This window comes from Peromyscus californicus, unplaced genomic scaffold (genome assembly GCF_007827085.1).
Source record: "Peromyscus californicus insignis strain IS unplaced genomic scaffold, ASM782708v3 Scaffold_1__1_contigs__length_55948999, whole genome shotgun sequence".
In the NCBI taxonomy this organism is placed as follows: Eukaryota; Metazoa; Chordata; class Mammalia; order Rodentia; family Cricetidae; genus Peromyscus; species Peromyscus californicus.
In genome coordinates this window covers 50,736,910-50,881,088 of record NW_026294492.1, presented here as the reverse complement: position 1 = coordinate 50,881,088, position 144,179 = coordinate 50,736,910, and the positions used below count along the sequence as shown (strand labels likewise).

General features: G+C 42.2%; 5 protein-coding genes and 2 pseudogenes across 6 annotated transcripts in view; 2 read left to right on the top strand and 5 right to left on the bottom strand.

Annotated features, from left to right (window-relative positions):
* Window positions 1-42,457, bottom strand: part of LOC128115839 (zinc finger protein 658B-like) — a 47,640-nt gene extending 5,183 nt beyond the window's left edge. Inside the window, 6 exon segments of the mRNA XM_052746933.1 lie at window positions 1-11,960; window positions 11,962-13,611; window positions 35,872-35,879; window positions 38,002-39,968; window positions 42,068-42,128; window positions 42,336-42,457. The exon segment at window positions 1-11,960 is cut by the window's left edge and continues 5,183 nt beyond it. Coding sequence (XP_052602893.1) covers window positions 11,844-11,960; window positions 11,962-13,611; window positions 35,872-35,879; window positions 38,002-39,968; window positions 42,068-42,128; window positions 42,336-42,369 — 3,837 coding nt within the window. The 5' untranslated portion in view covers window positions 42,370-42,457 and the 3' untranslated portion in view covers window positions 1-11,843.
* On the bottom strand, window positions 17,785-23,892 carry LOC128115836 (zinc finger protein 431-like). Its single transcript, XM_052746931.1, has 3 exons — window positions 23,733-23,892; window positions 18,057-18,183; window positions 17,785-17,849 (listed from the first exon to the last, which is right to left on the bottom strand). The coding sequence occupies exons 1-3, from the start codon at window positions 23,733-23,735 to the stop codon at window positions 17,785-17,787; spliced, it is 195 nt and encodes a 64-aa protein (XP_052602891.1). The 5' UTR covers window positions 23,736-23,892.
* A 29,207-nt stretch (window positions 42,458-71,664) lies between the features above and the next one.
* LOC128115835 (interleukin-27 subunit beta-like) lies at window positions 71,665-75,027 on the top strand (annotated as a pseudogene).
* Window positions 75,028-79,525: 4,498 nt separating this feature from the next.
* On the bottom strand, window positions 79,526-94,957 carry LOC128115828 (zinc finger protein 260-like). The gene is given in 5 exon segments (XM_052746923.1): window positions 79,526-81,908; window positions 81,910-83,929; window positions 87,288-87,348; window positions 87,557-87,683; window positions 94,839-94,957. Coding segments are annotated over 5 exon segments (2,412 nt in total). The 5' UTR covers window positions 94,890-94,957; the 3' UTR covers window positions 79,526-81,755.
* A 13,172-nt stretch (window positions 94,958-108,129) lies between these two features.
* LOC128115827 (endogenous retrovirus group K member 5 Gag polyprotein-like) lies at window positions 108,130-109,275 on the bottom strand. Its single transcript, XM_052746922.1, is given in 1 exon segment — window positions 108,130-109,275. A coding segment is annotated over 1 exon segment (1,146 nt).
* Window positions 109,276-111,366: 2,091 nt separating this feature from the next.
* LOC128115147 (interleukin-27 subunit beta-like) lies at window positions 111,367-121,674 on the top strand (annotated as a pseudogene).
* Window positions 121,675-123,814: 2,140 nt separating this feature from the next.
* LOC128115826 (zinc finger protein 260-like) lies at window positions 123,815-141,058 on the bottom strand. 2 transcript variants are annotated; one of them, XM_052746921.1, is made up of 4 exons: window positions 140,951-141,058; window positions 132,218-132,344; window positions 131,950-132,010; window positions 123,815-128,458 (listed from the first exon to the last, which is right to left on the bottom strand). In XM_052746921.1, exons 1-4 carry the CDS (start codon window positions 140,951-140,953, stop codon window positions 126,232-126,234), a joined length of 2,418 nt encoding a protein of 805 aa, XP_052602881.1. In that variant the 5' UTR covers window positions 140,954-141,058; the 3' UTR covers window positions 123,815-126,231. The 2 variants fall into 2 exon arrangements, with proteins under 2 accessions (XP_052602881.1, XP_052602880.1); XM_052746920.1 differs by having other exon boundaries at window positions 123,816-128,461.
* Between the last annotated feature and the right edge of the window lie 3,121 nt (window positions 141,059-144,179).

The following is a 144,179-nucleotide window of genomic DNA, read 5'->3' as shown; positions in this document are numbered from 1 at the left end:
TCTTCACAGACCTCAAAAGAACAATACTCAACCTCATATGGAAAAACAAAAAACGCAGGATAGCGAAAAGAATCTTGTACAACAAAGCAACCTCTGGCAGCATCAAGCTCTACTATAGAGCTACAGTAATAAAAACAGCTTGGTACTGGCATAAAAACTGACATGTGGACCAATGGAATCGATTGAAAACCCTGACATTAATCCACACACATATGAACACCTAATTTTTGACAAAGAAGCCAAAACTTTACTATGGAAAAAAGAAAGCATCTTTAACAAATGGTGCTGGCATAACTGGATGTCAACATGTAAAAGATTGCAAATAGATCCATATCTATTACTGTGCGCAAAACATAAGTCCAAGTGGATCAAAGATCTCAACATAAATCCAGTTACAATGAACCTGATAGAAGAGAAAGTAGGAAGTAGTCTCAAATGCATTGGCACTGGAGATCACTTCCTAAATATAACACCAGTAGCACAGACACTGAGAGCAACAACTAAGAAATGGGAGCTGTATCAGAAGAGTGGGAGAAGAGGGAAGGAGACACAGTGATGGGTGAATGCACCATGGGAATTGGGAGAGGCAGGGTGCTGGGGAGGTCCCCAGGAATCCACAAAGATGACTCCACCATAGACTACTGGCAGTGGTCGAGGGTACCTGAGCTGACCTACTCTGGTGATCGGATGGCTGAATACCCTGTCATCATAGAACCCTCATCCAGTGACTGATGGAAGCAGATGCAGAGATCCAAGAACTGGTCCTAGGTGGAGCTCCAGAGGTCCAGTCGATGAGAGAGAGGAGGGATTCTATGAGCAAGAGATATCGAGACCACGATTGGAAAGGGTGAAGAGACGACTGGCCAAACTAGTGGAAACGCATGAACTGTGGACCAATGGCTGAGGAGCCCCCATGGTGCTGGACTAGGCCCTCTGGATAAGCAAGACAGTTGATTAGCTTGAACTGTTTGGGGGGGCCCCAGACAGTGGGAGTGGGACCTGTCCCTAGTGCATGAGCTGGCTTTTTGGAGCCTGGTGCCTATGGTGGGACACTTTGTGCAGCCTTGGTATAGGGAAGAGGGGCTTGGACCTGCCTCAACTGAATGTACCAGGCTCTGCTGACTCCCCATGGGAGACCTTGTCTTGGAGGGCTGATGAGGGGGCTGGAGGGAGGGCTGAGAGGTGGGAGGAAGGAGGACGGGGGAATCTGTGGTTGATATGTAAAATGAATGGAAAATCCCTTAATAAAAAAAAGGGAGGAAAGAAAAAAAGAAAGTCAATATTTGTCTGTTTCCCCCATTAAATCTGTAATCTCATTTCTTTCCTGTAAGTTTCTATTCTCCCATTCTCGTCTTCTCTTTACTACTCTTTATCACCCCTCTTAAAAGTTATTATTTGAAAAACAAGTACTGAAACCAGTTAAAATTAGAAAATATTAAGTGTTTTAAGTATCATCTTTCTCTAATATTTGTGACAAATGCTGTAGCGCCTATGTATCTATAGTCATTAGTCTCTCTGTAACTTGGTTCAAATTGATGATTACTTTAACAAGGCATTATATTATGACTTTTATTAAAATACTTCTGCATCTGTATCTTGACCACACAAGGTTCATCAGGAATTCAGAATATAGTTGTGTTGATTATGATAAAATCAGTCACAAAATTGGACACAATATTTTCATATTAGAAAAATTAAAATGTATAATATATATTAGAAAAAATAAAAAATTCTTTTAGCATGGTAAATTTATAAACTTTTTTTTCATTTTTCTTTAAGAAATTTTCTACTCACTCTACATACCACCCACAGATCCCACCTCCTCCCTCCTCCCACCCTCCAGCCCTCCCTCCCAGGCCACCCAACATCCCCATATCCCCCAAATCAAGGTCTCCCATGGGGAGTCAGCAAAGCCCGGCACACTGAGCCTAGGCAGGTCCAAGCCCATCCCCACTGCACCAAGGCTGCACGAGGCATCACACCACAGGCACCAGGCTCCTAAAAGCCTGCCCATGCACCAGGGATGGATCCTGATACCCCTGCCTGGGTGCCCCCCAAACAGCTTGAGCCAAACAACCATCTTCCATATCCAGAGGGCCTAGTCCAGTCCAATGGGGGCTCCACAGCCACTAGTCTACAGTTCATGGGCTTCCACTAATGTGGCCTGTCATCTCTGCACATCTTCCCATCATTATCTCAATGTCCCCCGCCTGCAGATTCCCTCCTCTCTCTCATTGATTGGATTCCCAGAGCTCAGCCTGGTACCTGGCCATGGATCTCTGCATCTGCCTCCATCAGTCACTGGACAAAGGCTCTCTTAGTCCAATTGGGTGCTGGCCAGCATGGAAATTTTTTGAGAGTTCATGAAACATCCACTTTGTTCTCCATTCTAGTGGCTGAAGTTTTTTTTTTTTTTCTATCGAAGTATTTCATTTGAAATTTGCTTCATGATGCTTTCTTGTTGAGCTGTGGTGAAGGCTGCTTTGTGGAAGAAATAAGAGATACTTATAAATTCAGTGGACATTTCTGAAGACAGGTTATAAATGTAGATGACTGGAGAGTTGAGTAGTCAGTCAAACAATTCCCCAGGGGCCTGCTGCCAGTAGACAGGTTTTTGGGGTTTTGTTTTGTTTCGTTTGTTTTTTGGAACAAAGGGTCATGGAGACTACATTCTCCCATAGGAGCAGGCTTGACAGGAAGAACAGCAATGTCTCTGCTAAGTAAAAGGAGTACTCACTCATAGTAGACCTATCTTTTGTGGCTATAAGTAATGCTGTATAGGAAATCTTTGTCCATTCCTGGTGCTCTCTGCATGATTTGGTTGTGTATAACAGGAGTGAGGATAAACCTCTTGCACTGTGCACTTGTAGCTCCATCATTATCTTTGCACAGATAGATAGTTAGACAGAAGTGGGTGACATTCTGCATTTGGAATTTCCCCCAAAAGTCCTTCCAAGCATCACAAATACTTGGAGCTTACAGTAATTCCTATTGAGTACTTTTTAAACCATCCAACCTCACAGTTCAATGTTTTCTGAACTTATAACTCATTTTTGGTTGTGAGATTCTCTACAATTTGTAATTTATTTTAACTCAATGTCTAAAATGTATCTTTTGGACCCTGATGTGACAAGGACAGCACAGTTCATCTGTTTGCTTCATCTTTATGACTGATGAGAACAGACACATGGTTGCTGGATTCCTCCTATTACCAAGAATGAAGAGAGCCCGGTCATAATCATGGTGCCTCAGGCTAGCACTGTCATCTCCCTACTGTGCCCTCATTCATTGTCTGTCCCTCTGCTCAAAAAGGAACTCTAGTGTTTTAAGATTTTTTCTATTTTATTAAAACATAGATTCTTCTGTCATACAATATAATCTGAATACAGTTTCCCCTCACTCTACTCCTCCCTGTTCTTCCCCACCTCCTCTCACATCTGGATCCACACCCTTTCTATCTCTCATTTGCAAAGAACAGGCTTCTAAGAGATAAAAACAAAACATAACAAAATAAAATATAATGAAATAAAATGAAAACCATTATATCAAATTTGAACAACAGAAAAATAAAAGACCCCCAAGAGAAGGCACAAGAATCAAAGACACACTCATTTACACATTCAAGAGTCTCATAAATGTTCTAAACTGACAGCTATAGTATACATGCAGAGGACTTGGTGCCCTCTGTAGGCCATGTGATTGCTGCTTCAGTCTCTGCGGGTTCATATGAGCTATGCTCAGTTTTATAGGGCCTTGTTTTCCTGGTGTCCTCTATGCCCCTGTCTCCCTGACTCCTTCTGCCTCCTTTCCCACAGGATTCTCTGCACTCTAAGGGGAGGGATAGCATTTTTTTTCTCTTTTTTTGAGCTTTATAATAACCTTGTGAGAAGTCTGGATCTTGTACTCACTATCAAACTATACTGATGAAATAAATGGCTTCCATGGGTGATTTTCCCATAGACCTCTTACTAGCAGTGTCTGGAGGTAGGATACCAGAACTGCAGACTTTGTCCCTCACTGGTCCCATCAACAAACCTGTGGGCTCCCACCATGTGTCTGTGCAGCAGAGACCACATAACAAACCTCAAGGGTCAGTGTTAGTAGACACTGTGACTCTTTCTTGTAAAGAATAGTACTTTGTGCTTGATATTTGACACAAGGCCTGGCAGTTTGCCTTTACCCATTTCCCTGCTCTGTATAACAATCACCTCTCACATCTGTGACAGTGATCTGTGGTGATTTTGCCATCACAGTCCTCTACCAAATCAATAATTTGTACTTTCAAGAGGAAAGCAACACGCGTGTACCACATAAAGGGGCTTTATGACTTCAATGGTACTATTCTATGCTGGTAATAGAAAAATGTCTCATAACTCAGTTCCACAGAACATTTTACAACTGCAATTGGAAATGTCAAGCATAAAACTAGATAAGACTTTATGATATGTGTGTGAGAAGATACCTAAATTCATGCAACAAATTAATTAGATATATAAACCTGAGCAATATGAAAGGTAACTAAACAATATTTAAATAAATGTAAAATTAAAATAAAAAAAGAAAGAAAGAAAGGAATAGTAGCTGGGCAGTGGTGGCACATGCCTTTAATCCCAGCACTCGGGAGGCAGAGGAAGGCCGATCTCTGTGAGATCGCACCTTCACTCTTCCTGTCACTTGCTCTCAAGCTGCTAAGGGACCCAACTCAAGCCATGCTAACCTGGCAACTATTCTCCCTTTCTGAGAGGTGGCTGGAGTGGATGGACTGGTTAAGGTGCACATACCTTTCTCACTCATGGAACTTTCTCAGTTAATTCTGACTCATCAGAGATAAATTCTGCAGACTCAATATGTAAGACCACTCTGTCAGCATACTGGGAGTCAGTAACTATGTTGAGAGGTTCTAAAAAAAAATCCATTAATACCATCAGAGTAGCATATAACTCCAATTTTTGGACAGAATTATAAGGACTTTGAACCACTTAACTTAAATTTTCTGATTTGTAACCTTTCCTTGTTTGTTTGCATCTGTATAAGATGTACAAGCCCCAGACATGGGTGTTTCCTGTAAATGCAGTCAGCATACAGTTAGCTCCTTTTATAACTTGAATTCTATTTTTTTGAGATATTTGTTGTTAATCCCTCCCAAAAAATTACTGCAAGCTCTTTGCCAAGCTTTACTTTCTGCCTATAATTTGTCAATTTCATCATTAGTTAAAAGTACAACAATTTCTGCTGGGTCTATTCCTAACAAATCCTTTTAAAATCAACTCAAAGATCTTTTCCACATAAGTTTTTAACTTTTTTACACTATTTGGTAGAAATATCCATTCTATATAATATCTTCTCTCTGCATTAATATTCCTGTAGGAAAATGCTTAGAGGGTAAAATAGCCAAATGCAATCAAGCTTTGCATCCACACGATCCACATGTGCATCCTGTATTTTCTTTTCCTCCAAAGCCAATTCTCTCTCAGCTTCAGCTGATAATTCTCTTGGACTATTTAAGTCCTTGTCACCCTCTAAGGTTTTGAACAAATTACTCAGTTCATCATTTTTTACACCAACAGCAATTCATAGATAGGAAATGTTTCCAAATAATTTTTGAAAGTCATTAAGAGTCCCTAAAAGATCTCTCTTAATTTGGCCTTTTGGGGATCTAATTTTTATAGACCTATTTTTATATCCTAAATAATTAATAGAATCTCCTCTTTGTATCTTTTCAGGAGCAATTTGTAATCTCCAACAAGGCAAGTTTTTCTTTACTTCTTAAAACATTCTAAGGTATCTGCAATGAATCAGCTAGTAAAACATCATCCATGTAATGATATATTATAGATTCAAGAAGTTGTTTATGTATTACGTTCAATGGCTGTCATAAAAAATATTGGCACAGGGTTGGACTATTTAACATTCTCTGTGGGAGAACCTTCCATTGTTATCTCTTAACCAGCGGAGAATTATTATAAGTAGGCACTGTGAAGGCAAATCTTATCATCCTTTTCTTGTAAAGGTATTAAGAAGAAACAGTCTTTTAAATTGGTAACTATAAGACGGCATCCAAAGGCAGGGGAAAAAACAGGCCATCCTTTAGGTAACAGAGTAGGCAAAGGAATTCCAGATTGTAGAGAGCCCATTGGATGAATTACCTTGTTAATTGCTCTTAGATCTGTTACCATTCTCCACTCACCAGATTTCTTTTTAATAACAAATACAGGAGAATTCCAAGGCCTGGTTGATTCATCAATATGTTGAGCATTTAACTGCTCTTGTACCAGCTGTTCTAAGGCCTCTAGTTTCTCTGCTGTTAAATGCAATTGCTGAACCCATAAGACTTGTCTGTTAACCATTTTAAAGGCAGGGCTGATAGTGTCTTTAAAAGATCAGCAGCTGTTGTGCTCTGTTCTAGTACAATCTGGATGGCTGGTGACTGTTCTTTATAATATCTTCTAATATTTTTCTCAGAAACATGTGCTAGTTTGTGGTTTGTTTCTGAGATTGGAGGAATGTTTATCTGGGTATTCCTGCTGTAATAAATCACAGCCCTATAAATTCATAGCCACATATGCCTTTAATTTTCCTGTCTGTCCTTCTGGCCCTATACATTTGGCCCATTTCATGCTCTGTTTCACTTGAGATAATGTTCCAGTCCCTAACAGCTGAACATTTACCTCCTGAAGAGGCCAATCTGGATACCAAGATTCTGGTGCAATTATTGTTACATCCACAACTGTGTCTACAAGACCCTCAATAAGAACATCATTTATTCATATTTTCAATTTTTGGTCTTTGTTCATTTATAGAAGTTTGACAAAAAATTCACTTTATGGTTTTTCCTGAATTTTTTGTTCTCTCTGCTATAGCTGTTCTATCACCCCAAGCACTATGGTTTATTACAATAAGCATTTGGATATTGAATTGCTCTGGGAGGGATTTTCTTCTACAATGGCAAGAAAAGACTGAACAGAATTTGCCATGTGGGCCTGCGAGAGACCCATCAAGAGGCCCATCAGGGAGTTTCCCAATGGCAAAGGCAAAGGATGACCTTGTCTGTCCCTTGTTGATCTACATTCATTAGTCTGCTGTTTGCCTTTACCACACCTTCTGCATAATCCAGAAAAGAGGAGCGTTCTGCTGCCATTGTTCCTTGAAGAAATATTGTTTCTAGGAATGCCCTGTTTACAGTCCCTTTTTAGGTGACCTTGCTTACCATAATTAAAGCATCTGACATTTTTCTTCAGTCCTCTGGAAAACACCTCTCCTATCCAAGTATCATCATCATGAGATTCAATATTAATTGTATCTCTAATCCACTACTCAAAGGGTGCTGATCATGGCTTTAACAGCCTAATTACCCTTTTGCATGCTGCATTGGCATTTTCAAGCCAGAAATTTAATTATCAAACCCCACACATTAGTAGTGGGAGATTTCAACACACCATTCTCACCAAAATACAGATCTACCACACTAAAACTTAACCAAGAAATAAAGGACCTAACAGATGTTATGATTCAAATGGACTTAATAGATATCTACAGAACATTCCATCCTAACACAAAAGAATATAACGTCTCCTCAGCACCCCATGGAACCTTCTCAAAAATTGGCCACATGCCTGGTCACAAAACAAATCTCAACAGATACAAAAAAATTGGAATAACCTCCTGTATCTTATCGGACTACCATGCCTTAAAGTTAGACTTAAACAACAACAAAAATTATAGAAAGGCTACAATCACATGGAAACTGAATAATGCCCACCTGAAACATCAATGGGTAAAGGAAGAAATAAAGAAAGAAATTAAAGATTTCCTAGAATTCAATGAAAATGAAAGTACAACATACCCAAACTTATGGGACACTATGAAAACAGTGCTAAGAGGAAAATTCATGGCTCTAAATGCACACATAAAGAAGATGGAGAAATCCCATATCAATGAATTAACAGCACAACTGAAAACTCTAGAAAAAAAAGAAACAAACTCACCCAGGAGAAATAGACAACAGGAAATAATCATATTGAGGGCTGAAATCAACGAAACAGAAGCCAAGAGAACAATACAAAAAAAAAATCAATGAAACAAAGAGTTGGTTCTTTGAAAAAAATCAACAAGATAGACAAAGCCCTAGCCAAATTAACCAAAAGGCAAAGAGAAAGCACCCAAATTAACAAAATCAGAAATGAAAAGGGAGACATAACAACAGACAATGAGGAAATCCAGAGAATCATCAGGTCATACTTCAAAAACCTGTACCCCACAAAAATGGAAAATCTAAAAGAAATGGACAATATTCTGGATAGATACCACATACCAAAATTAAATCAATACCAGATAAACCATTTAAATAGACCAATAACCCCTAAAGAAATAGAAACAGTCATTAAAAGTCTCCCAACCAAAAAAAGCCCAGGACCAGATGGCCTCAGTGCAGAATTCTATCAGATTTTCAAAGAAGAACTAATTCCAATACTCTTCAAATTGTTCCACACAATAGAAACAGAAGGAACACTACCAAACTCTTTTTGTGAGGCTACAATTACCCTGATACCCAAAACACAAAGAGGCAACAAAGATAGAGAATTACAAATCAATCTCCCTCATGAACATTGATGTAAAATACTCAACAAAATATTGGCAAACCGAATCCAAGAATACATCAAAAAATTATCCATCGTGACCAAGTAGGTTTCATCCCAGTGATGCAAGGATGGTTCAACATATGAAAATCTGTCAGTGTAATATACCATATAAACAAACTGAAAGAAAAAAACCATATGATCATCTCATTAGATGCTGAAAAAGCCTTTGACAAAATCCAACACCCCTTCATGATAAAGGTCCTAGAGAGATCAGGAATACAAGGAACATACCTAAACATAATAAAGGCAATTTACAGCAAGCCAACAGTCAACATCAAATTAAATGGAGAGAAACTCAAAGTGATTCCACTAAAATCAGGAACAAGACAAGGCTATCCACTCTCCCCATATTTATTTGATATAGTACTTGAAGTTCTAGCTAAAGCAATAAGACAACAAAAGGAGATCAAAGGGATACAAATTGGAAAGGAAGACGTCAAACTTTCACTATTTGCAGATGATAAGATAGTATACATAAGTGACCCCAAAAATTCTACCAGGGAACTTCTACAGCTGATAAACTCCTTCAGTAAAGTGACAGGATACAAGATCAACTCAAAAAAATCAGTAGCCCTCCTATATACAAATGATAAAAGGGCTGAGAAAGAAGTCAGAGAAACATCACCCTTTATAATAGCCACAAATAAAATAAAATACCGTGGGATAACACTAACTAAACAAGTGAAGGAACTTTTTGATAAGAACTTTAAATCTGTAGAGAAAGAAATTGAAGAAGACATCAGAAAATGGAAGGATCTCCCATGCTCATGGATAGTTAGGATTAACATAGTAAATATGGCAATCTTACCAAAAGCAATCTACAGATCCAATGCAATCCCCATCAAAATCCCAACACAATTCTTCACAGACTTGGAAAGAAAAATACTCAACTTCATATGGAAAAACAAAAAACCCAGGATAGCTAAAAGAATCCTGTATGATAAAGCAACCTCTGGAGGCATCACCATCCCTGACCTCAAGCTCTACTATAGAGCTATAGTAATAAAAACAGCTTGGTACTGATATAAAAACCAACATACGGACCAATGGAATAGAACTGAAGACCCTGACATTAATCCATGCACATATGAACACCTGATTTTTGATAAAGAAGCCAAAACTATACAATGGAAAAAAGAAAGTATCTTCAACAAATGGTGCTGGCATAACTGGATGTCAATATGTAAAAGATTACAAATAGATCCGTATCTGTCACCACACACAAAATTCAAGTCCAAGTGGATCAAATACCTCAACATAAATCCAGTTACACTAAACTTAATAGAAAAGAAAGTAGGAAGTACTCTTGAAAGCATTGGCATCGGAGACCACTTCCTAAACATAACACCAACAGCACAGACACTGAGCACAACAATTAATAAATGGGACCTATTGAAACTGAGAAGCTTCTGCAAGGCAAAAGACATGGTCAATAAGACAAAAAGACAGCCTACAGAATGGGAAAAGATCTTCACGAACCCCACATCTGATGGAGGACTGATCTCCACAGTATATAAAGAACTCAAGGAACTAGACATCAAAATACTGAACAATCCAATTAAAAAATGGGCTAAAGAGCTAAACAGAGAATTCACAAAACAAGAATCACAAATGGGTGAAAGACATTTAAAGAAATGCTCAACATCCTTAATCATCAGAAAAATGCAAATCAAAACGACTCTGAGATACCACCTTACACCTGTCAGAATAGCTATGATCAAAAACACTAATGACAGTCTATGTTGGAGAGGATGTAGAGCAAAGGGAACACTTCTCCACTGTTGGTGGGAATGCAAACTTGTACAACCACTCTGGAAATCAGTATGGTGTTTTCTCAGAAAATTAGGAATTGAACTACCTCAAGACCCAGCCATACCACTCTTGGGCACATATCCCAGGAATGCTCAATCATACCACAAAGATACATGCTCACCTATGTTCAGAACAGCACTATTTGTAATGGCCAGAACCTGGAAACAACCTAGATGCCCGTCAACTGAAGAATGGATTAAGAACATGTGGTGCATATACAAAATGGGGTACTACTCAGCAGAGAAAAACAATGACAGCATGAAATTTGCAGGCAAATGGATGGAACTAGAAAACAATCATCCCGAGTGAGTTAACCCAAACCCAGAAGGACAAACATGGTATGTACTCACTCATAAGTGGATACTAGATATAAAGTAAAGAACAATCAGACTGCAACTCACAGAACCATGGAGGCTATATATATAGCATGGTGGACCCTAGGATGACTATGGCTTATAATAAGTTTTGGTTTTACTCAATTACTGAGCAAGCCTCACTGAAACATTTCACTATTAAGATAACAATTTATACTGTATCAAGCTGACAATAGAAAAATTAATTAATTTTAAAAATAAATAATAAAATATAAATAAATAAATAAATAAATAAATAAATAAATAAAGGAAAAAGGGATGAGAGATGGTTTAGCGTTTAGTACCTAGTGTGGACTGCACAGTGACCATTGCTATTTGATAAAGTTCCAGCATTTTTACTTTGCAGATCTTAATTCTCCGGCATTTTTTATTTCAATTTTAATAATTCTCACTATATGTGATGAAGTCTCCTTATCGCTATCACTGTGGGAAATTTTTTTGTGAGCTACAATGGGAGATGAGAATGTATACATAAGCAGTCTATTTAATCAAAATTCTTGGAAAAAATCCCCACCACAATGGAACCACATAGCATAATGACTATGCCTACTCTCACACAAGAATCCCCATTGTATCCCCCTGATTACACCAAGAATAGAGAACTTAATGATTTACTAACTGAGCATACCTAGTTCCAAGGATGAAAGCACACTGGAAGGAAACAATGGGCTCACATCCACAAAGGCATTTAGATACTTGCTGAATTTATCACTTTTGACTCAGGAAAAATTATGTGATGAGGTTGATAGCTGCTTTTAGCCTGGAATCATCAAGTCTGTTTTTAACCTTGCTTTAATCTAAACTGAGATTCAGTTATACAGTATAAAGGGTATAGTCCTTTTTCAATAAAGCAGCAGCCATGCTGATTCACGCTAAGATCGTGGCAGTCTCCTTCCTTTGCTAATGCCCCATCTCCTCCTAAGGGACCTGAATTCCTATGGAGCTGGACTCCAGCAAGTACCTCTTGTAGAAAACACAATTCATTTTCCAGCACCCACATGGCAGATCACATCTGAAATTACCACGTGATTACATCCATATGGTACTGTCCAGTATGAATTTTTTCATGACTGTAAAGATGACTCTTGTGTGCAAAGGTATTACCACAATCATTACATTCACAGAGTTTCTTTCCAAGTATGAATTCTTTCATGACTGTGAAGACTTCTCTTCTCTGTAAAGGCTTTACCAAATTCATTATATTCATAGGGTTTCTCTCCAGTATGAATTCTTTCATGACTGAGAAGATGACTCTTCTGTGCAAAGGCTTTACCACATTGATTACATTCATAGGGTTTCTTTCCAGTATGAATTATTTCATGTCTGTGAAGAACACTCTTCTCTGCAAAGGCTTGACCACGTTGATTACATTCAAAGGATTTCTCTCCCGTATGAATTATTTCATGTCTGTGAAGACTTCTCTTCTCTGTAAAGGCTTTACCACACTAATTACATTCATAGGGTTTCTCTCCAGTATGAATTAATTCATGTCTGTGAAGATCATGTATCTGTGCAAATGCTTTACCACATTGATTACATTCATAGGGTTTCTCTCCAGTATGACTTTTTAAGTGACTGAGAAGATGACTGTTACATGCAAATGCTTTACCACACTGATTACAATCATAGGGTTTCTCTCTATGAAGACTTTCATGTCTATGAAGATGACTCTTCCGTGCAAAGGCTTTACCACATTGATTACATTCATAGGGTTTCTCTCCATTATGAATTCTTTCATGACAGAGAAGATGACTCTTCTCTGCAAAGGCTTTACCACACTGATTACATTCATAGGGTTTCTCTCCAGTATGAATTCTTTCATGACTGAGAAGATGACTCTTCTGTGCAAATGCTTTACCACATTGATTACATTTATAGGGTTTCTCTCCAGTATGAATTCTTTCATGACTGAGAAGATGACTCTTCAGTGCAAATGCTTTACCACATTGATTACATTCATAGGGTTTCTCTCCAGTATGAATTCTTTTGTGACTCAGAAGATGACTCTTCTGTGCAAAGGGTTTGCCACATTCATTACATTCATAGGGTTTCTCCCCAGTATGAGTTAATTCATGTCTGTGAAGATCACGCATCTTTGCAAATGCTTTACCACATTGATTACATGCATAAGGTTTCTCTCCAGTATGAATTCTTTCATGACTGAGAAGATAACTCTCCTGTGCAAAGGCTTTACCACATTGATTACATTCATAGGGTTTCTCTCCAGTATGAATTCTTTCATGACTGAGAAGACTATTCTTCACTCTAAAGGCTTTACCACATCGATTACATTTATAAGGTTTCTCTCCAGTGTGAAATCTTTCATGACTGTGAAGACTTCTCTTCTCTGCAAAGGCTTTACCACATTGATTACATTCATAGGGTTTCTCTCCAGTATGAATTCTTTCATGTCTGTGGAGAACATTCTTCTGTACAAAGGCTTGACCACATTGATTACATTCATAGGGTTTCTCTCCAGTATGAATTCTTTCATGTCTGTGAAGATCACTCTTCTGTACAAATGCTTTACCACATTGATTACATGCATAAGGTTTCTCTCCAGTATGAATTCTTTCATGACTAAGAAGATAACTCTTCTGTGCAAAGGTTTTACCACATTCATGACATTCATAGGGTTTCTCTCCAGTATGAATTCTTTCATGACTGAGAAGACTATTCTTCCCTCTAAAGGCTTTACCACATTCAAAACATTTATAGGGTTTCTCTCCAGTATGAAATCTTTCATGACTGTGAAGGCTTCCCTTCTCTGCAAAGGTTTTACCACACTGATTACATTTATAGGGTTTCTCCCCAGTGTAACTTCTATTATGTATTATGGGACATGCAAAGGCTTTATCACATTGCTGAGATTCATACCTTTTCTCCCTAGTTTGAATTCTATGTACTTGATGAAGACTGTGATATGCAAAGCTTTTATATCTTTGATTATACTCACAGAGTTTTCCTTTAAAATGAGTTCTTTGGTATTTTAAAGAGCAATCACATCTAAAGGCTTTATCGCATTGATTATATTCATAGAGATTCTCTTCATTATTGGGTGTTTGGTGTGTTTGAAGATGCCTGTAATAGCTAAAACCTTCAGTAGATGACTCACATTTATTATTTTCTCTTAACATGTGAGTTTTTTCACATCCTTGAAGAGAACTTGAAGAACTCAGAGTTGGACCACACTGATTACATCTATAACATTTTCTTATACTGTGAGCCACACTACATGTGCACAATGAACCAGAAGAGAGAGATAAATTTCCATATTCCTGGTACTCATTTTCTCCAATGAGAGTTTGTTGATGAATTCCCACTGAAGTTGGAAAACCAGTTAATTGTAAACTTGTATCACAGTCATCATGTCTTCTCATAGTGGGGACTACCACATATCTTCCAGTTCTGAGACAGACAGAAGTGCAATGCTTCTTTCCATGCCCCTTATGCTCACGTGGATTGTATCCAGAGTGACACATGACATCCCTGGTAAAGAAGATAACAAATAAAGGTTTCCACATTGCATTCACATAATCAAATGTTTTGTGTGTGATACAGATGTAGAACAGAGATCCATGTTTATACATCTCCAAGTCACTCATAAAGTGCTCCTCTCATTAAACTATGCTAAATCACTCACGACAAGAAAATGAGGAACACTGGCTTTAATATGGAAGCTTTACTTATAAAAGGTCTTGGACAAACCCTATCTCCTCATCAATGTGTATACCTTATATGATAAATGGAAGGCATGACAGTAAGTGGATGGATAGTCCTACAACATGCCTCTTACATGGCTATGATTGAAACTGTGACATCTATTGTGGCATTGTTTGCTTGTCTTGTCCTTAAAGGTGTTGGTGGAAATGTGTGAATGCTGTGGCCACACATGTGTATTTCTGACAGGTTTTGAATGCCTGAGTTTTTGTGTCCTGAATGTGTCTTGCTAATTGGATGTTTTGAAACCTATAAGGCTTGTGACTCCAGATTGAAACTGTGCTGGAGAACATCACATGGTCTGCCACTACTCTAATTACAGGCAGTCAGCCACCTGGGCAGGTGCCATTATGGCTAAGGTCAGAGAGAGAGGTGAATGACTTCACAGCCATCTTTAGGAAGGGTGACCATATAGCCGGCCGCCATTTTGATTGAGGTTAAAGATACTTCACTACCATCTTTAGAAAGGGTAACCACTTGGACTGGGCCCACCAAGGAGACATTAGGTCTCCAATAGAATTGGGTTAAGATATATTTCTGTTTGATAATTCCTGTGGTTAGGATACATTTCTGTTTGATAATTCCTGTACTGTTCCTGTCTGTTCTCTCTGTTCCTGTCTGCTCTAACACCCTGAACTACTACATAAATGTCTCCAGCCAGTTTGTTCTGTTTGGTCCCTCCTCCTTTCGTCCCTCCGACCAGAGCTCTACCACCACCGCCACCACCACCTGTCCTGGCCTAAAAAGAAGTTTTATGAAAGTAGGATTTAAAACAATGCTGATTTTGACAATTGATATTGAAACTAAATTGTTTTCAACATTAAAACTTAGTTTTGTCCTATATATCTTAGGATCACCACTAAAAACTACAGACTGAATCTTCTTGCTTTTACTAACATTGGTAAGCTGTAACTAATTGGGTAAACTGTATGTCCAGACTTAACTTATATATGCCTTCAAATTTAAGCCTGAACATTTGTCTAATTTAGATATACTTAACATTCTCAAACATCCTTAGAGATCTGAGAATATGGCATTTAATATAAAAGCTTTTTATGAGAGACATGCCAACTCCTGGAAGCATCTTGTATCTTCTCCAAAAAGATGGATGGCCACAGAAGAACTTCCACCGGGAGACTTGCCTCAAATGTAACAAAGCCAGCCACACAGCAAAAAGCTGCTTTACACCTTTAAGTGCTGCTGAGATCATGTCCAGACTATGAATAAGTTGAGCAATGGGGGAACAATTGTCCCACTCTGCCAAGACAGGTAGGCCAATCTCCCCAAATTTCTACTCCACAGAGAATCTGTCAGATCCTCTGGGTTTGGCATCTGAACAAGTGCTACCTCTGGGACTTGTCCCCCAGTGACCACAGAGAGACTTGGAACAGCCTGGGTAACTGGAAAGCTGGCTCATTCCTGCTCATTTACTTATCCTTCTCAGATCTGATTGTGTTTGATGACCAGGGTACTAGTAGATTTGTCAGTTTAACAGAACCCCCAATCCCAAGGCTACAAGCACCTTAGTATCTCATTAGTAAGTTTCCTATTAAAAATACATACAAGTGTGCCTCATTCACAGACTGCATGGTACAGGATAAACTGGTTTTGGATATAATTTCAGAGGTTCAAAGTTTTAGCTTTGATAAATGCAATTTTGATAAACTGATAAAGCACTGATTATAAACAGTCTACAGGGGTTCTTAAATTTTGGTGGATTTTACTGGTCCAGCTTTTAGAGCTAGGTTAGCATTAGAGAGGATACAGAACCCTGCAGGCATGTTCAACTCCCTCCTCCTTCACTCACCCAATCTCCTTTGTTCAGTGAATTTAGACTTAAAAATGTTCATGCCTTAACCCAAGGCCACAGCTTTTTACCATGACACCAAGATATAAATCTGTTCCAGTAGTTTTACAGACACCTGAGGGTTCCTGGGAAAAGGGCTGGGCTACTTTGTAAAGAAGTCTGGCCTGATGGAAACTAATATTACTTTGCAGAGCCTATTTTTGAGCATATTCTGTAGGTTCACTCTTCCTGCCTGGGCCAAAGCCAAACCCTCAGGGGCCCTCCACATACACCAGCCCCTGCAACAGCTCTGAATGCAAACCAAGCAAGGGCACCAACTGGGGGAATAATAACAGGTTGATTTCACCCAACTGCCCACTCATAAAAAGCTCCATATCTCTTAACTCTTATGACACATTCACAGGATGGATGCTCTCCAAACCTCCAGGGAAACAGCAAATGCTATGGCTCCAGAACTCCTGGAACACATCATCCCTAGATTTGCCATGCCATCTCCCCAAGCTCCTGGCACTTCACTGCTGATATCACCTCTCTAGGCACAAGTGGGCAACTAACCAGCAACTGAAACCTAGATTTCCAAGACGTCCCAATTATGGGCATATCTGCCCTCATGCCTCACTCATTCACCCTTGACTCTTTTGTACAACCAGGACACTTCTCAGTTTCCATTCTTTCTGGCAGTCTTCCTACTACCAATGGGTAGCCCCATTCAGAGGGCCAGTGATAATAATCTATTTTTTTCTCCTAGCACCTTGCATTCTGTCTCCTCAAGAACAGATTCCTGTGCCTGGAGGTGGTGGCACACACCTTTAATCCCAGCACTCAGGAGGCAGAGGCAGGCAGACCTCTGTGAATTCAACACTAGCCTGGCAACAGAGTAAGTTCCCGGAAAGGTACCAAAGCTACACAGAGGAAACCATGTCTCAAAAAACCAAAAAAAAAAAAAGAACAGGTTCCTGAGGTCTCCTGGATGGCAGCTATCCAAATGCTGCTCCACCCATAACCCCTGCTGAGCATGGGCCCACCCCAATCCCAATCCTCCTTCCCCATATCATCCCATGCCAGCAGGAAACAGACAGACTTGAACCTGCACCCATATAGACCCTAAAAGGTTGGGAGTTTGGAATCTCCCACTCAGGGGTTCCCATTCCACAAAGCCCACTACTGGCGGCTCCTCCTCCCCGAGATGCCTGGGACCATACCCATGCCTACTGGCTATTTAAGACCCGGCCCATAGATGTGCCATGGGTGCTCTCCTATTCTGTCTCCTGACTTCCTGAGAGCCCCTGAAAGTGTGCTGATTTGCTATGCCTTGTTTATTAAATCTGAATTTATTAATTTGGTCTAATTTGACATACTGCATCAGTGATGGAGGAAGCCAGCAACTGGGGATCTGATACTTATCACACACATACAAGCTTGCACATGAAAATTACCTTCCATTTCTTCTACAGCTCTGACAATGTTCTTCAATATTATGGTCTTCCCATTTGTAACCTAAAATACAGTACCAGAAAATGTATGTGATATATTACTGGAAATTAGGCACACTTGAAATTACTATCTTTCATGAAACTTACAACCATGACTGATTTATTCACCAGATTCTCCCCCTTTCATATGCAAAATCACAGAAGAGCACCAATCCAAAGAAAAAAGCTTGTCCCCTTAAGCTAAAAAGTGACAGAAAGCTCACATTCTTACCTATAGAAGTGAGGTTCCAGTAGGTGTCCAGCATCACATCTTTGTAGAGACTCTTCTGGGAAGGATCCAGCAAAGCCCACTCTTCATGAGTGAAGTTCACATGCACATCCTCATAGGTCACTGCATCCTAAAGTATCCCACATATGTACATAATAGAAATGGTGAGACTGACTGCATTGTACATATAGACTTCATTGAGAATATATTTACATAATTCTGTGTGCTTGATACATTCTATGACATGGGTCAGTAAATATCAAATGCAGTCACCAACTCATTTTAAAAGGAAACATCGCAGGGCGGTGGTGGCGCACGCCTTTAATCCCAGCACTCGGGAGGCAGAGCCAGGTGGATCTCTGTGAGTTCGAGGCCAGCCTGGTCTACAAAGCGAGTTCCAGGAAAGGCACAAAGCTACACATAGAAACCCTGTCTCAAAAAACCAAAAAAATAAAAAAATAAAAGGAAACATCAAAAGAGAATGACACCTTCCATTTCAGTGCCTAAAGAATAGAATATGGCACAGCAGGAGAAATGCCTAGGAATATATACAGAGAGACATGCAAACAGAGCAACACTATTTAGTATACATCAGCAGAATTTTACCAAAGTTATTAACTTCAAGAAAGGATGGACAATAAGGGTGTGGTGGTGCACGTCTCTAATCCCAAACCTCGGTAGGCAGAGACAGGTGAAACCCTGAGATTTTCAAGCCTGCCTGTTTATGTAGAGATTGCCAGGACAGCCAAAGGTTCATAGCGAGACCCTGTCTCAAACTAAAAAACAGAAAGCACTCAAGCCTCACTCAAAATTCCTCCACAGAGTTAAACATTCCCGCCAGTTCTGCTCTTGTCTATCATAAGCTGGAGTGACCCTTATTGAACTGTAAGGCTAATAATTCCCAGGAAGGAAAGCATTTTTATTCAGTTGCTGTCTGACAGATCAATGAGTTTTCAAGAACATTAGTAAAGTAAATGCTGATCCTAAAACAGTAAAACAAACACCAAAAGGGAGGGAGTATAGACAGATGGGTCAACAGATAAGATAACACATTTGAAAATAATGTAAAAGTGTAAAAACATACACAAAGGTAGAGACAATATTACACATCGACAATTTAGTGATTCAGGAGATCACTATTAATTTCATGAATGAATGCATTTTTGCTCTGAAAAATGACACCAATGCCAAAGTTCAAAAGTCATGACATGGGTAAAGTTCAGCACAAGAGCAAATGCCTGACATGTACAAAAACCTGATTCAATCTGCCAAAAATATAAACATAAAAATATCAGGCAAGGCCGGGCGGTGGTGGCGCACGCCTTTAATCCCAGCACTCGGGAGGCAGAGCCAGGCGGATCTCTGTGAGTTCGAGGCCAGCCTGGGCTACCAAGTGAGTCCCAGGAAAGGCGCAAAGCTACACAGAGAAACCCTGTCTCGAAAAAACCAAAAAAAAAAAAAAAAAAAAAATCAGGCAAGAAATATGGATTGACAAGGAAAAGCAATTACTTCTACTTTACCTTACATTATTTAAGAATGGAGTCTCTATTGTTGGTGATGGCATGCCTACTTGAGAAGGGAGGGGGCTGCTCACTTTCAAAAAAACAAAGGAATGTGCTCACACTCAGCACACTACCTGGAAGGTTTTTCATTCAACCCACAACATTTTGACACAGGTCATGTCAGGCTAACAGTCAAACCATGATGCAAAATGCATTTAGTCTGATTTCATAGATTCACATGTTATGTAATAGTCCCAATACTGTTTGAATGTCCACAGTTTCTTCTGACATGCAAGGAGGTCTCTTGACTATGACCTCATGTAATAAATAACAAATCATGAATCATATCAACCCAAACACAACGGCACATAATATACATTTCCCTTTCAAGGAATTAAGGAAAGATTGGACCAAGGCAAGTCTGAAACCATGCAGGGCAAACACCAAACATCTAATGATAATGTTTTAGTCCATGATCATCATGGGAAGAAGCATGGCAGCCAGCAGGGAGATGTCGGGCTAGACAAGAAGCTGCGAGTTCTATATCTTGATCAACAGGCAGCAGAAGGAGACTGAGGCACACTTGGTCTAGCTTGAGCATTTGAGACCCCAAAGACCACAGCCACAGTACTCACTTCCTCCAACAAGGCCACATATATTCCAACAAGACCACAACTCCTAATAGTGCCCCTTCCCATAGGCCAAGCTTCAGACATGAGTCTATGGGGCCATTCCTATTTAAACCCCACCAGGGCTACCTTTGACATTTACTGCCTAGTGCCTAGAGGGATCTGACACCTACAATCCCAAGGAAACAAATTAGAAAGTCACCTGTTCTGTCACTTCTGGAGGTAAGTCTTGTTGAAGTGCCTTCTGTTTAGACATATAGCAGAGGTCAGATGTAGATTCTGATTCAGTGTCTGGGAACCATGTCATTCATCACTGGATAGCTCTGTCTGTTTAGGTGTATGAATATGTGATAGCCACCCTGGTTGTTTTTATTGCATGTCTGTCTCTCTGTGTATATGTCTCTACATGTGTTTCTATGTGTTTCTATCAGGTTTGCTTCCCTGTATTGACCAGGGGTTTTCTCTGGTGTGAAACTCTCCTCCACCCAGGTGGAGACATGTGCTTTCTCCTGTTGGGGACCCGAATCCTTTTGGCTCTGCCAGGTTACCCAGAGGTGAAAAAATCGTCGCCACCTCTCCCACTCCAGGAGCAGAAGCACTAGCTTGTATTGTGCTTGATTCCTGCTCACATTCAGTGTTGGTCCCTGTGAGGAAATGGGAAGGGCTACTGTAAGGTAAAAGGACCAGCAAAAGAAACCCACCTTGGTCCTGAAACCAGAGACAGTGATAGAAACTCACCCTAGATCTGAAACCAGAGACAGTAATAGAAACCCACCCTGGATGAAACCAGAGACAGTGATAGAAACCCACCTTGACCCTGAACTCAGAGCCAGTGAAAGAAACACTTTGGCCCTGAACCCAGAACCAAACAAATATACCCTGACCCTGAAACTAGAGCCAAAGAAACACATTTTTGCTTTGGAACCCAAGGTAGTAATAGAAATACACCCTGGTCTTGACTAGAGCCAAAGGCTACAAAGGGCCAGTGAAAGACACACACATGTTGGCTTTGAAACCAGAGCCAAATATGACCCTGACCAACTGAACACAAAACCAACCAATCCTGAGCACAAAATCTAGCCAATCTGAGCTTGTCCAGGCTCAAGGGGATCAAAATCTGACCAATTCCCTCCCTGAAAATCTTCTCTGGAAAAACTCCACCCCTAAGAAACCCTACATAATCCCCTGTGCCTGTTCAGGTATCAGCTGTCCTTCTCCACACTAGCAGAGGCAGCCACTCTCCTGGACACCTCAGTCCCAATACAGCTCTTTCTTGAAAGTGTTTTGGGTGAAGATCTTTCACCAGCACAGAGCAGAGTCTCTGCTGGGAAGCTCCCTTAGGGGGCAGAGCAGAAGAAGAAACAGATACCTCTGCTGGGAAACTCCAATGGGAGTGGAGAAAAGTGACAACTTTTCCCAGGAGCCAGAGCAGATTGCTACATTTCTGCAGGGATTTCCCCTTTAGCAGAGTGAAGCAGAAGAAGCAACAACTTGGGCAGGAGCTAAGAAGAAACGCATTACCTCTGCTGGGAAACTCCTTTAGCTCAGCAGAGCAGAGCTCAACTGTAGAGTGCCATATCCTGAGGGGAGGCCATAACCCACCAGAAGCCAGTTTTGACTATGCCTGACTTCCAGACAAGTCAGGATACCTTTCTCCTCACAGCTGTAGGTATCCAAGATGCCTTCCCTTCACAACTGTAGATACAGCCTGACTTCCTGACATGTCAGGATACCCTTCCCTCCACGGATGTAACACTTGCAGGTATAGCCTGACTTCCCAACAAGTCAGGATACACTTCCTTCCGGAGTTCTAACAAATGCAGCCAGGCCACTAGTCCAGGCCCCAACACCCACGGCCATCTAAGCAGAATGCACACAGGTCAGGGGAAATAGTTCCTCAGATGAGCATTTCCTCCACTTCATGCCTGCTCTAAGCAGTTCCAGGGAAAGGGAAAAGTTCTCCAGGGCTGAGCCCTAAGAAAAAGAGAAAGTTCCACTACTTTCTCTTCCATAATTTTTGTCTCTTTTCAAGCAGTGATCTGTAAACCTGGTGTGCTGAAGTGTGACTGCTGTAGATGATGCCATGAAGCTGCATTTCTAACTGGAGAGAAGTGCCTGCCACACAAGGCACAAAGGTTTTAAATTTATTTAACTGTTTTGTCTGTTTGGGTTGTTTTGTGTTTTGGGGTTTTTTTGGTTTTTCTTGGGTTTTTTTTTTTTGTGTGTGTGTGTGTGTGTGTGTGTGTGTGTGTGTGTGTGTGTGTGAAAGAGAGAGAGAGAGAGAGAGAGAGAGAGAGAGAGAGAGAGAGAGAGAGAGAACAAACTGATAGTCCTAGATGCCCTGGAACTCGCGTTATAGACCAGGCTGGCCTCAAACTCTTAGATCTGCCAGCCTCTGCCTCCCAAGTACTAGGATTAAAAGCATGCAACACTACCACTGATTTAATTATTTTAACAAATTAAATTCAAAAGTCTTCAGTCCAGCAAACATGGAGAGTCACAAATCTGTGTGATCACAGCTCAGAGAAGGCTCAATTGGGAGAAAATGGGGCCAAGCAACATCTTGTGTTTGGGGACGGAGGAGAGAGTGAAAGACCTGGATGACAACAATTGGCTTCAACTGTTACAGTCAGTTGGGGAAACACATGGATGGACTCAACTGTCTCTGGTTGGGGTCATGGATTCTTTCCTCTGTTCCCTACTTGCATGGGGCCTACCTGCCTAGGACACAGGGGCCATCTCCTCCTACATAAACGCAAACCTAATTAAAGAGTCTTTTTAAGGAAAGGATGTAACAGTGCACATTTAACCATGGAGAGGTGGGGATTCCACTGGAACTGTGCCTGATGGAGGAGGGGCTTCCTTAGCAGGGGGCAGGACTAACCTTGAGTAGAAAGCAACCAAGTGGTTTGCTGTCATCTTGGCTATTATGTGAATATTATATTACAATACAGAATTTGAGCCATAGATCTGGCAAAAGTCCAATTAAATTCTAACAATTTATGCTAAGAACAAATTGGATGAGAAAAGTTTATCATGAATGAAAAAATGACCAACACATGGCTGAATAAATAGTTCCCACAGTGACCATCTGACTTTAACCTTTGAATGCAACTGCAATAACGACTTACTGAACTGCGAGGTGGTGGCGGCACACACCTTTAAACCCAGAACTTGGGAGGCAGAAGCAGGAGGATCTCTGTGATTCTGAGGCCAGCCTGGTCTATAAAGAGAAATGCTGTCTCAAAAAAAGACTGCCTTCCCTGGAGACAGTAAAAACAGCGCATACACGCGCCCTGCACCATAACGTTGACAACAAGGATGTTTCCACACAAGGTTACAAGGTTTCCCGCCTCCCACGCTCTGCCCAGGCGCACCGGGGGGCGCCACGTAATTAGGTGGTCCCCTGGTTCCCGCCCAGCTCCCGGAAGTGGCATGGCCCTTATGTGACCTCACTGTGTTGGGCGGCTGTTTCCCACAGCCCTAGGAGGACCCCACACCTGTTCCCAAGGCTCCTCCCCGCATGGGGACGGCGGCCCCTCGCTCACCATGGCGGATTCCCAGCTCGTCGGGCTCTCCTCACAGCTCCCGGCAGCGGGTCACAGCGCAGGACACGGAACACGAGAGTCTCCCCTCAGTCGCGGAGCTGCGGGAGCCTTCGCCAAGGGGGAACGGAAGTACCCGCCCACATTCTGACTGGGTCCATCTGGAGGCCGTGATTGGATAGTGATGCCTGAGTGACAGGGGCAGCTCCCTTAGAGAAAGAGTGCAGTGAAAAGCTGCAGCTCGCCCGTTGTGGTGGCGCTCGCCAGTAGGATTTGATGAAGGAGGTGTAGGCAGGAAAATGACAAATTCGAGACCAGCCTGGGCTACAAATTTTAGGGCTGGACAGATGGCTCAGAGGTTAAGACAACTGACTGTTCTTCCAGAGCTTCTGAGTTCAATTTCCAATCACCACGTGATGGCTTGCAGCCATCTATAATGAGATTTGGTGCCCTCTCCTGGCTTGCAGGCATACATGGAGGCAAAACGTTGTATACATAATAAATAAGTAAATCTTTTCAAAAAAAAAAAAAATACCCTGTAGTCGAGATCCTGAGCAGCTGTTGGAGAGGAACCGCTGCTTGATGAACTTTAAAAAAAAAAAAAAACAGATGCAGCTCTGTAGTTCCCAACTGTCACAGACCTGCAGAGATTGGCATTGAAGCAGAAACTTGCACCTATACTGAACAGTCGTCCCTGAACTTGTCCCTCACTCAGTAGACAATTTTCCATCTGCCCACCGGGTCTCTCTAGCATATGAAGATCATTAAACAATGTGCAGTGGAGTGATCCCCCTCCCTCACAGCTGAAATGGTACCCAGTCCACCCAATTCAAATATAAACCACCTGATTGACATTCACCAGGCACCAGCAATTTCAGTAAGGAACACCCACGACTGCTCACACCTCTCTCAGCTGCACCTTGCCATCCAAACACTAACACTTTCCCAGCTTTCTATGGTGGCACTGGCCTATCATGCCAGCACTTGGGAGGTGGAGACAGGAAGGACATCAAAGGTTAAACCAGCTTGTGACCTGAAACACCAGCAATTAGGGGCCCCAAAGGGGAGGTGTTCAGGGTGACAACCTGGAATGAGAAGATAGAAAGTTATGGAGCAGTACATATTGCATAAACTGATGGCTCATGCTAAGCAAGTTTATTAAGTACAGCTCTTACACACCATTTGAGAGGGGGCAGGGCAAGAAGAACACAGGCGACCTCAGGCTGAGCACCTGGTGGCCTAGGGACTGATAGCCACACCCCCTCAGGCTAAAGAGTCTGGAACCCTTGATTCCTTCAACACAGTGGCTCAAATTCCAGAACAGACTTTGCCATGTCTGTCCTTAGGCCAATACACAGAACTAGTGTCCCTTGGATGATTTCATCAAGGACTCAGAAAAAGCCTTGGATGGACTGACTCCCAAAGGGCCCACCTCCAACCTCAACAAACAAAAACACATATGAAAATGGAAACTTGCTTTTGTGGAGTTTTATCCTGTGTCCTGCTATGGTGATATTTTATTTGTATTAAAATGTTATTTCGCCGGGCGGTGGTGGCGCATGCCTTTAATCCCAGCACTCGGGAGGCAGAGCCAGGCGGATCTCTGTGAGTTCGAGGCCAGCCTGGACTACCGAGTGAGTTCCAGGAAAGGCGCAAAGCTACACAGAGAGACCCTGTCTCGAAAAACCAAAAAAAAATAAAATAAATAAAATAAAAAAATAAAATAAAATAAAATGTTATTTGTATGTTAATAAATAAAGTTGCCCGGGGGTCAGAGCTATTAGCAAGCCATAGGAAAGCAGGGCAGTGGTAGCATACGCTTGTAATTCCAGCACTTGGTAGGCAGAGCTGGGTAAGTCTCTGTGTGTTCAGGGATACAGCCATTATTGGATACACATGCCTTTAATCTTAATACCAATCATGGAAAACCTGGAGGCCTATACAGACAGGCTGTGAGGAGGCGGTCATGTGGTTGGGTTTACAACCAATGAGAAGGCAGGACAGGAACTCTATATAAAGACTTTAACACAGGGGTAGCTCTGGTTCAGAGAGGTAGGACCACTGCAGGAGGAAGGGTAAGGTTTTAGCTCTTAGCTCTGACCTCTTGGCTTTCTTCTTTGCATTGGTTCTGTGTTTCTTATTTAATAAGAAGGTTGGATACATCTACATTTGGCGCCCAACTTGACAAGAATTCATTAAAAACCGCTTGGCTTGGCTTGGCGGCAGGTCCGGTTTCCAGCCTGGGCGGCCCGGCTGCCTAGCTTGGGCCCAGGCCTGACTGACCCGCAGCTGGAGCTACTTGCAACTGCTACAAACAACTCAGACCTGCCCTGCTGAACAGGGCCCCTGCCTGTAAAGCCAAGGCTTGACTCGGCTCAAGCGGCTACACTTTCTCTCTCTCTCTCTCTCTCTCTCTCTCTCTCTCTCTCTCTCTGGATTCACACCTCGAACACCAGGTGGCTGTGAAATTCCCTGGGATTCTACTGTTCTACCCAGACTTGGTAAGTCAATTAACATATCTATTTAAAAGAGATTTTTTTTCTACATTAAAAAAAAATGGGCTTTATGTGTACATTGGAAGAAAATTGGGCTTTGTTTGAAACTTTAGGCACTCTGACAATGGAACAACTATATGAAAAGATTAATATTGATCGAATTATTCAGTTTATTACTTTTCTTATCCTCATTTTACTATTTTAAAAGATCGTCAACTTAAGTGCCAGGATAACAGTCTTAGAAAAACTTGTTAAACCGGTAAAAATGAATTATAGAGAAATTCAAATTCAGACAGAAGAAATAAATAGTGAAGTTGTTTCAAAATTGGATCATAAGGTTACAGAAAGAAAGCCAGTTTTCACACAATCACCCTTAATTTATCCAGTAGCCGTACAGCAGCTACCTGATGAAGAGAATGAACAAAATACTTGGGTTCCAGTTGAAATGTTAGACTTACGAAGATTTAAGGAGGCAATAGCATCTTATGGCATGCACTAACCATATGTAAAGCAAATGTTAAACACCTGGTCAACTTGTAATAGGATTCTACCAAAGGACTGGCGGGAATTGGCACAGGCTGTTCTTGAACCCGGACAAAATCTCCAGTGGAAAATGTGGTTCAGTAATGAGGCTAAAAATATAGAAAGACAATGGAGGGATAGCAGAATACAAGTCTGCCAGGATCAGCTTATTGGCGAAGGCCAATATGCTTCAGTACAAACACAATGTTTATATGATGTCCAAACCCTAGTTCTATGAAAAACGGCAGCTTTGAATGCATGGGACAGAGTTGAAGAACCAGGAAAAAAACTGAGTCATTTACAAAGGTTATACAGGGCCCCAAAGAATCTTTCACAGATTTCTTACAAAGATTGACTTCAGCAGTACAAAAAATGGTCCCGAATTCAGAGGCTAGTCAGATAATAATTGAATCTTTAGCCTTTGAGAATGCAAATGAAGCGTGCAAAAGAATAATTAGGCCATTTAAGGCAAGATCTGCACCTTTGGAAGATTGGATTAGAGATACAGTTAATGTAGAGGTTTATGACCATGATGATATGTGGGTAGGAAAAGCAATTTCAAAAGGTTTGAGCAATGTTAGATGTTTTGGATGTGGAAAGCAAGGACATTTGAAAAGGGATTGTAAACAGGTCATTCCTAGAAATAATGTTTCTTCAAGGAACACTGGCAACAGAATGCCCCTTCCTTCTGGAGTATGCAGAAGGTGTGGTAAGGGAAAACACTGGACCAACGAATGTAGATCAACAAGGGACAGACAGGGTAACCCTCTGCCTCGAGCTTCGGGAAACTCCCAGAGGGGCCTCAGGCAGGCCCCCACAGTAAATCCAGTTCAAACCTTTCCTGCAGTTGTAGAGGAAACCCCTACTCAAAGCAACTAAATAACCAAATGTCTATTGGAATAAATCATGTTAGTCGAGATGATGAAACAGAGAAAATAGGAAATACAGGAAAAAACATAAAGAAAATTTTTTGGCAAACTTCTATTAATGAACAAAGACCAAAACTAACAATAAAAATAAATGATGTTTTGTTGTCTGGTCTGGTAGACACAGGTGCTGACATTACCATAATTGCACCAGAATTTTGGCATCCAACTTGGCCTCTTCAGGAGGTAAACATTCAACTCTTAGGAATTGGAACATTATCTAGAGTGAAACAAAGTGTAAGATGGCTTGAATGTATAGGTCCAGAAGGACAGAAAGGAAAATTAAAACCATATATGGCTAACATAGCTATGAACCTGTGGGGTCAAGACTTGTTACAACAATGGAATACTCAGATTAATATCCCTCCAATCTCAGAAACAAATCATAAATTAGTACATGTTTCTGAGAGAAATATTAAAAGATATTATTCTAATGAGTGCTCACCAGCCATCCATGTCATACAAGAACAGGGCACAACAACTGATAATCTTCCAAAAACATTAACAGCTCTACCTTTAAAATGGTCAACAGACAAGCCTGTATGGGTTCAGCAATGGCCTTTAACAACAGAGAAACTCCAGGCTTTACAAGAGCTGGTGGAAGAACAGTTAAATGCTCATCATATTGAAGAATCAACCAGCCCTTGGAATTCTCCTGTATTTGTTATAAAAAAAAAAATCTGGTAAATGGAGAATGATAACAGACCTTAGAGCAATTAACAAAGTAATTCAGCCAATGGGCTCTTTACATTCTGGAATTCCTTTACCTACTCTGTTACCAAAAGGCTGGCCTCTCATAGTTATTGATTTAAAAGACTGTTTCTTTTCAATACCCTTACAAGAAAAAGACAGAGAAAGATTTGCTTTCACAGTGCCTACTTATAATAATTCTCAACCGGTTAAAAGATTTCAATGGAGGGTTCTCCCACAGGGAATGTTGAATAGCCCAACTTTGTGCCAATATTTTGTAAAACAGCCATTAGAAGTGGTACGTAAAAAATTTCCTAAATCTATAATTTATCATTATATGGATGACATTTTATTAGCTGATTCAAATGCAGATACTTTAGAAAGAATGTTTGAAAAAGTAAAGAAAATTTTGCTTGCTGGGGATTACAAATTGCTTTAGAAAAGGTACAAAGAGGAGATTCTATTAATTATTTAGGATATAAAATAGAACTTCAAAAAATTAGACCTCGGGCTGGAGAGATGGCTCAGAGGTTAAGAGCACCAACTGCTCTTCCAGAGGTCCTGAGTTCAATTCCCAGCACCCACATGGTGGCTTGATCTGGCGCCCTCTTCTGTGTATATAATAAATAAATAAATCTTTAAAAAAAAATTAGACCTCAAAAAGTGCAAATTAGGAGAGATCGACTACAGACTCTTAATGACTTTCAAAGATTATTTGGAGACATTTCTCATCTAAGAACTATTGTTGGGGTAAAAAATGATGAACTGAATAATTTGTTTAAAACCTTAGAAGGTGATAAGGACTTAAATAGTCCAAGAGAATTATCACCTGAAGCTGAGAAAGAATTGGCCTTGGTAGAAAAGAAAGTACATGAAGGGCACATAGATCGTATTGATCCAAAGCTGGATTGCATTTTGGTTATTTTACCTTCTAGGCATTCCCCAACAGGAATATTAATGCAAAGGGAAGATATTATATTGGAATGGATATTTTTACCAAATAAACCAAATGAAAATTTAAAAACTTATGTGGAAAAAATCTCTGACTTGATTTGGAAAGGAAAATTGAGACTTCGTCAATTAGCAGGAATAGACCCAGCAGAAATTGTCGTACCTTTAACTAAGGAGGACATTGAAAAATTATGGATAGAAAATGAAGCTTGGCAAAAAGCTTGTAGTAATTTTTTGGGAGAAATTAACAGCAAATATCCCAAAAGCAATAGAATTGATCTTATAAAGAGAGCTGATTGGATCTTGCCTCGAATTGTGAGGAAAAAACCCATATCTGGAGTTCGTACATTTTATACAGATGCCAACAAACAAGGAAAGGCAGGTTACAAATCAGAAAATTTAAGTAAAGTGGTTCAAAGTCCTTATAATTCAGTTCAAAAATCAGAATTGTATGATATTCTGTTGGTATTAATGGATTTTTCAGAACCTCTCAATATAGTAACTGACTCTCAGTATGCTGAAAGAGTAGTATTACATATTGAGACTGCAGAATTTATCCACGATGCTTCAGAATTAACTTCATTATTTATTCAATTACAAGATACAATCAGAAAAAGGAGTCATCCTTTATATATAACTCACATCCGATCCCATACTGGTCTGCCAGGCCCTCTAGCACAAGGCAATGATGAGATTGATAAATTATTGATAGGAAATGTGCTGGAGGCCTCAGAATTTCATAAAAAACATCATGTCAATAGTAAAGGTTTAAAAAAGGATTTTTCCATAACCTGGCAACAAGCCAAAGAAATAGTAAAGAAATGTCCTACTTGTTCCTTCTACAATCAAACACCATTACCAGCAGGATGTAACCCAAAGGGTACTCAGAGGAATAAAATCTGGCAGATGGACGTGTTTCACTTTGCAGAATTTGGAAAACTGAAATATGTACACCACACTATCGATACTTATTCAGGATTTCAATGGGCAACTGCTTTGAGTTCTGAAAAAGCTGATTCTGTAATCACTCATTTGCTAGAAGTTATGGCCATCATGGGTTTACCTGCACAAATCAAAACTGATAATGCTCCATCATATGTCTCTGTTAAAATGAAACAGTTTTTTGCTTATTATAATATAAACCATGTTACAGGTATACCACATAATCCTACAGGTCAAGCAGTTATAGAAAGATCAAACAGAACTCTAAAGGATATGCTAAATAAACAAAAAGGAGTAACAAAAACCCCCAGAAATAGACTACATAATGCTCTATTAACTTTGAATTTTCTCAATGCCAATGAGAAAGGAACAACAGCTGCAGAGAGACATTGGATAATAGAAAAAACTAAAGAATTAAATCAACCTATATACTTTAAGGATGTGCTGACCTCAGAATGGAAACCAGGGTATGTGTTACGATGGGGACGAGGTTTTGCTTTTATTTCTACAGGAGAAGATAAGTTGTGGGTACCATCAAAATTGATAAAGGTTCGATTTGAACAAGAGAGACCTCTTAATTAGAGGAGGTGATAGTTCATCAACTATCGTAAACATCCAATTTAAACTAACTTACATCAGTAACACATGCCTTTTCATTTAATCAGATAACTTGTAAAAAAGGAACATCCCCAAAAAACCTTGAGGAAAGGTTTTTGTTTTTGTCTTTTAGGAGAATGAAGGTTAAGGAATTTGAAGAACACTGGACAAATGAGACAACTGAAGAGAAGGAACAAATCATCTATCCTAAGAAACAGAGTGAAATGGCATATGGGTATGTTATCTAAAAAAATTTTATGTCTTCCTAAATGTTTGTTTCTGCTTTTCTTTAAAGATTTAACACTATTTAACTTCTAATAGTCCCAGTTCAATTAAAATTTAAAGCTGACTTTGGAGTTGGAGAATGGCTCTCTCCTTCTTTAAACTCAAGCATGTTGTTAAAAGGAAAATGCAAACTCCCTGTATCATGCCAGAAGAAAAGAGCCATCTTCTGCTATGGGACAGGAGAAAAGCCATATTAATTAAGGGACTATTCTATTACGAATCTCAACTCTTTGATTCTATTCTGATTCTTTAAACTTTTCTTAAAGTATGAATTTTATATCAAAATTTACAAGATCAATATATATAGATATATATACATTTTAAACTTTGTTAAGATATAAATGGTCATATAGAGTACTAACTAATTCTAAAAAGTCGCATATATAGTCTTTGTGTTCGAGTCTCTTATCAGTTTTTTGCAGGAAATCACGGTTAGGCCTAACATCAACTGAAGTCTCCAGGAAGAAGATGGGGCCCCACAACAACAATTCCACGTGGACAATAATAACATCACTAAGCTGACAAACATCATCTACAGATCAGCTTTGAACTACAAAGTGCTCAGAGCAATTTTGAGAAGAGCTAGCTGAGATGATCCAGTCTCAAAGACTACTTGAATAAGGATTTGAGATAAACCCTGAATTTTGGCATTATACACAGACTGGATAATGAAGGATATATTTACCTTTCCTAGAATTTGACAATTAACCTAAAATTTTTCTTTCAGGATAAAGATACCTTCGCCCATACCCAGCAGGAAGCAATTTCAAGAATACGACGCCCACATTCCCAAAGAGGTGGTGTGGGGCAGTTGGTTTTTTTGGTCTTTTAATGGGTTTTGGGTCTGGGATAATTTTCATTGATTAGGGGGGTTGGTTACAAGTTGTTGTCAAGGGTTAGGAAAAAGGCTAAGCAAAGGAGATTAGATTTAAGGTTCTTGTTTTAAAAAAAAAGAGAAAGAAAGAAGAAGAAAAAGACAATTACTAGTTTTAAATACTTTACATTGGATTGGATTGTTTTATATTGTATACAAATTATATATATTGAAATTGATATTGTTAGAAAATGTTATATATATTTTTCTAATTGTACCATTCATCTAACAATGTAATTCAATTTTCTGATCCTTGAATGTTATTACCAACTATTAGGATATAAAGAAATGAAAGTTAGTAGTTAGATATTATAATAGAACTTGTAGTTATATTAGGTATGTTTTCAAGATTGAGTAGATATATTTTAGATAGACAGGTTATCTTCAAACCCTTCAGAGATCTACAGAATATGGCATTTAAAATGTTTTAATAACTTAGAAAATTTTTCTTTTTTTGTTATGACTATGAGACATGTCGGCTCCTGGCAGTACCAATCTACTTCAGAGAAAATATGGGCATTGAAGAAACTGCATATGGAGTTAACTTTCATTGTGGCAAAAGTTAGCCACTGGACAACAAAGTATCCTCGAATCAACAGGACAAAATGGACAGACAGGACATAAAACAAAGGATTACTGATTCTTGCCAAAACAAGTGTGGTTATGGCTTTATCAAAAGGCATCTTCAGAGGCCAGGACAATATGGCACCGTCCCTGAAGTGGCCTTCGCAATTCGAAAAAGGTACAGTGCCCTTTTCTTCAAAGGCAGCTGAACAGGCAGTGGGCCGATGGCCTCTGATGTGCAATGAAACAGCAGCTGAAACAGTTATTCTTGAAGAGTAACTAAGCTCACGCCTCTCAATAGTAGACTGGCATTTGATAAAGGGATATGGAGAAGAATGGGATGCTGAGATGAAGCCATATATACACAGCCAAGAAGAATAGACAGCTGAATTAAAAAACCATCAACAATTTCCAGAATTTAAAATCCTGAATCATGACATGACACTAGTGGAATTCAGGTGTTTCTGGTACATGGACTACTCTCACTCAATGTGAGGTTGAACTGATGACCTTGTGTACATCCTACTTCACAAATGAGTCTGTCAGATATGCTAAGCCTATAGGCTGAAGATGATGCCCCAGCACTTCGGAGAAACTTCAGGTGACTGTCCAGACAGCTGTCTGTTTCTGTCAACTCACAAATTTTTTGGAAGTTGCTTATGTGCACTTCCTGTTTTTATTTTTGTTAGCTAATATTATTTCCTTCTTGGGTCTCTGAGGGAGTTGAAGATTAGTTAGTTATAGTTGAAGGTTAGTTAGTTATAGTTGAAGATTAATTAGGATACATTTTGGACTTACCAAAACAGGATAGATAATGAAATTATTTTCTCTGAATTTGTCACATACAAATGGACTAGACATTGTTTAGGTATTTATTACTTGTATATATTGTATATAGTTATTGTCCTTTTGTATATAGTTTTTCTTATATTAGTTATAAGCTTTTTCTTTTTTTCCCTTTTTATTAAAATAGAAAAGGGGAAATATGGTGATATTTTATTTGTATTAAAATGTTATTTGTATGTTAATAAATAAAGTTGCCCGGGGGTCAGAGCTATTAGCAAGCCATAGGAAAGCAGGGCAGTGGTAGCGTATGCTTGTAATTCCAGCACTTGGTAGGCAGAGCTGGGTAAGTCTCTGTGTGTTCAGGGATACAGCCATTATTGGATACACATGCCTTTAATCTTAATACCAATCATGGAAAACCTGGAGGCCTATACAGACAGGCTGTGAGGAGGCGGTCATGTGGTTGGGTTTACAACCAATGAGAAGGCAGGACAGGAACTCTATATAAAGACTTTAACACAGGGGTAGCTCTGGTTCGGAGAGGTAGGACCACTGCAGGAGGAAGGGTAAGGTTTTAGCTCTTAGCTCTGACCTCTTGGCTTTCTTCTTTGCATTGGTTCTGTGTTTCTTATTTAATAAGAAGGTTGGATACATCTACATCCTGTCTACAGGCCTTCCACTGAAGTTTCATGCAAGCCACATTAACACTTGAATGGCAAGTTCTGCTGCACGCTGCAGGAAAACGTAATGGAATTCAGCTACTACTACAAAAGCTACTACTTTGAAAACTCCAGGGCTTCTCCAAAGATCAAGCCATGACTTAAGAAGTCTTGGTGATATTTTAGCTTTCATATATATATATGCCCGTTCCTAAAATTATTTACTTGTGTGCTTCCAAAGAACTCCTAACAGTGTATTTAAATAAAACGCCTACCAATCATCCAAGGCTGAATGAAACTACACCTGTCTCTTAGGTCAGGCAGATAGCTTTATTTCTTGTGCAATTTAGGGTGAGACCCTCCTTTCTTTTACAACCTTACTAATAGACCCCTAACTTCTTACCTAACCACTTCTAGGAATGTGAACTAAGCACGTAGATCCCCTTTGGGATATACTAACTGGTCATTAGCACTCAGTTGACCTCCTCTTTTGCCACTCCCATTTTGGGTTGTAAAAGAAAGCCTGGTGGTCACTGCCTGAGGAGTATTCTTACCTGCCTTGATGACCCCGTAGAATTCAGGCCTGGTGACCTTGCTCAACAGGGGATTGCTGTGGCTTGGGTTTATAACTGGATTCCTGGGAGATTTAGGGGGGACGTGGAGAACTGAGAGACAGAGAACAGAGAGGGATAAAGAGGATTTTGACAGAGAGAACGTGTGGACAGATGGAAGATGAGGAAGAGTCAGATGGGGAAGTACTAGCTAGGTAAGAACGAATTGAAAAGGACCTAGATGAGGCAGAATTAAGATGAGAGAATTAAGATAGAACTTAGAGGGAGCAATAGATGAATATAGAGAGAAATCTGGCAAGAAAGGAGCTAAAAGAAAACAGAAGCTTGTAGAGAGAGAACTGACACAGAATAATAAAGTGTCTGGACTAAGAAGCTTCATGTACATAGATTCATTTCCTTTCATCAAAGATGAATTATCAGCTGGCTGTAGATTCTTTCGGGAATCTGGGAGGGAACTATAAAGGGGTTGGACCCCCTTAGTCCTCAATAATGTGTCAGGGACAAGGACAGAATCTCTAGTTAATGGGAAAATACAGACCCCCGATAAGACAGAGAACTAGATCATCTTACAGTCAGGTTGCCTAGCAACAGGACATTGAGTCAGAGGCCTTGACCCTTTCACCCTGTAAAAATCCTATAAAAACATCCTGTTAACTTGCCCCACCCTATGCAAATAACAGCTTCTTGCTCCCCCCACCCTGCAGGAACTATATAAACCCTCCGGAAGAAAAATAAAGTTGCACGTTGATCAGAATCTAGACTTGGTGTATTTCCTTTGTATCTCCTGTCCCTACATTCCCTCCTTAGGGTGGTCGAGTACCCCTTGAAGCCCTGCTGGCCGGGGCAATAATGTTCGATCTGGCATATGATAGGATTTATGGATCACATAATCTAGTTTCCCAAGACTACTCATTTGTACCTCAACTTGGAAAATAACAGGTGGAGTCACATGCTAATGCTGATTATAGAATGGCTGCATGTTGGGAGCACAGAGGTGTCGCAGGCTTTATTTTGAGCCAACAACCAGCTCCCACATCATGACACACAGATTATTAGTTATGAACGCTCAGGCCTTATTTTATGCTTGTCCCACTCGCTCTTATGACTTAACTTAAGCTGTCAGAGCTTTTTATCTTTCATTCTGTATGCCCTATTTTCACTCTTCCTCGGTGGCTGGCAGGCTGGTGGCTGGCTGACTGGCCCTGGGTGTCTCCTTCTCTTTCTCCCTCCTTGCTTCTCTCTCTTCTCTCATTCTCTCAGCTCTGCCTGTGTCCCGTACCATCTTACCTCAGGGATGAGGATGTGCAGTGCATTCTCAGCCAGATCCTGCAGATGCAGCAGATGCAGGCTCAGGGCCTCTGAGAACACAGCTCAGCCGTTCAGTCTCATGCTTCACTTCTGCAGATCAAAGCCTCAGAGACAACCTTCCCAGACCCCAGAGTATGTACAGGACTCATCATGCACTGGGGGCCCAGCCTGGGACCTTGCTGTCTTAGTTAGGGTTTCTATTGCTGCAACAAAACACTATGACCAAAAGGCAATTTGGGGAGAAAAGGGTTTATTTGGTTTATACTTCCAGATCATACTCCCTCATTGGAGGAAGTCAGAACAGAAACTCCCACAGGGCAGGATCCTGGAGGCAGAAGCTGATGCAGAGGCCATGGAGGGTGCTGCTTACTGGCTTGCTCATCCTGCTTTCTTATACAACCCAGGGCTAGCAGCCCAGGGATGGCACCACTCACAGTGGACTTGGCCTTCCCCCATTGATCACTAATTGAGAAAATGTCTTACAGCTGGATCTCATGGAGGCATTTCCTCACCATTTCCTCACTGAGGCACCTTCCTCTCTGATGGCTTTAGCTTCTGCCAAGTTGACATACAAAGCCAGCCAGTACAACTTGTCAACTTGACCCCTTGTCAACCTGACACATAAATACGTCACTTTTAAAGCCACAATACCTCCTTTCTTATTCATCCCCAAGACGTCACATTAAAAATATAAATAACTTTAAAAGTCCCACAGTCTTTACAAATTCAAACACATTAAAATTTGAGTCCCACCGGGCGGTGGTGGCGCACGCCTTTAATCCCAGCACTCGGGAGGCAGAGTCAGGCGGATCTCTGTGAGTTCGAGGCCAGCCTGGTCTCCAAAGCGAGTTCAAGGAAAGGCGCAAAGCTACAGAGAAACCCTGTCTCGAAAAACAAAAAAAAAAAAAAAAAAAAAAAAAATTTGAGTCCCTTAAAAATCCAAAGTCTCTCAACTGTGAGCTCCAGTAAAATACTGTTTTACTTCAAGAGGGAGAAATCAGGGCACTGTCACAATCAAATCAAAGCAAAACAAAATTCCAAATGTCCAATGGCTGGGATCCACTCACTATCTTCTGGACTCCTCCAAATGTCTGGGTCACTTCCCCAGCTCTGCCCTCTGTAGCACACACAGCTTGTCTTCCAGGCTCCAGCTGGCTGCACTCCACAGCTGCTGCTGTTCTTAGTGGTCATCCCATTGTACTGGCATCTCCAAAATGCTGGGGTCCTCTCTGCAACTGGGCTGCACTTTCACCAATAGCCTCTCATAGGCTCTCCTCATGGTGCCAAGCCTCAGCTTCTTTGTATGACCCCCTTCGATCCTGTGCCTCAACAGCTTTGAGGCAGCACCTTTATCAATGACCTTTCCTGGCCTCTCACAGTGCCAAACCTCTCAGCTGTTCCCCAGGACCCCTTCAAGTCACCACCTGGGTGACTTTGACACATTACCAAGTCCTGCTGCCAGCACAGGGTACCATTTTGCTGCTTCTGGAACACAGCTTCTCTGTCCTCTCAGGAAACACTTCCCAGAAGATTTTCCCTCAGTGATTCAGCTCTCTTCTTAGTCACCGATAATTTCTTAGCTCGAGCTGACCAGCATCAAGTATCCCAGCAAAGCAAAGTTTCACTTTAGTAGTTCTGGTCCCTTGTTAGTCACAGCTGATTCTTCAACCCCAGCTAACCGGGAACCACAGGATCTTAATTCAAAATAACAAATGGCCCTGATAGGTACTTCCCTCTGAAATGTCACAAGCCAGGCCCCCAAACTTGGTACTGCTCTCAACATTCTTGTCTCCCAAGCACCCACAGAACATCCGACCATGCTCTTAGTTCCAAAGTCTTGCCACAACACCTCCAAAAACACTGGCAGGTTTGTCACAGCAATACCCCACAATCCTGGTCCTAACTCATCCTAGTTAGGGTTCCTATGTATTATTTCAGTATGTAGGGTTCAGTATGTATTATTTCATGTCTGTGAAGATTTCTCTTCTCTGCAAAGGCTTTTTACCACATTGATTACATTCATAGGGTTTCTCTCCAGTATGAATTATTTTATGTCTGTGAAGATTTCTCTTCTCTGCAAAGGTTTTACTACATTCATTACATTCATAGGGTTTCTCACCATTATGAATTCTTTCATGACTGTGAAGATGACCCTTCAATGCAAAGGCTTTACCACATTGATTACATTCATAGGGTTTCTCACCATTATGAATTCTTTCATGACTGAGAAGATGACTCTTCAATGCAAAGGCTTTACCACATTGATTACATTCATAGGGTTTCTCTCCAGTATGAAGACTTGCATGAGCATGAAGATGACTCTTCTGTACAAAGGTTTTACCACATTCATTACATTCATAGGGTTTCTCTCCAGTATGTATTATTTCATGTCTGTGAAGAAGACTCTTCCATGCAAAGGCTTTACCACATTGATTACATTCATAGGGTTTCTCTCCAGTATGAATTATTTTATGTCTGTGAAGATTTGTCTTCACTGCAAAGGCTTTACCACATTCATTACATTCATAGGGTTTCTCTCCAGTATGTATTCTTACATGACTGAGAAGATAACTCTTCAATGCAAAGGCTTTACCACATTGATTACATTCATAGGGTTTCTCTCCAGTATGAAGACTTGCATGAGTATGAAGATGACTCTTCTGTGCAAAGGTTTTACCACATTCATTACATTCATAGGGTTTCTCTCCAGTATGAATTATTTCATGTCTGTGAAGATCTCTCTTCTCTGCAAAGGCTTTACCACATTCAATACATTCATAGGGTTTCTCTCCAGTATGTATTATTTCATGTTTGTGAAGATTTCTCTTCCCTGCAAAGGCTTTACCACATTGATTACATTCATAGGGTTTCTCTCCAGTATGTATTCTTACATGACTGAGAAGATGACTCTTTTGTGCAAAGGCTTTACCACACTGATTACATTCATAGGGTTTCTCTCCGGTATGAATTCTTTCATGACTGAGAAGATGACTCTTCTGTGCAAAGCGTTTGCCACATTGATTACATTCATACGGTTTCTCTCCAGTATGAATTTTTAAGTGAGTGAGAAGATGACTATTATATGGAAAGGCTTTACCACATTGATTACATGCATAAGGTTTCTCTCCATTATGAACTCTTTCATGAATGAGAAGATAACTCTTTTGTGCAAAAGCTTTACCACATTCATGACATTCATAGGGTTTCTTTCCAGTATGAATTCTTTCATGACGGAGAAGATGATTGTTCCCTCTAAAGGCTTTACCACACTGATTGCATTTATAGGGTTTCTCTACAGTATGAAACCTTACATGACTATGAAGGCTTCTGTTCTCTGCAAAGGCTTTACCACAGTGATTACATTCATAGGGTTTCTCTCCAGTGTAACTTCTATTATGTATTATGGGACATGCAAAGGCTTTATCACATTGCTGAGATTCATACCTTTTCTCCCTAGTTTGAATTCTATGTACTTGATGAAGACTGTGACATGCAAAGTCTTTATATCTTTGATTATAATCACAGGGTTTTCCTTCCAAATGTGTTCTTTGGTGTTTTAACGACCAATCACATCTAAAGACTTTATCGCATTGATTATATTCATATAGATTCTCTTCATTATTGGGTATTTGGTGTGTTTGAAGATGCCTGTAATGGCTAAAGCCTTTGGTAGATGACTCACATTTATTATTTTCTCTTAACATATGAGTTTTTTCACATCCTTGAAGAGAACTTGAAGAACTAAGAGTTGGACCACACTGATTGTATTTATAACATTTTCTTATACTGAGAGCCTCACTACATATACACAGTGAACCCAAAGAGAGAGATGTATTTCCATATTCCTGGTACTCATAAGGTTTTTTTCCAATGGAAGTTTGTTGATGAATTCCCACTGAAGTTGGAAAACCAGTTAATTGTAAACTTGTATCACAGTCATCATGTCTTCTCATAGTGGGGACTACCATATACCTTCCACTTGTTCTGAGAGAGACAGAACTACAATGCTTCTTTCCATATCCCTTATGCTCACATGGATTGTGTCCAGAGGGACAGATGACACACCTGCTAAAGGAAAATAACAAAGGGTTTTCACATTGCATTCCCATAGTCAAATGTTTTGTTTGTCATACAGATGTGGAATAGAGATTCATGTTTCTACATCTCCAAGTCACTCATAAAGTGCTCCTCTCATTAAACTATGTTAAATCAATCACTACAAGAAAATGAAGAACACTAGCTTTAATAAGGAAGCTTTACTTATAAAAGGTCTTGGACATACCCAATCTCCTCATCATTGTGTATACCTTATATGATAAATGGAAGGCATGACAGTAAGTGGATGGACAGTCCTCACACATGGCTAAGATTGAACCTGTCACATCTGTTGTGGCATGTTTCCTTGTCTTGTCCTTAAATGTGTTGGTGGAAATGTGTGAATGGTGTGGCCACATATGTGTGTCTCTGACAGGTTTTGAATGCCTGAGTTTATATGTTCTGAATGTGTCTTGCTAATTGGATGTTTTAAAACCTGTAAGGCTTGTGACTCCAGATTGAAACTGTGCTGGAGAACATCACGTGGTCTACCACTACTCTAATTACAGGCAGCCAGCTACCTGGGCAGGTGCAATTTTGGCTAAGGTCGGTGGATTTTACTGGTCCAGCTTTTAGAGATAGGTTAGCATTAGAGAGGATATAGAACCCTGCAGGCATGTTCAACTCCCTCCTCCTTCACTCACCCAACCTCCACTGTCAGTGAATTTAGACTTAAAACTGTTCATGCCTTAACCCACGGCCATAGATTTTTACCATGACACCAAGATATAAATCTGTTCCAGTAGTTTTACATACATCTGAAAGTTCCTAGGAAAATGGTTCTGATGCTTTGTAAAGAAGTCTGGCCTGATGGAAACTAATATCAGTTTCCAGAGCCTATTTTTGACCGCACCCATTTTGAGCATATTCTTACTGCCTGACCAAGGCCAAACCGGCAGGGCCCTCCACATACACCAGCCCCTGCAACAGCTCCAAATGCAAACCAAGCAAGTGCACCAACTGGAGGAATAATAACAAGTTGATTTCACCCAACTGCCCACTCATAAAAAGATCCATATCTCTTAACTCTTAAGACACATTCACAGGATGGATGTTCTCTCAACTCCAGGGAAACAGCAGATGCTATGGCTCCAGTACTCCTGGAACACATCATCCCTAGATTTGCCATGTCGTCTCCTCAAGCTCCTGGGATTTCACTGCTGATACCACCTCTCTAGGCATAAGTGGGCAACTAACCAGCAACTGAAACCTAGATTTCCAAGATGTCCCAATTAAGGGCATATCTGCCCTCATGCTTCACTCATTCACCCTTGACTCTTTTGTACAACCAGGAAACTTTTCAGTTCCATTCTTTCTGGCAGTCTTCCTACTACCAATGGGTAGCCCCATTCAGAGGACCAGTGATAACAATAATCTATTTTTTTCTCCTAGCACCCTGCATTCTGTCTCCTCAAGAACAGATTGTGTGCCTGGAGGTGGTGGCACACACCTTTAATCCCAGCACTCAGGAGGCAGAGGCAGGCAGACCTCTGTGAATTCAAGGCCAGTCTGGCTACACAGTGAGTTCCCAGAAAGGTACCAAAGCTACACAGAGAAACCATGTGTCAGGAAAAAAAAAACAGATTCCTGAGGTCTCCTGGATGGCAGCTTTCCAAATGCTGCTCCACCCATAACCCCTGCTGAGCATGGGCCTATACAAATCCTACCCACTCCCTCCCCACATCATCCCATGTCAGCAGGAAATAGAGACTTGAACCTGCACCCATATAGACCCAAAAAGGTTGAAGTTTGGAATCTCCAGTTCAGGGAGGCCCATTCCACAAAGCCCACTACTAGCGGCTCCTCCCCCTAGGGATGTCTGGGACCATACCCATGCCTACTGGCTATTTAAGACCCGGCCCATAGATCTGCCAGGGGTGCTCTCCTATTCTGTCTCATGCCTTCCTGAGAGACCCTGGAGTGCTTTGCTTTGCTATGCTCTGTTTTTTAAATCTGGATTTACTAATTTGGTTTGATTTGACTTATTGCATCAGTGATGGAGGAAGCCAGCAACTGGGAATCTGATATTTATCACAGACATACATACATACAAGCTTGCACATGAAAATTACCTTCCAATTCTTCTACAGCACTGACAGTGTTCTTCAATATTATGGTCTTCCCATTTGTAACCTAAAATACAGTACCAGAAAATGTATGTGATATATTACTGGAAATTAGGCACACTTGAAATTACTATCTTTCATCAAAGTTACTACCATGCCTGATTTATTCACCAGATTCTCCCCCTTTCATATGTGAAATCACAGAAGAGCACCAATCCAAAGAAAAAAGCTTGTCCCCTTAAGCTAAAAAGTGACAGAAAGCTCATATACTTACCTATACAAGTGAGGTTCCAGTAGGTTTCCAGCATCACATCTTTGTAGAGACTCTTCTGGGAAGAATCCAGCAAAGCCCACTCTTCATGAGTGAAGTTCACATGCACATCCTCATAGGTCACTGCATCCTAAAATATCCCATATATATGTTCTTAATTGAAATGATGAGACTGAATTGCAAATGTACACTTCATTGAGAATATATTTATATAATTCTGTGTGCTCAAAACATTCAATGACATTGGTCAGTAAATTTCAAATGCAGTCACCAACTCATTTTAAAAAGAAACATCAAAAGAGAATGACACCTTCCATTCCAGTGCCTAAAGAATAGAATACGGCACAGCAGGAAAATGCCCAACTTCTAGTTTAAAAAAAAAAAATTGAGCAGGGCAGTGGTGGCACACGCCTTTAATCCCATCACTGGGGAGGCAGAGCCAGGCAGATCTCTGTGAGTTCAAGGCCAGCCTGGTCTACAGAATGAGATCAAGGACAGGTACCAAAACTACAGAGAGAAACCCTGTCTTGAAAAAACAAAAAAAAAAAAAAAATTACAGATAAGGCATAAAGTACTAAGCCAATGCTGTCTCTTCTCTTGAATGTCTAATTAAGGCAATTTCCAGCAAGCCTATAGCCATCATCAAATTAAATGGAGAGAAACTCAAAGTTATTCACCTAAAATCAGGAACAAGACAATGCTGTCTGCTCTCACCATGTCTATTCAATACAGATCTGGAAGTCTTAGCTAAAGCAATAAGACAACTGAAGGAGATCTAGGGTATAGAAACTGGAAAGAAAGAAGTCAAAGAATATTTATTTGTAGATGATGTGATAGTGTATGTAAGTGGCCCAAAATATTCCACAGAGGAACTCCTATGGCTGAAAAACACTTTCAGCAAAGTAGCTGGATATACAATTATCTCACAAAAATAAACAGCTCTCCTATGTACAAATGACAAAGGAAATAAGAAAGAAAACGGGAAGGACACCTTTCAAAACTGCCTCGAATTATATAAAATATCTTGGGGTTACTCAAACGAAGCAAGTGAAAGGCTTGTATCATAAAACTTCAAGCCTTTGAAGAAAGAACCTGAAGAAGATATGAAAAGATGGAAACATCACCCACACTCATAGATCGATAGGATTAACATAGCAAAAATGGCAATCCTACCAAAAGCAATCTGCTTGCTCAATGCAATCCCCATCAAAATCCCAACACAATCTTTACAGACCTCAAAAGGACAATCCTCAACATCAGATAGAAAAAAAAAAAAACCCAGCATAGCTAAAGCAATTCTGAACAATAAAAGAACTGCTGGAGGTTTCACCATTCTACACTGCTGTACTACAGAGGTATAGTGATAAAAACCACATGGGACTGGCATAAAAACCAACGCATCCATCAGAGAAATAAAAATGAAGACCCAAAAGCCGGGCGGTGGTGGCGCACGCCTTTAATCCCAGCACTCGGGAGGCAGAGCCAGGCGGATCTCTGTGAGTTCGAGGCCAGCCTGGTCTCCAAAGCGAGTTCCAGGAAAGGCGCAAAGCTACACAGAGAAACCCTGTCTCGAAAAACCAAAAAAAAAAAAAAATGAAGACCCAGGCATAAATCTACACTCCTATGGACACCTGGGTTTTGATAAAGAAGCCAGGAATACACACTGGAAAACAGCATGTTCAACAAATGGTGCTGGTCAAACTGGATGTCTGCATGTAGAAGAATGCAAATAGGGCTGGAGAGATGGCTCAGAGGTTAAGAACACTGGCTATTCTTCCAGAGGTCTTGAGTTCAATTCCCAGCACCCATATGGTGGCTCACAACCATCTGTAATAAGATCTGGCTCCCTCTTCTGGACTGCAGGGATACATGCAAACAGAACACTGTATACATAATAAATAAATAAATAAATCTTAAAAAGAAAAAGAAGAAGAAAAAGAAGAAGCAGAAGAAGAAGAAGAAGAAGAAGAAGAAGAAGAAGAAGAAGAACACTGCAAATAGATCTATACTCATCATCATGCACAAAACTTGGGGCCATACTCATCATCCTGCACAGAACTCGGGTCCACATTTATAGGAGACTGTATGGGAGTTGAGGATTTAGCTCAGTGGTTAAGCACTTGCCTAGCAAGCTCAAGGCCATGGTTTCAAGCCTCAGCTCAAAAAAAAGAGAGAGAGGGACTGTATGACCATGCCCTGTGTGAAATGTTAGCTGCTGAGTGCTGTATGCTCATACACAAGCCACAGCCAAATGCCCAGTGTCTTAATCCTCTCACCTGATTGAAGTGAGACAAACAGATTTACAGTTACCACCATGAGAGAGTTGTCCAATCAGAAATTTGAGTGGCTCAGGCTAACCTCCCCAAACTGTACATCCACCAATTTGGTTTTCCTTCATTCACATGGAATGAGTTAATGCATACTGGGAAACTACACAGAAAGGCACTCACCTGCCCAATCATGTCCTTTTTTATAACAGAGACACCTGCAGCTCACTGACTTAAACAATCTCCAATCTAGCTATGGCCTAGTCTGTTTCCCCCTGTGGTATACACAATAAACTACTCCTTCTCCTCTGGTCTCAATGGAGAAGCCATGCTCCACACACAAATCCTATTTCTGTTAGTGCAATGGACAGCCATGACTCCAATGGGTAGTTACTTTTAGAAGTGTGTGTTACTTGCAGGGTGGTGGTGGCACATGCCTTTAATCTCAGCACTCAGGAGGCACAGGCAGGTGAATCTCTGTGAGTTCGAGGCCAGCCTGGTCTACACTGTGAGTTCCAGAACAGCCCAGGCTACACAGAGAAACTCTGTCTAAGGGGGAAAAAAAAGAAAACAAAGTGTGTGCTGCTGCAAACCTTTAATCAAGAATTGAGGAGGATGAGTCCCGAGGACAGCAGCATCATTGCCCTGTGGGCCTAAACACTGGGACCAAGGCAAAGAGAGTCAACATAACAAACCTTATCTTAAAATATTGTTCTGAAAGCTGGAAGGTGTAACTATTTTGGAATTAATGTGCCTTCCCAATGAGAAATCATATCACACCCTTAGAGATTAATTGAGAAAACTCTCCTTAGGAATAGAAAGTCTCCAGCTCTACCTAACACACAAAGAGCAGCTGGCTAGGAACAGATTTGCCAACTTGTACATACAATAGGCTTATGCACTCCACATATACTCTCAATCTGGAGAAATGCTGATTACTGCCCTCCTGCTAACATGGCTTGCTCAGTTTGATTCCTTATAGAACTCAGGACCACCTGCCCAGGGTGGCACCAACCACAGTGGGATGGGCCCTATTACATCAACCACTAATCAAGAAAATACCCTATAGGTTTACCTACAGACCAGTGTGACTCTACCTTGTGTCAAGCTGACCAAGGCTAACCAGCATACCTACTGAGTCATCTCACAGCCCCCAAAGACAGATTATTAAGCAAACATCAACTCTCTTAACACTTGCTTTTCAGCATGTACATGTGCACACACACATAAAGTTTTGAAAATCTGTCAAGTTTAGGACTGGAGAGATGGCTCAGCAGTTACCACTACTTACTGCTCTTGTAGAAGTCCTGGGTTTGGTCCCAGCACTAACCTGGTGGCACACAATCATCACTAAATCCTCTTGCAGAGGATCTGATGCCCCCTACTACCTTCTGTGGGCACCAAACACACACACGATGAACATACATTTATGCAAGCAAAACAGTTACACACATAGGATAAAATAAATAAACAGCGCTAATTAAAAATACACACCCGTGCTGGGAGCAGTGGCACACACCATTAATCCCAGAGGCAGAGGCAGGTGCATCTCTGGGTTCGAGAACAGCCTGGTCTACACAATGTTCTAAGACAACCAAGGTTACACAGAGAAACCCCATCTAAAAAATTAAATAAACAAATAAAACCATATCCACATATCACTTTTATGTCACCATGGATAAAACAGCCAGAAATACATTGAAATGTGACTAATATCTGTAGGCAAAGCTATAAATTTGTAATAAAAAGAATCAACGAACTAAATAAAAGGAGAGAAATTCCAGGATTGCGGACAGGAAGCCTCAATATCATTTCAGTACAAAATTGAGCTACAGATTCAGCAACAGTACAGTTAAAAAGTCCAACAATTTTTCATACCAACAACAGAAAATTGATGACAAAGGTCATCATGAATGGAAAAATGATCAACATAAGATTAGTTAAATAAACGGCACACACTCTGACACCATCTAAATTTAAAACTTCTCATACAGCTGCAATGAAGACTGTACTGTCTGGGAAAGAATTAAGAGATCAACAGAACAGGGGAGCAAACTTAGAAATGAAAACCCAATTAATATGGAGTTAATTGTGACACAGGAGGCCAGGAAACCCAGAAAGAATGGCCTTACTGACACACGTGACTGGACCACCCTGGCATCTACATGCAAATGTGTTACTGATACAGAATTTACACCCTGCACACAATTAACTGCGGACAGATCTACCTACACCTGAATGTTCAGTGACAAGTGCAGAACTTCTAGAAAACACTAGAGACACCAGGACTCTGAGAGTTAGCAAATCTGCCTTCGGTGGAGACAGTAAAAACAGCGCATACACGCTCCCTGCACCATAACTTTGGCAACAAGGATGTTTCCACACAAGGTTTCCCGCCTCCCATGCTCTGCGCCTGCGCACCGGGGGACGCCAAGTAATTACTTGGTCCGCTGGTTCCCGCCCAGCTTCCGGAAGTGGCATGGCCCTTATGTGACCGCACTGTGTTGGGCGGCTGTTTCCCACAGCCCCAGCACCCCACACCGGCTCCCGCGACTCCTCCCCATATGGGGAAGGCGGCCCCTCGCTCACCATGGCGGATTCCGAACTCGCCCCGCTCCCCTCACAGGTCCCGGCAGCGGGTCACAGCGCAGCACACAGAACACCAGGATCTCCCTTCCCCAAACTCAGAGCCGCAGGAGCCTTCACCAAGGGGGATCGGAAGTACGCGCCCACATTCTGACTGGAAGTCCATCGGGAGGCCATGATTGGCTAGTGATGCCTGAGTGACAGAGGCATCTTCCTTGGAGACAAAGTGCAGTGAAAAGCTGTAGCTCTATAATTCCCAACTGTCCCAGACCTCCAGAGATTGGCATTGAAGCAGAAACTTGCACCTATACTGAAGAGTCGTCCCTGAACTTGTCCCTCACTCAGTAGACAATTCTCCATCTGCCCACCGGGTCACTCTAGCATATGAAGATCATTAAACAATGTGCAGTGGAGTGATCCCCCTCCCTCACAGCTGAAATGGTACCCAGTCCACCCAGTTCAAATATAAACCACCTGATTGACATTCACCAGGCACCAGCAATTTCAGTAAGGAACACCCACGACTGCTCACACCTCTCTCAGCTGCACCTTGCCATCCAAACACTAACACTTTCCCAGCTTTCTATGGTGGCACTGGCCTATCATGCCAGCACTTGGGGAGGTGGATACAGGAAGGACATCAAAAGGTTAAACCAGCTTGTGACCTGAAACACCAGCAATTAGGGGCCCCAAAGGGGAGGTGTTCAGGGTGACAACCTGGAATGAGAAGATAGAAAGTTATGGAGCAGTACATATTGCATAAACTGATGGCTCATGCTAAGCAAGTTTATTAAGTACAGCTCTCACACACCATTTGAGAGGGGGCAGGGCAAGAAGAACACAGGCGACCTCAGGCTGAGCACCTGGTGGCCTAGGGACTGATAGCCACACCCCCTCAGGCTAAAGAGTCTGGAACCCTTGATTCCTTCAACACAGTGGCTCAAATTCCAGAACAGACTTCACCATGTCCTTAGGCTAACACACAGAACTAGTGTCCCTTGGATGATTTCATCAGGGCCTCAGAAAAAGCCTTGGATGGACAGACTCCCAAAGGGCCCACCTCCAACCTCAACAAACAAAAACACATATGAAAATGGAAACTTGCTTTTGTGGAGGAGTTTTACCCTGTGTCCTACCCGCAGGCCTTCCACTGAAGTTTCCTACAAGCCACACTAACACTTGAATGGCAAGTTCTGCTGCAAGCCACAGGAAAATGTAATGGAATTCAGCTACTATCACTAAAGCTACTACTTGGAAAAGTCAAGGACTTCTCCAAAGGTCAAGCCATGGCTTAAGAAGTCTTGGTGATATTTTAGCTTTCATATATATAGATATATATATTAGTCGGTTCCTAAAATGATTTACATGTGTGCTTCTGAGGAACTCCTAATACTGTATTTATCTAAAATGCCTATCAATCATCCAAGGCCGAATGAAACTACACCTGTCTTTTAGGTCAGGCACATAGCTTTATTTCTTATACAATTTAGGGTGAGACCCTCCTTTCTTATACAACCTTACTAATAGACCCCTAACTTCTTACCTAACCACTTCTAGGAATGTAGACTGAGCACATAGATCCCCTTTTTGATATACGAACCAGTTATTATCACTCAGTTGACCTCCTCTTTCACCACTCCATTTTGGGTTGTAAAAGAAAGCCTGGTGGTCACTGCCTGAGAAAATTCTTACCTGCCTTGATGACCCCCTAGAATTCAAGCCTGGTGACCTTGCTCGACCAGGGGATTGCTGTGACTTGGGTTTATAACTGGATTCCTGGGAGACTTAGGGGGGACGTGGAGAACTGAGAGACAGAGAACAGAGAGGGATAAGGAGGTTTTTGACCAGAGAGAACATGTGGATGAGATGGAAGATGAGGAAGAGTCAGATGGGGGAGTGCTAGCTGGGTAAGAACGAGAAGAAAAGGACCTAGGTGAGGCAGAATTAAGATGAGAGAATTAAGATAGAACTTCGAGGGAGCAATAGATGAATATAGAGAGAAATCTGGCAAGAAAGGAGCTAAAAGAGAATAGAAGCTTGTAGAGAGAGAACTGACACAGAATAATAAAGTGTCTGGACTAAGGAGTTCATGTACATGGATTCATTTCTTTTCATCAAAGATGAATTATCAGCTGGTTGGAGATTCTTCCAGGACTCTGGGAGGGGACTATCGAGGGGATGGACCCCCCCCATAGTCCTCAATAATGTTCAATCTGGTATATGATAGGATTTATGGATCACATAATCTAGTTTCCCAAGACTACTCATTTGTACCTCAACTTGGAAAATAACAGGTGGAGTCACATGCTAATGCTGATTATAGAATGGCTGCATGTTGGGAGCACAGAGGTGTCGCAGGCTTTCTTTTGAGCCAACAACCAGCTCCCACATCATGACACAGAGACTTATTAGTTATGAACGCTCGGCCTTATTTTATGCTTGTCCCACTCGCTCTTATGACTTAACTTAAGCTGTCAGAGCTTTTTACCTTTCATTCTGTGCCACGGACTGGGTCTCACTAGGAACACCAGACCGAGGGAGAACAGGTTGAAGGTACTCAGGATAAGTGAGATTCGGCGAATGAAAGATAGACACAGACATGAGAGTATGCTGTGAAACTGCTGCAATTTTACTCAGATCAAGCAGAGTTTTTTATACAATCATTTGATGAAACATGGCAATCAGCCAGTGGGGCAATAGACATAGAATCAACAATGTGGTCACACAATTTTCTCAGAATGATTAATAGATCTCATGAGTACAGGCTTTATTTCCTCTATTGTGATTCCTCATCCAGACAGAGAACATTACGGCCCTAGCTGAAGTTTTCCTTCTATGTAATTATGAAACCTTTGTTTTGTATCAAAATTAAACCCTTCCCACCATCGTTCTAACCATGGTTTCATTTGTGTGAAAATATTTAACCTTTGCCTGCAGGTGAGAAGGCATCAGGGGGGTTGGGACCTAGCTATTCTTTCCATGAACTGTAATTTATGCCATTCTGTTTTCATACTATTATGATTCACCCATTGGTTCCCATGTTTATCATAAGCTCCTGTAAAGGGCAATGGCTCCAAATAATTATTGTATCTAGGATTAAAGTTAGGGGTTGTCACCACCGAACCTTGATGAGAAACTCTATTTGTCCCTGGATAATTCTTGTAGGACTGGCTAGTTCCTATAACTGCTTCCTTGCAGCTGCTGTTGGCTGCGCATGTGGATTGCTTATGAGTTCCTGGACTTTTACTTTCATTCTCTCTTTGCTAGAATCTTCGTCCCTCAGAGTCATAAGTTCTTTTTGCTCTAAATCATTCATAAATTCCCACAAACTTCTAGGACCCTCTTTAACTGTTTGCCTAAAAGCTTGAATTATAGGTGGGGGTATTGAGGCCACTTTTGAGGAATCATTATTCTCTTTATGGGGCACATCAGGAACATTGAGAGCTAACTCCCTGAAATCAATACACAAGGAAATGAAATAGTCACAGCTGCAAAGAGAAAAAGGCAGAGTGCCAGCCAGCCTCTGCAAGCAGATTTTGTGTGGTTCCATGTAGCCTGGCACCATGATTCGGGAAGATTGATAAGGGGTCACCGGGGGCATAGACCCGAGGGCCGCGAGCCCCCCTTTCCCATGTAACCACCTCATCCAAGACATTTGCCACGCGGGCGACACTATCGTGGGCGTGGCAATTCTGTATGCACTATTTTCACTCTTCCTCGGTGGCTGGCAGGCTGGTGGCTGGCTGACTGGCCCTAGGTGTCTCCTTCTCTTTCTCTCTCCTTGCTTCTCGCTCTTCTCTCATTCTCTCAGCTCTGCCTGTGTCCAGTACCATCTGACCTCAGGGATGAGGATGTACAGTGCATTCTCAGCCAGATCCTGCAGATGCAGCAGATGCAGGCTCAGGGCCTCTGAGAACACAGCTCAGCCGTTCAGTCTCATGCTTCACTTCTGCAGATCAAAGCCTCAGGGACAACCTTCCCAGACCCCAGGGTATGTACAGGACTCATCATGCACTGGGGGCCCAGCCTGGGATCTTGCTGTCTTAGTTAGGGTTTCTATTGCTGTAACAAAACACTATGACCAAAAGGCAATTTGGGGAGAAAAGGGTTTATTTGGTTTATACTTCCAGATCATACTCCCTCATTGGAGGAAGTCAGAAGAGCAACTCCCACAGGGCAGGATCCTGGAGGCAGGAGGTGATTCAGAGGCCATGGAGGGTGCTGCTTACTGGCTTGCTCAGCCTCCTTTCTTATAGAATCCAGTGCCTGCAGCCCAGGGATGACACCACCCACAGTGGACTGGGCCTTCCCCCATTGATCACTAATTGAGAAAATGTCTTATCATTGGATCTCATGGAGGCATTTCCTCACCATTTCCTCACTGAGGCACCTTCCTCTCTGATGACTTTAGCTTCTGCCAAGTTGACATACAAAGCCAGCAGGTACAACTGACTCCTTGTCAACCTGACACTTAAATACATCACTTTTAAAGCCACAATACCTCCTTTCTAATTCATTCCCAGGATGTCACATTAAAAACATAAATAACTTTAAATGTCCCACAGTCTTTACAAATTCAAACACATTAAAATTTGAGTCACTTTAAAATCCAAAGTCTCTCAACTGTGAGTTCCAGTAAAATACTGTTTTACTTCAAGAGGGAGAAATCGAGGCACAGTCACAATAAAATCAAAGCAAAACAAAATTCCAACCGTCCAACTTCTGGGATCCACTCAAAATCTTCTGGACTCCACAAATGGCTGGGTCACTTCTCCAGCTCTGCCCGCTGCCAGCACAGGTTACTATTTTGGCTGCTTCTGGAACACAGCTTCTCTGTGCTCTCAGGAAACACTTCCCAGAAGATTTTCCCTCAGTGATTCAGTTCTCTTCTTAATCACCAATAATTTCTTAGCTCGAGCTGATCAGCATCAAGTATCCCAGCAAAGCAAAGTTTCACTTTAGTAGTTCTGGTCCCTTGTTAGTCACAGCTGATTCTTCAACCCCAGCTCACCGGAACCACGGGATCTTAATTCAAAATAACAAATGGCCCTGATAGAGTCTTTGTTCTTCCCTCTGAAATGTCACAAGCCAGGCCCCAAAACTCTGTACCGCTCTCAACATTCTTGTCTCCTGCCGAGGACAATTTTAAGTGCCATGACATATTGCCTGCCTGAGTTAAGTTTCTGTTGTCCAGTATTGAGCCACTAACAGAAACTTTTGACATGCCTGGACAAGTCCTGAGTTATTAGAAAATAACTTAACATTTCCTTATCTTTTTGTTACAATGACCATTAGTAACAATGTTTTGTGGTTAGGTTGCTCGGTTGGGTTGCTTGGCAACTCAACAGACCCCTGATCTTTTCCCAAAGAAAGTTTCCTGGTGTGCTTACTATAAAACCCACCTGAGAAAAATAAAATTTTGCAGCTTGATCAGAATACTGTCTTGCTGTCAATTCTTTGTGTTTCTTGTCCTTTCATTCACCATTCCCCCTTCTAGGGTCTCTGCTGAAGAGCCTGCTGGCCGTGACAACTGGCATCCAGTGTGAGGCTCTGGGACATGGAGGAGTGGTGAACGTCGTCACACGCCAAGGCAGACCTGCCTAAGAGTTGGACCACCGTGGAAGATGGCTCCATGAGCGAAGGTCTGGTCAGTGATCGACACGGAAACGCCCGGCCGTGAGACATATCCGGAGGAGTTTTAACGTGATGACGCAAGGTAAGTTTACCATGGGACAAGCATTTAATAAACAGGATTTGTTTATTTCAGGACTGAAACAGTCTCTCAAGACACAAGAAACTAGGGTTAAAAAGAAAGACTAAAAAAAATTTCTTGACTATATTGGAGATGTCTGTCCTTGGTTTCCCCAAGAAGAAACCATAGATGAAAAACGCTGGAGACGGGTTGGTGACTGTTTAAATGATTTTTACCAGACCTTTGGTCCTAAAAAGGCCCCTGTCCAAACTTTTTCCTACTGGAATTTAATTAATGATGTCTTAAAAACATAATCATTCCCCTGATGTTCAAAAATTAATTAAGGAGGGAGAAAAAGCCTTAAAAGAGTCCTCCTGTCCACCCTCTGTCTGTCATTCTGTCAGTATTAATATTCCTGAGCTACCCATGTCTAAAATTGTTCCAGCTGCCCTGTCGCCCCCTGAGAACAACCACCCTCCTCAAACATGTCCACCACCAAACTTTCTCCTTTTGCACTCCCTCCCTACCAGTTTCCACCACAGGGTGTGATGGCCTCTGCATCACCCTTTTGTGTGCCTGTTATTGAGGATGAGGAAACCTCTGCCCTCTTACAAAGGGCCAAGAGCCTTCTCCTCAGTGAGGCTTCCTCCCTCAAGGAGGTCCTCCAACAAAAGCTCAAACATCTTCAACTCATAAAAGAACCCCGTGCCGTTGATAAAGAATTAACCACATTAGCCTTAAAATCCCAAAAAGACCTTAAAAATAGCCCAGGGGATACTAAAAACAGCCCAAAAAAGGTACCCACAAAAACAAATCTAAAAAGGGCTCTTCCTGCTAAAGCTTCTCACTCTCTTTATGCCTTCCTGGTAACTCGTAGCCAGACTGCTAAGGAAGAGCCTGACTCGGCTACAGGAGTTACAAGCTCGTCACCTCCTGATACTGAGGGTGAAGCATCCAAACACTCAGATAATGACGTCAACAGATCTGAGGGCTCCCACTCTGAGGATGAAGCCCTCGATACTTCCCAAATATACAAACACCTCTGCTGTGGGATGTTCTGTATGTCAAATGTGTTGCTGATTGGTCAATACATAAAACACTGATTGGCCATTGGTTAGGCAGGAAGTATAGGCGGGACAAGGAGGAGAATAAAGCTGGGAAGTGGAAGGCTGAGTCAGAGAGACACTGCCAGCCACCATGATGAGAAACAGCATGTGAAGATGCCGGTAAGCCATGAGCCACGTGGCAAGGTATAGATTTATAGAAATGGATTAATTTAAGCTGTAAGAACAGTTAGCAAGAAGCCTGCCACAGCCATACAGTTTGTAACCAATATAAGTCTCTGTGTTTACTTAGTCAGGTTTGAGCAGCTGTGGGACTGGCAGGTGAGAGAGATTTGTCCTGACTGTGGGCCAGGCAGGAAAACTCTACCTACAAATGGTGTCCAACATGGTGGCAAAAGTTTTCACCTAAAAACTGAGAAAAAAGATTCTAAAACGGAGCTAAAAACAGCTTCCTAATTGTCTCTCTCAAATGAGTGGCAGCTGCCGGTTTGAGTTACTTGTGGGTTCCTAGCGTTCGTGCTTGACCTGCCGTATGGCGGGAATGAGGCCTCTGCAAGTGGCACATTAAGCTGCATGGTGGATTTAGACTTTGCTAGTACAAAACAAAAAAAAGAGGTTTCTGAGCTACACGCTGCTTGGATATAAGCATAGTCCCACGATAGTTCCCAGAGCTGGCAGTAAACCACCACCATGTTGGGAAGCTGAGGTGGGCGGAGCCAGCAGCCACAGCTGCTGCAGTTTAAAGCAACAGATTCACAATAAGACAGATTCAGATGTAATAGTTTACAATGTGTGTAAAATATACGTAGGCTTAAAAGAGACAAAAATGGTGATATATATACAGTTATATAAACAAATACATAGTTTTAAAAAATAAAGTCTTTAAAGAGACAGTAAAATTAATATAAAAAATAAGCCACATAAAGAAGAATATTACACAGAGAATCTGGATTGTGTTGTCTTTGGGATTTTTAACTGCAGAAAAACATTTGATTGTAAAAGCTGTTGAGTTAAACCAATATGTATATTTTAAAGGTACCTTGACTTCAAAATTTGGATATAAGGATATTTTGCTTTGGAAAGGAGACTCTGCTTTTGTTCCCACAGAAAGCCAAAGGCTATGGATTTGTTCTAGATTAAGATACATCAGGTTTGACCAGCCAAGACCCCCTGAAAGGTCTCCATTGACACCATGGCCCAGATGATCCAACATCCAGAATGGTTTGAAGACAACTGGCTCAGACGATACACCCTCATGGACTGTTCCATAATCATAAAATTTTCTTTGTGTCCCCATAAGATACAGCGTCCCCCTCCAGCAGGAAGTAGTAAGAGAAGCTACGCCCAAATTCCCAAATTATATGTAATTTTACTTTGTTAAGGTTAAAACCTTCCTTTGAAAAAAAATAAAAAGAAAAGGGGAAGTGCTGTGGGATGTTCTGTATGGCAAATGTGTTGCTGATTGGTCAATAAATAAAACACTGATTGGCCATTGGCTAGGCAGGAAGTATAGGCGGGACAAGGAGGAGAATAAAGCTGGGAAGTGGAAGGCTGAGTCAGAGAGACACTGCCAGCCACCATGATGAGAAACAGCATGTGAAGATGCTGGTAAGCCATGAGCCACATGGCAAGGTATAGATTTATAGAAATGGATTAATTTAAGCTGTAAGAACAGTTAGCAAGAAGCCTGCCATGGCCATACAGTTTGTAACCAATATAAGTCTCTGTGTTTACTTGGTTGGGTCTGAGGGGCTGTGGGACTGGCAGGTGATAGAGATTTGTCCTGACTGTGGGCCAGGCAGGAAAACTCTAGCTACACACCAAAGTCTTAAATATCTTGAAAAACTTAAGGCAGCAGTTGCCAATTATGGCCCTACAGCTCCCTTTACTTTGGCCCTTTTAGAAAATGTGAGTGACCATTGGCTTATACCTAATGATTGGTATTTCCTGGCTAGAGCTCCACTTTCAGGTGGAGATTACGTTTTATGAAAAACTGATTTTACTGAAAATTGTAGGGAGATGGCTCAACACAATACAAAAAAAAAAATCCTCCAAAAGATGGACTCTTAAAAAGCTCCTGGGTAACAGCCCCTATGGAAAAAAAAAAATGAAACTCAAGCCCGCTTTGCTCCAGGCTTATTAATACACATTCAAAATGCAGGTCTAAAAGCCTGGAAACATTTGCCCCCTAAAGGGTCGGCTACCACCTCCCTGGCAAAGATTCGGCAGGGGCCTGATGAGCCTTATAGTGACTTTGTCAGCCGCCTAAATGACGCTGCTGAGCGGCTTCTCAGCGATAGAGAAAATGAAACCGCTTTCGTAAAACATCTAACATTTGAAAATGCCAATCCTGCCTGTCAGGCTGCCATTTGTCCCCATCGCGCTAAGTCTGAACTTTCTGATTATGTCAGGCTATGCTCAGGAATTGGCTCCACCCTTGCCATGGGGCATGCCATCGGAGCTGCCCTCCGTGCAGCCAACAATTCCTAAAATCTGCTTTAACTGCAAACAACCTGGGCATTTCTCCCGAGAATGCACTGTGCCTCGTGCAGCTCCCAGTGAGCATCCTCCCCCCACTTCTCTCTGCCAGCGGTGAGGCAGGGGCAAACTCTGGGCTTCAGAATGCAGATCCAAAACAAATACACAGGGTCAACCATTACCTCCTAAACAACAGAGAAACTTCCAGAGGGGCCAGCCCCTGGCCCCCACCCAGAGGACAACCTCAGGGGCTATCAGGTTTGTCCCCCCTGCCCAGACTCAGCCACTCCCCAACTCCACCAATCCATTTCAGATCTCTGGAGAGCAACCGCAGGGAGTGCAGGACTGGACCTCTGTTCCACCACCAAGTCAATATTGACCCCTGAAATGGGCCCTCAGCTCCTAAATACCAGAGTCTATGGCCCCTTACCTCCCGATACCTTTGGCCTAATCACTGGAAGAGCTAGCACCACCTTTTAAGGGATTCAAATTTCTCCAGGGGTTATTGATAATTTTACTAGAGAACTTAAGATTCTTGCCTCTACAAGTACATGCATGATTACTATACACCCAGGCTCCCGCATTGCCCAACTCCTATTACTTCCTCTCTGACATTCAAGCATTAAGTATAAAAAAATTGCCCGCTGCGAGGATGGTCCCGGTTCCTCCGATGTTTATTTGTTTCAACAAATTTCTCAGTCCCGCCCCCTCTTAACTCTCAAGCTTAATGGCAAAACCTTCCAAGGAATTTTGGACACAGGAGCTGATACCACTGATATCCCATAGAGATTGGCCCACTTCATGGCCTCTTACCACATCCCACACCCATCTTAAAGGCATTGGCCAGACTTCAAACCCTCAACTGAGTTCACAGGTCCTTAGATGGACTGATGAAAAAGGCAATTCTGATACTGTTACACCTTTTGTTGTCCCTGGCCTACCTGTTAATCTCTGGGGTTGAGATATTCTTACCCAAATTAATGTCATCATGTGCAGTCCCAATGAAATTGTCACCAATCAGATGCTTAAACAACGTTTCCTTCCTGGCAAGGGCTTAAGAAAAAATTCTCAGGGCATTAAAACACCTATCCCAATATCTGTTAAAAATGATAGGGCTGGATTAGGGTCTTCTCAAAATTTATCCTAATGGACATTGACATTCCTGTACCCCATGCAGATAGAATTACCTGGAACACAAATGATCCTGTTTGGGTTGATCAATGGCCTTTAACAAAAGAAAAGGTTGAAGCTGCTATAGAGTTAGTACAGGAACAACTTGCCGCAGGTCATACCGAACCATCAAACTCTCTGTGGAATACACCTATTTTTGTTATTTAAAAAAATCAGGAAAATAGAAATTATTACAAGATCTTAGAGCCATAAATAAGGTCATGGCTCCTATGGGTGCCTTACAGCCTGGCTTGCCCTCTCCAGTGACAATTCCTTCTGGGTACCATAAAATTGTTATTGATCTCAAAGATTGTTTTTTTTTTACTATTCCCCTACACCCTGAGAATAAATCACATTTTGCTTTTAGTGTTCCCCAAATTAATTTCCAGGGACCAATGACACGTTTCCAATGGAGGGTCCTGCCCCAGAGAATGGCAAATAGTCCCACTCTATGCCAAAAATTTGTGGCTCAAGCAATAGATCCCATCAGAGTAAAATGGCCTTCCATCTATATTCTCCATTATATGGATGATATTCTTTTGACAACATCAAGACCAACTCTTCTAGTGCTATCAGGAGCTAACCTATAGCCTTTCAACAAGGGGACTTCAAATTGCCCCTGACAAAGTCCAATTAGCAGATCCCTATCTTTACCTGGGTTTTGAGCTTTATCAACAACAAGTCTTAATCCCAAAGATTCAATTACGAACTTCCCATCTTCAAACCCTAAACAATTTCCAAAAATTATTAGGTGATATTCAATGGCTCAGACCTTACTTAAAACTTACCACTGATGAACTGGTCCCCCTTAATGAGATTCTAAAAGGAGACTCAAACCCTTCATCCACCAGAAAGCTTACGCCTGAGGCCCAGGCCTCTCTGGCTAAAGTCAATAAAGCTATTCAAAACCAAACTGTTTTCCAGATATCCTATTCTGACCCCCTGTTATACATTGCTTTTGCAACATCCCATGTACCCACAGTAGTCTTCTGGCAACAAATAACCATCAGAGAAGAAAAAAGAGGGAATCCCCCACTCTGGGTCCACCTATTCACCTCTCCCTCAAAGGTCCTGGCCACTTGTCCATCTTTAATGGCCAAGCTAATTATTAAGGGCAGAGAAACAAGTCGCCAATACTTTGGAAAAGATCTTGATTCCATAGTCGTCCCCTATACGCGAGAACAATTAGATTGGTTGCTTCAAACAAATGATGAATGGCCCATTGCCTGCTCATCCTTCCTTGGTACTATCGATAACCATTATCCTAGTGATCCCTTGTTACAGTTTGCCAGAATTCATCCCTTTGTTTTCTGTAGATGTAACCAACGGTCTTATTAAATAAGAAACACAGAGCCGATTCAGAGAAGAAAGCCAAGAGGTCAGAGCTAAGAGCCTCACCCTTCCTGATTCAGGGATCCTCTTCAGCCAAGAGAGCTCTCCGAAAAGGGGACCTACTTCCTGTGTGTGTCTTTATATAGTCTAGCTGTTCTGCCTTCTCATTGGTTGTAAACCCAAACATGTGACTGCCTCGTCACTGCCTGAATGTACCACCCTCCAGGTCCTTAAAGGCGTGCGCCACCGCCGCCATGCATTTGCTATGGCTCTAATAGCTCTGACCCCCAGGCAACTTTATTTATTAACATACAATTAAAATCACATTTCAGTACAAGTAAAATACCACCACATTTCCCCTTTTCTATTTTAATAAAAAGGAAAAAAAAGAAAAAGGTTATAACTAACAAAAGAAAAACTATATACAAAACTACAATGACTATATACAATATATACAAGTAAATGTCTAAACAATGTCTAGTCCATTTGTATTTGACAAATTCAGAGAAAATAATTTCATTATCTATCCTATTTTGGTAAGTCCAAAATGTATCTAATTCACTTTCTATCCTAATTAATCTTCAACTATAACTAACTAACCTTCAACTATAACTAACTAATCTTCAACTCCCTCAGAGACCCAAGAAGGAAATAATATTAGCTAACAAAAATAAAAACAGAAAGTGCATGCAAGCAACTTCCAAAAAATTTGTGAGTTGACAGAAACAGCCAGCTGCCTGGACAGTCACCTGAGGTTTCTCCATAGTGTTGGGGCATCATCTTCAGCCTATAGGCTTAGCGTATCTGACAGACTCATTTGTGAAGTAGGATGTACACAAGGTCAACAGTTCAACCTCACATTGGGTGAGAGCAGTCCATGTACCAGAAACACCTGAATTCCACTAGTGTCATGTCATGATTCAGGATTTTAAATTCTGGAAATTGTTGATGGTTTTTTAATTCAGCTGTCCATTCTTCTTGGCTGTGTATATATGGCTTCATCTCAGCATCCCGTTCTTCTCCACATCCCTCTATCAAATGCCAGTCTACTATTGAGAGGCGTGAGCTTAGTTACTCTTCAAGAATAACTGTTTCAGCTGCTGTTCCATTGCACATCAGAAGCCATCGGCCCACTGCCTGTTCAGCTGCCTTCGAAGAAAAGGGCACTGTACCTTTTCTGAATTGCGAAGGCCACTTCAGGGACGGTGCCATATTGTCCTGGCCTCAGAAGATGCCTTTTGATAAAGCCATAACCACACTTGTTTTGGCAAGAATCAGTAGCCCTTTGTTTCATGTCCTGTCTGTCCATTTTGTCAGCAGTTGATTCAAGGATACTTTGTTGTCCAGAGGCTAACTTTTGCCACAATGAAAGTTAACTCCTTACACAGTTTCTTCAATGCCCATATTTTCTCTGAAGTAGATTGGTACTGCCAGGAGCCGACATGTCTCATAATCATAACAAAAAAGAAAAATTTTCTAAGTTATTAAAACATTTTAAATGCCATATTCTGTAGATCTCTGAAGGGTTTGAAGATGACCTGTCTAAAATATATCTGCTCAATTTTTAAAACATATCTAATATGACTACAAGTTCTATTGTAATGTCTAACTACTAACTTTCATTTCTTTATATCCTAATAGTTGGTAATAATAACATTCAAGGATCAGAAAATTGCATTGCTAAATGAACGGTATAAGTACAATTAGAGATATACATATAGCATTATCTAACAATATCAATTTCAATATATATAATTTGTATACAATATAAAACAATCCAATCCAATGTAAAGTATTTAAAACTAGTAATTGTCTTTTTCTTCTTCTTTCTTTCTCTTTTTTTTTTAAAACAAGAACCTTAAATCTAATCTCCTTTGCCTAGCCTTTTTCCTAACCCTTGACAACAACTTGTAACCAACTCCCCTAAACAATGAAAATTATCCCAGACCCAAAACCCATTAAAAAGACCAAAAAACCACCCGCCCCACACCACCTCTTTGGGAATGTGGGCATCGTATTCTTAAAATTGCTTCCTGCTGGGTATGGGCGAAGTTATCTTTATCCTGAAAGAAAAATTTTAGGTTAATTGTCAAATTCTAGGAAAGGTAACCATATCCTTCATTATCCAGTCTGTGTATAATGCCAAAGTTCAGGATTTATCTCAAGTCCTTATTCAAGTAGTCTTTGAGACTGGATCATCTCAGCTAGTCATCTCAAAATTGCTCTGAGCACCTTGTAGTTCAAAGCTGATCTTTAGATGATGTTTGTCAGCTTAGTGACATTATTTTTGTCCACGTGGAATTGTTGTTGTTGTGGGGCCCCAACTTCTTCCTGGAGACTTCAGTTGATGTTAGGCCTGGCCGTGATTTCCTGCAGAAAACTGATAAGAGACTCGAACACAAAGACATATATATGCATCTAATTGAAGCTTTTTTTCTAGAATTAATTAATACTCTATATGACCATTCATATCTTAACAAAGGTTAAAATGTATATATATCTATATATCGATATATATTAATCTTGTAAATTTTGATATAAAATTTATACTTTAAGAAAAGTTTTAAAGAATCAGAATAGAATCAAAGAGTTGAGATTAGTAATAGAATAGTCCCTTAGTTAATTTGGCTTTTCTCCTGTCCCATAGCAGAAGATGGCTCTTTTATTCTGGCATGATACAGGGGGTTTGCATTTTCCTTTTAACAACATGCTTGAGTTTAAAGAAGGAGAGAGCCATTCTCCAACTCTAAAGTCAGCTTTAAATTTTAATTGAACTGGGACTATTAGAAGACCAATAGTGTTAAATTTTTAGAGAAAAGCAGAAACAAACATTTAGGAAGACATAAAATTTTTTAGATAATATATACCCATAAGCCGTTTCACTCTGTTTCTTGGGACAGATGATTTGTCCCTTTTCTTCAGTTGTCTCATTTGTCCAGTATTCTTCAGATTCCTTAACCTTCATTCTCCTAAAAGACAAAAACAAAAACCTTTCCCCAAGACTAATTTTGGGGATGTTCCTTTTTGGCAAGTTATTATCTGATTAAATGAAAAGACATGTGTTATGTCATGCTGGTTGAAGAACTATCACCTCCTCTAATTAAGAGGTTTCTCTTGTTCAAATCGAACCTTTATCAATTTTGATGGTACCCACAACTTATCTTCTCCTGTAGAAACAAAAGCAAAACCTTGTCCCCAACGTAACACATACCCTGGTTTCCATTCTGAGGTCAGCACATCCTTAAAGTATATCGGCTGATTTAATTCTGTAGTTTTTTCTATTATCCAATGTCTCTCTGCAGCTGTTGTTCCTTTCTCATTGGCATTAAGAAAATTCAAAGTTAATAGAGCATTATTCAGTCTGTTTCTGGGGGTTTTTGTTACCCCTTTCTGTTTATTTTGCATATCCTTTAGAGTTCTGTTTGATCTTTCTATAACTGCTTGACTTGTAGGATTATGTAGTATGCCTGTAATATGCTTTATATTGTAATAAGCAAAAAACTGTTTCATTTTAACAGAGACATATGATGGAGCATTATCAGTTTTGATTTGTGCCATAACTTCTAGCAAATGAGTGATTACAGAATCAGCTTTTTCAGAACTCAAAGCAGTTGCCCATTGAAATCCTGAATAAGTATCGATAGTGTGGTGTACATATTTCAGTTTTCCAAATTCTGCAAAGTGAAACACGTCCATCTGCCAGATTTCATTCCTTTGAGTACCTTTTGGGTTATATCCAGCTGGTAATGGCATTTGATTGTAGAAGGAACAAGTAGGACATTTCTTTACTATTTCTTTGGCTTGTTGCCAGGTTATGGAAAAATCCTTTTTTAAACCTTTACTATTGACATGATGTTTTTTATGAAATTCTGAGGCCTCCAGCACATTTCCTATCAATAATTTATCAATCTCATCATTGCCTTGTGCTAAAGGGCCTGGCAGACCAGTATGGGATCGAATGTGAGTTATATGTAAAGGATGACTCCTTTTTCTGATTGTATCTTGTAATTGAATAAATAGTGAAGTTAATTCTGAAGCATCAGGGATAAATTCTGCAGTCTCAATATGTAATACTACTCTTTCAGCATACGGAGAGTCAGTTACTGTTTAGAGGTTCTGAAAAATCCATTAATACCAACAGAATATCATACAATTCTGATTTTTGAACTGAATTATAAGGACTTTGAACCACTTTACTTAAATTTTCTGATTTGTAACCTGCCTTTCCTTGTTTGTTGGCATCTGTATAAAATGTACGAACTCCAGATATGGGCTTTTCCCGTACAATTCGAGGCAAGATCCAATCAGCTCTCTTTATAAGATCAATTCTATCGCTTTTGGGATATTTGCTGTTAATTTCTCCCAAAAAATTACTGCAAGCTCGTTGCCAAGGTTCACTTTCTGTCCATAATTTTTCAATGTCCTCCTTAGTTAAAGGTACGACAATTTCTGCTGGGTCTATTCCTGCTAATTGACGAAGTCTCAATTTTCCTTTCCAAATCAAGTCAGAGATTTTTTCCACATAAGTTTTTAATTTTTTATTTGGTTTATTTGGTAAAAATATCCATTCTAATATAATATCTTCCCTCTGCATTAATATTCCTGTTGGAGAATGCCTAGAAGGTAAAATAACCAAAATGCAATCCAGCTTTGGATCAATACGATCCACGTGCCCTTCATGTACTTTCTTTTCTACCAAGGCCAATTCTTTCTCAGCTTCAGGTGATAATTCTCTTGGACTATTTAAGTCCTTGTCACCTTCTAAGGTTTTGAACAAATTATGCAGTTCATCATTTTTTACCCCAACAATAGTTCGTAAATGAGAAATATCTCCAAATAATCTTTGAAAGTCATTAAGAGTCTGTAGTCGATCTCTCCTAATTTGCACCTTTTGGGGTCTAATTTTTTGTAGCTCTATTTTATATCCTAAATAATAATAGAATCTCCTCTTTGTATCTTTTCAGGAGCAATTTGTAATCCCCAGAAAGGCAAAATTTTCTTTACTTCTTCAAACATTCTTTCTAAAGTATCTGCATTTCAGTCAGCTAGTAAAATATCATCCATATAATAATAAATTATAGATTTAGGAAATTTTTTACGTATCACTTCCAATGGCTGTTGTACAAAATATTGGCACAAAGTTGGGCTATTCAACATTCCCTGTGGGAGTACCCTCCATTGAAATCTTTTAACAGGTTGAGAATTATTATAAGTAGGCACTGTGAAAGCAAATCTTTCTGTTTTTTGCTTGTAAGGGTATTGAAAAGAAACAGTCTTTTAAATCAATAACTATGAGAGGCCATCCTTTTGGTAACAGAGTAGGCAAAGGAATTCCAGATTGTAGAGAGCCCATTGGCTGAATTACTTTGTTAATTGCTCTAAGGTCTGTTACCATTCTCCATTTACCAGATTTCTTCTTAATAACAAATACAGGAGAATTCCAAGGGCTGGTTGATTCTTCAACATGCTGAGCATTTAACTGTTCTTCTACCAGCTCTTCTAAAGCCTGGAGTTTCTCTGTTGTTAAAGGCCATTGCTGGACCCATACAGGCTTGTCTGTTAATCATTTTAAAGGTAGAGCTGTTGATGTCTTTGGAAGATCATCAGTTGTTGTGCCCTGTTCTTGTATAATATGGATGCCTGGTGACCATTCAGAATATTGCCTTCTAATATTTCTCTCAGAAACATGTGCTAGTTTATGATTTGTTTCTGAGATTGGAGGGATGTTAATCTGAGTATTCCATTGTTGTAACAAGTCTCGACCCCACAGGTTCATAGCTATGTTAGCCACATATGGTTTTAATTTTGCTCTCTGTCCTTCTGGACCTATACATTCGAGCCATCTTGCACTCTGTTTCACCTGAGATAATGTCCCAATTCCTAACAATTGAATGTTTACCTCCTGAAGAGGCCAAGTTGGATGCCAAAATTCTGGTGCAATTATGGTAACGTCCGCATCTGTGTCTACCAGACCAGACAACAAAACACCATTTATTTTTATCGATAATTTTGGTCTTTGTTCATTAATAGAAGTTTGCCAAAAAATTTTCTTTATGTTTTCTCCTGAATTTTCTATTCTCTCTGTTCCATCATCCTGACCAGCATGACTTATTCCAATAGGCATTTGGTTATTTAATTGCTCTGAGTTGGGGTTTCCTCTACGACTGCAGGAAAGGTTTGAACTGGATTTGCTAATGGGCCTGCATGAGGCACCTCTGGGAGTTTCCTGAAGACTGAGGCAAAGGATTACCCTGTCTGTCCCTTGTTGATCTACACTCATTGGTCCAGTGTTTTCCCTTACCACACCTGCATACTCCAGAAGGAAGGGGCAGTCTGTTGCCATTGTTCCTTGAAGAAACATTGTTTCTAGGAATGACCTGTTTACAGTCCCTTTTCAAATGTCCTTGCTTTCCACATCCAAAACATCTAACATTCCTCAAACCTTTTGAAATTGATTCTCCTACCCACGTATCATCATGCTCATGAGCTTCAACATTAACCGTATCTCTAATCCAATCTTCCAAAGGTGCAGATCTTGCCTTTAACGGCCTGATTACTGTTTTGCATGCTGCATTCGCATTCTCAAAGGCCAAAGATTCAATTATTATCTTACTAGCTTCTGAATCCGAGACCATTCTCTTTACTGCTGAAGCCAGTCTTTGTAAAAAAATCTGTGAAAGATTCCTTTGGGCCTTGTACAACCTTTGTAAATGACTCAGTTTTTTTTTCTGGTTCCTCAACTCTGTCCCATGCATTCAAGGCTGCTGTTCGACATAAAATTAGGGTTTGGACATCATATAAACATTGTGCTTGTGCTGAAGCATATTGACCTTCTCCAATAAGCTGATCCTGGCAGACTTGTATTCCTTTATCCCTCCACTGTTTTTCTATGTTTTTAGCTTCATCCTTGAACCAAGTTAGCCACTGAAGCCTTTGACTGGGTTCAAGAACAGCTTGTGCCAGCTCCCACCAATCCTGTGGTACAATCCTATTATATGTTGACCAAGAGTTTAACATTTGCTTTACATATGGGGAATGCATGCCATAAGATACTATTGCCTCCTTAAACCTTCGTAAATCTAACATTTCAATTGGAGCCCAAATATTTTGTGTAGTCATTTGATCAGGCAACTGCTGTACGGTTACTGGACAAACTAAGGGTGACTGTGTGAAAACAGGCTTTCTTTCTGTAACCCTATGATCCAATCTTGAAGCAACTTCACTGTTAGTTTCTTCTGTCTGAGTTTTTACAGGTTTATCAAGTTTTTCTAAAGCTGTCATCCTGGCACTTAAATTGACTATCTTTTTAAATAGTAAAATGAGAATAAGCATAGTAATAAAATGCATAATTCGGTCAACATTAATCTTCTCATATAGCTGTTCCATTGTCAGACTGTCTAAAATTGCAAACAAAGCCCAATTTTCTTCCAATGAACACAGAAAACCCATTTTTTTTTAAATGTGGAAAAAATTTCTCTTTTAAATAGTTTCCTTTAAAATATTCGATATGTTAAGTGACTTACCAAGTCCTCGTAGAACAGTACCAATCCGAGGGAATTTCAAAACAGCCTCCTAGTGTCTGAGGTGTGAATCCAGAGAGAGAGAGAGAGAGAGAGAGAGAGAACACGCAAGAACCGTAGCCACAAGTTCTGCCTAAGAACTTGAATCCAGCCACGTGTTCCCGCTTGAGCCTAGTCAAGCCTTGGCTCTGGCTACCTTAAGCTCCAACCACATGCGTTGGCTTTACAGGCAGGGGCCCTGTTCGGCAGGGCAGGCCTGAATTGTCTGTAGCACCGGCTTTAAGCAAGTAGCTCAAAGTTAGTCCGGCCTGAGGCCAAGCCGACCTGGGCCCGGGCTAGGGAGCCAGCTGCCCTGGCAGGAAACGGGACCTGCCGGCCGCCCTGGCAGGAGACCGGACCTGCCAGCCGCCCTGACGGGAAACCAGACCTGCCGCCAAGCCAAGTTAAGCGGTTTTTAATGGATTCTTGTCACGTTGGGTGCCAAATGTAGATGTAACCAACGGTCTTATTAAATAAGAAACACAGAGCCGATTCAGAGAAGAAAGCCAAGAGGTCAGAGCTAAGAGCCTCACCCTTCCTGATTCAGGGATCCTCTTCAGCCAAGAGAGCTCTCCGAAAAGGGGACCTACTTCCTGTGTGTGTCTTTATATAGTCTAGCTGTTCTACCTTCTCATTGGTTGTAAACCCAAACACGTGACTGCCTCGTCACTGCCTGAATGTACCACCCTCCAGGTCCTTAAAGGCGTGTGCCGCCACCGCCATGCACTTGCTATGGCTCTAATAGCTCTGACCCCCAGACAACTTTATTTATTAACATACAATTAAAATCACATTTCAGTACAAGTAAAATACCACCACAGTTTTCCCCAAATTAACTGCCTCACAACCTATAAGGGAGGCTCCCCTGGTATTTACAGATGGCTCAGCCAATGGAGTTGCCACCTATGTTGTGGATGGAAAGGCTACCGCCTGCCTCTCCCCATATTCCTCAGCACAGCTTGTTGAACTTTATGCAGTCGTTCAAGTTTTTCAACTATTTCATTCTCAACCCTTTAATTTGTATACTGATAGTGCTTATGTTGCCCATTCTGTTCCCTTATTGGAAACTGTTCCCTTTATTAAACCCTCTACCAATGCAGCTCCACTTTTTCTTCAGCTGTGCTCCTTGATTATGGCTAGACAGTGCCCCTTTTTTATTGGCCATCTACGGGCCCATTTAAAATTGCCTGGTCCTCTATCTGAAGGAAATGCCTTGGCTGATGCAGCCACACAATTAATTTTTCCTGTTCTTGCAGGATCCCTTTCTCAGGCTGCCCAAGCACACTCTCTTCACCATTTAAATGCTCATTTCCTTCGTTTGTTGTTGAAGCTTACCCGAGAACAGGCCCGAGAAATTGTTAAAAATTGCACTGACTGTGCTGTCTCCCTCCCGGTTCAACATCTGGGAGTTAACCCCCAGGCCTTGGTTCCCAATGAAATTTGACAAATGGATGTCACTCATTTCATTGAATTTGGCAAACTTAAATACATACATGTTACAGTTGATACCTTTAATGGTTTTATATTTGCCTCTCTCCAGGCCAGAGAGGCCTCCAAAAATGCTATTTCCCATATTTTACAATGCTTTTCTGTCCTGGGAAAGCCTAAAGTTATAAAAACTGATAATGGCCCAGGATATACTAGAAAAAATTTTCAATCTTTTTGCCAACAACTTCAGATTAAACATGTCACGGGCATTCCTTACAACCCCCAGGGCCAGGACATCGTTGAACGTGCTCATCAGACTCTAAAATCCATGCTTCATAAATTAAAGAAGGAAAGTCTGTATGATACATGAGGCAACCCCCAAAATCTTTTACATCATACACTTTTTGTCCTTAATTTCCTTAACTTGGACAAGAATAAAAGGTCTACAGCAGATGGTTTTTGGCATCCACAAACTCAAATCCACCAAACATTGGTCATATGGTGAGACCCCTTAACTGCCCAGTGGAAAGGGTTCGACCCAGTCCTGATTTGGGGTCGAGGGTCAGCATGCATCTATGACCAAACAGAGGGAGGCCCTCGTTGGCTCCCTGAGAGATTGGTTAAACAAGTCAACTCTAAAAAATCACCCAGGGAAAAGGATAGCCCCTGAGGCTGTTTTTTCCCTTTCCTTCTCCTTCTTTACAGATGCTGATGAAGAAAAAACTGGGAGAATTTCCCTGGATATTCTGGATCTTGCTGCTGCCTGTACCTTCTTATCCGGACCAGAGACCAGTCGACACATCCCCATTTGCATGGCGTTTTTATTTGACTGAAAATTATACTAATTATGCTAAAACACAGACCTTTGGTCACCTATTGGCTACCACTGATTGCCCCTTGCAAGGATGTCAGAATCCCATTTTACTCAACTTTACTGATTTCCATAATTCCCCTGGCAGAGTAGCTCCTGATATCTGTTTTTTGTATGATCAGACTGTTCACAATTGCAAAACTTACTTGAAAGAGAAAAGCGTAGGATGCCCCTATTCTTACTGCAAAATTCATGATGCCATTCCTCCTGCTAAGGGACAGGTAATTGGGAGAGAATGGAACGGCCATAAATTTTATAAGACATCTACAGGATATTCCCTAGTGGTTTGGGACCCGTGGGACTCATGATGGACTAGTCCAGTAGAAGGAACCATGCACACGGCCCGAACGGCCACATGGCCTAGCTCCAGACTTTACATTTGGCACTCTTATGTACAAGTACAATTTACAGTCCATCATAATATCCTTATACAAGAAAAAAATTTAATGACACAAATATCATCCCCCTCCTCTCCATTTTCTTGGCTTTCCCTCCTCCGAGAAGGCCTTATGTTGGCCAATGTTACTGGCATTGGGAATCTCTCATCGTGCTTCCTATATGCAGCCTTGGGACGTCCTCCCTTGATAGCAGTACCCCTGCCTCAGATCCTTAATTACACCACCACTGATAATTCCCATAGTTTCCGCCCCATCCCTAAAGTACCCTTGTTTCTTGGCCCAGGCCGCTCCAAGTTTGATTTTTGCTTTTCTAGTGTTTCCCTTCCCTTTTGCAACCAGACTGTATTACCCAATCATCCTTTTGCACCCCCTGGATTTTTCTTTTGGTACAATGACACTCTCAAAAAATTTGACCATCCCTATCCCACAGGACATACTCTGTCTACCTGTTACTCTGGTCCCACAACTTATGCTCAGGACCCCTGCGGAGTTCTTGGGATGGGACTCCCCCCAGCCCAAGTAAAAAAGAGCTGTCTTCTTGCCCCTTGTGGCCAGAATTTCCCTCGCCACCTCACTGCTCTCTACAGGCTTGGCGGGAGGAGTTCTGGGTCATTCCCTCATAACAACAGCTCACCTATCCAAGCAACTTCAGGTAGCAATTGAGGCTTCTGCAGCATCCTTATCTTCCCTCCAGAGGCAGTTAACCTCCCTTGCACAGGTTGCCCTACAAAACCGATGGGCCTTGGACATGCTGACAGCAGAAAAGGGTGGGACATGCCTTTTTCTCAGGGAAGAATGTTGTTATTATATTAATGAGTCTGGAGTGGTAGAAACCCAGATAAATAAGCTACATAAACTCAGCCTAGAGCTACATAAGCAGCGATTCTCTGCTGCAGCAGATGATTGGTGGAGATCATCCATGGTCTCCCTTTTGATGCCCCTTGCAGGATCATTAATCAGCATCTTGTTATTTGTAACTTTTGGTCCTTTTATAATTGGCAGGCTAATCCGATTCATCAAAAAACAGACTCCCTGGCATCAAAACCTATACAGGTTCATTACCATCGGCTCGAAATGTTGGATCGAGGATGTGATCCCTATGATATTTCTCAGTCCTCTTCTCCTTTAGGAACAGCATAAAGTCCAAACCTATGCTTATTGGCATCAGCCTGTATGGACACCACTGGGTGTAAGGCCAAGCACTGCAGGGGAAGGCTGATTTAATAGCCCTTGGTTCGGATTCCCTGAGAGACAAACCTGACTTGCATAGAGGTTGGTATCTAGAGGCACCAAAAATTCCTAAGCCCTCTCCTCCACAAAACATACCCTTTTTCTCAAGCCCACAGTGGCTCTAGGGGGAGTCAAGTCAATGTCTCCCCCAGCTGGTTAAGGTCCACCACAGTTCATGTGGGCACACTCCCTCATAAAATAAAATAAAATAAAATAAAATAAAATAAAATAAAATAAAATAAAATAAAATAAAATAAAATAAAATAAAGGGAGGAGATGCCGAGGACAATTTTAAGAGCCATGACATATTGCCTGTCTGAGTTAAGTTTCTGTTGTCCAGTATTGAGCCACTAACCAGAAACTTTTGACATGCCTGGACAAGTCCTGAGTTATTAGAAAATAACTTTCCTTATCTTTTTGTTACAGTGACCATTAGTAACAATGTTTTGTGGTTAGGTTCCTTGGTTGGGTTGCTTGGCAACTCAACAGACCCCTGATCTTTTCCCAAAGAAAGTTTCCTGGTGTGCTTACTATAAAACCCACCTGAGAAAAATAAAATTTTGCAGCTTGATCAAAATACTGTCTTGCTGTCAATTCTTTGTGTCTCTTGTCCCTTCATTCACCATTCCCCCTTCTAGGGTCTCTGCTGAAGATCCCGCTGGCCAGGACAGTCTCCCAAGCTCCCACAGAATATCCCACCGAGCTCTTAGTTCCAAAGTCTTGCCACAATCCCCCCAAAAACACTGGCAGGTTTGTCACAGCCATACTCCACAATCCTGGTCCTAACTCGTCCTAGTTAGGGTTTCTATTGCTGCAACAAAACACCATGACCAAAAAGCAATTTGGGGAGAAAAGGGTTAAATTGGCTTACACTTCCAGATCATACTCTACCACTGCAGGAAGTCAGAACAGGAACTCCCACAGGGCAGGACCCAGGAAGCAAGTGCTGATGCAGAGGTCATGGAGGGTGCTGCTTACTGGCGTGCTCCTCATGGCTTGCTCAGTCTGTTTTCTTACAGACCCCAAACACACTGCCCAAGGAAAGCACCACCCACAGTGGACTGGACCCTCCCTAACTGATCACTAATTGAGAGAATGCCTTACAGCCAGATCTCATGGAAGCATTTCCTCAGCTGAGGCTCCTTCCTCTCTAGTCGACCAAGCCGCACTGGGCAGGAACTCACCCAGGGACAGGCTCCCTTTGAGGTTCCTAGTCCTTTGCCCCTGTCCTCAACCCTAGAGAACAGAGCCACAGGCATGTCCCAGCAGCTCATCCTGTCACTCACCCTCTGGGCGAGCTGCTCCCCTGGCAATGCAGGGACAGGTAGGTGGGCACTCTGGGGACGGGGCACCTGGGCCATGGGGACCATCCCTTTACTTTCAGTCTCAGGTCATTATCGGGAGTTGGGTTGGATCTCACACCTACCTATAGCGGTGGGAACTGTTCCCATTCTGCTATAGGGATGGGGAAACTGAGACACAGAGGGGCAAAGCCTCATTTATCCAGGCAGAGGTACCTTTGAGCTTAGAGGTTTGTGGAGATAGACAGTTGACTCTCAGCAATGCCCAAGTTTCACCTTTGTGACTCAACTGTGGATCAGAAATGCTAGGCAATGCTGGGTATGATGGTGCACATCTGTCAGGCAGCCCTCAGGAGGTTAAGTTAAGAAGCTTAGGAGTTCAAGGTCACCCGCAGTTACATAGTGAATTGAAGGTCAGCCTAGGCTACAGGAGATCCTCCTTAAAAACATTTTTAAAAAGAAAAAGAAACAAAGAGGAAGAAAAAAACTTTTTTATCTAGAAAATGGATGAGTTGAGGCCCTGGGTGTCTATTGCTATTGCTTCCATGCATAACAGAGACCCTCTAAGCTCTTGGAAGCTCATGCTCCTGTCGCTCCCGCCCTAGCTGCTCTGAGCCAGCCCAGGGTGTGATGCCTTGCCTCTTGGTACCCTGTGGCTGTGGACTGCTCCTGGACGCCACTGGAGGCTCCAAACTCCCCCATGTCCTTCATTGCCACTTACAGGTCAAAGAATAGAGAGGGGTAAGGATGAAGTGGGGAACCAAGAGATTCCATTGTCCCGCTCCACTCAGGGTCAGAGGCAGCCTGAGACCCACAGGGGCCTGTCTCCAAAATAACAGAATGAGTGTGGGGTGTCGGTAGTCTAGGGAGTTCTTCAGAATCAACACCTCCGGTGTTCCCTGAGTGTGTCCAGGTCCACGATTAGCTGTGGGTGGACTGGGCCCGCATGGACACCCAGTGCCCTTCGCGACCCCCACGGTACTTCCCATGCAGGCTAGGCGTGGCGGCCCAGCAGCAGAGCCGGCCCTGCCTACAGCCAAACCCCCAGGCCACTCGGTGCATCATCCCCCAAGTGCACCTGTTCTCCATGGTGCCCTACATGTTAAATGTCACGGCGGTGCACCCCAGCAGAGGCCTCCTGGCCTTTGTGGCTGAGCAGATCAGTGAGTGTCTGTCCCTCACGCCCTTCCCAGTCCCCATCATTCACCACGAGGGCCCCCCAGTCCTGCCAGTCCCCGCAGCCTCCCTCCTCAGACTCTCTTCCAGCCTCACTTGCCTCCTGTTACTTTCCCACACCCCAGGCTCCATCCTTCACCAGGTGTTTGCATGGCTTTGTTAGTTGGCCTTCTTAGATCTGTGATCACTGGTCAGCTCATTGATGAAGCCCCCTGCACCCCCCCAAAAAAAGTATATTATTAAACATAAGTGACAATCACAGTTAAGAGAGGACGAAAGCCAGGGTGGCACAGAGGGCTTTCATCCCAAAGGTAGGCAGATCTCTCAGAGCTCAAGGCCATCCTGGTCTACAGAACGAGTTTGAGGTAAGTCAGGGTAAAGAACCCAAGACCCTGTCACTAAGGAGAGAGAGAGAAAGAGAGAGAGAGACCAGTGAAGTTCAGTGAAAGACTACACCGCCCTCAAAGGGTTAAACATGGACTCTCCACATGATCTCCACTCCCAGGTATCTGCTCAACAGAAATAAAAATGTTCATCCCTACAAATCCTTGGCAACCTTATTCACAGCATGCAGAAGGGGGCAGCCCATGCCATGGGTCTTCCTGTGGATGGATGGACACACAATGTCCATCTGTCTACACTGGGGAACACCACTCAGCCCTGAAGAAGTGTGGAGGGAACTTGAGGACACAGTGCTCAGTGAGCAACCCAGACACAAACCATACAGCATGAGCTCCAGGAAAGGGGGATCCAGAGACAGAAGGAGATCTTGGGAGCTGAGGGCCAGCGAGGGGTAGGGAGATGGCTTATGGTGTAGACCTTGTGTTGGCATGAAGCAGTGTTCTAGAGGAGACAGAGAACTGTAACACTCTCTGAGGATGCACCGATGTCCTCCAGCACAGTCTTGTGCTATCAGAATGGTGTCTCAGAAAAGCCCTTCAGCCCATTAGGGACTTTATCTCTGAAATATTCTCTTTGTCTGTGATGACTTCTGTCAGCAGTGAGGATGGCAATTTAACAAATGCTTGCTCCTTGAGCAGATGGGTGAATGAATGAATGCATGACTGACATGAGTTCATAATGAATGCATGGATGACTTAATGACTAAATGAATGACTGCATGAATGATACAATGAATGACAATTAGGACCTAATGAGTGAGGAAATGAACACCTGAATGGCTTAATAGTGCAATAAAAGCATGAATGAATGAGTGTACAAATGGATAAGTGAAGAAACTAATGGATTATGAATCCATTACAATGAATGAGCTAATCAATCAGTGAATAGATCTGCATGTGAACCAAACAATACATGAAAATGTGAGTGAGCTGGTGACTAAGTTAAGGAATTAGTGAAGGGTTGAATGAACAAGCAATGGAATGAACTGATGGTATGAATGTATGCATAAATAAACAGCAAATGCATGAATGGTGTCTGAAGGTGAGCGAATGTATGAATGAATGAATACGGGAATCAGTGCCTTATGGATTAACCAGCTGAGCCGCCCCTGACCAGGCTCCCTGCTCCCCACACTCAAGCCTGATTTCCCCACCCCCTAAAACGTGCGCCTGCGCGCAGCTGGGCAGCAGCTGCAGATGCTCTGGCATCCCATTGCCTCCTGGCCTTTCCTGGACATCTTCTTTCTCAAGAACCCCATTTGCTACCAACGCCACGGAGCCTCTCACTTCTGCCAGGTGAGAGGGGGCTAAGAGAGTGTGAGCCAGGATTCCCCTGGGCAACCTCAGGTCTCCACCTCTGGCCCCTCTGTGGCCCTGATGGCACATGACTCTGTGGCTGCCTTGCATGACTGCTGAGATTTTGAACTCACAGCAGGCACTTTACCCAGCAAACGGGCTACCTAGCTCCCAGAGCATGGTGGTCCTACCCACCACCACCTCCTCTCTCCCTGCAGGTGGGACCCATTGAAGCCACGACCTTCACCCTGAGGGCCCTGCAGCCCCATGCCAAGTACTTGGTCCAGGTGTCAGCCCAGGACCTCAGGGACTATGGGAAACCAAGTGACTGGAGTCTCCCCGGGCAAGCAGAGAGGATGCCCCAGAATCCCTGAAGAGGGACTGGATCCTTGATAGCAAAACTGATGTCATCTACTTCAAAGTGACTGGGTGGCCTGGCCTGGGTTTGAGTCCTGACTGCACTTGCTGGGATGGTTGGCAGCATTGAACAACTGACTTGACCTCTCTGGACCTCAATTTCCAAACGTATGGGGATGGCATTTTTCCTCACATCTGTGCCGGACTTTGAGAACTGCAAATGTGATTTGAATAGAAAATTTAATTAAATAAGAATCATTAGCCTGGTAGTGGGGGTGCACACCTTTAATCCAAGTACTTGGGAGGCAGAGGCAGGTGTATCTCTATGAATTCGAGGCCAGTCTGGCCTAGAGAGCGAGTCCCAGGACAGCCAAGGGTACACAGAGAAACCCTGTCTGGAAAAAACAAAACAAAACAAAATTACTATCATGGGGCGGAGGGTGTTGGGGGACGGGTGGAGGGCAGAGTTCAAGATAGGACTTGTGTGTGCCTGGCTGTCCTAAACCAGGCTGGCCTCGAATTCACAGACATTCTCTCCTGTCTTTGCCTCCCGAGGGTAGAGATTAAAGACATATGCCACAACCGGAGACAAGAATTATTATTAACATTGTCTTTTTTGAAATTTAAATATTTTCAAAGTTGGGCATGTGGTGGTATTACAGTGTCCACGGCGGCCAGAAGAGGGTGACAGAGCCCTGAGCTGGAGTTACAGGAGCAAGGTGTGGCAGCTGCGTTGGCAGCCCTTGTGCTCTTGAGCACTGAGCCACCTCTCCAGCCCTTTGTCCATCTTGTCTGCTGAGTAATCAACGTGGTGGGTTGTCTGTGTTGGAGTGCCCACGACCTCCAAACAAGACCTTTATGACGAAAAGAAGTTGACGTGGCTCAAGGTTCAGGAGCCTGGGAAGACCCAGAAGGAATTCCATGTGGTACAATGCCTAAAGGTGGAAGGATTAGGGAGCACGTGGTAGTTGAAAGGGAGGGGAGAAAGCAAGGTGTAAGGCCCGGGTTCCCATCACTGGCCATGCCAAAAAAAAAGAGGGAGGAGAGTTATCAGTAGGTGAATGCGGGGACAAACACACACACACACACACACACACACACACACACACACACACACACACGTTTCCCCAACTGAGAACCAAACAGGATGCAGACCAGCCTTGTCCAAAAGAAGACAGAGGAAAAGAATGGTGGGAGCTAAAGACCAGCCTGGAGACCCTGTCTCAAAAAGAATAAGAAGAGGAGGAGGAGGAGGAGAGTTGTGGGTGTGGCTCAAGAAGGAGCCCCTGCCTAGGTTCCCAGGTGAGGGGCTGTTGTTAAAGGCCATTGCTGAACCCATACAGACTTGTCTGTTAACCATTTGAAAGGCAGGGCTGATAGTGTCTTTGAAAGATCAGCAGCTGTTGTGCCCTGTTCTTGTACAATCTGGATGGCTGATGACTGTTCTTTATAATATCTTCTAATATTTTTCTCAGAAACAAGTGTTAGTTTGTGGTTTGTTTCTGAGACTAGAAGAATGTTTATCTGGGTATTCCACTGTTGTAATAAGTCACAGCCCTATAAATTCATAGCTATGTTAGCCACATATGCCTTTAATTTTCCTGTCTGTCCTTCTGGCCCTATACATTTGAATCATCTTATAGTGTTTTATTTGAGATAATCCCTAACAGCTGAACATTTACCTCCTGAAGAGGCCAATCTGGATACCAAGATTCTGGTGCAATTATTGTTATATCCACACCTGTGTCTACAAGACCCTCAATAAGAACATCATTTATTCATATTTTTAATTTTTGGTCTTTCTTCATTTATAGAAGTTTGCCAAAAAATTCACTTTATGGTTTTTCCTGATTTTTTTTTTTTTTTGGTTCTCTCTGCGGTAGCTGTTCTATCACACAGAGCAGTATGGTTTATTACAATAAGCATTTGGTTATTTAACTGCTCTGGGAGTGGTTTTTTTCTACAATGGCAGGAAAGGACTGAACTGAATTTGCCATGTGGGCCTGCGAGAGGCCAGTCAAGAGGCCCATCAGGGAGTTTCCCAATGGCAAAGGCAAAGGATTACCTAGTCTGTCCCTTATTGATTTACATTCATTAGTCTACTGTTTGCCTTTACCACACCTTCTGCATAATTCAGAAGGGAGGGGCGTTCTGCTGCCATTGTTCCTTGAAGAAACATTTCTAGGAATGCCCTGTTTACAGTCCCTTTTTAGGTGACCTTACTTACCATAATTAAAGCATCTGACATTTTTCTTCAGTGCTCTGGAAATCACCTCTCCTGTCCAAGTTTCATCATCATGAGATTCAATATTAATTGTATCTCTGATCCATTATTCCAAGGGTGCTGATCGTGCCTTTAATGGCCTAATTACCCTTATGCATGCTGCATTGGCATTTTCAAAAGTCAGAGATGTAATTATTAACTCTCTAGCTTCTAAATTTGGTATCATTCTATTTACTGCTAAAAACAGCCTTTGTAAGAAATCTGTGGAGGTTTCTTTTGGGCCCTGTATAACTCTCGTAAATGACTCAGTTATCTTTCCTGCTTTTTCAAATCTATCCCACACATGCAGGGCTGCCATTCAGCAGAAAATTAGGGTGTGGTCATCATATAAAAATTGTCTTTTTATTATCAGTATAATCACTGTGGTGAGCCAGAAGGAAATGATATAGGGAGTCCAGCTGTATATGATAAGCTATACTTTGACCAACCCATGGTCTGTCAAATGGGAAGTCATTTATCATGGAATATTTAGTGTTATATAGCTTTAATATTCAGCTGCGTCTTGCAATGAATTCGTTGTGCTCATAATTGTCAAACCTGTGTGTGTGAACCTCCATCTCAGGCATATATACTCAAAGTACTTGGATAAAGTCACATAGGCACAAATTTCTGCCTGAGCTCCTGACTCCCTATTTTAGCATTTGAATTGGGTATATGTCTTTTGCAAATATTTCCTTTGAGCCACATCCAAAGATAGGGCCAGCCCCAAACAAAGCATTGAAAGACAAGCAAGGAACAGAATGGCTACCAGAGCACCTGCCTGGTGCCTGAAGCCCCTAAACTAAGGTAAAATGTCCATTCAGAGGCAACCTGGCTCCTAGATGTATAGCTTTGTTTCTTGTGCCAATGAGGCTCTGATTATCCCCTTCCTTCAGGCCAGGGGCATGGCAGCCAGATTGAGGACAATAACGTTTTTTGCATAATCAGGCACACTAAGGACTGGAGCAGAATTTCACAAGCACACACAGAAGAGAGGAATAGAGATTCTGTAAAGGGTAAAGCAGATCTCTTGTAGAGTTTATCAGGGCCAGGGGTAAAGACCCAGGGTGGATAGAGGGAGGTTGAAGGAACAGAGGATGAAGATGAAACCAAAAGCATAAGGGCTTAGTTATTACCAGGGTTATGAGGAGACAGAAAAGGTAGGGACATAGAGGAATGGAGACTCAGGACAGAACTGAAGCTGTATAGATAGAGTTTTGTCATAAAGTAAACAGACAAAAGAGCCTAGGTTACATAGATTCCTTTCCCTCAGATTCTCCACACCCAATACAGCATCATCCCCAGGACTCTGGGAGGAATTTTCTCACAGCTGGAGCTTGGGAAAATTCCATTAATCACCTTCTCCAAGAAGTTGATCTTGGGAAATTTCAAAACCACTAGCCCTACATCATTGTTCTATAGTCTTAGCCTCCTCTTTCCACCAGGTGCTCCATTGTAACTGTGACCCAGCCTCTAGGACAGCTGTAACCAAATCTTTCTAGTCCTGAGAGAATAATTCTATTATAAGTAGGCCAAGAGTTTAACATCTGCTTTACAAGTGGGAAATGCATACAATATGAGACTATAGCTTCTTTAAATCTCCTCAAATCTAACATTTCCACTGGAGTCCAGTTAGCTCGTACACAGCCTTGAGCATTTGGCAGTTCCTGTAAGGGTACTGGATAGATTAAGGTTGATTGTTTGAAAACAGGCTGTTTCTCCGGAACCGTATAATTCAGTGTTGAGATAGGTTCACATTTAAATTCTTCTGTCTGGGTCTGAATTTCTCAATGATTTGTTTTAACAAGTTTTTCTAAAATCTTTATCTTGGCACTCAAATTAAACAATCTTTTTAATGCTAAAATAAAAAATGACCAAACATATAATATTCATAATTAACATTATGTAAATCCCATCAACATTAATTATCCTCTTATAAATTGTTCAATTTTCAGACTGCCTAATGTGTTGTCAGAGACCAAATTCCCCCCATTGTAAATATGTTTCCGATATTTTTAATGTGGAAAAAATTTCTCTTTTAACTAATTTCTCCCTTTAGGATATTCCCCCCATTGTAAATATGTTTCTGATATTTTTAATGTGGAAAAAATTTCTTTTAATTAATTTCTCCCTTTAGGATATTTTAATTGACTCACAAAGTTTGCTGAGTGCATAGAACAGTAGATGTCCGAGGGAGTTGCAAGGCAGCTTACTTAGTCTTGTAGCAATTGGAGATGAGTATCCAGAGAGAGGCCACCACCCACAAGGAGAGAAGAAGCCAAAGAGTCTAGGGTGTGTGTAGCTAAGGACTGAGCCAGGGGGCCTTCAAGGGCATAAGTAGTTTATTAGTGAATTCATGCCACAAACATTGGGTACCAATTGTAAGACAAATGGCTAAGTAGACTTATTTAAAATTAAAAATAAATAAATAAATAAATAAAAGGGCAAGATATTAGGTCAAAAACTGAGAGATCAGGGAAGCAGAAAGCAGCTAGCCATGTTCTTATCGCTAGAAATCCTCAGCCAAAGAGAGCCCCAGTTCCTGTATACACACACACATATTCTTTCTGTGCCTGCCATCTCACTTCCTCTCTCCACCCAACTACATCACTTCCAGTCTATCTGTACAAGTCTCCAGACCTCTATGGCTAACTAGCGTTGGAATTTAAAGGCATGTGCAGCCATGCCTGGCTCTGTTCCCAGGGTGGCCTTGAACTCACAGAGATCCAGATGAATCTCTGCCTCCTGAATGCTAGGATTAGAGGTATGTGCTACCAATGCTCGACTTCTTGGTTTAATATACTGACTGGCTTTTTCCTGATTTTCAGATAAGCTTTATTGGGTTGCACAAATAAAGTATCTCCACAAGGTTCTCAGGACATTTCAACCCCAAAGAGATCAGATCCTGGGCCTCGTTCCATCCTTCCATGCTGAACTGATAGCATTCCATGTCAAGAAAGATTCTGGATTCCAACCCTATCCTAGGAACATTCTGATCTTGTCATGTACCTCTGGCTACTAGCTGTGTGTCTCCAGACACAGAGTTAGGCCATTCTGTGCTCTGGCTTGCTCACTCACTAGTCCAGCCATGTTCTCCAGGTACTTAAGCAGCCAAGGCCAAGGAGCAGGATTCAAGGGCTACAGTGTCAATTCTAGGCCAGCCTAGGCAACTGAGACACTTTGTTTCAAAACACACACACACACACAGTTTTAAACAAAATTTGGTGTTGGTTCGCAGTTTTGGTTTGGTTTTGGGGCAGGGTCTCAGTGTGGCTGTGTATGAAGAACTGGCTACGTCAATGCTTTCATATCAGATGGCTCTCGTTAGACAGAATGGTTTCTTAGCACACACAAGACCTCTGCATAAACGTTTTGATAGTGAAACTTGTCATCCTAATAATGAGGTGGAAGCAGAAAGGTCTTAAGTTCAAGGTCAGCCTGAACTTCATCAGTCTCTTCAAATATATATATATCAGGGCTCAGTGTTCATCATGGCATGGCTCAGCAGGTAAAGGTGCTTGCAACCAAGTCTGACAGACCTGGTGTGATCCTCAGAACCCAAATGGTACAAAATAAGAACTGGGTCACACAGGCTGACATCTGATTTCAAACTATACTATTCATGTGCACTCACAAAGACAAAAATCATAAATTGAGCCGGGCGGTGGTGGCGCACGCCTTTAATCCCAGCACTTGGGAGGCAGAGCCAGGCAGATCTCTGTAAGTTCGAAGCCAGCCTGGGCTACCAAGTGAGTTCCAGGAGAGGTGCAAAGATACACAGAGAAACCCTGTCTTGAAAAAAAAAAAATCATAAATTGAATCATAAAAGAAAAAGGGATGAGAGGTGGTTTAGCAGTTTATTACCTAGTGTAGACTGCACAGGGACCATTCCTACTTGACAAAGGTCCAGCATTTTGACATTGCAGATCTTAATTCTCCGGCATCTTTTTATTTCAATTTTAACAATTCTCACCATATGTGATAAAGTCTCCTTATCCCTTTTACTGTGGGAATTTTGTTTGTGAGCTACAGTGGAAGATGAGAATATATACATAGGCAGTCCTTTAAACAAAATTCTTGGAAAAAATTCCCTTGACCATGGAACCATATAGCATGATAACTATGCCTACTCTCACACAAGAATCCCCATTGTATCCCTCTGAGTACACCAAGAATAGAGAACTTAATGATTTACTAACTGGGCATACCTAGTTTCAAGGATGAAAGCACACTGGGAGGAAACAATGGGCTCACATCCACAAAGGCATTTAGATACTTGCTGAATTTATCACTTTTGCCTCAAGAAAAATGCTGTGATGAGGTTGATAGCTGCTTTTAGCCTGGAATCATCAGGTCTGTTTTTAACCTTGCTTTAGTCTAAACTGAGATTCAGTTATACAGTATAAAGGGTATAGTCCTTTTTCAATAAAGCAGCAGCCACGCTGATTCAAGCTAAGATCATGGCAGTCTCCTTGCTTTGTTAATGCCCCATCTCCTCTTAGGGACCTAAAACCCCTATGGAGCTGGACTCCAGAAAGTACCTCTTGTAGACATTCAGTTTTCAGCAACCACATGGCAGATCACATCTGAAATTACCACATCGATTACATCCATATGGTACTGTCCAGTATGAATTTTTTCATGATTGTGATGACTCTTCTGTGCAAAGGTCTTACCATATTCAATACATTCACAGAGTTTCTTTCCAAGTATGAATTCTTTCATGACTATGAAGACTTCTCTTCTCTGTAAAGGCTTTACCACACTGATTACATTCATAGGGTTTCTCTCCAGTATGAATTATTTCATGTCTGTGAAAATTTCTCTTCTCTGCAAAGGCTTTACCACATTGATTACATTTATAGGGTTTCTCTCCATTATGAATTCTTTCATGAATTTGAAGACTACTCCTCTGTGCAAAGGCTTTACCACATTGAATACATTCATAGGGTTTCTTTCCAGTATGAAGACTTTCATGTCTACGAAGATGACTCTTCTGTGCAAAGGCTTTACCACACTGATTACATTCATAGGGTTTCTCACCATTATGAATTCTTTCATGACAGAGAAGATGACTCTTCTCTGCAAAGGCTTTACCACATTGATTACATTCATAGGGTTTCTCTCCAGTATGAATTCTTTCATGACTGAGAAGATGACTCTTCTGTGCAAAGAGTTTGCCACATTCATTGCATTCATAAGGTTTCTCTCCAGTATGAGTTTTTAAGTGAGTGAGAAGATGACTATTATATGTAAAGGCTTTACCACATTGATTACATGCATACGGTTTCTCTCCAGTATGAATTCTTTCATGACTGAGAAGATAACTCTTTCGTACAAAGGCTTTACCACATTCATGACATTGATAGGGTTTCTCTTCAGTATGAATTCTTTCATGACAGACAAGACTATTCTTCCCTCTATAAGCTTTACCACATCGATTACATTTATAGGGTTTCTCTCCAGTGTGAAATCTTTCATGACTCTGAAGACTTCTCTTCTCTGCAAAGGCTTTTCCACATTGATTACATTCATAGGGTTTCTCTCCAGTATGAATTATTTCATGTCTATGAAGAACATTCTTCTGTACAAAGGCTTGACCACATTGACTACATTCAAAGGGTTTCTCTCCCGTATGAATTCTTTCATGTCTGTGAAGATCACTCTTCTGTACAAAGGCTTTGGCACACTGATTACATTCATAGGGTTTCTCTCCAGTATGAATTATTTCATGTCTGTGAAGATCACGCATCTGTGCAAACACTTTACCACATTGCTTACATTCATGAGGTTTCTCTCCAGTATGACTTTTTAAGTGATTGAGAAGATGACTGTTATATGCAAATGCTTTACCACATTGATTACATTCATAGGGTTTCTCTTCTGTATGAATTCTTTCATGACTGAGAAGACTATTCTTCCCTCTAAAGGCTTTACCACATTCATTACATTTATAGGGTTTCTCTCCAGTATGAAATCTTTCATGACTGTGAAGGCTTCTCTTCTCTGCAAAGGCTTTACTACATTGATTACATTTATAGGGTTTCTCTCCAGTGTAACTTCTATTATGTATTATGGGACATGCAAAGGCTTTATCACATTGCTGAGATTCATACCTTTTCTCCCTAGTTTGAATTCTATGTACTTGATGAAGACTGTGACATGCAAAGCCTTTATATCTTTGATTATACTTACAGGGTTTTCCTTCCAAATGAGTTCTTTGGTGTTTTAAAGACCAATCACATCTAAGGACTTTATCGCATTGATTATATTCATAGAGATTCTTTTCATTAATGGGTCTTCGGTGTGTTTTAAGATGCCTGTAACAGCTTAAGACTTTAGTAGATGACTCACATTTATTATTTTCTCTTAACACATGAGGTTTTTCACCTCTTTGAAGAGAACTTGAAGAACTCAGAGTTGGACCACACTGATTGTATTTATAACATTTTCTTATACTGTGAGCCACACTACATGTACACATTAAACCAGATGAGAGAGATGAATTTCCATATTCTTGGTACTCATTTTCTCCATTGAGAGTTTGTTGATCAATTGCCACTGAAGTTGGAAAACCAGTTAATTGTAAACTTGTATCACAGTCATCATGTCTTCTCACATTGGGGACTACCACATAGCTTCCACTTGTTCTGAGAGAGACAGAACTACAATGCTTTCCATGTCCCTTATGCTCACATGCCTTGTATCCAGAGTGACAGATGACACACCTGGTAAAGGAAGATAACAAATAAAGGGTTTTCACATTGCATTCCCATAGTCAAATGTTTTGTTTGTCATACAGATGTGGAATAGAAATTCATGTTTCTACATCTCCAAATCACTCATAAAGTGCTCCTGTCAAAAAACTATGTTAAATCACTCACTACAAGAAAATGAGGAACACTAGCTTTAATTGGAAGCTTTACTTATAAAAGGTCTTGGACATGCCCAATCTCCTCATCAATGTGTATACCTTATATGATAAATGGAAGGCATAGCAGTAAGTGGATGGACAGTCCTACAACATGCCTCTCACATGGCTATGATTGAACCTGTAACATCTATTGTGGCATTGTTTCCTTGTCTTCTCCTTAAAGGTGTTGGTGGAAATGTGTGAATGGTGTGGACACACATGTGGGTTTCTGACATGTTTTGAAGGCCTGAGTTTATGTGTTCTGAATGTGTCTTGCTAATTGGATGTTTTAAAACCTGTAAGGCTTGTGACTCCAGATTGAAACTGTGCTGGAGAACATCACGTGGTCTGCAACTACTCTAATTACAGCCAGCCAGCCATCTGGGCAGGTGCAATTTTGGCTAAGGTCAGAGAGAGAGGTGAATGACTTCACCGCCATCTTCAGTAAGGGGGACAATGTAGCCAGCTGCCATTTTTATTGAGGTTAAAGATACTTCACCACCATCTTTAGTAAGGGTAACCTTGTGGACTGGGCCCACCAAGGAGACATTAGGTCTCCAATAGAATTTGGGTTAGGATATATTTCTGTCTGAAAATTCCTGTGGTTAGGATACATTTCTGTTTGATAATTCCTGTCCTGTTCCTGTCTGTTCTCTCTGTTCCTGTCTGCTTTCACACCCTGAACTACTACATAAATGTCTCCAGGCAGTTTGTTCTGTTTGGTCCCTCCTCCTTTCGTCCTTCCCACCAGAGCTGTCTCCACCGCTGCCACCACCACCGCATCAACCAACCTCACCACCACCTGTCGGCTAAAAACTACAGCCTGAATCTTCTTGCTCTTACTAACATTGGTAAGCTGTAACTAATTGGGTAAATTGTATGTCCAGACTTAACTTATATATGCCTTCAAATTTAAGCCTAAACAACATTTGTCTAATTTAGATATACCTAACATTCTCAAACACCCTTAGAGACCTGAGAATATGGCATTTAATATAAAAGCTTTTTATGAGAGACATGCCAACTCCTGGAAGCATCCTGTATCTTCTCCAAGAACATGGAGGGCCACAGAAGATTTTCCACCTGGAGGCTTGCCTCAAATGTAACAAAGCCAGCCACACAGTGAAAAGCTGCTTTACACCTTTAACTGCTTCTGAGATCATAACCAGACTGTGAATAAGTGGAGCAATGGGGGAACAAATGTCCCACTCTGCCAAGACAGGTAGGCCGATCTCCCCAAATTTCTACTTCACATAGCATCTGTCAGATCCTCTGCGCTTGGCATCTGAACAAGTGCTACCTCTGGGACTTGTCCCCCAGTGACCACAGAGAGACTTGGGACTGTCTATGTGACTGAAAAGCTGGCTCACTCCTGCTCATTTACTTATCCTTCTCAGATCTGATGGTATTTGATGCCCAGGGTACTAATAGATTTGCCAGTTTAACAGCATTCCCAATCCCAAGGCTACAAGCACCTTAGTAGTTCATTAGTAAGTTTCCTATTAAAAATACAGACAGGTATGCCTCATTTACAGACTCCATGGTACAGGATAAACTGATTTCGGATATAACTTCAGAGGTTCAAAGTTTTAGCTTTGATAAATGCAGTTTCGATAAACTGACAGAGCACTGATTACAAACAGTTTTCAGGGGTCCTTAAATTTCTGTGGATTTTACTCTTTTCTGCTTTTAGAGGTAGATTAGCATTAGAGAGGATATAGAACCCTGCAGGCATGTTCAACTCCCTCCTCCTTCACTCACCCAACCTCCTTTGTTCAGTGAATTTAGACTTAAAAATGTTTATGCCTTAACCCAAGGCCATAGCTTTTTACCATGACACCAAGATATAAATCTGTTCCAGTAGTTTTACATATACCTAAAGGTTCCTGGAAAAAAGGCTAGGCCACTTTCCTGATGGAAACTAATATTACTTGCCAGAGTCTAATTTGACCCCACCCATTTTTGAGCATATTCTGTAGGTTCACTCTTCCTGCCTGGACAAAGTCAAACCCTCAGGGGCCCTACACATACACCAGCCCCTGCAATAGCTCCGAATGCAAACCAATCAAGGGCACCAACTGGGGGAATAATAACAGGTTGATTTCACCCAACTGCCCACTCATAAAAAGATCCATATCTCTTAACTCTTATGACACATTCACAGGATGGATGTTCTCCCAACCTCCAGGGAAACAGCAGATGCTATGGCTCCAGCACTCCTGGAACACATCATCCCTCAATTTGCCATGTCGTCTCCCCAAGCTCCTGGAACTTCACTGCTGGTATCACCTCTCTACGCACAAGTGGGCAACTAACCAGCAACTGAAACCTAGATTTCTAAGATGTCCCAAATAAGGGCATATCTACCCTCATGCCTCGTTCATTCACCCTTTGTACAACCAGGACACTTCTCAGTTCCATTCTTTCTGGCAGTCTTCCTACTACCAATGGTTAGCCCAATTCAGAGGGCCGGTGATAATAATCTATTTTTTTCTCCTAGCACCCTGCATTCTGTCTCCTCAAGAACAGATTCCTGTGCCTAGAGGTGGTGGCACATACCTTTAATCCCAGCACTCAGGAGGCAGAAGCAGACAGATCTCTGTGAATTCAAAGCCAGCCTGGCAACAGAGTAAGTTCCCGGAAAGGTACCAAAGCTACAAAGAGAAACCATGTCTCGAAAAAACAGGAAAAAAAAAAAAAAGAACAGATTCCTTAGGTCTCCTGGATGGCAGCTATCCAAATTCTGATCCACCCATAATCCCAACTCCAACCTTCCCACATCATCCCATGCCAGCAGGAAATAGACAGACTTGAACCTGCACCCATATAGACCCTAAAAGGTTGGGAGTTTGCAATCTCCAGCTCAGGGGTCCCCATTCTGGAAAGCCCACTACTGGTGGCTCCTCTCCCCAGAGATGCCTGGGACCATGCCCATGCCTACTGGCTATTTAAGACCCGGCCCATAGATCTGCCAGGGGTGCTCTCCTATTCTGTCTCCTGACTTCCTGAGAGACCCTGAAAGTGCGCTGATTTGCTATGCCTTGTTTATTAAATCTGGATTTATTAATTTGGTTTGATTTGACTTATTGCATCAGTGACAGAGGAAGTCAGCAACCGGGGATCTGATATTTATCACACACATACATATATACAAGCTTGCACATGAAAATTACCTTCCATTTCTTCTACAGCTCTGACAATGTTCTTCAATATTATGGTCTTCCCATTTGTAACCTAAAATACGGTACCAGAAAATGTATGTGATATATTACTGGAAATTAGACACACTTGAAATTACTATCTTTCATGAAACTTAATACCATGCCTGATTTATTCACCAGATTCTCCCCCTTTCATATGTGAAATCACAGAAGAGCACCAATCCAAAGAAAAAAGCTTATCCCCCTTAAGCTAAAAAGTGACAGAAAGCTCACATTCTTACCTATAGAAGTGAGGTTCCAGTAGGTTTCCAGCATCACATCTTTGTAGAGACTCTTCTGGGAAGGATCCAGCAAAGCCCACTCTTCATGAGTGAAGTTCACATGCACATCCTCATAGGTCACTGCATCCTAAAATGTCCCATATATATGTTCTTAATTGAAATGATGAGACTGAATTGCAAATGTACACTTCATTGAGAATATATTTACATAATTCTGTGTGCTCTAAACAGTCAATGACATTGGTGAGTAAATATCAAATGCAGTCACCAACTCATTTTAAAAGGAAACATCAAAAGAGAATGATCCTTCCATTCCAGTGCCCACAGAATAGAATATGGCACAGCAGGAGAAATGCCTAGGAATATATACAGAGAGACATGCAAACAGAGTAACACTATTTAGTATATATCAGCAGAACTTTATCAAAGTTATTAATGTCAAGAAAGGATGGACAATAAGGGTGTGGTGGTGCACGTCTCAAATCCCAAACCATGGGAGGCAGAGACAGGTGAAACCCTGAGATTTCCAAGCCTGCCTGTTTATGTAGAGATTGTCAGGACAGCCAAAGGTAACATAGCAAGACCCTGTCTCAAACTAAAAAACAGAAAGCACTCAGGCCTCACTCAAAATTCCTCCACAGAGTTAAACATTCCCGCCTGTTCTGCACTTGTCTATCATAAGCTGGAGTGACCCCTATTGAACTGTGAGGCTAATAATTCCCAGGAAGGAAAGCATTTTTATTCAGTTGCTGTCTGACAGATCAATGAGTTCTCAAGAACATTAGTAAAGTAAATGCTGATCCTAAAACAGTAAAACAAACACCAAATGGGAGGGAGTATAGACAGATGGGTTAACAGATAAGACCACACATTTGAAAACAATATGAAAGTGTAAAACCGTATACAAAGGTAGGGAAAATATTACACATCAACAATTTAGTGATGCAGGAGATCAATATTAATTTCAGGAATGAATACATTCTTGCTCTGAAAAATGACACCAATGCCAAAGTTCAAAAGTCATGACAGGGCTAAAGTTAGGCACAAGAGCAAATGCCTGACATGTACAAAAACCTGATTCAATCTGCCAAAAATATAAACATAAAAATATCAGTCAAGAAATATGGATTCGCAAGGAAAAGCAATTGCTTCTACTTTACATTATTTAAGAACGGAGCCAGGTGTGGTGGCGCACACCTTTAGTCCCAGCACTCAGGAGGCAGAGGCAGGCAGATCTCTGTGAGTTGAGGCCAGCTGGTCTACAAAGTGAGTTCCAGGACAGCCAGGACTGTCACAGACAGAGAAACCCTGTCTCAAAAAACCAAAAAAAAAAAAAAAAAAAAAAAAAAAAGGAGTCTCTAATGCTGGTATGGCATGCATACATGAGAAGGAAGGGGGCTGCTCACTTTCAAAAAAATAAAGGAATGTGATGAGACTATATTCCTCCAGAAAGGATCCTCCTAAGGGTTTTGTAAGTCACCAATGAAGGCTCACACCAAAGACAAATGCTCAAACTCAGCACACTACCTGGAAGATTTTTCATTCAACCCTCAACATTTTGACACAGGTCATGACAAATTCACAAACCATGATGCAAAATGCATTTAGTCTGATTTCATAGATTCACATGTTATGTAATAGTCCCAATACTGTTTGAATGTCCACAGTTTCTTCTGACATGCAAGGAGGTCTCTTGACTATGACCTCATGTAATAAATAACAAATCATGAATCATATCAACCCAAACACAATGGCACAGAATATACATTTCCCTTTCAAGGAATTAAGGAAAGATTGGACCAAGGCAAGTCTGAAACCATGCAGGGCAAACACCAAACATCTAATGATAATGTTTTAGTCCATGATCATCATGGGAAGAAGCATGGCAGCCAGCAGGGAGATGTCAGGCTAGACAAGAAGCTGAGAGTTCTATATCTTGATCAGCAGGCAGCAGAAGGAGACTGAGGCACACTTGGTCTAGCTTGAGCATTTGAGACCCCAAAGACCACAGCCACAGTACTCACTTCCTCCAACAAGGCCACATATATTCCAACAAGACCACAACTCCTAATAGTGCGCCTTCCCATAGGACAAGCTTCAGACATGAGTCTATGGGGCCATTCCTATTTAAACCCCACCAGGGCTACCTTTGACATTTACTGCCTAGTGCCTAGAGGGATCTGAAACCTCCAATCCTAAGGAAACAAATTAGAAAGTCACCTGTTCTGTCACTTCTGGAGGTAAGTCTTGTTGAAGTGCCTTCTGTTTAGACACAGCAGAGGTCAGATGTAGATGCTGATTCAGTGTCTGGGAACCATGTCATTCATCACCGGATAGCTCTGTCTGTTTAGGTGTATGAATATGTGATAGCCACCCTGGTTGTTTTTATTGCATGTCTGTCTCTCTGTGTATATGTCTCTACATGTGTTTCTATCAGGTTTGCTTCCCTGTATTGACCAGAGGTTTTCTCTGGTGTGAAACCCTCCTCCACCCAGGTGAAGACATGTGCTTCCTCCCCTTGGGGACCAAATCCTTTTAGCTCTGCCAGGTCATCCAGAGGTGAAAAAAATAGTCGCCACCTCTCCCACTCCAGGAGCAGAAGCACTAGCTTGTATTGTGCTTGATTCCTGCTCACATTCAGTGTTGGTGCCTGTGAGGAAATGGGAAGGGCTACTGTAGGGTAAAACGACCTGCAAAAGAAACCCACCCTGGCCCTAAAACCAGAGAAAGTGATAGAAACCCACCCTGGCCCTGAAACCAAAGAAAGTGATAGAAACCCACCCTGGCCCTGAACTCAGAACCAGTGAAAGAAACACTTGCCCTGAAACCAGAACCAAAGAAACACATTTTGGCTTTGGAACCAGAGGTAGTAAAAGAAACACACGCTGGTACTGAAACTAGAGCCAAAGGCTACAAAGGGCCAGTGAAAGAAACACACACTTTGACTTTGAAACCAGAGCCAACTATGACCCTGACCAACTGAACACAAAACCAACCAATCCTGAGCACAAAATCTAGCCAATCTGAGCTTGTCCAGGCTCAAGGGGATCAAAATCTGACCAATTCCCTCCCTGAAAATCTTCTCTGGAAAAACTCTGCCCCTAAGAAACCCTACATAATCCCCTTTGCCTGTTCAGGTATCAGCTGTCCTTCTCCACACTAGCAGAGGCAGCCACTCTCCTGGACACCTCAGTCCCAATACAGCTCTTTCTTGAAAGTGTTTTGGGTGAAGATCTTTCACCAGCACAGAGCAGAGTCTCTGCTGGGAAGCTCCCTTAGGGGGCAGAGCAGAAGAAGAAACAGATACCTCTGCTGGGAAACTCCAATGGGAGTGGAGAAAAGTGACAACTTTTCCCAGGAGCCAGAGCAGATTGCTACATTTCTGCAGGGATTTCCCCTTTAGCAGAGTGAAGCAGAAGAAGCAACATCTTGGGCAGGAGCTAAGAAGAAACGCATTACCTCTGCTGGAAAACTCCCTTAGCTCTGCAAAGTAGAGCTCAGCTGTAGAGTGCCACATCCTGAGGGGAGGCCATAACTCACCAGAAGCCAGCTTCGGGTATGCCTGACTTCCAGACAAGTCAGGATACCTTTCTCCTCACAGCTGTAGGTATCCAAGATGCCTTCCCTTCACAACTGTAGATACAGCCTGACTTCCTGACATGTCAGGATACCCTTCCCTCCACGGATGTAACACTTGCAGGTATAGCCTGACTTCCCAACAAGTCAGGATACACTTCCTTCCGGAGTTCTAACAAATGCAGCCAGGCCACTAGTCCAGGCCCCAACACCCACGGCCATCTAAGCAGAATGCACACAGGTCAGGGGAAATAGTTCTTCAGATGAGCATTCCCTCTTTTCATGCCTGCTCTAAGCAGTTCCAGGGAAAGGGAAAAGTTCTCCTGGGCTGAGCCCTAAGAAATAGAAAAAGTTCCACTACCTTCTCTTCCATAATTTGTGTCTCTTTTCAAGCAATGATCTATAAACCTGGTGTGCTGAAGTGTGACTGCTGTAGATGATGCCATGAAGCTGCATTTCTAACTGGAGAGAAGTGCCTGCCACACAAGGCACATAGGTTTTAAATTTTACTTAACTTTTTTGTCTGTTTGGTTTTTTGAGACAACAAACTGATGGGTATTGTGTGGTCCTGGATGACCTGGAACTTGCTTTATAGACCAGACTGGCCTCAAACTCTAGATCTGCCAGCCTCTGCCTCCCAAGTACTGGGATTAAAAGCATGCAACAACACCACTGATTTAACCATTTTAACAAATTAAACCCAAAAGTCTTCAGTCCAGCAAACATGGAGAGTCACAAATCTGTCTGATCACAACCCAGACCAGACTCAATTGGGAGAAAATGGGGCCAAGCAACATCTTGTGTTGGGGACTGAGGAGAAGGTGAATGACCTGGATGACAACAACTGGCTTCAACGGTTACAGTCAGTTGGGGAAACTCGTCCATGGACTCAACTGTCTCTGGTTGGGGTCATGGATTCTTTCCTCTGTTCCCTACTTGCATGGGGCCTACCTGCCTAGGACACAGGGACCACCTCCTCCTACATAAACGCAAACCTAATTAAAGAGTCTTTTTAAGGAAAGGATGTAACCGTGCACATTTAACCATGGAGAATGGGGATGCCACTGGAACTGTGCCTGATGGAGGAGGGGCTTCCTTAGGAGGGAGCAGGACTAACCTTGAGTAGAAAGCAACCAAGTGGTTTGCTGTCATCTTGGCTATTAGTATATCACAACAATACAGAATTTGAGCCATGGATACAGCAAAAGTCCAATAAAAAGTCTAACAATTTATGCTACAATCAGAAATTAGATGAGAAAGGATCTCTGTGATTTTGAGACCAGCCTGGTCTATATAGAGAAATGCTGTGTCAAAAAAAGACTGCACTTTCTGGGAAAGAATAAAGAAATCAACAGAACATGAGAGCAAACTTAGAAATAAAAACACAATAAATGTAGAGTCAATTTTGCCACATGAGGCCAGAAATCACAGTAAGTCTGGCCTTAATGACACACATGCCTGGACTACCCTGTCATCTACATGCAAATGTGTTAATGACACAGAATTCACACCCTGCACAGAATTACTGCGGATAATTGTTCCCACACCTGAAGGTTCAGTGCCAAGTGCAAAACTTCTAGAAGACACTTGACAGACCAGGGCTCTGAGAGTTAGCAAATCTGCTTTCCCTGGCAACAGTACACACCCTGCATGGTGACAAGGAAGTTTCCACACAAGGGCCAACACAGGGCTTAAAAAGAGATCTGGACACTCTAAGGACTGGAGGTAAAAAAGTGCGCCCTTGGGGTAAGAGGACTCCAAGATTGCCGGGATCATGTGGAATTTAAATTCCCCGTCTCACGAACAATTAAATGGCCTACTGCTACAATGCTTGTTTTAAAAGAAAAAAAAGTATAACTACACAATTATTACAAATATTAAAGTTAAAAAAATGACTCCTGAGACAAAAAAATAAATCAAAGAAAAAGACCTTTCTTTTTAACACAAATCTTAAAAGGTCTTATTAATAAAAACAAACCCGGAGCCAGGTATTGGGGTGAATGCTGGAAGATCAGAGAAGCAGAACAAGCCACAGCTTCCTCACCTCACCAATTCCTCAGCTGATCTTGTTTCCTCAGACTGGAAGTCTCTGAGTCCTCATCCAGAATGAATCTCAGCTGAACTGCTGGCTAAAGCCTAAACGCTTACCCAGCTCTAGTTCCTGGATTTTATGCCTTATATACCTTTCTGCTTCCTGCCATCACTTCCTGGGATTAAAGGCCTGAGTCACCATGCCTGGCTGTTTCCAGTGTGGCTTTGAACTCAGAGAGATCTGGATGGACCTCTGCCTCCCAAGTGCTATGATTAAAGGCGTGTGTGCCACTATTTTCTGGCCTCTATGTCTATCTAGTGGCTGTTCTGTTCTCTGATCCCAGATAAGTTTATTAGGGTACACAATATTTTGGGGAACACAATATCACCACACTTCACAGTAAAGAAAGGGTAAAGAAAGAAAATAAAAAGGAAACCTTCCCAAAAGAGGGAAGAAAATTTAAAAGGGTGAGGGGAATATTGAATCAAGGCCTAAAAATTAAAAGGTCCCATAAACAAAAAATAAAGAAAAAAGCCGCTTTCCAAAAACCAGAGGTGGTGAAAAGGCTCCTTGTGATAAAGCCCCAGTGAAGCGCACAGCTGCAGATCTGAATCACAAAGGACAAAGGAGGAGGCTTCCCTGCTGCAGCCAGAGCACCACCAGAGCTGACAAGTTTCTTGTTGTTTGTTTGCTTAGTTTTGGTTTAAATATATTTTGGTTTTGCCTCAGATAGGGAATTACTCAATACTAAGGGTCTCTTGATCGGAAATGTTTTTTATTTTTCCAAAATAGTGAGAATAACTCATTATCAATGGTCCCTTCGTGGGACAAAGAAAAAATTAAAACAAGCCCAACTTGTAGAAAAAAAAAAATTGAGGTGCTGGAGAGATGGCTCAGAGGTTAAGAGCACTGACTGCTCTTCCAGAGGTCCTGAGTTCAATTCCCAACAACCACATGGTGGCTCACAACCATCTGCAATGAGATCTGGCACCCTCTTCTGTATACATAATAAATAAATAAAAGGTCATCATGAATGAAAAAATTATCGACATAAGATTAGGTAAATAAACAGTACACACTCTGACACCATCTAAATTTAAAACTTCTCATATATCTGCAATGAAGACTGTACTGTCTGGGAAAAAATTAAGAGATGAATAGAACAGGGAGCAAACTTAGAAATGAAAACCCAATTAATATGGAGTTAATTGTGACACAGGAGGCCAGGAAACACAGAAAGAATGGCCTTACTGACACACGTGACTGGCCCACCCTGGCATCTACATGCAAATATGTTAATGACACAGAATTCACACCCTGCACAGAATTAACTGCGGACAGATCTACCTACACCTGAATGTTCAGTGACAAGTGCAGAACTTCTAGAAGACACTAGAGACACCAGGACTCTGTGAATTAGCAAATCTGCCTTCCCTGGAGACAGTAAAAACAGCGCATACACGCGCCCTGCACCATAACGTTGACAACAAGGATGTTTCCACACAAGGTTTCCCGCCTTCCATGCTCTGCGCCTGCGCACCCGAGGGGGGGGGGGGGGCGCCAGGAAATTACTTGGTCCGCCGGTTCCCGCCCAGCTCCCGGAAGTGGCATGGCCCTTATGTGACCTCACTGTGTTGGGCGGCTGTTTCCCACAGCCCTAGGAGGACCCCACACCTGTTCCCAAGGCTCCTCCCCGCATGGGGACGGCGGCCCCTCAATCACCATGGCGGATTCCCAGCTCGCCGGGCTCTCCTCACAGCTCCCGGCAGCGGGTCACAGCGCAGCACACAGAACACCAGGGTCTCCCTCCCTCAGTCGCGGAGCTGAGGGAGCCTTCGCCAAGGGGGAACGGAAGTACCCGCCCACATTCTGACTGGAAGTCCATTTGGAGGCCATGATTGGCTAGTGATGCCTGAGTGACAGGGACAGCTCCCTTAGAGACAGTGCAGTGAAAAGCTGCAGCTCGCCCGTTGTGGTGGCGCTCGCCAGTAGGATTTGCTGAAGGAGGCGGAAGCAGTAGGATCACGTGTTCGTGGCCAGCCTGGGCTACACATTTTAGCACTGACGGCTCTTCCAGAGGTTCTGAGTTCAATTCCCAGCAACCACTTTGATGGCTCACAGTATCTATAATGAGATCTGGTGCCCTCTTCTGGCGAGCAGGCATACATGGAGGCAGAATGTTGTATAAATAATAAATAAATAAATCTCTTTTAAAAAAAAAAAAATACCCTGTAGTCGAGATCCTGAGCAGCTGTTGGGGAGGAACCGCTGCTTGGCGAGCTTAAAAAAAAAAAAGAAAGAAAGGAAGGAAGGAAGGAAGGAAGGAAGGAAGGAAGGAAGGAAGGAAGGAAGAAAGAAAGAAAGAAAGAAAGAAAGAAAGAAAGAAAGAAAGAAAGAAAGAAAGAAAGAAAGAAAGAAAGAAAGAAAGAAAGAAAGAAAGAAAGAAAGAAAAGAAAGAAAAAAAGATGCAGCTCTGCAGTTCCCAACTGTCACAGACCTGCAGAGATTGGCATTGAAGCAGAAACTTGCACCTATACTGAAGAGTCGTCCCTGAACTTGTCCCTCACTCAGTAGACAATTCTCCATCTGGCCACAGGGTCTCTCTAGCATATGAAGATCATTAAACAATGTGCAGTGGAGTGATCCCCCTCCCTCACAGCTGAAATGGTACCCAGTCCACCCAGTTCAAATATAAACCACCTGATTGACATTCACCAGGCACCAGCAATTTCAATAAGGCACACCCACGACTGCTCACACCTCTCTCAGCTGCACCTTGCCATCCAAACACTAACACTTTCCCAGCTTTCTATGGTGGCACTGGCCTATCATGCCAGCACTTGGGAGGTGGATACAGGAAGGACATCAAAAGGTTAAACCAGCTTGTGACCTGAAACACCAGCAATTAGGGGCCCCAAAGGGGAGGTGTTCAGGGTGACAACCTGGAATGAGAAGATAGAAAGTTATGGAGCAGTACATATTGCATAAACTGATGGCTCATGCTAAGCAAGTTTATTAAGTACAGCTCTCACACACCATTTGAGAGGGGGCAGGGCAAGAAGAACACAGGCGACCTCAGGCTGAGCACCTGGTGGCCTAGGGACTGATAGCCACACACCCTCAGGCTAAAGAGTCTGGAACCCTTGATTCCTTCCACACAGTGGCTCAAATATCAGAACAGACTTCACCATGTCTGTCTTTAGGCCAACACACAGAACACTAGTCCCTGGATGATTTCATCAGGGCCTCAGAAAAAAGCCTTGGATGGACTGACTCCCAAAGGGCCCACCTCCAACCTCAACAAACAAAAACACATATGAAAATGGAAACTTGCTTTTGTGGAGGAGTTTTATCCTGTGTCCTGCCTGCAGGCCTTCCACTGAAGTTTCATGCAAGCCACACTAACACTTGAATGGCAAGTTCTGCTGCAAGTCACAGGAAAATGTAATGGAATTCAGCTACTATCACAAAAGCTACTACTTAGAAAAGTTAAGGACTTTGCCAAAGGTCAAGCCATGGATTAATATTAGCCGGTTCCTAAAATGATTTTCTTGTGGGCTTCCAAAGAACTCCTAACACTGTATTTGTCTAAAAAGCCTATCAAGCATCTAAGGCTGAATGAAACTACACCTGTCATTTAGGTCAGGCAGATAGCTTTATTTCTAGTACAATTTAGGGTGAGACCCTCCTTTCTTATACAACCTTACCAATAGACCCCTTAACTTCTTACCTAAGCACTTCTAGGAATGTGAACTGAGAACGTAGATCCCCTTTTTGATATACTAACTGGTCATTAGCACTCAGTTGACCTCATCTTTTTTTTTTTTAATTAAATTATTATGTATACAGTTTTCTGTCTGCATGCATCCTTGCAGGCCAGAAGAGGGAGCCGGATCTCATTACAGATGGTTGTGAGCCACCATGTGGGTGCTGGAAATTGAACTCAGGACCTCTGAAAGAACAGCCAGTGTTCTTAACCTCTGAGCCATCTCTCCAGCCCCTGACCTCCTCTTTTACCACTCCCATTTTGGGTTGTAAAAGAAAGCCTGGTGGTCACTGCCTGAGAAAATTCTTACCTGCCTTGATGACCCCGTAGAATTCAAGCCTGGTGACCTTGCTCAACCAGGGGATTGCTGTGGCTTGGGTTTATAACTGGATTCCTGGGAGACTTAGGGGGGGATGTGGAGAACTGAGAGACAGAGAACAGAGAGGGATAAGGAGGGTTTTGACCAGAGAGAACATGCGGATGAGATGGACGATGAGAAAGAGTCAGATCGGGAAGTGCTAGCTGGGTAAGAACGAGGTTAAAAGAACCTAGGTGAGGCAGAATTAAGATGAGAGAATTAAGATAGAACTTAGAGGGAGCAATAGATGAATATAGAGAGAAATCTGGCAAGAAAAGAGCTAAAAGAGAATAGAAGCTTGTAGAGAGAGAATTGACACAGAATAATGAAGTGTCTGGACTAAGGAGTTTCATGTACATAGATTCATTTCTTTTCATCAAAGATGAATTATCAGCTGGTTGTAGATTCTTTCGGGAATCTGGGAGGGGACTATTAAGGGTCTGGACCCCATTAGTTCTCAATAATGTTCAATCTGGCATATGATAGGATTTATGGATCATATAATCTAGTTTCCCAAGACTACTCATTTGTACCTGAACTTGGAAAATAACAGGTGGAGTCACATGCTAATGCTGATTATAGAATGGCTGCATGTTGGGAGCACAGAGGTGTCGCAGGCTTTCTTTTGAGCCAACAACCAGCTCCACATCATGACACAGAGACTTATTAGTTATGAACGCACGGCCTTATTTTATGCTTGTCCCACTCGCTCATGTGACTTAACTTAAGCTGTCAGAGCTTTTGACCTTTCATTCTGTATGCCCTATTTTCACTCTTCCTCGGTGGCTGGCAGGCTGGTGGCTGGCTGACTGGCCCTAGGTGTCTCCTTCTCTTTCTCCCTCCTTGCTTCTCGCTCTTCTCTCATTCTCTCAGCTCTGCCTGTGTCCCGTACCATCTTAACTCAGGGATGAGGATGTGCAGTGCATTCTCAGCCAGATCCTGCAGATGCAGCAGATGCAGGCTCAGGGCCTCTGAGGACACAGCTCAGCCGTTCAGTCTCCATCCTTCACTTCTGCAGGCTAAAGCCTCAGGGACAACCTTCCCAGACCCCAGGGTGTGTACAGGACTCATCATGCACTGGGGGCCCAGCCTGGGACCTTGCTGTCTTAGTTAGGGTTTCTATTGCTGCAACAAAACACTATGACCAAAAGGCAATTTGGGGAGAAAAGGGTTTATTTGGTTTATACTTCCAGATCATACTCCCTCCTTGGAGGAGTCAGAAGAGGAACTCCCACAGGGCAGGATCCTGGAGGCAGGAGGTGATTCAGAGGCCATGGAGGGTGCTGCTTACTGGCTTGCTCATCCTGCTTTCTTATAGAACCCAATGCCAGCAGCCCAGGGATGACACCACCCACAGTAGACTGGGCCTTCCCCCATTGATCACTAATTGAGAAAATGCCTTATAGCTGGGTCTCATGGAGGCATTTCCTCACCATTTCCTCACTGAGGCGCCTTCCTCTCTGATGACTTTAGCTTCTGCCAAGTTGACATACAAAGCCAGCCAGTACAACTTGTCAACTTGACCCCTTGTCAACCTGACACATAAATACATCACTTTTAAAGACATAATACCTCCTTTCTTATTCATCCCCAAGATGTCACATTAAAAATATAAATAACTTTCAAAGGCCCACAGTCTTTACAAATTCAAACACATTAAAATTTGAGTCCCTTAAAAATCCAAAGTCTCTCAACTGTGAGCTCCAGTAAAATACTGTTTTACTTCAAGAAGGAGAAATCAGGGCACCATCACAATCAAATCAAAGCAAAACAAAGTTCCTACCGTCCAATGGCTGGGATCCACTCACTATCTTCTGGACTCCTCCAAATGTCTGGGTCACTTCCCCAGCTCTGCCCTCTGTAGCACACACAGCTTGTCTTCCAGGCTCCAGCTGGCTGCACTCCACAGCTGCTGCTGTTCTTATTGGCCATCTCATAGTACTGGCATCTCCAAAATGCTGGGGTCCTCTCTGCAACTGGGCTGCACTTTCACCAATAGCCTCTCATAGGCTCTCCTCATGGTGCCAAGCCTCAGTTTCTTTGTATGACCCCTTCGATCCTGTGCCTCAACAGCTTTGAGGCAGCACCTTTATCAATGACCTTTCCTGGCCTCTCACAGTGCCAAACCTCTCAAGTGTTTCCCAGGATCCCTTCAAGGCTTCAAAACCAGTACCACCTGGGTGACTCTGACACATTACCAAGTCCTGCTGCCAGCACAGGGTACCATTTTGGCTGCTTCTGGAACACAGCTTCTCTGTGCTCTCAGGAAACACTTCCCAGAAGATTTTCCCTCAGTGATGCAGTTCTCTTCTTAGTCACTGATAATTTCTTAGCTCGAGCTGACCAGCATCAAGTATCCCAGCAAAGCAAAGTTTCACTTTAGTAGTTCTGGTCCCTTGTTAGTCACAGCTGATTCTTCAACCCCAGCTAACCGGAACCACGGGATCTTAATTCAAAATAACAAATGGCCCTGATAGAGTCTTTGTACTTCCCTCTGAAACATCACAAGCCAGGCCCCAAAACTCTGTACTGCTCTCAACATTCTTGTCTCCCAAGCTCCCACAGAACATCCCACCATGCTCTTAGTTCCAAAGTCTTGACACAACCCCTCCAAAAACACGGGCAGGTCTGTCACAGCAATGCCCCACAATCCTTGTCCTAACTTGTCCTAGTTAGGGTTCCTATTGCTGCAAGGAAACACCATGACCAAAAAGCAATTTGGGGAGAAAAGGGTTAAATTGGCTTACACTTCCAGATCATACTCTACCACTGCAGGAAGTCAGAACAGGAACTCCCACAGGGCAGGACCCAGGAAGCAAGTGCTGATGCAGAGGTCATGGAGGGTGCTGCTTACTGGCTTGCTCCCCATGGCTTGCTCAGTCTGTTTTCTTACAGACTCCAAACACACTACCCAAGGAAGGCACCACCCACAGTGGACTGAACCCTCCCTAACTGATCACTAATTGAGAGAATGCCTTACAGCCAGATCTCATGGAAGCATTTCCTCAGCTGAGGCTCCTTCCTCTCTGATGACTCTAGCTTGTGTCAAATTGACATGAAACCGGCTGGTACACTTACCGATGGTGCCCAGCTGACCCCAGCACACATTGCCCCCTACACTCTGGGACTCTGATTCCCATCACTCTGCAACACCTGACATGTTACAGCTTCTGATATGCCACTGACATCACTACCATCCACCCAGGAGTATAAGAGGAATCATAACCAGTGTGGACCACTGGGTGAGGGCAGTGATGGGGCAGGTAGGCTCAGAAGATAATTTGAGCTTCTGTACCCAAAACTCAGTTATGACAATAAACATGAGTTCAATACAATATTTAAAGAAACCAGGTAGCTGGGGGTGCTGGCGCGTGCCTTTAATCCCAGCACCAAGGGAGGGGGGTGGGGACAGAGGCAGACAGATCTCTGTGAGTTCCAGCCCAGCGTGGTCTACAGAGTGAGTTTCAGGACAGTCAGTGCTACACAGAGAAACCCTGTCTCAAAAAAACAAAAAGAAAAGAAAAAAAAAGCAAAGAAAGAAAGAAACCAGGGAATTGAATTGGCTCAGGATTAAAGGCCCTTCGCAAAAAAAAAAAAAAAAAAAAAAAAAAAAAAATTAAGGGGGTGGAAGCTAGCATGGTGTACTTGAGGTCCTGGGCTCTCTTCCTACCAGTGTTTAAAAGAAAAAAGTGAATAAATAAGCCCAGGCTGGATTCTCTTGTTCTTCATCATTTCAATACTTAGTTACTTAGTTCATCTTGGCGGTTTTTGCTTTGTCTCATTCTGTTGCTGTCTGTGGTGGTGGTTTGTTTTTTTTTGTTTTTTGTTTTTTGTTTTTTGTTTTTTTTTTTTTTTTGTGTGTGTGTGTGTGTGTGTGTGTGTGTGTGTGTGTGTGTGTAAGTAAATTAAATTCAGGGCCCTATGCTCTAATCTTTTTTTCTTTTGAGATGAAGGTCTCCCTGTGTCTCTCAGGCTGGAGTTAAAGTCACAGATATCCCTGTCTCAGCTTCCCACGTGCTGGGATGATAGGTTGCAGGATCATGCCTGACTTTCCATTTGTCTTTCCTGGCAGGGCCCCTGCTCCCATCTCTCCCCATTTCTGGGCAAATCCCCTGAATCCACAGGAGGCTCTGGGCTCTTGCCATGGACTGGATCTCAGCTGGAACACCAGACCGAGAGAGAACAGGTTGAAGGTACTCAGGATAAGTGAGATTTGGTGAATGACAAACAGACATAGACACGAGAGTATGCTGTGAAGCTGTTGTAATTTTACTCAGATCAAGCAGTGTTTTTTATATATTCATTTGAGGAAACATGGCAATCGGCCAGTGGGGCAATAGACATAGAATTAACAATGTGGTCACACAATTTTCTCAGAATGATTAACAGATCTCATGAGTACAGGCTTTATTTTCTCTATTGTGATTCCTCATCCAGACAGAGAACATTACAGCCCTAGCTGAAGTTTTCCTTCTACATAATTATTAAACCTTTGTTTTGTATCAAAATTAAACCCTTCCCACCATCATTCTAACCATGGTTTCATTTGTGTGAAAATATTTAACCTTTGCCTGCAGGTGAGAAGGCACCAGGGGGGTTGGGACCTAGCTAATCTTTCCATGAACTGTAACTTATGCCATTCTGTTTTCATACTATTATGATTCATCCATCGGTTCCCATGTTTATCATAAGCTCCTGTAAAGGGCAATGGCTCCAAATAATTATTATATCTAGGATTAAAGTTAGGGGGTTGTCACCACCGACCCTTGATGAGAAACTCTATTTGTCCCTGGATAATTCTTGTAGGACTGGCTAGTTCCTGTAACTGTTTCCTTGCAGCTGCTGTTAGCTGTGCGTGTGGATTGTTTATGAGTTCCTGGACTTTTATTTTTTTTTTTTCGCTAGACTCTTTGTCCCTCTGAGTCATAAGTTCTTTTTGTTTTAAATCATTTATACATTTCCCAAAACTTCTAGGACCCTCTTTAACTGTTTGCCTAAAAGCTTGAATTATAGGTGGGGTATTGAGGCCATTTTTGAGGAATCATTATTCTCTTTATGGGGCACATCAGGAACATTGAGAGTTAACTTCCTGAAATCAATACACAAGGAAACAGCAATAGTCACAGCTGCAAAGAGAAAAAGGCAGAGTGCCAGCCAGCCTCTGTAAGCAGATTTTGCGTGGTTCCGAGTAGCCTGGCACCATGATTCGGGCAGATTGATAAGGGGTGGCCGGGGGCATAGACCCGAAGGTTGCGAGCCCCCCTTTCCCACATAACCACCTCATCCAAGGCATTTGTCACGCAGGCAACACCATTGTGGGCGTGGCAGTTCCCCCTTTTTTGTTTTTAAGGCGGAAGGCGTACAAGTCCTCACGTACATTGTCCAGAGATCTGGTTATTGTCCTGAAAAGGGAAAATCACAATAATATAAACTACAATTAAGGCAAGAATGCCTATGAAAATAAAATATTGAATCCAATCTAAGGGATTCATGGCCTTAAGGTCTTTTTGTAAGCCTTGTGTTAAGACATTCAATGAGCCAGCTTGTATATGAGCTTGGCTCATAGCCGATATGTCCTTTTGAATAGCCTCTAAATCATGAGTAATGGAAGAATCCTTCCATACCCCTAACAAATGATGTTTAACTTTATCCCAATTCTCAGAGGAATTGTAGGGAAGCGGAGTCATACAAATAGCTTTGTATTCTTGATGACATCTAGTTTCCATAGGTTTCTTAATATTGGCCATATCTTGTCCTAAGGCTAACACTACTTCCTCTAATATATTAATCTTTGTCTCTAATTTTTTGTCAATAATTGCTTGTTCAGATAATGTAAAGGAAATATTTTTATTTAAATCATTTACAAATTGAGCTGTATGAATCTCTTGAACCAGGGCGGTGGTGGCAATGGCAAAAGTAGTAATAATAGATATTAATGCTGTTATCCCTAATATCAATGCTGCAACAAATCTTTTTGGCCTTATTAATTCATGAAGCTGTCTAAGTACCTGTAAAGCTGAATTATCATACCAAGTCATGTTATGTAATTTTACGGGCATCATTATAAAAGGTGGTCTTTTTACAATCATCATAATCTGTATTTTTTGTCTTTTTCTTGGTGAAATACAATTAGTGATAATGCATCCAAAACAAGTTACATGATATAAGTTAGACCCAAGAGCAGAGATATTTACATGTGTGGCAGAACCTAGTAGCAGAGCAAAAGGATAGGAAATATACGCTCTAACCGCAATGGGAGATGGGGTAGTTTCTTTGGGTCTTTTTTGAGACATTGGGCCTGAGGCAGCAACAAGCCGAAACAAGTCTGGATGTTTTCTCATGTTTCCGGAGGGGGTTCTAGCAACCCATATTGGCTCAACATACCCAGGTGAAAACCACCTAGTGATTTTTTCTCCATGACCCATAAATGTATAATTATGGAACTTATCTTTATTTTTTGAGATATAATCTTTATATTTTTTTTCTCCAGAAGAGGCGGAAAAATCCCAAATAAGCAATTTAGACAGTAAAGGATTGTAGGAGGAGGCTGCGTGAGGAAACCCACAACGCAGCCAAGTAGGAAAGGCGGTAATACCATCATCCCAAAATTGATTCTTATCCCGATACTTAGTAATACAGGAATCAAGAGGCATAAAATTGACAGACTTAAAAGTTTCTTTCATAGTGGGAAGTGCCAGAGTAAGCAGTTGAGTCTCCCAGATCCATCTAGGATCTCCTTTTTTACCGGTAGAGCTGGGGGCAGCAGTTAAAAAGGTTCTGTAGCTGGTGGAGAGACACCCGGGAGGAGCTACTCCTTGCAGGGCAAAGCAAATTGGTAATGAATCTGAGCTTCCTGCAAAGTTTATAAATGAGGAAGCATTTGTCCTTTTATCTGAATCTTGGAAACCCCCGATGATCTCCGTCTGATTGCTCAATACCTTATAAGTCTCATCATCCAATCACCCCATAACATGTAAAAGAGGAGGACGAGGAACATAAGCCCAATAGGAAGAAGGACTGGTAGACGCCGTAGTAGGCCCAACAGCAATCAAGGACAACATGGCTACAAACAGCATTTCTAAAGGAGGGTTAGAACATTGTTGTGAGGCAAGTGCTTTTGTTTCCGTCGCCAGATGTTTTAGCTGGGTCTATGTCGGAAGCTTCTGTGGCTTCAGGGTCAGCTTCTTCATTTTTTGAGTCAGCCGGGCCGTCGCTAACTTTTTTTTTTTTTTTTGTAGTTTTTTGTGGCACCGGCCTGATGAGTCTGTCTGGAATCCATATGGGCGATTTTGCATCCTGTGGAAAGATACAAGCATACCCTCGTCCCGAGGTTATCAGAGGGTCGGGTCCTTTCCAGGATCCCAAAAGCAAGTCTCTCCATAGTACTTGCGGCAATGATGATGCCGTCTCTTTTACTGCCCAGTGCTTAAGAGCAGAAGAACTATTATTTGAGTCTATGTTCAAATGGTTTAATACAAAGAGAGAATGACTTAAAACATGGTGGGGGGACATATATGAGTTAGCATTTTGTAATCTTTTTATTTGTAATTTTAATGTCTGATGAGTTCTTTTTATGATGGCCTGTCCTTGTGGGTTATAGGGAATTTCTGTCCTGTGACTAATCCCCCATTGTGTTAAAAATACCTCAAAAGATTTTGAGGTGTAGGCAGGTCCATTATCAGTTTTGATATGCATGGGTTTCCCCATGATCATGAAACACTGTACTAGATGTTGAATCATATCCTTTATTGTTTTTCCTGATCTGGCAGACGCATGGATAAAATGAGAGAATGTATCCATTGTTATATGAACATACTTCATCTTCCCAAAGGAAGGAATATGGGTTACGTCCATCTGCCATAATGTAAGAGGCTTCAATCCCCTAGGATTGACTCCCATCTTTAAACTCTGATTTTGCGGAGGGCAATGGGCGCACTCCTTAACTATATGTCTAGCTTGTTTTCTAGTTATCTGAAAAGCTTGTTTTAATGCATTAGCATTCTGATGATGCAGAGCATGACTTTCTTGTGCCTCCTGTACTGTAAGGAGATTAATTCTAGATAATAAGTCAGCCATGTGATTACCATGGCTCAGGGGTCCTGGTAATCCTGTATGACTCCGAATATGTCCTATGAAAAGTTTCTTTGTTCTTTGCCATAACAGAGCTTGTAGTTCCTTAAGCAGAGGCTTAATAGTAGAAGAACCTGTTAAACTCGCTGTTTTTATGGCAGGAAATAAATTAACCACATACTTTGAGTCTGTATAAAGTTAAGCGTCTGGGGAAAATGTCTAAGTGCAAGCAGAACTGTACGTATTTCCGCTTGCTGAGCTGTTGTCTGCAGTACAATTTCTATTAAAGGTTCCTCCCCTTCCGAGTATACCGCAGACCTCCCATTTGTTGACCCATCTGTAAAAACCACAATACCCTCTGCTAGGGGTTGAGAAACACATATCTTTGGAAATATAAGAGGAACTTCTTTTATGAATTCAATAAGAGGGTCTTTGGGGTAATGAAAGGTGATTTGTCCTAGGTATCCCATTAAGGAGAGACACCAATCTTCTGATTTTTGTAATAAGAGCTCTAATTGTTCTTTATTATAGGGTATAATTACAAAGGCCGGTTCCTTGTCAAACAATTTTCTAGACCTAATTCTGCCCTTATATATAAGTTGTGCACAAAGAGAGGGATAAGATATAAGTACCTTCTTATGTGTGTGTGGTAGGTGTAGCCATTCCAATACACCTTCCTGCCATAGGCAAGCTGTTGGAGTATAATCTGTGGCAAAAACAATTAAATACCATGGAATCAAATAGTCTACTTGATGTACTTTAGCTCTTTCTAAAGCCTGCTCTATATGTTTTAAAGCCTGCAAGGCTTTAGGAGTTAAGTGTCTTATTGACCTTGGGTGAGCTTCTCCATGTAATATTTGATACAGGGGGCTTAATTGACCTGTTGTGACATCTAAATATTTTCTTACCCAATTTATATTTTCCAACAATTTTTGAAAATCATTGAGGGTCTTTAATTTATCTACTCTGATAGATGCCTTTAGAGTTGTTATGTAATTGTCCCCTATCCATTGTCCCAGATAACTAAGTGGCCTATTTTTTTGAATTTTTTCTGGAGCCACGACAAGGCCATAAGCTGTTAAACTACTAATTGTCTCTTTGAGAATTTTTTTTGTTGTATCTTTATTTTTATGAGCCAATAATATATCATCCATATAATGAATAATATATGTAGAGGGAAAAGTTTTTCTGATTGGTAAAAGGGACATATCCACAAATTTTTGACATAATGAAGGACTGTTCTTTGTTCCTTGGGGTAAGACTTTCCAGTGAAAGTGTCTATAAGGTCTCTTAAAATTAACTGAGGGTATGCTAAAGGCAAATCTAGGGCAATCCTGAGGCTGTAATCTTATTGTAAAAAAGCAGTCTTGTAGATCAATGACTATAATGTGTCAGTCCTTCAGTACTGCCACAGGGGATGGGAGTCCTGGTTGTAGGGCCCCCATATCCTCCATTGTAGCATTTACTGCTCTTAAATCTTGTAGTAGTCTCCATTTTCCTGATTTCTTTTTTATGACAAAAACAGGAGTATTCCATGGGCTATTAGATTTTTCTATATGCCCTTTTTCCAATTGTTCTGATACCAGCTATTCTAATGCCTGTATTTTTTTTTGTGTGTCAGGCGCCACTGACTAACCCATACAGGCTGATCAGACTTCCACTGTATAGAGTCTGTATAGAGATCCTTTGCAGTGGCCCCTATGTAAAATGCTGCTCCAGCTCAGAACTTCCTGTTACTAAATGCACATCAAGTGACTCCATTAAGTCTCTTCCCCATAGGGTAAATGGTAGAGAGGGTAGCACATAAGGTTGTATAAACCCTTCTTTACTGTCTGTTTGTCATTTTAAAAGCTTTGAACTCTGCATCACTCCGGAAGCCATCCCTAATCCCATAAGGGAGGATCCTGTTCTGTGTGTTGGCCAAGAAGAAGGCCAATCCTTTCCTGCTATGCAGGTCCTGTCAGCACCTGTGTCCAAGAGTCCTTGGAAGCTCCTGCCATCCAGGGTGATTGTCTTAAAGGGTCATTGTCCTAAATCTTGTACCCAATTGACTCCTTCTACGGAGTCTGAAGAGCCAAACTGTCCTGATCCCCTATGGCTTTTTATAATAGGGTTAGGCATTTTTATGTAGGGGAGTAGAACAACCTGTGCGATTCTCTGTCCCTTGTGTAATCGAATGGTTTCTTTTAAAGGCCTGATCATCACTTTCATTGTACCTAAGGTATCTGCATCTAGCACTCCAGGGAGTACTTCAAAGCTGGTAGCAGTATTAGAGCTTCTCCCCAAAATTAATCCTACCATTTGTGGTGACAGGGTTTCTGTAATTTTTGTATCTATGACTGTTACCCCAACCCACAGGGACAGGAGCAAGTCCTGAGGACATGATATATCTAATCCAGCACTCTCTGGAGTGGCTCTAGGCAGGTTATGGACAGTGAATTCTGGCGCAGCAGGGTTTAGCCCTGGTGTTAACTGTACTTCCTTTTGGACATTCCCCTTTTCTTTCTCGGGGCTAAGGGGGAGCCCCGAAGCTAGTTTTTTCTCTGACTGTCGGGCTTGAGGGGAACTCCCTCCTTAGTGAACCTTGACTTGCATTCATTTCTCCAATGCTTCCCTTTTTTGCATCGTGGGCAAAGGACAGGAGGCGCTCTTCCTCCTCTATTCTCAGCATTCGGGCATTCCTTTTGTATGTGCCCCGATTTTCCACACTTATAACAGGTCGGGGAGCTATCAGCCCCTCCGCTACTTATTTTCTTAACATAGGCGCTAAATCATTGTCCTTTCATTGCTGCAGCGTAGGCCATTCCTTGCACTACGGCTGGTGAGGCATCCATGCATGCTTTTATATAATCCTGTAATGAGCCTGTCTTCCTGACGGGCCTAATTAAGTCTTTACAAAGGGTATTGGCATTTTCCCAGGCTAACTGTTTTAGAAGCATGTCCGTCCCCTCTGAAGGGGGAAGCATTCTATGTATTGCTTCCTCAAGTCTAGAGATAAAGGCTTGATATGTTTCTTTATTCCCTTGTATAATCCCTAATAACACCATGCTCTTTTTCCCAGGAGGCGAAATGCAACGCCAAGCAGCGACTGCATTGCTAGTAATAGCCTCCAAGACATCACGAGGCAAAGCAGACTGAGACTGAGGCGTTGCATATTTACCTGTCCCTAGTAACATATCCATGGTTGGTTTTGTGCCTTTCTTTTTAGTCATAGTTATTATTGTTTCTTTTGATCTGTCTTCGTAATCAGTCCTCCAGAGAATATAATCCCCAGGAGACAATACAGCCCTAGCAGTTTGATGTCAATCATAAGGTGTTAACCACAAGCTAGCAACCATATCTACTACTTGTATGGTGTATGGAGCTGAAGGGCCCACGGACTTAACCACGGCCTGTAATTCTTTTAACGTTTTTAATGGTAGCGGTTCCCACTGCGGCTCTTCTCCATCAAAAGTCTCTGCAACCGGCAGGGTGAAGGTAGTATGCCCCGTCCTGCGTGCCTCATCCATCGCTCCCCGAAAACCAAACAGAGGCATGGGTGGTCTTTTCCTAGGTGCAGGCACAGGCCTAGGCCCTGTTTTAACAGGGAAAGCAGTCATAGGAGGGTATCGCTGACGATCCCTAAAGTCATCCTCCAGATCTTGCTTAGCCATTTCCTCGGCTAAGTCCCAATCATCTCCATCCTCATCATCCTCTATTCCAGCCCCAATGACAGTTCTCTTGCTATTAGTGGTGCCATACTGCTTAGGCAGCTTATTGCCCTTGAGGGAGGCTATTTCTTCCTCCAGTCCTTCTAAGTCAGAAGTTCTTGATAAGATCTCTCTGATTTGTAACCAGAGGGGGTAAGCACATGCAGGCAATTTTTCTTCTCCCTTTTCTTTGCATATCTGTGCATAGCCTTCCCTATCTTCCTCCATTCCGTCAGTGTCAGGCTGCCATCCTCTGTGAGCTAGGGACACAATTCCTTCATGAGTTTAAGGAATTCTGCCAAGGCCTCTGGTGTTACCTTCAAGCCCTTTTCTGCCAACATATGTCTTATCACAGATGCAAATAATTTGTCCTCCTTAGAGAGGTGCTGCCCCATGCTTACCTTCTGGATTACCTGTGCTTAACCGGTGAGCCTTTACCGGCGGGTCTGCAGAACCCTGACAGAAGCCGATCCCTACTTATGAAGAAAAGAGAAAAAGGGGAATAGAAATTACCTGTCCTTCATGTCCCTGTTCGGGCGCCACCTGCCGTGGACTGGATCTCAGCTGGAACACCAGACCGAGGGAGAACAGGTTGAAGGTACTCAGGATAAGTGAGATTTGGTGAATGACAGACAGACACAGACATGAGAGTATGCTGTGAAGCTGCTGCAATTTTACTCAGATCAAGCAGTGTTTTTTATATATTCATTTGAGGAAACATGGCAATCAGCCAGTGGGGCAATAGACATAGAATTAATATGTGGTTACACAATTTTCTCAGAATGATTAACAGCTCTCATGAGTACAGGCTTTATTTCTTCTTTTGTCTCATCCAGACAGAGAACATTACAGCCCTAGCTGAAGTTTTCCTTCTACATAATTATTAAACCTTTGTTTTGTATCAAAATTAAACCCTTCCCACCATCGTTCTAACCATGGTTTCATTTGTATGAAAATATTTAACCTTTGCCTGCAGGTGAGAAGGCACCAGGGGGGTTGGGACCTAGCTAATCTTTCCATGAACTGTAACTTATGCCATTCTGTTTTCATACTATTATGATTCATCCATCGGTTCCCATGTTTATCTTAAGCTCCCGTAAAGGGCAATGGCTCCAAATAATTATTATATCTAGGATTAAAGTTAGGGGGTTGTCACCACCGACCCTTGATGAGAAACTCTATTTGTCCCTGGATAATTCTTGTAGGAATGGCTAATTCCTGTAACTGCTTTCTTGCAGCTGCTGTTGGCTGCGCGTGTGGATTGCTTATGAGTTCCTGGACTTTTACTTTCATTTTCTTTGCTAGACTCTTTGTCCCTCTGAGTCATAAGTTCTTTTTGCTCTAAATCATTCATAAATTCCCACAAACTTCTAGGACCCTCTTTAACTGTTTGCCTAAAAGCTTGAATTATAGGTGGGGGTATTGAGGCCACTTTTGAGGAATCATTATTCTCTTTATGGGGCACATCAGGAACATTGAGAGTTAACTTCCTGAAATCAATACACAAGGAAACAGCAATAGTCACAGCTGCAAAGAGAAAAAGGCAGAGTGCCAGCCAGCCTCTGCAAGCAGATTTTGCGTGGTTCCGAGTAGCCTGGCACCATGATTAGGGCAGATTGATAAGGGGTGGCCAGGGGCATAGGCCCCACGGCTGTGAGTCCCCCTTTCCCACGTAACCACCTCATCCAAGGCATTTGTCACGCTGGCGACACCGTCGTGGGAGTGGCAGGCTCTCTTGATGCTGAAGAGAGGGGTGTGACCTGGAGTTTCCCAGGACTCCAGTCTGTCCCGGGGGTTCCCTTGGGTGTTCTGAGCAGGTGTCCTGCACAGTTCAGAGTGTTCCTGAGGCTGGGGACTACCTGGGGTAGCAGTTGCTCTCTGTTGTCTAGGCCCTGACACAGTTTTGGGACATGTGGGTGGTAACAGGGCCACCACCCTGCACTAGATCAGTCTCTGGGCCAGTGTCCCCTGTCTCTTTCTGTCCCTCTTTCTCTGTCTCTCTTTCGCTCGCTCCCCTCCTCTCCCACATCTGTCCTCTGCCTCACCCACCTCCCTGGGGATTCCCCATCAGCTGGAAGTAAGGCCACACAGTGACTTCTCCCTTTTGGGGCCCTCCCCCTAACCCCTCATCAAGGCCTTTCACACTCACACCAGGCAGCTGCTGACAGAGCCGGGGATCCCTTCACCATCGAAGCTATCTTCTGCTCCACACACTGGGCGACAGAGCCCCATTGGGCAGGTCCTCACCAGGGCCAGGCTCCCTCTGAGGTTCCTAGTCCTTTGCCCCTGTCCTCAACCCTAGAGAACAGATTCACAGGCATGTCCCAGCGGATCCTCCTGTCACTCACCCTCTGGGCGAGCTGCTCCCCTGGCAATGCAGGGACAGGTAGGTGGGCACTCTGGGGACGGGGCACCTGGGCCATGGGGACTAACCCTTTACTTTCAGTCTCAGGTCACATCTGGAGTTGGGTGGGATCTCACACCTACCTATACCAGTGGGACCTGTTCCCATTCTGATATAGGAATGAAGAAATTGAGACACAGAGGGGCAAAGCTTCATTTATCCAGGTAGAGGTACCTTTGAGCTTAGAGGTTTGTGGAGATAGACAGTTGACTCTCAGCAATCCCCAAGTTTCACATTTGTGACTCAACTGTGGATCAGAAATGCTAGGCGATGCTGGGTATGATCGTGCACATCTGTCAGGCACCCCCCAGGAGGATAAGTTAGGAAGCTTAGGAGTTCAAGGTTATCCGCAGTTACATAGTGAGTTGAAGGTCAGCCTAGGCTACATGCGATCCTCCTTAAAAACATTTTAAAAGAGAAAAAGAAAGAGGAAGAAAAAAACCTTTTCTTATCTAGAAAATGGATCATTTGAGGCCCTGGGGGGTCGTAGTAGGTGTGGGAGCTCATGCTTCCTTGCATGACAGAGACCCTCTAGGTTCCTGGAAGCTCATGCTCCTGTCTCTCCCACCCTAGCTGCTCTGAGCCAGCCCAGGGTGCGATGCCTTGCCTCTCGGTACCCCGTGGCTGTGGACTGCTCCTGGACGCCGCTGGGGGCTCCCAACTCCACGATGGCCACGTCCTTTATCGCCACTTACAGGTCAGAGAATGGAGAGGGGCCAGGATGAAATGGGGAACCAAGAAATTCCATTGTCCCGCTCCACTCAGGGTCAGAGGCAGCCTGAGACCCACAGGGGCCTGTCTCCAAAATAACAGAACGAGTGTGGGGTGTCGGTAACCTAAGGAGTTCTTCAGAATCCACACCCCCGGTGTTCCCTGAGTGTGTCCAGGTCCACGGTCAGCTGTGGGTGGACTGGGCCCACGTGAACACCCAGTGCCCTTCGTGACCCCCACGGTACTTCCCATGCAGGCTAGGTGTGGCGGCCCAGCAGCAGAGCCGGCCCTGCCTACAGCCAAACCCCCAGGCCACTCGGTGCATCATCCCCCACATGCACCTGTTCTCCATGGTGCCCTACATGTTAAATGTCATGGTGGTGCACCCCAGCAGAGGCCTCCTGGACTTTGGGCTGAGCAGATCAGTGAGTGTCTGTCCCTCACGCCCTTCCCAGTCCCCATCATTCACCACGAGGGACCCCCAGTCCTGCCAGTCCCCGCAGCCTCCCTCCTCAGACTCTCTTGCCTCCTGTTACTTCCCCACACCCCAGGCTCCATCCTTCACCAGGTGTTTGCATGGCGTTGTTAGTTGGCCTTCTTAGGTCTCTGATCACTGGTCAGCTCATTGATGAAGCCCCCTGCACCCCCCAAAAACGTATATTATTAAACATAAGTGACAATCACAGTTAAGAGAGGACGAAAGCCAGGGTGACGCAGAGGGCTTTAATCCCAAAGGTAGGCAGATCTCTCAGAGTTCAAGGCCTTCGTGGTCTACAGAGCCAGTTTGAGGTAAGTCGGGGTCAAGAACCCCAAGACCCTGTCACTAAAGAGAGAGAGAGAGAGAGAGGGAAAGAAAGAGAGAGAGAGAGAGAGAGAGAGAGAGAGAGAGAGAGAGAGAGAGAGACCAATGAAGTTCAGGGAAAGGCTACACCACCCTCAAAGGGTTAAACATGGAGTCTCCACATGATCTGAGAACTCCACTCCCAGAAATAAAAATGTTCGCCGGGCGGTGGTGGTGCATGCATTTAATCCAAGCACTCTGGAGGCAGAGGCAGGCGGATCTCTGTGAGTCTGAAGCAAGCCTGGTGTACAAAGCAAGTTCCAGGAAAGGCACAAAACTACACAGAGAAACCCTGTCTCGAAAAACCAAAAAAAAAAAAAATTAAAAAAATAAAAATGTTCATCCCTACAAATCCTTGGCAACCTTATTCACAGCATCCAGAAGGGGGCAGCCCATGCCACGGGTCTTCCTGTGGATGGATGGACACACAATGTCCATCTGTCTACACTGGGGACATCACTCAGCCCTGAAGAAGTGAGGGGGGACCTTGAGGACACAGTGCTCAGAGAGCAACCCAGACACAAACTACACAGCGTGGTCTCCAGGACAGGGGGATCCAGAGACACAAGGAGATCTGTGGGTGCTGACGGCAAGCGAGGAGGAGGGAGATGGCTTATGGTGTAGACCTTGTGTTGGCATGAAACAGTGTTCTAGAGGAGACAGAGAAATGTAACACTCTCTGAGGATGCACCGATGTCCTCCAGCACAGTCTTGTGCTATCAGAATGGTGTCTTGGAAAAGTCCTTCTGCTGTGTGATGTTCTGTATGGCAAATATGTTGTTGATTGGTCAATAAATAAAACACTGATTGACCATTGGCTAGGGAGGAAGTATAGGCGGGACAAGGAGGAGAATAAAGCTGGGAAGTGGAAGGCTGAGTCAGAGACACACTGCCAGCCACCATGATGACAAACAGCATGTGAAGATGCCGGTAAGCCATGAGCCACGTGGCAAGGTATAGATTTATAGAAATGGATTAATTTAAGCTGTAAGAACAGTTAGCAAGAAGCCTGCCACGGCCATACAGTTTGTAACCAATATAAGTCTCTGTGTTTACTTGGTCGGGTCTGAGTGGCTGTGGGACTGGCAGGTGAGAGAGATTTGCCCTGACTGTGGGCCAGGCAGGAAAACTCAAGCGACACCCTTCAGCCCATTAGGGACTTTCTCTCTGAAATTTTCTTTTTGTCTGTCATGACTTCCGTCAGCAGTGACGATGGCAATTGAACAAATGCTTGCTCCTTGAGCAAAAGGGTGAAAGAATGAATGCATGACTGACATGAGTGCATAATGAATGCATGAATGAGTGAATGAACAAATGCATGGATGATACAGTGAATGAGTTAAGGACCTAATGAGTTTGGAAATGAATATCTGAATGGCTTAATGGTGCAATAAAAGCATGAATGAATGAGTGTACAAATGGATAAGTGAAGAAACTAATGGATTCAGTGAATGAATCCATTACAATGAACAAGTTAATGAATCAATGAATAGATCTGCATGTGAGCCAAACAATACATAAATGTGTGTGTGAGCTGGTGACTAAGTTAAGGAATTAGTGAAGGGTTGAATGAACAAGCGAAAGAATGAACTGATGGTATGAATGGATGAGTAAATAAACAGAGCAAATGCATGATGTCCAAAGGCAGGCGAATGTATGAATGAATGAATGAAGGCGGGAATCAGTGTGTGATGGATGAACCAGCTGAGCCACTCCTGACCCCACTTCCTGCTACCCACAGTCAAGCCTGATCTCTCCACCCCAGCCCTCCTGCGCATGCCCTGGGAAGGCACACAGCAGGGCAGAGTCTGCAGGTGCTCTGGCATCCCCCTGCCTCCTGGCTTTTTTCAGATATCTTTGTGGTGGTATTGTGTTCCCCAAAATATTGTGCACCCTAATAAACTTATCTGGGGTCAGAGAACAGAACAGCCACTAGATAAGGAGGCCAGAAAATGGTGGCACACACGCCTTTAATCCTAGCATTTCAGAGGCAGAGATCCACCAGGATCTCTGTGAGTTCAAGGCCACAATGGAAACAGCCAGGCATGGTGACTCACACCTTTAATCCCAGGAAGTGAGCCTTTAATGCAGGAAGTGAGGGCAGAAAGCAGAAAGGTATATAAGGCATGAAGACCAGAAACTAGAAGCTTTTAGGTGGTTAAGCTTTCAGGCTTTCGAGAAGCAGTTCAGCTGAGATCCATTTGGATAAGGACTCAGAGGCTTCCAGTCTGAGGAAACAGGATCAGCTGAGAAGTTGGCAAGTGAGGTGGCTGCGGCTTGTTCTGCTTCTTTGATCTTCCTGCATTCACCCCAATACCTGGATTCAGGTTTGTTTTTATTAATAAGAACCTTTAAAATTCATGCTACATCTGGCACCCAATGTTTGTGGTATGAATTCATGAAAAAGCTACTTGCCTATGGCCTTGCAGGCCCCAGCTCAGACTCAAGCCACACTGCCGGCTGTGGTTGTGCATGCGCATAGGATTTACTGAAGGAGGCAGAGGCAGGAGGATCCCGAGTTTGAGGCCAGCCTGGGAGACTTGCTAAGGAGAAGCATCGGCTAGGGACTAGCTACAAACAGTGGCAGTGGGACCATGGAGGCAGTGACTGCTGCTCAGATTTGCCAGCTGCTTCTCATCATGTTGGTGACTGCGGTGATGCTGCTACCTGGGATGAAGGATTTACTGCTAATTGTTCAGAGAAGAATTGCCAGGACCATCATGTTACAGGAAAGCATTGGCAAAAGTCAGTTTGGAAAAGTTTGGCAAGACAAATGGTGGGGAGAAATTGCTGTAAAGATATTCTCTTCCATAGAAGAACATTCATGGATTCGAGAGACAGACATGGTTTCGAAAGACAGACATTTATCAGACTGTCATTACTCCAAACCACAGAGTAGGCACAAAAAAAAGAAAATCTACAAGGAACCATGACCACGCCTAACAGCAACTCTGAAATCTTCAAAAGGATGATGGGACCCCAAAAAGATGATTCCACATGGACTATGGTAAAGACATTAAGCTGATTAACACCAAGAAAAGATCGGCTTTGGACTACAAACTGCTCAGGACAATTTTCAGATGGCTAGCTGAGATGATCCAGCCTGACAGACTACTTGAACAAGGACTTGAAAGAAGCCCTACATTTTCTCATTATGCAGCGACTGGACAAATGATACAGATCTTGACAATTAACCCAAAAATTGTCTTTTCAGGATTCCCTAAAGTTGTCTTCACCCCCAAAAGCAGGAAGTAATTTTAAGAAAATGATGCCCACATTCCCAAGAGGTGGGATGGGAGGTTTTTGGTTGTTTAATGAGTTATGGATATTGTCATTTTTTATGATGGTTGGTTACAAGTTGTTAATTGTTGATGGTCAGGAAAAATGCTGAACATGGAGATTAGATTCAGAGGTTCTGTTAAGAAAAAGAAAGAGAATATAGATATGAAGTAGATCATTGAATCTACTCTAAGAAAAAAAGATAAAGGAATAACAGGATAAATGGGTGGATCAATGAATCTACTCTAAAAAGAAAAACGGGAAGATATAAAAATGAAAAAAGGTAAATTACTGAATCTAATACGAAAAGAAAAAAAGAAATATAGATATAATAAGATAAAAAGGGAGATTATTGAATCTACTTTTAAAAAGGAGCTACTTGTTTTAAATAAGTAATGAAATTTTTTGTGTGATTTCTCAAATGTGACTTGACTGGACATTTTTAATAAATGCAAAAGTTTATATAGAGTTTTTATCTATATTTGTCAAATGTTAATGGACTAGACAACGTTAATGTAATTCTTGACTGCATATATTGTATATAGTTATTGGATAATTTTTCTTGTATTAGTTATAAGCTTTTTTTAAATTTTAGACAAAAAAGGGAAAATGTGGTGGTATTGTGTTCCCCAAAACATTGTGCACCCTAATAAACTTATCTGGGGTCAGAGAACAGAACAGCCACTAGAAATAGAGGCCAGAAAATGGTGGCACACATGCCTTTAATCCTAGCATTTCAGAGGCAGAGATCTGCCTGGATCTCTGTGAGTTCAAGGCCACACTGGAAACAGCCAGGCATGGTGACTCACACCTTTAATCCCAGGGAGTGAGGGCAGAAAGCAGAAAGGTATATAAGGCATAAAGACCAGAAACTAGAAGCTTTTAGGTGGTTAAACTTTCAGGCTTTCGAGAAGCAGTTCAGCTGAGATCCATTTGGATAAGGACTCAGAAGCTTCCAGTCTGAGGAAACAGGATCAGCTGAGAAGTTACCAAGGTGAGGAAGATGTGGCTTGCTCTGCTTCTGTGATCTTCCAGCATTCACCCCAATACCTGGCGTCAGGTTTATTTTTATCAATAAGGCCCTTTAAAATTCATGCTACACATGTTCTCTCTAAAGTACCGCATCTGGCATCATGGAGCCTTCCACTTCAACCAGGTGAGAGGGAGGTAGGAGAGGGTGAGACAGGATTCCCTGGGCATCCTCAGGTCTCAAACTCCTGACTCTCAGTGGGAGCACTGATGTCACGTGACTCTGCCGCTGCCTTGCATGAGTGCTGGGGTTTGGAAATCACAGCAGGCACATTACCCAGCAAACGGGCTACCTAGCTCCCAGTGCATCGTGATCCTACCCACCACCACCTCCTCTCTCCTTGCAGGTGGGACCCATTGAAGCCACAACCTTCACCTGAGGGCCACACAGCCCCATGCCAAGTACTTGGTCCAGGTGTCAGCCCAGGACCTCAGGGACTATGGGAAACCAAGTGATTGGAGCCTCCCCAGAATCCCTGAAGAGGGACTGGATCCTTGATAGCAGACCCTGATGTCATCTACTTCAAAGTGACTGGGTGGCCTGTCCTGGGTTCGAGTCCTGACTGCACATACTGGGATGGTTGGCAGCATTGAACAACTGACTTGACCTCTCTGGACCTCAATTTCCAAACCTGTGGAGATGGTATTTTTCCTTCTATAAGTGCCGGGCTTTGAGAACTGCAAATGTGATTTGATTAGAAATTTTAATTAAATAAGAATTATAATCCTTGTAGTGGGGGTATACACCTTTAATCCAAGCACTTGGGAGAGCACTCGGGAAGCAGAGGCAGGTGGATCTCTATGAATTCAAGGGCAGTCTGGCCTACAGAGCAAGTTCCAGGACAGCCAAGGGTACACAGAGAAACCCAGCCTGGAAAAAACAAAACAAAACAAAATTATTATCACTATGGGGCAGAGGGTTTTGTGGGACTGGCCGAGGGCAGATTTTGAGATAGGACTTGTGTGAGCCTGGCTGTCCTAAACCAGGCTGGCCTTGAATTCACAAACATTCTCTGCTGTCTCTGCCTCCTGAGAGCTGGGATTAAAGACTTACGCCACCACTGCCAGACAAGAATTATTATTGTCTTTTTTGAAATTTAAATATTTTCAAAGACGTGCATGTGGTGGTATTACAGTGTCCACGGCGGCCAGAGGAGGGCGACAGAGCCCTGAACTGGAGGTACAGGAGCACGGTGTGGCAGCTGGGTTGGCAGCCCTTGTGCTCTTGAGCACTGAGACACCTCTCCATCCCTTTGTCAATCTTTCCCCTGAGTGAGCGAGTGAGGTGGTGGGTTGTCTGTGTTGGAGTGCCCACGACCCCCAAACAAGGCCTTTATGACGAAAAGAACTTGATGTGGCTCAAGGTTCAGGAGGCTTGGAAGGAATTCTACATGGTATAATGCCTAAAGGTAGAAAGATCAGGGAGCACACGGTGGGAGAAAGGGAGGGGATAAAGCAAGGTGTAAGGCCTGGGTTCCCATCACTATCCATGGCAAAAAAAAGAGGGAGGAGAGTTATCAGTAGCTGAATGCGGGGACACACAACTGTTTCCCCAACTGAGAGCCACACAGGATGCAGACCAGCCTTGTCCAAATGAGGACAGAGGAAAAGAATGGTGGGAAGCTAAAGACCAGCATGGAGACCCTGTCTGAAAAAGAATAAGAGGAGGAGGAGGAGAAGGAGGAGTGTTGGGGTGTGGCACAAGAAGGAGCCCCTGCCTAGGTTCCCCAGGTGAGGGGCTGTTGTTAAAGGCCATTGCTGAACCCATATAGACTTACTTGTCTGTTAACCATTTTAAAGGCAGGGTTGATTGCTGTGGGATGTTCTGTATGGCAAATGTGTTGCTGATTAGTCAATAAATAAAACACTGATTGGCCAGTGGCTAGGCAGGAAGTGTAGGCGGGACAAGGAGGAGAATAAAGCTGGGAAGTGGAAGGCTGAGTCAGAGACACACTGCCAGCCGCCACGATGACAAACAGCATGTGAAGATGCCGGTAAACTATGAGCCATGTGGCAAGGTATAGATTAATGGAAATGGATTAATTTAAGCTGTAAGAACATTTAGCAAGAAGCCTGCCACGGCCATACAATTTGTAACCAATATAAGTCTCTGTGTTTACTTGGTTGGGTCTGAGCGTCTGTGGGACTGGCATGTGAGAGAGATTTGCCCTGACTGAGGGCCAGGCAGGAAAACTCTAGCTACAAATGGCGTCCAATGTGGTGGCAAGAGTTTCCACCTAAAACCTGAGAAAGGATTCTAAAACAGAGCTAAAAACAGCTTCCTAATTGTCTCTCTCAAATGAGCGGCAGTTGCCGGTTTGAGCTACTTGTGGGTTCCTAGCATATGCCCTGTGGAGGGAATGAGGCTTCTCCAAGTGGCACATTAAGCTACATGGTAGATTTAGACTTTGCTAGTACAAAAAAAAAAAAGAGGTTTCTGGGCTACATGCTGCTTGGATAAAAGCATAGACCCACGATAGCTCCCAGAGCTGGCGGTAAGGTACCACCCCCATGTTGGGAAGCTGAGGTGCGCAGAGCCAGCAGCCACAGCTGCTGCAGTTTAAAGCAATAGATTCACAATAAGACAGATTCAGATGTAATAGTTTACAATGTGTGTAAAAGATACATAGGCTTGAAAGAGACAAAAAGGTGTTATATATATAGTTATAAAAACAAATACATAGTTTTAAAAAACAAAGTCTTTAAAGAGACAGTAAAGTTAATATAAAAAATAAGCCAGGCGGTGGTGGCACACGCCTTTAATCCCAGCACTCGGGAGGCAGAGCCAGGCGGATCTCTGTGAGTTCGAGGCCAGCCTGGGCTACCAAGTGAGTTCCAGGAGAGGTGCAAAGCTAAACAGAGAAACCCTGTCTCGAAAAACCAAAAAAAAAAAAAAAAAATAAGAAAATAAGCCACGTGAAGATGAATATTACACAGAGAATCTGGATTGTGTTGTCTTTGGGATTTTTAACTGCAGAAAAACATTTGATTGTAAAAGCTGTTGAGTTATGCCAAAATGTATATTTTAAAGGTACCTTGACTTCAAAATTTGGATATAAGGATATGTTGCTTTGGAAAGGAGACTCTGCTTTTGTTCTCACAGAAAGCCAAAGGCTATGGATTTGTTCTAGATTAAGATACATCAGGTTTGACCAGCCAAGACCCCCTGAAAGGTCTCTGATGACACTATGGCCCAGATGATCCAACATCCAGAATGGTTTGAAGGCAACTGGCTCAGAAGATACAGCCTCACGGACTACTCCATGATCCTAAAATTTTCTTTGTGTCCCCATAAGATACAGTGCCCCCCTCCAGCAGGAAGTAGTAAGAGAAGCTATGCCCAAATTCCCAAAATATATGTAATTTTACTTTCTTAAGGTTAAAACCTTCCTTTTTGAAAAAAAAAAAAAAGAGGAAGTGCTGTGGGATGTTCTGTATGGCAAATGTGTTGCTGATTAGTCAATAAATAAAACACTGATAAACCATTGGCTAGGCAGGAAGTGTAGGCGGGACAAGGAGGAGAATAAAGCTGGGAAGTGGAAGGCTGAGTCAGAGACACACTGCCAGCCGCCACGATGACAAACAGCATGTGAAGATGCCGGTAAGCCATGAGCCATGTGGCAAGGTATAGATTAATGGAAATGGATTAATTTAAGTTGTAAGGACAGTTAGCAAGAAGCCTGCCACGGCCATACAGTTTGTAACCAATATAAGTCTCTGTGTTTACTTGGTTGGGTCTGAGCGTCTGTGGGACTGGCATGTGAGAGAGATTTGCCCTGACTGTGGGCCATGCAGGAAAACTCTAGCTACAGCTGATAGTGTCTTTGAAAGATCAGTAGCTGTTGTGCCCTGTTCTTGTACAATCTGGATGGCTGCTGACTGTTCCTTATAATATCTTCTAATATTTTTCTCAGAAAAATGTCTTAGTTTGTGGTTTGTTTCTGAGACTGGAAGAATGTTAATCTGGGTATTCTACTGTTGTAATAAATCACAGCCCTATAAATTCATAGCTATGTTAGCCACATACGCTTTTCATTTTCCTGTCTGTCTTTCTGACCCTATATATTTGACCCATCTTATGTTCTATTTCACTTGAGATAATGTTCCAATCCCTAACAGCTGAACATTTACCTCCTGAAGAGGCCAATCTGGATACCAAGATTCTGGTGCAATTATTGTTACATCCACACCTATGTCTACAAGACCCTCAATAAGAACATCATTTATGGCCGGGCGGTGGTGGCGCACGCCTTTGATCCCAGCACTCGGGAGGCAGAGCCATGTGGATCTCTGTGAGTTCGAGGCCAGTCTGGTCTCCAAAGCGAGTTCCAAAAAAGGCGCAAAGCTACAGAGAAACCCTGTCTCAAAAAAAAAAAAAAAAAAAAAAAACATCATTTATTCATATTTTTAATTTTTGGTCTTTGTTCATTTATAGAAGTTTGACAAAAAATTCACTTTATGGTTTTTCCTGAATTTTTTTGTTCTCTCTGCTGTAGCTCTTCTATCACCCCAAGCACTAGGATTTTTTACAATAAGCATTTGGATATTTAATTACTCTGGGAGGGGTTTTCTTCTACAAGGCAGGAAAGGACTGAACTGAATTTGCCATGTGGGCCTGCGAGAGGCCAGTCAAGAGGACCATCAAGGAGTTTCCCAATGGCAAAGGCGAAGGATGACCTTGTCTGTCCCTTATTGATCTACATCATTAGTCTACTGTTTGCCTTTACCACACCTTCTGCATAATCCAGAAGGGAGGGGCGTTCTGCTGCCATTGTTCCTTGAAGAAACATTTCTAGGAATGCCCTGTTTACAGTCCCTTTTTAGGTGACTTTGCTTATCATAATTAAAGTATCTGACATTTTTCTTCAGACCTCAGGAAGTCAACTCGCCTATCCATGTATCATCATCAGGAGATTCAATATTAATTGTATCTCTGATCCATTATTCCAAGGGTACTGATCTTGCCTTTAATGGCCTAATTATCCTTTTGCATGCTGCTTTGGCCTTTTAAAGAGCCAGAGATTCAATTATTATCTGTCTAGCTTCTGAATTTGGTATCATTCTATTTACTGCTGAAGACAGCCTTTGTAAGAAATCTGTGAAGGTTTGTTTTGGGTGCTGTATAACTCTTGTAAATGACTCAATTTTCTTTCCTGCTTCTTCAATTCTGTCCCAAACACTCAGGGCAGCCATTCAGCAGAAAATTAGGGTGTGGTCATCATATAAAGATTGTCTTTTTATTATCAGCATAATCACTGTGGTGAGCCACAAGGAAATGATACAGGGAGTCCAGCTGTATACGAAAGTATATACTTTGACCAACCCATGATCTGTCAAATGGGAAGTCATTTATCATGGAATATTTGGTGTTATATAGCTTTAATATTCAGCTGCGTCTTGCTATGAATTCCTTGTGCTCATAATTGTCGAACCTGTGTGTGTGAACCTCCGTCTCAGGCATATATGCTCAAAGTACTTGGATAAAGTCACATAGGCACAAATTTCTGCCTGAGCTCCTGACTCCCTTTTGTAGCATTTGAATTGGGTATATGTCTTTTGCAAATATTTCCTTTGAGCCACATCCAAAGATAGGGCCAGCCCCAAGCAAAGCATTGAAAGACAAGCAAGGAACAGAATGACTATCAGACCACCTGCTAGGTGCCTGAAGCCCCTGAACTAAGGTAAAATGTACATTCAGAGGCAACCTGGCTCCTAGATGTATAGCTTTGTTTCTTGTGCAAATAAGGCTCTGATTATCCCCTTCCATCAGGCCTAGAGGCGTGGCAGCCAGATTGAGGACAATAAGGTTTTTTCATAACCAGGCACACTAAGGACTGGAGCAGAATTCCACAACCACACACAGAAGAGAGGAACAGAGATTCTGTAGAGGGTAAAGCAGATCTCTTGTAGAGTTTATCAGGGCCAGGGTAAGGACCCAGGATGGATAGAGAGAGGTTGAAGGAACAGAGGATGAAGATGAAACCAAAAGCATAAGGGCTTAGTTATTACCAGGGTTATGAGGAGACAGAAAAGGTAGGGACATAGAGGAACGGAGACTCAGGACAGAACTGAAGCTGTATAGATAGAGTTTTGTCATAAAGTAAACAGACAAAAGAGCATAGTGTAACCATATAATTCAATGTTGAGATAGGTTCACATTTAAATTCTTCTGTCTGGGTCTGAATTTCTCTATGATTTGTTTAACAAGTTATTCTAAAACCTGTATCTTGGCACTCAAATTAAACAACCTTTTTAATGCTAAAATAAAAATGACCCAACAAATAATATTCATAATTGACATTATGTAAAACCCATCAACATTAATTATCCTCTTGTAAATTGTTCCATTTTCAGACTGCCTAATGTGTTGTCATAGACCAAATATCCCCCATTGTAAATATGTTTCACTTTTTTTTTTTTTTTTTTTTTTTTTGGTTTTTCAAGACAGGGTTTCTCTGTGTAGCTTTGCGCCTTTCCTGGAACTTACTTGGCAGTCCAGGCTGGCCTCGAACTCACAGAGATCCGCCTGCCTCTGCCTCCCGAGTGCTGGGATTAAAGGCGTGAGCCACCACCGCCCGGCTGTTTCCCATATTTTTAATGTGGATAAATTTCTCTTTTAACTAATTTCTCCCTTTAGGATATTTTAATTGACTCACCAAGTTTTCTGAGTTCATAGAACAGCAGACGTCCCAGGGAGTTTCAAGGTAGCTTACTTAGTCTTGTAGCAATTGGAGATGGGTATCCAGAGTAGGCCACCACCCAAAAGGAGAAAAGAAGTCAAGGAGACTCGGCTGTGTGTAGCTAAGGACTAAGCCAGGGGGCATTCAAGGGCATAAGCAGTTTATTAGTCAATTTGTGCCACGAACATTGGGCACCAATTGTAAGACAAATGGCTAAATAGTCTTAATTAAAAAAAAAAAAAAGAGCCATTTTTTGGGTCAAAAACCAAGAGATTAGGGAAGCAGGAAGAAGCTAGCCATGTTCTTACAACTAGAAATCTCAGCCAAAGAGAGAGCCATACTTCCTGTATATACACACATATATACTGTGCCTGCCATCTCACTTCCTCTATCAATCCAGCTACATCACTTCTTGTCTGTCTGTATAAACCTCTAGACCTCTATGGTTAACTAGTGTTGGAATTTAAAGGAATGTGCAGCCATGCCTGTCTCTGTTTCCAATTTGGCCTTGAACTCATAGAGACCCAGATGAATCTCTGCCTCCTGAATGCTAAGATTAGAGGCATGTGCTACCATTGCCTGGACTCTTGGTTTAATATAGTGACTGACTTTTTCCTCTGATTTTCAGATAAGCTTTATTGGGTTGCACAAATAAAGTATCTCCACAAGATTCGCAGGACATTTCAAACCCCAAGATATTAGATCCTGGGCCTTGTTCCATCGTTCCATGCTCAACTGGTAGCATTCCATGTCAAGGAAGATTCTGGATTCCAACCCTACCCCAGGAACATTCTGATCTTGTCATGTACCTCTGGCTACTAGCTGTGTGTCTCCAGACACATAGTTAGGCCTTTCTGTGCTCTGGCTTGCTCACTCACTAGTCCAGCCCTGTTCTCCAGGTACTTAAGCAGCCAAGACCAAGGGGCAGGAATCAAGGGCTACAGTGTGAGTTCTAGGACAGCCTAGGCAACTGAGACAGACTCTGTCTCAAAACACACACACAGTTTTGTTTTGTTTTTTAATTTTGTGTTTGTTGGCAGTTTTGGTTTGGTTTTGGGGCAGGGTCTCAGTGTGGCCCTCAGTGTATGAAGAACTGGCTACATCAATGCTTTCATATCAGATGGCTCTCCATGGATAGAATGGTTGCTTAGCACACACAAGACCTCTGCATAAACAACATCGTAGTGAAACCTGTCATGCTAGTAATGAGGTGGAAGCAGAAAGGTCTTAAGTTCAAGGTCAGCCTGAACTTTATCAGTGTCTTTTAAAAACAAATTAACAAAAAAATATCAGGGCTCAGTGAATATCGTGGCATGGTTCAACAGGTAAAGGTACTTGGAACCAAGACTGATGGACCTGGTGTGGTCCTCAGAACCTAAATGGTAGAAAGTAAGAACTGGGTAACACAGGCTTTTATCTCATTTCAAACTATACTATCCATGTGCACTCACAAAAACAAAAATCATAAATTGAAAATTAAAAGAAAAAGGGATGAGAGATGGTTTAGCAGTTTAGTACCTAGTGTGGACTGCACAGTGACCATTACTACTTGACAAAGGTCCAGCATTTTGACATTGCAGATTTTAATTATCCGGCATCATTTTATTTCAATTTTAATAATGCTCACTATATGTGATGAGGTCTCCTTATCTCTTTTACTGTAGGAATTTTTTTGTGATCTACAATGGAAGATGTGAATGTATACATAGGCAGTCCTTGAAACAAAATTCATGGACAAAATCCCCACCACCATGGAACCATATAACATGATAACTATGCCTACTCTCACACAAGAATCCCCATTGTATCCCCCTGAGTACACCAAAAATAGAGAACTTAATGATTTACTAACTGGGCATACCTGGTTCCAAGGATGAAAGCACACTGGAAGAAAACAATGGGCTCACATCCACAAAGGCATTTAGATACTTGCTGAATTTATCACTTTTGCCTCAGAAAAAATGCTGTGATGAGGTTGATAGCTGCTTTTAGCCTGGAATCATCAACTGTTTTTAACCTTGGTTTAGTCTAAACTGAGATTCAGTTATACACCATAAAGGGTATAGTCCTTTTTCAATAAAGCAGCAGCCATGCTGATTCACACTAAGATCATGGCGGTCTCCTTCCTTTGCTAATGCCCCATCTCCTCTTAGGGACCTGAACCCCTTTGGAGCTGGACTCGGAGGTACGTCTTGTAGACATTCAGTTTCCAGCACCCACATGGAAGATCACATCTGAAATTACCACATGATTACATCCATATGGTACTGTCCAGTATGAATTTTTTTATGACTGTGAAGATGGCTCTTCCGTGCAAAGGTTTTACCACATTCATGACATTCATAGGATTTCTCTCCAGTATGAATTATTTCATGTCTGTGAAGATTTCTCTTCTCTGTAAAGGCTTTACCACATTCATTACATTCATAGGGTTTCTCTCCAGAATGAATTCTTTCATGACTGTGAAGATAACTCTTCTCTGCAAAGGCTTTACCACATTGATTACATTCATAGGGTTTCTCTCCAGTATGAATTCTTTCATGACTGAGAAGATGACTCTTCTGTGCAAAGGCTTTACCACATTGTTTACATTCATAGGGTTTCTCTCCAGTATGAACACTTGCATGAGTATGAAGATGACTCTTCTGTGCAAAGGTTTTACCACATTCATTACATTCATAGGGTTTCTCTCCAGTATGAATTATTTCATGTGTGTGAAGATTTTTTTTCAGAGCAAAGGCTTTACCACATTGATTACATTCATAGGGTTTCTCTCCAGTATGAATTATTTTATGTGTGTGAAGATTTCTCTTCTCTGCAAAGGCTTTACCACATTGACTACATTCATAGGGTTTCTCTCCAGTATGTATTCTTACATGATTGAGAAGATTTCTCTTCTGTGCAAAGGCTTTACCACATTGATTACATTCATAGGGTTTCTCACCAGTATGAATTCTTTCATGACTGTGAAGATGACTCCACTGTGCAAAGGCTTTACCACATTGATTACATTCATAGGGTTTCTCACCATTATGAATTCTTTCATGACTGTGAAGATAACTCTTCTCTGCAAAAGCTTTACCACATTGATTACATTCATAGGGTTTCCCTCCATTATGAATTCTTTCATGACTTTGAAGACTAACCTTCTGTGCAAAGGCTTTACCACATTGAATACATTCATAGGGTTTCTCTCCAGTATGAAGACTTTTATGTCTATGAAGATTACTTGTCTGTGCAAAGGTTTTACCACACTGATTACATTCATAGGGTTTCTCACCATTATGAATTCTTTCATGACTGAGAAGATGACTCTTCAATGCAAAGGCTTTACCACATTGATTACATCCATAGGGTTTCTCTCCAGTATGAACTCTTTCATGACTGAGAAGAAGACTCTTGTATACAAAGCGTTTGCCACATTGATTACATTCATAGGGTTTCTCTCCAGTATGAGTTTTTAAGTGAGTGAGAAGACGACTATTATATGGAAAGGCTTTACCACATTGATTACATGCATAAAGTTTCTCTCCATTATGAATTCTTTCATGACTGAGAAGATAACTCTTTTGTGCAAAAGCTTTACCACATTCATGACATTCATAGGGTTTCTCTCCAGTATGAATTCTTTCATGACTGAGAAGACTACTCTTCCCTCTAAAGGCTTTACCACACTGACTGCATTTATAGGGTTTCTCTCCAGTATGAAACCTTACATGACTATGAAGGCTTCTGTTCTCTGCAAAGGCTTTACCACATTGATTACATTTATAGGGTTTCTCTCCAGTGTAACTTCTATTATATATTATGGGACATGCAAAGGCTTTATCACATTGCTGAGATTCATACCTTTTCTCCCTAGTTTGAATTCTATGTACTTGATGAAGACTGTGACATGCAAAGTCTTTATATCTTTGATTATAATCACAGGGTTTTCCTTCCAAATGAGTTCTTTGGTGTTTTAACGACCAATCACATTTAAAGACTTTATCACATTGATTATATTCATATACATTCTCTTCATTATTGGGTGTTTGGTGTGTTTGAAGATGCCTGTAATGGCTAAAGCCTTTGGTAGATGACTCACATTTATTATTTTCTCTTAACATATGAGTTTTTTCACATCCTTGAAGAGAACTTGAAGAACTCAGAGTTGGACCACACTGATTGTATTTATAACATTTTCTTATACTTAGATCCACACTATATATACACAGTGAACCAGAAGAGAGAGATGAATTTCCATATTCCTGGTACTCATAAGGTTTTTCTCCAATGGAAGTTTGTTGAATTCCCACTGAAGTTGGAAAACCAGTTAATTGTAAACTTGTATCACAGTCATTATGTCTTCTCATAGTGGGGACTACCATATATCTTCCACTTGTTCTGAGAGAGACAGAACTACAATGCTTCTTTCCATATCCCTTATGCTCACATGGATTGTGTCCAGAGGGACAGATGACACACCTGCTAAAGGAAGATAACAAATAAAGGGTTTTCACATTGCATTCCCATAGTCAAATGTTTTGTTTGTCATACAGATGTGGAATAGAGATTCATGTTTCTACATCTCCAAGTCACTCATAAAGTGCTCCTCTCATTAAACTATGTTAAATCACTCACTACATGAAAATGAAGAACACTAGCTTTAATAAGGAAGCTTTACTTATAAAAGGTCTTAGACATACCCAATCTCCTCATCATTGTGTATACCTTATATGATAAATGGAAGGCATGACAGTAAGTGGATGGACAGTCCTCACACATGGCTAAGATTGAACCTGTCACATCTGTTGTGGCATGTTTCCTTGTCTTGTCCTTAAATGTGTTGGTGGAAATGTGTGAATGGTGTGGCCACACATGTGTGTTTCTGACAGGTTTTGAATGCCTGAGTTTATATGTCCTGAATGTGTCTTGCTAATTGGATGTTTTAAAACCTATAAGGCTTGTGACTCCAGATTGAAACTGTGCTGGAGAGCATCACGTGGTCTACCACTACTCTAATTACAGGCAGCAAGCCACCTGGGCAGGTGCAATTTTGGATAAGGTCAGAGAGAGAGGTGAACGACTTCCATCTTTAGGAATGACCGCCATCTTTAGGAAGGGTGACCAGGTAGCCAGCCGCCATTTTGATTGAGGTTAAAGATACTTCACTACCATCTTTAGTAAGGGTAACTACTTGGACTGGGTCCACCAAGGAGACATTACGTCTCCAACAGAATTGGGTTAGGATATATTTCTGTTTGATAATTCCTGTGGTTAGGATACATTTCTGTTTGATAATTCCTGTCCTGTTCCTGTCTGTTCTCTCTGTTCCTGTCTGCTCTAACACCCTGAACTACTACATAAATGTCTCCAGTCAGTTTGTTCTGTTTGGTCCCTCCTCCTTTCGTCCTTCCCACCAGAGCTATCTCCACCTTCACAGTCACCACCACCATCACCGCCACCTGTCCTGGCCTAAAAACAAGTTTTATGAAAACAGTTTTAAAACAATGCTGGTTTTGACAATTGATATTGAAACTAAATTGTTTGCAACTTTAAAACTTAGTTTTGTCCTGTATATCTTAGAATCATCGCTAAAAACTACAGACTGAATCTTCTTGCTCTTACTAACATTGGTAAGCTGTAACTAATTAGGTAAACTCTATGTCCAGACGTAACTTACATATGCCTTCAAATTTAAGCCTAAACAGCATTTGTCTAATTTAGATGTACCTAACATTCTCAAACACCCTTAGAGATCTGAGAATATGGCATTTAATATAAAATCTTTTTATGACAGACATGCCAACTCCTGGAAGCATCCTGTATCTTCTCCAAGAAGATGGAGGGCCACAGAAGAACATCCACCTGGAGGCTTGCTTCAAATGTAACAAATCCAGCCACACAGCAAAAAGCTGCTTTACACCTTTAACTGCTGCTGAGATCATGTCCAGATTGTGAATAAGCGGAGCAATGGGGGAACATTTGTGTCACTCTGCTAAGACAGGTAGGCCGATCTCCCAAATTTCTACTCCACAGAAAATCTGTCAGATCCTCTGGACTTGGCATCTGAACAAGTGCTACCTCTGGGACTTGTCCCCCAGTGACCACAGAGAGACTGGGGACTGCCTGGGTAAATGAAAAGCTCGCTCACTCCTGCTCATTTACTTATCCTTCTCAGATCTGATGGTGTTGATGACCAGGGTACTAAGAGATTTGCCAGTTTAACAGCACCCTCAATCCCAAGGCTACAAGCACCTTAGTAGTTCATTAGTAAGTTTCCTATAAAAAATACAGACAGGTATGCTTCATTCACAGACTCCATGGTACAGGATAAACTGTTTCAGATATAACTTCAGAAGTTCAAAGTTTTAGCTTTGATAAATGCAGTTTTGATAAACTGACAGAGCCCTGATTACTAACAGTCTTCAGGGTTCCTTGAATTTCGGTGGATTTTACTGGTCCAGCTTTTAGAGATAGGTTAGCATTAGAGAGGATATAGAACCCTGCAGGCATGTTCAACTCCCTCCTCCTTCACTCACCCAACCTCCACTGTCAGTGAATTTAGACTTAAAGCTGTTCATGCCTTAACCCAAGGCCATAAATCTTTACCATGACACCAAGATATAAATCTGTTCCAGTAGTTTTAAATACACCTGAAGGTTCCTGGGAAAAGGGTTCTGATGCTTTGTAAAGAAGTCTGGCCTGATGGAAACTAATATTACTTTCCAGAGGCTAATTTGACCGCACCCACTTTTGAGCATATTCTGTAGGTTCACTCTTCCTGCCTGGGCCAAGGCCAAACCCTTAGGGGCCCTCCACATACACCAGCCCTGCAACAGCTCCAAAGATGCAAACCAATCAAGGGCACCAACTGGGGGAATAATAACAGGTGGATTTCACCCAACTGCCCACTCATAAAAAGATCCATATCTCTTAACTCTTATGACACATTCACAGGATGGATGTTCTCCAAACCTCCAGGGAAACAGCAGATGCTATGGCTCCAGTTCTCCTGGAATACATCATCCCTAGATTTGCCATGCCATCTCCCCAAGCTCCTATGACTTCACTGCTGATATCACCTCTCTAGGCACAAGTGGGCAACTAACCAGCAACTGAAACCTAGATTTCCAAGATGTCCCAAATAAGGGCATATCTACCTTCATGCCTCGTTCATTTACCCTTTGTACAACCAGGACACTTCTCAGTTCCATTCTTTCTGGCAGTCTTCCTACTACCAATGGGTAGCCCCATTCAGAGGGACGGTGATAATAATCTATTTTTTTCTCCTAGCACCCTGCATTCTGTCTCCTCAAGAACAGATTCCTGTGCCTAGAGGTGGTGGCACACACCTTTAATCCCAGCACTCAGGGGGCAGAGGCAGGCAGACCTCAGTGAATTCAAGGCCAGCCTGGCTACACAGTGAGTTCCCAGAAAGGTACCAAAGCTACACAGAGAAACCATGTCTGGAAAAAAAAAAAAAAAAAAGAACAGGTTCCTGAGGTCTCCTGGATGGCAGCTATCCAAATGCTGCTCCACCCATAACCCCTACTGATCATGGGCCCACCCACTCCCTCCCCACATCATTCCATGCCAGCAGGAAATAGAGACTTGAACCTGCACCCATATAGACCCAAAAAGGTTGGGAGTTTGGAATCTCCAGTTCAGGGAGCCCCATTCCACAAAGCCCACTACTAGCGGCTCCTCCCCCTAGGGATGTCTGGGACGATGCCCATGCCTACTGGCTATATAAGACCTGGCCCATAGATCTGCCATGGGTACTCTCCTATTCTGTCTCATGCCTTCCTGAGAGACCCTGGAGTGCTTTGCTTTGCTATGCTCTGTTTATTAAATCTGGATTTATTAATTTGGTTTGATTTGACTTATTGCATCAGTGATGGAAGAAGCCAGCAACCGGGAATCTGATATTTATCACAGACATACATATATACAAGCTTGCACATGAAAATTACCTTTCAATTCTTCTACAGCACTGACAATGTTCTTCAATATTATGGTCTTCCCATTTGTAACCTAAAATACAGTACCAGAAAATGTATGTGATATATTACTGGAAATTAGGCACACTTGAAATTACTATCTTTCATGAAACTTACTACCATGCCTGATTTATTCACCAGATTCTCCCCCTTTCATATGTGAAATCACAGAAGAGCACCAATCCAAAGAAAAAAGCTTGTCCCCTTAAGCTAAAAAGTGACAGAAAGCTCACATTCTTACCTATAGAAGTGAGGTTCCAGTAGGTTTCCAGCATCACATCTTTGTAGAGACTCTTCTGGGAAGAATCCAGCAAAGCCCACTCTTCATGAGTGAAGTTCACATGCACATCCTCATAGGTCACTGCATCCTAAAATATCCCATATATATGTTCTTAATTGAAATGATGAGACTGAATTGCAAATGTACACTTCATTGAGAATATATTTATATAATTCTGTGTGCTCAAAAAATTCAATGACATTGGTGAGTAAATATCAAATGCAGTCACCAACTCATTTTAAAAGGAAACATCAAAAGAGAATGACACCTTCCATTCCAGTGCCTAAAGAATAGAATACGGGGCCGGGCGGTGGTGGCGCACGCCTTTGATCCCAGCAATGGGGAGGCAGAGCCAGGCAGATCTCTGTGAGTTCGAGGCCAGCCTGGTTTACAGAGTGAGATCAAGGACAGGTACCAAAACTACAGAGAGAAACCCTGTCTTGAAAAAACGAAAAAACAAACAAACAAAAAAAAAATTACAGATAAGGCATAAAGTACTAAGCCAATGCTGTTTAAATTTCCAGAGATATCAGTCACTCAATGTGTGTAAGATGTCTCTTCTCTTGAATGTCTAATTAAGTTTAAATGAAGGTTTAATTTTCACAGTAAGTGAATTCAAGAACAAATTTATGATTTTAAACTATATTATTGGGTATGCTCTTGTCTGTTACTGCGGATTTGGCTCTGTTCTTCAAGTTGCTCTCTGGAAATTCTTGGTTAAATTCTATAAAAAATAGTAACAAAACAGGTTACATCCTGAAACAGAGCAGGTTGTTAGCTTATTAGATAGTGTGGTTGTGAAGGCCTAGACTTAACTCTACATGCTCAGGAATATGCCATGATAACTCAAATGGAGATAGAGCACTATCCTCCTGAAGAAATCCTGAGAGCTATAACATAATTCAACCTATGGGATAATTACAGTCTGAAATTACTTTATCTATTCAAGTAATATGTAATTTGTTTCAAATTTTACAAAGTGACTCAGATTTAAACAATCCAAGACAATTAACAGCTAAAGCTGAAAATAACAATGGCCCAAGTAAAACAAAAATTACTAAATGCCTTTCTGGATTAGTAGATCTCACAACTGAATGTATTTTAGTAATTTTACCTTCCACTCACTCCCCTAGTGGACTCATTATGCAAAGGGAAGATACTATTTTTAAACTGAATCTTCCTAGCTCACAAACAGAGTAAAATGTTAAAAATCTGTATAGAAAAGGTTTCTAAATTAATTATAAGGGAAGTAATAAGACTTCATAAGTGCTGAGAAATGAATCCAGCTGAGAGTGCTGTAACCTATTCTAATGCTGAAGTTATACAATTATGGATGACCAATGATGATTGACAAAGAGTTTGTAGTAATTTCTTAGGCAAAATTAACAACAAATGTCCGAAAAGTAAGTGACCTCAGTTATAAACAAACAAACAAGCAAAAAAAACCTGAATGGATTCCTCTTTGCATAGTGAAAGAGCACTATTTCTGGGGCTTTTACACTTTATACTGACACACATAAATTAGGACTGGCAAGTTATAAAGCAGGAAAGATCAGTAAAAAATTCAAAGTCCATATGCTTCAGTTCAGAAATCAGAATTATATGCCATTCTGATGGTTTTATAAGACTTTATGAATCTCTTAATATACTTACTAATTCTCTATATGCAGAAAGGGTTGTATTGCATACAGAAACTGCTAAACTTATTGCTGATAATTCAGAACTGACTTTGCTATTCTTGCAACTACAACAGTCAATCCGAGTCAGATATTATCCACCATATATCACTCATATTCGGTCTCATACTGGGTTGCTAGACAATTAGAAAAGGAAATTTAAAAATTGATCAACTACTGATAGGAAATGTGTTGGAAGCTTCTGAACTTCATTTAAAAAAAAAAAAAAAACGCTAATAGCCAAGGCTTAAAGACAACAATTTTCCATTACCTAGCAACAAGATAAGGAAATTAATTTAAAAAAACAAAACTGTCCGACATGTTCTTTCTATAATCAATTCTATTACCTGAGGGAACTAATCTTAAAGGTATACACACACAAATAATAATAATAATAATAATAATAATAATAATAATAATAATAATAATAAAATGGACAAATGATGTATTTCACTTAACAGAATTTACAAACTTCAAATTTATTCATCATACCATTGATACATACTCTAGATTTCAATGGACATCTATTTACCTTAAGTTCTGAAAAGGCTGATTCTATAATTACACATTTATTAGAAACAATGGCTGTAATGGACATATTAAACAAATTAAAACTGATAATGCCCAACTTATGTTTCCAGTAAAATAAAACAGTTTTTTTTCTGACACAACATAAAACACATTACAAGGTTACTACATAATCCTACAGGTCAAGCAATTGTTAAAAGATGTAATCACACACTAAAGGAGATGCTTTTTAAACAGAAGGAGGATATGAGGACCCCCAGAGATAGACTGCATAATGCCTTTTAACTTTAAATTTTTAAACTAATGACACAGAGACAACAGCAGCTGAAAGACGGGGGCTTTGGAGGTGGCAATGCTGAAGATGTTTCAACATCAAAATGAAAACCAGGGAAAGTGTTACAATGGGGTCAAACTTATGTTTTTACAGGAGACAAAAGGTTGTGGATCCAGTCAAAATTGAGTAAGTCCAGCATGAGCAAGACGAATTTCTCAGACACTTTGGCTGCTGAGATGAATGACATACCTCTGGGGGGAAAATAGACTAAAAAAGCCTTTGAAGGGGATGGCTGAGCCTCCCACCTGCGCACAGCTTAAGAATTTGTGTGACTGCGGGGTGGTGGTGGCCCACTCCTTTAATCCCAGCAACGGGAGGCAGAGGCAGCCAGATCTCTGTGAGTTCGAGTCCAGCCTGGGATACAGAGTGAGTTCCAGGACAGGCTCCAAAGCTACACAGAGAAACCATGTCTCTGAAAAAAAGAAAAAAAAAACCACAAAGAATTTGTGTGACAAAGAGAAGGCATTAGTTTCACTGGCTCAGAAACCTCAGGATGCTACAAACCTGTTCCTTGCTATGCTATCTGTGATAACTATACAGGTATCAGGGCCAACTATACATATTGGGCCTATGTTCCTAATCCTCCAAATAACTTAGCAGTAAGTTGGGAGATGTGCATATTCCTGTGATGGTTAATGAATCTTCTTGGCTACCTGGTCCTTATGACAAACAAGGTCCTGCTCAGCTTACAGAGGAGAATAAAGAAATTAGGAATTATACTGTGGGGGTGCAAGGAATTCCTATTTGTATAGGAAATGGAAGTCAATGTGTAAATATAACCTTTCAAGTTACCTGTACAATGGCACCCTAATAATTACAGCATCACTTGTGAACACTGTACCCTTCATACCTGTGTTAATTCTAGTATGTCTTTAGATGTAACCTCTGAACGTTTATACATTCTTTTTTTTTTTTTTTTTTTTTTTTTGGTTTTTAGAGACAGGGTTTCTCTGTGTAGCTTTGCGCCTTTCCTGGAACTCACTTGGTAGCCCAGGCTGGCCTCGAACTCACAGAGATCCGCCTGGCTCTGCCTCCCGAGTGCTGGGATTAAAGGCGTGCGCCACCACCGCCCGGCCTCGTTTATACATTCTTAGAGCAAGGCCAGCAAATGGATGCCAGTGAAGTCATAAAGGCCACGGCAAAACTCACCTGTAATGACCATAGTGCAGCAAGCTCACTGAAAGAATATTAAGAAAAACACATTGAATGCTTAGACTGATTATTGCAGTAGGTATGGGCATTGTTGCATTGGCTGCTACTGATGCTACAGCAGCTGGATTGGCCCTTCATAAAGAAAGCCAAACTGCTGAGTTCATTAGAGACAGGCACAAGCATTCTACAGAACTTTGGACTCAATAAAATAAAACAGTGAAATAGTTAATGGAATAGCTGATGTGAGACAAACTGTTATACTGTTGGGGAATTGGCAGTAGCCATGTCAGAGGAGCAGCAGATGGCAACTGATTTCAGGGGATCGGCCCACCAGGATATAAAACTCTGATGGGTGAATCTCACATATGCAAGGCCCCGAGAGCCTCAGCCCCAGGATGTTTCTTTCCACTGCTGTGTCTTTGTATGGTTGCCACTGCCATTTTTCTCTGGAATCTGGCATGGTGTGCATGGGTGTGGGGGTCCCCAACGCCCTTAATGTAGTATGATCATTCTTGGAAATATTCTGTTGTACTGGGCATTTTTACCTGTGGATTATTATGAAGATGACTTCCTCCTAAGCTGTACTGTTTAACTGAAGCAATGATTTTATACAACAATAGTGTTAGTTTAAATGGGATTTTGATGATTGACGGTCTTTAATAAATATACTAAGGGATTATGATGGAGGTTAGTTTAGTGGAAAAATTAACACAGGTAAAGATAGGATAAAATGCTGCCTCTGCCTCTGGGAAAGCAGAGGCTGTAGAGGATAAAAAAAATGAAACAAGGAAGTGTCACACTGATAGAACACATGAGTTTCTATTAAGGAGCATACAGACTATGGCTTAGGTTAATGATTAAGAAAAAACAATTGAGTCAGGATCATCTCATTAGAAAGGGCCTTTGACAAAAATCCAACACCCCTTCATAATAAAAGTCCTGCAGAGATAACGGATACAAAGAACATACCTAAACAAAATAAAGGCAATTTCCAGCAAGCCTATAGCCATCATCAAATTAAATGGTGAGAAACTCAAAGTTATTCACCTAAAATCAGGAACAAGACAATGCTGCCTGCTCTCACCATGTCTATTCAATATAGATCTGGAATTCATAGCTAAAGCAATAAGACAACTGAAGGAGATCTAGGGGATACAAATTGGAAAGAAAGAAGTCAAAGAATATTTATTTGTAGATGATGTGATAGTGTATGTAAGTGGCCCAAAATATTCCACAGAGGAACTCCTACGGCTGATAAACACTTTCAGCAAAGTGGTCTGATATACAATTATCTCACAAAAATAAACAGCTCTCCATTGTACAAATGACAAAGGAACTAAGAAAGAAAACGGGAAGGACACCTTTCAAAACTGCCTCGAATTATATAAAATATCTTGGGGTAACTGAAACGAAGCAAGTGAAAGGCTTGTATCATAAAACTTCAAGCCTTTGAAGAAAGAACCTGAAGAAGATATGAAAAGATGGGAACATCACCCACACTCAAAGATCGATAGGATTAACATAGTAAAAATGGCAATCCTACCAAAAGCAATCTGCACACTCAATGCAGTCCCCATCAAAATCCCAACACAATCTTTACAGACCTCAAAAGGACAATCCTCAACTTCAGATAGAAAAAAAAAAACACCCAGCATAGCTAAAGCAATTCTGAACAATAAAAGAACTTCTGGAGGTTTCACCATTCTACACTGCTGTACTACAGAGGTATAGTGATAAAAACCACATGGGACTGGCATAAAAACCGACGCATCCATCAGAGAAATAAAAATGAAGACCCAGACATGAATCTACACTCCTATGGACACCTGGGTTTTGATAAAGAAGCCAGAAATACACACTGGAAAACAGCATGTTCAACAAATGGTGCTGGTCAAACTGGATGTCTGCATGTAGAAGAATGCAAATAGGGCTGGAGAGATGGCTCAGAGGTTAAGAACACTGGCTATTCTTCCAGAGGTCTTGAGTTCAATTCCCAGCACCCATATGGTGGCTCACAACCATCTGTAATAAGATCTGGAACCCTCTTTTGGACTGCAGGGATACATGCAAACAGAACATTGTATACATTATAAATAAATAAATATGAAGAAGAAGGAGGAGGAGGAGGAGGAGGAGGAGGAGGAGGAGAAGAAGAAGAAGAAGAAGAAGAAGAAGAAGAAGAAGAAGAAGAAGAAGAAGAAGAAGAAGAATATATCTATACTCATCATCCTGCACAGAACTCGGGTCCACATTTATAGAAGACTGTATGGGAGTTGAGGATTTAGCTCAGTGGTTAAGCGCTTGCCTAGCAAGCTCAAGGCCATGGGTTCAATCCTCAGCTCAAAAAAAAAGAGAGAGAGACTGTAGGACCATTCCGTGTGTGAAATGTTAGCTGCTGAGTGCTCTATGCTCATACACAAGCCACAGCCAAATGCCCAGTGTCTTAATCCTCTCACCTGATTGAAGTGAGACAAACAGATTTACAGTTACCACCATGAGAGAGTTGTTCAATCAGAAATTTGAGTGGCTCAGGCTAACCTCCCCAAACTGTACACCCACCAATTTGGTTTTCCTTCATTCACATGGTATGAATTAATGCATACTGGGAAACTACACAGAAAGGCACTCACCTGCCCAATCATGTCCTTTTTCATAACAGAGACACCTGCAGCTCACTGACTTAAACAATATCCAATCCAGCTATGGCCTAGTCTGTTTCCCCCTGTGGTATACACAATAAACTACTCCTTCTATTCTGGTCTCAATGGAGAAGCCATGCTCCACACACAAATCCTATTCCTGTTAGTGCAATGGACACCCATGACTCCAATGGGTAGTTTTAGAAGTGTGTGCTACTTGCAGGGTGGTGGTGGCACATGCCTTTAATCTCAGCACTCAAGAGGCACAGGCAGGTGAATCTCTGTGAGTTCGAGGCCAGCCTGGTCTACATTGTGAGTTCCAGAACAGCCCAGGCTACATAGAGAAACTCTAAGGAAAAAAAAAAAAGAAAACAAAGTGTGTGCTGCTGCAAACCTTTAATGAAGAATTGAAGAGGCTGAGGCCCGTGGACAGCAGCATCATTGCCCTGTGGGCCTAAACACTGGGACCAAGGCAAAGAGAGTCAACATAACAAACCTTGTCTTAAAATATTGTTCTGAAAGCTGGAAGGTGTAACTGTTTTGGAATTAATGTGCCTTCCCAATGAGAAACCATACCACACCCTTAGAGATTAATTGAGAAAACTCTCCTTAGGACTAGAAAGTCTCCAGCTCTACCTAACACACAAAGAGCAGCTGGCCAAAAGCAGATTTGCCAACTTGTATATACAATAGGCTTATGCACTCCGCATATGCTCTCAACCTGGAGAAATGCTGATTACTGCCCTCCTGCTAACATGGCTTGCTCAATGTGATTCCTTATAAAACTCAGGACCACCTGCCCAGGGTGGCACCAACCACAGTGGGATGGGCCCTATTACCTCAACCACTAATCAAGAAAATACCCTACAGACCAGTGTGACTCTACCTTGTGTCAAGCTGACCAAAGCTAACCAGCATACATACTGAGTCATCTCACAGCCCCCAAAGACAGATTGTTAAGCAAACCTCAACTCTCTTAACACTTGCTTTTCAGCATATACTTGTGCATGCATACACATAAAGTTTTGAAAATCTGTCAAGTTTAGGGCTGGAGAGATGGCTCAGCAGTTACCATCACTTACTGCTCTTGTAGAAGTCCTGGGTTTGGTCCCAGCACTAACCTGGTGGCACACAATCATCACTAAAACCTCTTGCAGAGGATCTGATGCCCCTACTACCTTCTGTGGGCACCAAACACACACACAATGAACATACATTTATGCAAGCAAACCAGTCACACACATAGAATAAAATAAATAAACAGCGCTAATTAAAAACACACACCCGTGCCGGGAGCAGTGGCACACACCATTAATCCCAGAGGCAGAGGCAGGTGCATCTCTGGGTTCGAGATCAGCCCGGTCTACACAAAGTTCTAAGACAACCAAGGTTACACAGAGAAACCCCATCTTGAAAAATTAAATAAATAAAAACCATACCCACATCACTTTTATGTCACCATGGATAAAACAGCCAGAAATACATTGAAATGTGACTAATATCTGTAGGCAAAGCTATAAATTTGTAATAAAAAGAATCAACGAACTAAATAAAAGGAGAGAAATTCCAGGATTGCGGACAGGAAGCCTCAATATTATTTCAGTACAAAATTGAGCTACAGATTCAGCAAAAGTACAGTTAAAAAGTCCAACAATTTTTCATACCAACAACAGAAAATCATCATGAATGAAAAAATGATCAACATAAGATTAGGTAAATAAACGGCACACACTCTGACACCATCTGAATTTAAAACTTCTCATACAGCTGCAATGAAGACTGTACTGTCTGGGAAAGAATTAAGAGATCATCAGAACAGGGGAGCAAACTTAGAAATGAAAACACAATTAATATGGAGTTAATTGTGACACAGGAGGCCAGGAAAACCAGTAAGTCTGGCCTTACTGACACATGTGACTGGACCACCCTGTCATCTACATGCAAATGTGTTAATGACACAGAATTTACACCCTGCACAGAATTAACTGCAAACAGATCTACCTACACCTGAATGTTCAGTGACAAGTGCAGAACTTCTAGAAGACACTAGAGACACCAGGGCTCTGAGAATTAGTAAATCTGCCTTCGGTGGAGACAGTAAAAACAGCGCATACACGCGCCCTGCACCATAACGTTGACAACAAGGATGTTTCCACACAAGGTTTCCCGCCTCCCATGCTCTGCGCCTGCGCACCCGGGGGAGCCGCGTAATTACTTGGTCGGCCGGTTCCCGCCCAGCTCCCGGAAGTGGCATGGCCCTTATGTGACCTCACTGTGTTGGGCGGCTGTTTCCCACAGCCCTAGGAGGACCCCACACCTGTTCCCAAGGCTCCTCCCCTCATGGGGACGGCGGCCCCTCGCTCACCATGGCGGATTCCCAGCTCGCCGGGCTCTCCTCACAGCTCCCGGCAGCGGGTCACAGCCCAGCACACAGAACACCAGGGTCTCCCTTCCCCAAACTCGGGAGCCTTCGCCAAGGGGGAACGGAAGTACCCGCCCACATTCTGACTGGAAGTCCATCTGGAGGCCATAATTGGCTAGTGATTCCTGAGTGACAGGGGAAGTTCCTTTAGAGAAAGAGTGCAGTGAAAAGATGCAGCTCTGTAGTTCCTAACCGTCCCAGACCTCCAGAGATTGGCATTGAAGCAGAAACTTGCACCTATACTGAAGAGTCGTCCCTGAACTTGTCGCTCACGCAGTAGACAATTCTCCATCTGGCCACCGGGTCTCTCTAGCATATGAAGATCATTAAACAATGTGCAGTGGAGTGATCCCCCTCCCTCACAGCTGAAATGGTACCCAGTCCACCCAGTTCAAATATAAACCACCTGATTGACATTCACCAGGCACCAGCAATTTCAATAAGGCACACCCACGACTGCTCACACCTCTCTCAGCTGCACCTTGCCATCCAAACACTAACACTTTCCCAGCTTTCTATGGTGGCACTGGCCTATCATGCCAGCACTTGGGAGGTGGATACAGGAAGGACATCAAAAGGTTAAACCAGCTTGTGACCTGAAACACCAGCAATTAGGGGCCCCAAAGGGGAGGTGTTCAGGGTGACAACCTGGAATGAGAAGATAGAAAGTTATGGAGCAGTACATATTGCATAAACTGATGGCTCATGCTAAGCAAGTTTATTAAGTACAGCTCTCACACACCATTTGAGAGGGGGCAGGGCAAGAAGAACACAGGCGACCTCAGGCTGAGCACCTGGTGGCCTAGGGACTGATAGCCACACCCCCTCAGGCTAAAGAGTCTGGAACCCTTGATTCCTTCAGCACAGTGGCTCAAATACCACAACAGACTGTCCTTAGGCCTAAGGTCTGTCGTTAGGCCAATACACAGAACTAGTGCTTTCTTAGATGATTTCATCAGGGCCCCAGAAAAAGACTTGGATGGAGTGACTCCCAAAGGGCCCACCTCCAACCTCAACAAACAAAAACACATATGAAAATGGAAACTTGTTTTTGTGGAGGAGTTTTACCCTGTGTCCTGCCTGCAGGCCTTCCACTGAAGTTTCCTGCAAGCCACACTAACGCTTGAATGGCAAGTTCTGCTGCACGCTGCAGGAAAACATAATGGAATTCAGCTACTATTACAAAAGCTACTACTTTGAAAAATCAAGGCCTTCTCCAAAGATCAAGCCATGGCTTAAGAAGTCTTGGTGATATTTTAGCTTTCATATATATATGTATTAGTCGGTTCCTAAAATGATTTACTTTTGTGCTTCTGAAGAACTCCTAACACTGTATTTATCTAAAATGAATATCAATCATCCAAGGCCGAATGAAACTACACCTGTCTTTTAGGTCAGGCAGATAGCTTTATTTCTTATACAATTTAGGGTGAGACCCTCCTTTCTTATACAACCTTACTAATAGACCCCTAACTTCTTACCTAACCACTTCTAGGAATGTGAACTAAGCAAGTAGATCCCCTTTGGGATATACTAACAGTCATTAGCACTCAGTTGACCTCCTCTTTTACCACTCCCATTTTGGGTTGTAAAAGAAAGCCTGGTGGTCACTGCCTGAGAAAATTCTTACCTGCCTTGATGACCCCCTAGAATTCAAGCCTGGTGACCTTGCTCGACCAAGGGATTGCTGTGGCTTGGGTTTATACCTGGATTCCTGGGAGACTTAGGGGGGACGTGGAGAACTGAGAGACAGAGAACAGAGGGATAAGGAGGATTTTGACAGAGAGAACATGCGGATGAGATGGAAGCTGCAGAAGAGTCAGATGGGGGAGTACTAGCTGGGTAAGAATGAGAAGAAAAGGACCTAGATGAGGCAGAATTAAGATGAGAGAATTAAGATAGAACTTCGAGGGAGCAATAGATGAATATAGAGAGAAATCTGGCAAGAAAGGAGCTAAAAGAAAACAGAAGCTTGTAGAGAGAGAATTGACACAGAATAATAAAGTGTATGAACTAAGGAGTTTCACGTACATAGATTCATTTCTTTTCATCAAAGATGAATTATCAGCTGGTTGTAGATTCTTTCGGGAATCTGGGAGGGGACTATTAAGGGTCTGGACCCCATTAGTTCTCAATAATGTTCAATCTGGCATATGATAGGATTTATGGATCACATAATCTAGTTTCCCAAGACTACTCATTTGTACCTCAACTTGGAAAATAACAGGTGGAGTCACATGCTAATGCTGATTACAGAATGGCTGCATGTTGGGAGCACAGAGGTGTCGCAGGCTTTCTTTTGAGCCAACAACCAGCTCCACATCATGACACAGAGACTTATTAGTTATGAACGCTTGGCCTTATTTTATGCTTGTCCCACTCGCTCTTGTGACTTCACTTAAGCTGTCAGAGCTTTTTACCTTTCATTCTGTATGCCCTATTTTCACTCTTCCTCGGTGGCTGGCAGGCTGGTGGCTGGCTGACTGGCCCTAGGTGTCTCCTTCTCTTTCTCCCTCCTTGCTTCTCGCTCTTCTCTCATTCTCTCAGCTCTGCCTGTGTCCCGGACCATCTGACCTCAGGGATGAGGATGTACAGTGCATTCTCAGCCAGATCCTGCAGAGGCAGCAGATGCAGGCTCAGGGCCTCTGAGGACACAGCTCAGCCGTCGAGTCGAATGCTTCACTTCTGCAGATCAAAGCCTCAGGGACAACCTTCCCAGACCTGAGGGTATGTACAGGACTCATCATGCACTGGAGGCCCAGCCTGGGACCTTGCTGTCTTAGTTAGGGTTTCTATTGCTGTAACAAAACACTATGACCAAAAGGCAATTTGGGTAGAAAAGGATTTATTTGGTTTATACTTCCAGATCATACTCCGTCATTGGAGGAGTCAGAAGAGGAACTCCCACAGGGCAGGATCCTGGAGGCAGGAGGTGATGCAGAGGCCATGGAGGGTGCTGCTTACTGGCTTGCTCATCCTGCTTTCTTATAGAACCCAGGGCTAGCAGCTCAGGGATGACACCACCCACAGTAGACTGGGCCTTCCCCTATTGATCACTAATTGAGAAAATGTTTATAATTGGATCTCATGGAGGCATTTCCTCACCATTTCCTCACTGCAGTGCCTTCCTCTCTGTTGACTCTAGCTTGTGTCAAGTTGACATACAAAGCCA

Bases quoted from the DNA above. Each gene is read 5' to 3' on its own strand.
- LOC128115826 (XM_052746920.1), bottom strand. The intron at 132,011-132,217 runs GTAAGAATGTGA...ACTGTATTTTAG, and splicing joins CTGGAACCTCACTTCTATAG to GTTACAAATGGGAAGACCAT. The intron at 128,462-131,949 runs GTAATTTTCATG...ATCTTCCTTTAG, and splicing joins TGCTGTAGAAGAATTGAAAG to CAGGTGTGTCATCTGTCCCT.
- LOC128115836 (XM_052746931.1), bottom strand. The intron at 17,850-18,056 runs GTAAGAATGTGA...ACTGTATTTTAG, and splicing joins CTGGAACCTCACTTCTATAG to GTTACAAATGGGAAGACCAT.